General features: G+C 44.1%; 1 protein-coding gene and 1 pseudogene across 6 annotated transcripts; both read right to left on the bottom strand.

The window, feature by feature from the left end:
- Nucleotides 1-10,153: 10,153 nt before the first annotated feature.
- On the bottom strand, nucleotides 10,154-105,001 carry PHACTR4 (phosphatase and actin regulator 4). 6 transcript variants are annotated; one of them, XM_077481005.1, is made up of 9 exons: nucleotides 104,841-105,001; nucleotides 70,895-71,051; nucleotides 56,580-56,689; nucleotides 21,612-21,761; nucleotides 20,178-20,258; nucleotides 16,997-17,104; nucleotides 16,441-16,728; nucleotides 13,064-13,544; nucleotides 10,154-10,481 (listed from the first exon to the last, which is right to left on the bottom strand). In XM_077481005.1, exons 3-9 carry the CDS (start codon nucleotides 56,593-56,595, stop codon nucleotides 10,169-10,171), a joined length of 1,437 nt encoding a protein of 478 aa, XP_077337131.1. In that variant the 5' UTR covers nucleotides 56,596-56,689; nucleotides 70,895-71,051; nucleotides 104,841-105,001; the 3' UTR covers nucleotides 10,154-10,168. The 6 variants fall into 6 exon arrangements, with proteins under 6 accessions (XP_077337131.1, XP_077337132.1, XP_077337128.1 ...); XM_077481006.1 differs by lacking the exon at nucleotides 56,580-56,689; XM_077481002.1 differs by lacking the exons at nucleotides 56,580-56,689; nucleotides 70,895-71,051; nucleotides 104,841-105,001 and adding exons at nucleotides 40,633-40,717; nucleotides 40,825-41,029.
- On the bottom strand, nucleotides 52,924-53,028 carry LOC143986331 (U2 spliceosomal RNA; annotated as a pseudogene).
- Nucleotides 105,002-144,179: the final 39,178 nt, after the last annotated feature.

Here is a 144,179-nt window from a genome sequence, read left to right on the forward strand (position 1 = left end):
TGCAGCGACTACTGAGCGAACTGATTCCATTCTGAACCTCTGTACTTTTCAAAGCAATTGAGGGCTTCCAGGTTCAAGATTGGATGTACCCCTTCCTTTTTGGGGACTACAGATTGGAGTAGAACCCCTGGAACCTTTCCAACTCCAGAACAGGCGTCATCAACCTGTGGCTTAGCAGGTCCCTTACCGCCCCCATTAGGGCCTCCTGGCGAGCCGAGAGTAAGGGTATGCTGGAGGGGAAGAATCTGGTGGCCAAGAGAGGAACTCCATCTTGTAGCCAGAGGAAATCAATTCGCAGACCCACTGGTCGTATAGCCGAGACTCCCACTGGGCTGCAAACTCCCAAAGGCAACCCCCCACCTGTGTGACGGGCAGGGGCAAACCTTCGTGTGGTAGCACTTTTGCTCGCAGGCTTGCGGTTCCAGGGACACTTTTGTTCTTCAAAGGTCGTCCTGTCGGACTGGGAGCATTTAGCCGAAGTACCCAACGGACGAAAAAACTTATTTTGAGCGGAAAAAAATGAGGGCCCTTGCCTGCGGCGTGGCTCCTTAGTCTTCCTGGCCTGTGGGAGCAAGGTACTCCTTCCACCTGACATTCTTAATAATGTCATCCAACGAGGCTCCAAAGAGCCGCTCACCAAGGAAGGGTAGACCCGTCAAGGCTTTTTTTTTTTTTAGATGCCTGGTCTGCAGACCAGCATTTTAGCCAAATCAGGCACCTCAGCACCACTGCTAGCACTGAAGCCCTGGATAGCAGGGGAAGCCTATCCAGTGCCACGTCACAAACGTACTCAAGGCCGTTCACTAACTGGTCTGCTAGTTCCACGCAGACGGGAGTAGCCTGCTGCTTCTCCAATTCGCGGTGCAAAAGTTTTCCCCATTCAGTAACTGTCTGCGACACAAGTGCTGTGGCCAGTACTGGTCGTATTGTTGACCCCACAACCGTAAACAAGGAACGAGTTACTGCCTTAGCCTTCCTGTCAGGAGGAGGAGCCCACCATTTTTTGTGAAGGCTCTCCTCAAAGGGATAACGCACCACCATTCTTTTTGGGACTGAGAAGGTCCGTTGCAGTCTTCCCCATTCCTTGTATATGAACTTATCGAAATAAGTCAGATACGGAAACACCTTAGGTGTACGGGCTGGCTTACGGGACCCAAAAGGGACCACTACTTCAGCAGAGGAACCTGCTGTAACTTGAATTTTCAGGGTATCACGCACAGCTGTGATAAGTGCTCCAACTAGCGCTTTGTCTTGTGCGGACCCGGACCCATCCTCACTGTCCGAACGGTCCTGGTTAGAGTCATCAGAGCAGGGGCCGCCAGTCTCAGCGGGGCCCGAGTCTGTGTCAGGGCTCTCCCCGGAGGACATGGGGGGGCAGGGTCCACTTTTTACCACCTTTGCGCCCGCACACCGCCTCCACCCTGGTAATGAACATTTCAAGGACCGCCGACAAAGCGTCCAAAGGCACTGCACTGTTTGGAAATAGGGACAGGGAGTGAAGAGAGGGAGGAAAGGGACCCCCTAATCTACTTCCGAGGGAATGCCCAGCTGCTCAATCCCGCCAAGGCAGGGAGAGCTGTACTTACTGTTATGTCCCTTTGACTCAGGGCGTTGCTAGCAATGCTGCCAGTGTCTGCTCAGCAAGTTACACACAGGCTGGATGCAATTCTTAACCAGGGAAGGGTTTATTACTCACTCAGAAAGTGATGTACATTCTTACATGGAGGAGTCATATACAACAGGTCTCCCTCTAAGTATCACGCTGCTGCTTCCAGTCCCACACACACTGACTGACTTCCTGGTACAGCCCCTCCCCCACCATGCATCAGGAGAAAGGGGTGAAGGGTCACAGTGATTCTGCATAAACATTACACTTACCATCCGGACGAGCTGAGGACATCCCATCACAGAACCACTCTCCGAGCAGTAGGGGGTGGCTGCTGGCCAGGGCACACTGACAAGGACATCGGTAGTCCGGTCATATGTGTGGCCCGGAGCGCTGCACTCACCGGCCACCCCTGGAGCCTGAGGGGCATGTCGTGGCCGACCCAGCACGTAGCAAGGGTCTGCACACGCTCGATGGCCAGGCTGGGGAGACTACAAGGATCTAGATTATCCAGACTGTCACCCAGCTGGCTGTCGATAGCAGATCACAGGATTTTAAAATCTCGCGCAAAAGGCAAACATTCAGCAAAAAAAATCCCAGGACCGATGGTCCCGCAGGGATCCTAGGTCCATCTCCTTCACTAGGCAGAAAAAAAATGAGCTGCAGGAAGTAGGCTGATGGGTTATTACTAGAGGGACCGCCCCCTGGGCGGAACTATAAAGTTCTGTTTCTTCACATGTATAACATTTTCTGCCTAGTGCTCTCCTGAAAATGGCGTAATAACCCTACGGTCAAGATTAATGGAGCTGTGTCAGTCAGTGAACGAAAGAGAAATCATGTTTTTTTCCCTTCACTAGGGGACAAGTGGGCTAATACTAATTCTAGAGGTTGTCCAATAGAGTAGGTTACAGCTTAAAGAGCTATCTGAAGAACCTTACACCCAACGTTACCATAAAAAAAAAAAGCCTGAACATTCACCTGGTGGAGCTCAGCAAATGTGTTAAAAGAAGCCCAGGTAGCAGCCTTGCAAATCTGAGAAACAGATGCCTGATGTCTAAAGGCCCAAGAGTCGCTTCCTGAACCAATGTAGTTAATCTCGATACGAAAAAGTGAAATCTCGTGAGCTGGATAAGCCATTTAGAACTAGCGGGTAACAGGCAGGCGGTCCCTTATGGGTACCCTTGGTAACTATGAAAAGGAGTCAGTACATTGGAAGGAAACTGTAGCTTGGCGGGGCGCCCTTAATGGACTTCACTTATGTAGTGCAAGGGCCTGCCTGATTGCATACAAATTGCAAGTGTTTTTTTTCATATTGCATGGTTTTGGTAAATCTACAAGAAAATTGTATAATGTATGGCTAGCCTTAGTCACAGGTGGGCTTACGGGTGGAATGAGAGGCAGTCTCTAAAAAAAACACCTAGATCAGCCTTTTATGCTACTCCAAGCCGAATTCTCATCTAGACCACACTGGAGGAAAACCAGAATGCAAAGCTCACACAGAACACCACCTGAGATGGAATTTTCTTGGCCTTTTCCCACATGAAGTACACCTTCCAGGTGAGATAATAGACTTTGTGAGAGTTGCATTAGGACCTAGGCTGCAACAGCTATGCTGTTAAAGCTAGCAACCATAAAGCAAGGTGGGGAACCTGTGTTTGGGACAGAAGTTCAAGGAAGCAACCGTAAACCACAGTGGTGAACCAGTCTTTGGGACAGAAGATCAAGGCAATCTGGGAGAGCCAACAGTGAGTTAGCCAGAGTCTAAGGATGCCTGTGTACCACATCTTCCTGGGCCATTTCAGTGTGAGGTGCATCATCCGGATAATTTCCGCTTCAATTGTGCAAAGCAGACAAGGTAGGAGCTTCAGAGGGGAAAAGATGTAGAAAAAGTTAAACTGATCCCACCAAGTCACCAGGGCATCCACTGCTATTGACTAGAGGATCCATGGACTTGGAGATAATCCTGCTCCGTTTGCAGTTTACTTTGGAAACCATGAGACCCACATTCAGCATTTACCACTTGCAACAGAGTTTTTGAAATGCCTCTGGTAGAGGAGGAGACCACTCCCCGGAGTGCAGACGTTGACAACTGAGGAAGTCTACCAGCTCATTTTTAATGTCTTGGTTAAACCAGAATCTGGTTAGCCTGTCCTTAATACATAAGACTTCTAGTTCTTCCTTGATAGTTGTCTGGCATTGTCTGACTGAATCAGGGTCAGATGACCCTGCAATTAAAGAGCCAGTGCTGAAGGAATGACTGAATCAGTGAGTTCTAGCATGCCCATTGGAAGACAGTGTGCTCATGATGCAAGGCCAGGGAGAGCCTTGCGCCCATGATGCAAGGCCAGGGAGAGCCTTGCGCCCAGGATGCAAGGCCAGGGAGAGCCTTGCGCCCAGGATGCAAGGCCAGGGAGAGCCTTGCGCCCAGGATGCAAGGCAAGGGAGAGCCTTGCGCCCAGGATGCAAGGCCAGGGAGAGCCTTGCGCCCAGGATGCAAGGCCAGGGAGAGCCTTGCGCCCAGGATGCAAAGCCAGGGAGAGCCTTGCGCCCAGGATGCAAGGCCAGGGAGAGCCTTGCGCCCAGAATGCAAGGCCAGGGAGAGCCTTGCGCCCAGAATGCAAGGCCAGGGAGAGCCTTGCGCCCAGAATGCAAGGCCAGGGAGAGCCTTGCGCCCAGAATGCAAGGCCAGGGAGAGCCTTGCGCCCAGAATGCAAGGCCAGGGAGAGCCTTGCGCCCAGAATGCAAGGCCAGGGAGAGCCTTGCGCCCAGAATGCAAGGCCAGGGAGAGCCTTGCGCCCAGAATGCAAGGCCAGGGAGAGCCTTGCGCCCAGAATGCAAGGCCAGGGAGAGCCTTGCGCCCAGAATGCAAGGCCAAGGAGCGCCTTGAACTCAGAATTTTGCGCCCCCTGCACTTTGAGTTTGCAGTCACAAAAGTGATTTTAGCCATAAAGTCTGACACGGTTGCAGAAAATCCTCGCTAGATAATTCAGAGCAGGGAACCATACTTACAGGAGTTGGGGAAGCAGCGAAGGAGTGCGAGGGGTAAATGTCAAGGCCGTCAGCTTCAGGCACTTGGACACAGGGGGCCCAAAGCAGTCTCAGAGTTGGTTTGTGAATTGGAAGCAAGGGGGGCCCACAGAATTACTTCAGCACCTATTATTAAAACATACTGCAAGTGTAAATTAGTGCAGGTACTCCCAATTACCTATTAAAGGTGCAAGAAAGGTTATTTGGCTGTCTGTGACCTCACTCTAAGGCAGCAAGGAGCCCGTGAATTGTTTCAGAGGAGGGAGTATAGCGGTGGTGCAGGCTTCAGATGGAGGATAGTAAAGGGTGTGAAAGGACACATGAGAAACTCAAGAGGTGGCATGGCACATGCGACACAAAAAGAGGGAGTCTCGAGGCACAAAATTCAAAATTGTAAAGTCGTAACCAGAACCCTAGGTATTAACCCCTGTGGGGGCACAGCTGGAGACAACTGAACAATAAGTACACACAAGAAGTCAAAAGGGCAAAGCCCCGTGACTTAATGCAGCAGTGGTTCAGAAGTTGCCCCGCAGCCCCCAAAAACAATTGAGGGTGCCAGAGCAAGACACAAGGAATAGAAGAAGCTTAACTAAAGAATAAAAGGGACCATTATAAAAGCAGAAAAAAGGTCTAGTGAAAAATGTTCTCTCCTCTCAGAGACAGAAAACGTCCATTCTCCTGAGACGCTAGCAAAAAACTGGAGCATTATGGAGGTGGGTAGGAGGGTGGGGTTATATCCAATTCCCTGTAAGAAGCAGAATAACCCTTATGTTACCCTTTGCCCCCAAATGAATGATAAAAAAATCTTATGACAAGTCCACTAAGTATAAGGTGCATGTGCCTCTTTGCTTTCTTGTCTCACTGCAAAGCCAAAAAGGGTTTTCGTGCCTGCTGCATTCTTGCAGACAATCAACTGGTGACAGAGAAATAATTTCACAATGGCATTGTCAGGTGGGAAGACCTGGGAATTTAGGTGCAGAGATATCTGTGCAAGACTTTTGTAAAAATTAAAAAACAAAAAAAACACTGTGGGTTAGTACACTCCCAAACAAATTCTGAACAGTAGCTTTAGTGGCCTAAACATACAAATTATTACGCCTTTGGAAGCAGGCTCTCTGTTTCACACCTTTGTGACTTAGAACTTGGGCTGAAGACTTTTTGCCCAATGTGACAGTGGTCAATCACAAAGCACCAGTGCTGCTATTAGGTAGGGTTTCACAGACTCCCAATACTTGGAAGCACCAAGCATATTCCTTCACCTCTGATGGAGAAATGGAGCAGTGGTGGGGGCAAAAAGGCGGCAGATTTAAGTTGCTGCAGAAGCTGCCATTAAAGTGAACTTGCTACTTTGCTCTGTGTGGGTAAAGAATGGATTTGTTTTAAAGCCTATTGCTAGCCAAACCACTGTCTTGACCACTTAAGGACCGCCGTATTGCCATTGTACGTCATTACAATGGCACAGGCAGGCACAAGCACGTACATGTACGTGCCTGCCTTCCAGCGGGTGGGGGGTCCGATCGGACCCCCTCCCGCTGGATACGGCGGTCCGGTTCGCTCCAGGAGCATTTCGTGATGAGGGGATGGCCGTTGGTTTCTGGCCACCCCCTCTGGATCGCTCCTGGCTAATGAGGAGCTTCCTCCCACTGTGTATTGTTTACACAGGAAGGAGGAAGTGATGAGGGGCGGTCTTTTTGACCGGACTACGAGGAGAAGACTAAAAGTAAGTGTGCACCAACACTACACTGACATGTAGGTACACACAGGCACACAAACCCCCCCCCCCCCGATGTCGCTACTGTCGCTAGGTAGCTAGTTATTTTTTTAGGTTCACCGCCAGGTTTTTATAGCGCTAGGTACCCCGATATACTACCCAATAATGGTTTTAACCCCCTGATTACCCCTAGTTAACCCTTTCACCCCCTTTTGCCAGTGTCACTAAGCGATCATTTTTCTGATCGCTGCATTAGTGTCGCTAGGTAGCTAGTTTTTTTTTTAGGTTCACCGCCACGTTTTTATAGCACTAGGTACCCCGATATACTACCCAATAAAGATTTAACCCCCTGATTGCCCCTAGTTAACCCTAACACCCCCTTTTGCCAGTGTCACTAAGCGATCGTTTTTCTGATCTCTGCATTAGTGTCACTAGTGTCGTTGGGTAGCTAGTTATTTTTTTAGGTTCACCGCCAGGTTTTTATAGCATTAGGTACCCCCATATACTACCCAATAATGGTTTTAACCCCCTGATTGCCCCTAGTTAACCCTTTCACCAGCGATCACAGTATAAGTGTCACTGGTGACGCTGGTTAGCCAGTTAGTTATTTAGGTTCCCCGTCAGGTTTTTATATAGCGCCAGGGACCCCCATATACTACCTAATAAAAATTTGAACCCCCTGATTGCCCCTAGTTAACCCTTTCACCACTGATCACCGTATAAGTGTTACGGGTGACTCTGGTTAGTTTGCTTTTTATAGCATCAGGGCATCCACCATTTATTACCCAATAAAGGTTTAACCCCCTGATCACCCGGCGGGTGATATCAATTAGGTTTTAGGGTCAGGGTCTGCGTCGCCCCAGGCAGCGCTAGGTTAGTGCCAGTACCGCTAACACCCACACGCAAAGCATAAACCTCCCGTAGTGGTATAGAATCTGAACAGATCAATATTTGATCTGATCAGATCTATACTAGCGTCCCCAGCATTTTAGGGTTCCAAAAAAAACGCATTGTTAGTGGGATCAGCCCGGATACCTGCTAGCACCTGCGTTTTGCCCCTCTGCCCAGCCCACCCAAGTGCAGTATCGATCGATCGCTGTCACTTACAAAACACTAAACACATAACTGCAGCGATCGCAGAGTCAGGCCTGATCCCTGCCATCGCTAACAGTTTTTTTGGTAGCATTTTATATTTAAATCCGGAAGGCAGTGCTTGGTTTTCGGGGTCCCGTACGTGGCTAGGCTCCCAAAAAGTCCCCCACATGTGGTATCCCCGTACTCGGGAGAAGCAGCAGAATTTATTTTGGGGTGTAATTTGACTTATGCTTATAGCATGTGTGAGCAATATATCATTTAGTGACAACTTTGTGCAAAAAAAAAAAAAAGTTTGTAATATTCCCGCAACTTGTGGCAAAATATAAAATATTCCATGGACTCAACACGCCTCTCAGTAAATAGCTTGGGGTGTCTACTTTCCAAAATGGGGTCATTTTGGGGGGTTTTGTGCTATTTTGGCATTTTATGGCCTTCGAAACTGTGATAGGTAGTGAGGAGTGAAATCAAAAATTTGCACCCTTAGAAATCCTGAAGGTGGTGATTGGTTTTCGGGGTGCCGTGCGCGACTAGACTCCCAAAAAGTCCCACACATGTGGTATCCCCATACTCGGGAGAAGTAGCGGAATATATTTTGGGATGCAATTCCACATATAACCATGGCATGTGTGAGCAATATATCATTTAGTGACAACTTTTTGTAAAATTTTTTTTATTTTTTTTTGTCATTATTCAATCCCTTGGGACAAAAAAAATAAAAATATTCAATGGTCTCAACATGGCCCTCAGCAAATAGCTTGGGGTGTCTACTTTCCAAAATGGGGTCATTTTGGGGGGGGGGGTTTTGTGCCATCTTGGCATTTTATGGCCTTCAAAACTGTGATAGGTAGTGATAGGTAGTGAGGAATAAAATAAAAAATGTATGCCCTTAGAAATCCTGAAGGCGGTGCTTGGATTTCAGGGTGCCGTGCGTGACTAGACTCCCAAAAAGTCCCACACATGTGGTATCCCCATACTCAGGAGAAGTAGCGGAATATATTTTGGGGTGCAATTCCACATATAACCATGGCATGTGTGAGCAATATATAATTTAGTGACAACTTTTTGTAAAATTTTTTTTTTTTTGTCATTATTCAATCCCTTAGGACAAAAAAAAAAAAATATTCAATGGGCTCAACATACCCATCAGCAAATTACTTGGGGTGTCTACTTTCCAAAATGGGGTCATTTGGGGGGGGTTTGTACTGCCCTGCCATTTTAGCACCTCAAGAAATGAGATAGGCAGTCATAAATTAAAAGCTGTGTAAATTCCAGAAAATGTACTCTAGTTTGTAGACGCTATGACTTTTGCGCAAACCAAAAAATATACACTTATTGACATTTTTTTTACTAAAGACATGTGGCTGAATACATTTTGCCCTCAATGTATGACTAAAATTTAGTTTATTCGATTTTTCTTATAACAAAAAGAAGAAAATATCTTTTTTATTTCAAAATTTTCGCTCTTTTTCCATTTATATCGCAAAAAATTAAAATCGCAGAGGCAATCAAATACCATCAAAAGAAAGCTCTATTTGTGGGAAGAAAAGGACGCAAATATCGTTTGGGTGCAATATTGCATGACCGCGCAATTACCAGTTAAAGCAGCGCAGTGCGAAATTGGAAAAAGACCTCTGGTCCTTAAGGTGTTTATTGGTCCGGGGCTGTAGTGGTTAAGCTGGGCGCACAATATGCCAAATTCATCCCATTTGAGGACCCGACAAAAATTTGCTACATGAGTGGCCCCTGTTGGCCACGCCCAACATGCTTTGATTGATGATGCAGCCGCTATTCGGGTATTATGACAGGTATTGGCTGCGAATATAGCAGCAGGAGATTCCTCCATCCACACTGCATAGCATAGATGAGGAATCAATTTAAATTATTTTTGGTCAGCATGCAGGTTGGTTGGAATTATTCTATATGTGTATACTTAGCTTTGGAACCACTGTCAGATTTTTTTTTTTTTTTTTTTTAGCACTGCATGTATCCATATTCAGGGGCTTTCCCTTTTTGTTTGGGAGGGGAGTTCCTATGTGGTCACTGAGACAGGAACTTAAGGAAGATTCTTGTAACAAAAGCAAAGGAAGCACTTTAAAAGTAAAGCAACGGAAGGTCTGTAGAACTTACTGATGAGATTTCCATTAACTTAATGTGTGGTCAGATAAATGTGGATTAAGTAAAAGGAAATTGTCTTAATGGGAGCAACAGACTGCAATAAAAAAAATAAAAATAAAAAAAACATACATACATAGATTCCGAATCTAAACTGAAATAAAAGCTTAGGCAGGAGAAGGGCTTCTAGTTCAAACATGACACATTTCCCAAACACACTACTAAATAGAATCTACTTTTAGTGGCAATTACCGTATGATTCCATGGACAACATCCACAAACCAAAAATTGTAACAACTTCCCCAACACACAGCGACACAGCATGTGTGTCTTCTAATGTATATATTGGCGGCCAGGTTTGTTCACTGCCTAGCTGCAAATTGGGTGCCCATTACAAGTTAATGGAAGCATCCCAAGAGCAAATGCACAACAAGTGTCGAACACACTTATTACCATGCACAAACTTATAAAGCTAGTTTGAATGGTTCTCATGCACTGATCTTGTATTATAAATGGACAATCTGTTATATATAATTTCTCATTTACAGTAAATGGTATCTAAAAACATTGCTTCTACCTGCAAGGATTTAAAATATATGCAGATAAAGGGATACTGATCATGAAGAAGCCTCCACAAAGGATCCAAACTTACAATCAAAAACTGCATTCACCCACTTACTAGTTTGTTCATCTTCCTCCTCCTCCTCCTCCTCATCTTCTTTGTATAGTATTGGGCCTTCTGAATCGCTATCACTAATGCCGGATTCTTCGTCTTCTTCTTCCTCCTCTTCCTGGACTGATTGAGGTATGTAGCTTGGTATTACAGTAACATCCCCAATATATACCCTGGAGGCATGGGAGTTTGAGACTTCTGGACTCGAATCATCCTCAAGGCTCATCTCCTCCTCCTCGTCATCATCATCATCAGGCCTGGGGGGGGGGGGGGGATAAATAATAATAAAATCACAAAAGACAAAATGATAGATAAATGTTACTTGACAATTTAGAAAAACAAAACACCACATCAAAAACAAGGCTAAAGATAAAAAAAAAAAGCAAATAAAAAGGTGGTCCATTTGAAATAAAAAAACGAAAGATAAAACATTTGTGTATAGATATAAAAATAGAAATAATAAAACCCCACCCCCCATATTGTTTTTTTTATAAGTGATCACATTATCTCTATTCTCAGCTGCATTAGAGCAAGGAGAGGAGAAACAGTAGTACACTGGTCTTCCCCGTGAACGGCTGTGCAGGGTGGTGACTGTCAGGACAATTATGATCATTGGAGGAGAGCAGGCTGAGTTCCCAGCACAGCTAGATAAAGGAAGGCCTGTGGATGTGGTTATCTGGATACAATTTCAATTAAACAATTTACAAATTGAGGTCTGTTGGCTTAGACCATAGGACATGTACCTGGATAGAAAACTGGCTTCAGGGGTGCAAACAAAGGGTGGGGATAAATAGTGGGTAATGTTCTGGTGTGGCAAGTGGGGTACCCCAAGGCTCTGCCCTGGGGCCAATTTGGTTTAATTGATTCATAAATGACATGAAGATGGTATAAATAGCTCAATCTCAGTAAAGAATTCTTTGAAGACGGCCCTTTCGGGGGAAACATGTCAGGTGGAGCTGATTAGGTGACATTACTGGGTATACACACTGCCAGGACTCGCAGCAGTGCTCGGAGCCTGTATTGTGTTTGACATGCTGTTATACTCCTGTTGAATTGTAAGTGCAATTGTCCTACTAATAAACGTTAAGAGGTTTACTGCACTATGAAGCTTCTCTTTCATCGATCTCCATAATCAGTAACTGTGGTTGTGAACTGCTTTGGATACAGAGCTCTGGGGCTTTGATCCCCAATCGATGGATGGTAGTCTGAGCAGGCTGGAGGATACATTTTCACAAGGGCTTTTAGATTTCATGTGTTGAGAACTAGGAGTTTGGTAAGCTGCTTTGAATGACTGCCCTATCTCAGTTTTCTAGCACTGAGCAACAAACGTTTTCACGTTATTTGTTACCAGAGGGATTCTTTGGACTATTTCACTATTGCCGTCACAATTTTTGCACTTTAATATTGGGATTGGTTCTTAATCACTTAATCTTTGTTACTGAATTATCAAACCATTTATGCACAAGCACTATGGTTTTATTGTAATTAGTGATATTTAGTGTCTTTATTGTGCCATGTAATTAGGCATATTGAGTTTTTTTTCAAGGGGCAAGCGCACCTTATGCTTATTTATACTATACATTGAATCTGGTTTAGACTTAAAAAGGTGCTGCTGCTATTGGTGGTCAGAGTGCAATTTCTGCATCAGGGACGGAGTTGAGCACTGCTGTCTGTGTCAAGTGAGAAGAGGAGGAGCCAGCAGCGCTGCAGAGGAACCCCAAAAGATGAGGCTCGGGACCACTCTGTGCATAACCAAGTCCACAGAGGAGGCAAGTATGACATGTTTGTTATTTTATTAAACCTGAACCTTTACAACCTCTTTAACCACATGCTTACTGGGCACTTAAACCGCCTTCCTGCCCAGACCATTTGTCAGCTTTCACCACTTTCACTCTTTGAATGACAATTGTGCGGTCATGCTACAGTGTACCCAAACTACATTTTTATAATTTTTTTCACACAGATAGAGCTTTCTTTTGGTGGTATTTAATTGCTGCTGTTTTTTTTATTTTTTACTAAATAAAACAAAATGACTGAAATTTTTTGAAAATAAATAAAACAAATGGTTTCATACTTTGTTATAAAATTTTGAAAACAGGTAATTTTTCTCTTTCACTGACGTGTGCTCATGAGGCTGCACTGATAGACTGTGCTGATGGGTACTGATAAGGCGGCACTGAAGGGCACCGATAGGTGGCACTGATAGGCAGCACTGGTGGATACTGATAGGTGGCACTGGTGGGTAGCACAGTGGGCACTGGCAGCTGACACTGGTGGGCACAGAAAATGCAGACCAGGCTTTGTGTGAGGGACCAATGTCCCTCTGACAGAAGCCGGTGACAGCGTGAGAAAGAAAAAAATACAGATCAACTTCTGTTTACATCACGTGATCAGCCGTCATTGGCCGACAGCTGATCATGTGGTAAGGGGCCGGGAACGACCCCTTACTCGGCTCTGTGATCAGCCGAGTCTCAGACTCCGTGATCACAGAGCACGCAGGGACGCGCAGACAGCGCTTGCTTGGGAGGGCATCCATCGACGCCCTGCCGGCAATTAAGGCCTGCGCTGTAGCAGTCTTTTGGCTATAGCGCGGGCAGCAAGTAGTTAAGAAAACACTGGGCCACTCAATACAACTGGAAGAGAAGCGGTTCAATCTTAAACTGTGAAGAGGGTTCTTTACTGTTAGAGCAGCAGGAAGTATCAATTAAAAAAAAAAAAAAAAAACTCTTAGATGCAATACAAAAGAGAACAGGATACTTTTTCATACAATTACATGGTACAGCAGGCACATATCAAGAATATTAAATGTTGGTTTTACATATTCTTTAATGATACTCACACTTTGAGAAGCTCTATAGTGATAGGTAGAGATCTCACTCTTGTTTTCTCTTCTCCTGTCCCCAGCTCGTTTGGGAGAAACAGAAGAGAGTGTGCCCTCTGGGTATTATCTATGGCAGGCAAAGGCTGAGGACTGTTGAGAGCCTGTTGAATGCGTATATGAAGAGGAAGCAATGGCACAGTAAGTGGTGTTTCTTCCGTTTCCCCCTCTTTGCTAGGGGGAGGAACTTCCACTGGCAATGGATCTTCGGGTGGTGATGGAGGCAAAGCAGGCACTTGTGGGTGAAGTGTTGGTGATGGTAGGGAAGGTACAGGAGGTTCATTTGCAGGCAGTGGTGATGGGATGACGATGGAAGTGGTCCTTTCTCTGTTGCTGATGACATCTGCAGCAAGGGGAGGTCCTCGTTTTGCAGGCAGTGGAGGAGAGGGACGGGAGCCTGCTGGTGTAAGTGTGTTTCCTGCCAATGCCTGGCACAGCTCTGCTGTAAAAATGTAGGGGGTACAATTCAAAGTCAAAATAACTTTCTAGTAAATGGAACTGCCTGCTTTGTTACCTTGCAATGCAAAATCCACTTTTTGTTTATTTATAGGTAAACGGATTAACACTTGTTTGAAACTTTTCTAACAATAAATCGCTCTTAGTTTAAGAGCTGAGATGCTGAAACTTCTTGTGAAGCCCGCAGAGTCCACAGACTCTGGAGTGACTACATTCTCCGAAAATGGAGGGGGTAAGCCCAGTTACAAAGTGTATCCAGAGCGTAGGCAGAACAGTCACAGCATAAACAGCACAGAACATACTGACATAAAACATACTTGCCATCCAGAGAACAGAACATATAGCAATACATGCACACCAGACACAGCATGCAGTATGGTAAAGTGATACTAAACACACGTTTAATTTACATTTTCCCTTCTATTTCTGTATGTGGATGATGACACTATTTTATTTTATTTTTTTTATATTAAAATAACACAGCCTTTAACATACAGAGTAAAAATAAATACCAATAAATGGTTTTAAATCGTTGCACAAAAATATATGAAATCAAACCTATATCATTTTTTATGGCAATAGCATGGTGTGGGTGGATTTCGGCCAGTCAGACTGTGACAACTATCCAGCCGATGTCAAAAAAAAAAGGGACGTAAAGCCTCCACTAATCGACAGTGGGTTGTCATTTACCACTGTATATACGCCAACATGTGTGACGCTATGGTCACACGGGCTGCTCAGATGTGGTAATGAGGGAATGATTAGCATAGAAACTCACTGAAAACTGAGCATGTGCAGAGTTGCCACCGCAGCTGCAAAATCCCTAGCGGAATTGGGGACATGAACAGAAGGGGGAGCTAGAGAGCAGCAGGATCAACCAGGTTTTTGTTTTTTTGCAGAATACAGTGTATGAACAGCATGTAATACACCATTTATAAAAATTTTTTTTTTTTTTTTTTTTTTTTTAGCATGTGGGTTTAGTGACTCTTTCAGAGACAATTCAGAACATAAACAGCATCCAAAACACAGAACATACATATCACACAAAGTCCATCACTTACATACATCACAGAGCATAAATACAGCACACAAAGCATACACATCCTTCAGTATACAGAATAAGTACAGTACACAGAGCATGCGCAGAGAATTAACACAAAAACAAAGCATACACAATACACTGTATAAAATGCAAAAGCACTGCAGGCAAATAAAAGCTACAGGAATGGGCACACTTTGCTTGTCAATATAAAATCTCTGTATCTACTGTATAAAACCATAAAAAGAAAACATTTTAATGCAGAACAATTGAACTGTTCTCCAAATATATAAATGTCAGCTGTACAACAGTTCTAGGCTCATTAATATAAAGCAGGGCTTGACAAATTTGCTTTGAATCTAGGAGCCAATTAAAAAAGTTAGGAGACAGTTTTTTGTTTTTTTTAGAGTGGTATGGATTATCAGCTCCTGGGGTAAAGGCAGTAATTTTCACCCCCTAACTCGCAACAGAGCACCCAGTCAATAACTCCAATGTAACGCTGTTACATCAGGGTCATGGGCTGATCAGAAAGAGTAAGGCTGGCAACAGATGGAACTGGTTGGCTCTGGCAGGTGCCACTGGTTGGCTTAGGCAGGTTGCACTGGATTGGAACTGGCAGGTGGCACTGGTTTGGGACTGACAGATGGCACTGTTGCCTCTGGCAGGAGGCACTGGTTGGCACGTGGTACTGACAGATGACACTGGCATTGGTTGGCACCGATTGGCAGTGGCACCAGCAGGTGACACTTGTTGGCACTGGCAGGCGGCACTGATTTGGAACTGGCAGGCGGCACTGATTTGGAACTGGCAGGCGGCACTGATTTGGAACTGGCAGGTGGCATTGGTTGGCATGTGGCACTGATTGGCAGTGGCAGGTTGCACTGATAGATGGCACCAATTGGCAGTGGCACTGGCAGGTGGCGCTATTGGCACTGGCAGGTGGCACTCGGTGATGGCAGGTGACAATTGTTGGCACTGGCAGGCGGCACTGATTTGGAACTGGCAGGCGGCATTGGTTGGCACTGGCAGGTGGCATTGGTTGGCATGTGGCACCGATTGGCAGTGGCAGGTTGCACTGATAGATGACCCTAGCAGGTGGCAGCGATTGGCAGTGGCACTGGCAGGTGGCGTTATTGGCACTGGCAAGTGGCACCGATTGGTGGTGGAACGTGGCACTGATTGGCGGTGGCTGTCACTGGCAGATGGCACTGGACGGCGATGGCAAGTTTCACACTGAGCACTCTGTGTGAAACTGACAAGTAACAGAGGAGAGAGGAGCTGTCTGAATTAAGTTTAATGTCGGGAGTGGACGGGACCCAGCAGCTATCATACACCAGCCAATGATTGGGCTGCTTAAGAAAAGGGACGGGGCCACATACACGTAGCGGCCCGCCCAGATCCCATTGGCTGGTGTTTGATTGCTGCTGGGTCCCGCCCACCCCGGCCAGGTCCCACCCACCCCGACATCAAGCTCAAATCTGACAGATCCTCCTCACTCCGTTACTTGTCAGTTTCACACACTCAGCGGCTCTGGCAATCATCAAGCGCCACACTGAGTGTGGAGAAGGGAGGAGGACGGCAGTCAATGTTAATGATGTCTGGGGCACCGGGAGTTATAGTGAGTGGGCTGGTGGCAGCCTAGGCGCCAGGGTGCAATTTCTGGTCGCCATGGAGACCTGCCGCCTGGCTTGGTTGAGCCCCGATATAAAGGTGTATATTTTTAAACATTATCTAAAGTAATATGCATTTGAAATCTTTGCATGGATGTCTGTCTTTCATGAAAGTTATCATGGAAACAAAAAACAGTAATAAAAGGGAAACAAGGTTACTCAATATTTCTTACCCATTAATGGGGTGCTGTTTCTGTTCTGTGGCTTAGGAGGTGGGACTGGAGGTTGTTTAGGTCCTGGTGGTGGGTGCAATGTCCTAGGTGCTGGGCTGGGGGCAGAGCTCTGCAGTCGTGCTACAGTGGCGGGGCTCTGCTCTACTTTTTGCCTCTCGTTCTGATCATGACCAGTAGAGACAGAGGTGGACAGTGGTCTTTTAGGAGGAAGTAGAGGTTGTTTGGGGGGCTCTCGCAAGTTTTCTTGTGCAGGTTCCATCTGTGAATTTGGACGGGATCCCACGGAATCTAACATGGAAAGAAATCAAATCTTGTGTGTACAAAACAGAACACAACCCATTACTCCAACACATGGAGGAGATTCACTAAAACTGGTACACACAGAATCTGGTGGAACTATGCATAGTAACAAATTGGCTTCTAACTTCTGCTTGTTCCATTAAGCTTTGATAATAAAATTTATATGCCGATTTGTTACTATGCACAGCTGTATCAGATTCTGTGTGCACCAGTTTTAGTAAATCTCCCCCATATAGTCACTGCAAAAGAACCTTACCTTGCCGACTGCTCCGCTTCACACTCTTGTCTTTTTCTTGTGGCTCAGCTGTCCCCTGGCTCATGTGACCATTTTTCAGAGGCGGCGATTCTGCTGTCACAGGTGTATCTGAAGACCACACATATGAATGCTCATTAGATTTATATAGGAATAAAAAGGGAAAAATTTTGACTTACCTGCAAATTTTATTGGATTACAGCACAGGACACAGGCAAAGTATTCTTAGACCCTGGGTTATAGGTGCATGCCCTGTACAGAGTGGTCTGTACTTTACAGGCAAGTCAAAATTCCTCTCATCTTAATTGTACAGGCAAATTATTCATAGACCCTGAACTGAAACTCCATCTTTTGTTAGACTTTACATAGCTGGTTTGGGCCAGCTTGGCCCAAACAAACTGTGTCTCTCACTAACATGTGAGGCCGCTGGATGTGCTGTATAAACCATATGTAGCTACAGCGTAAGGCCAAGTTATAGTCAAGACATAATTGTAGGAAAGACAGAACGTGAGGCACAGAGTAATATCTGGGATTGAAGTGCATGTTCACACCAGGCAAAAATGTATTTCCAGGTACGATAAAATATCTTCCTCAAAGTGCACTCAGAGACTCCAAGTGGCATTTCATGCTTTTAGCAAGGTAGTAATAATGCACTCAGAGACTCCCCTATCTTTTAAAACCTGGGTTTCAATGGCCATGCCATTAGAGCCAGAGAATGTGAAGCTGAATAGAATAGATGGCCTTGAGATAACAAATCTTGCCTGTTGGGAAGAGGCTAGGGATCTGCAAAAAGTCTGAGTGTCTGTGTGGTAGGGTTCTTCTGGGCCAGTTCGATGCATTAGAATCATATCTTTTACTCTATATTTTTTGAACAGACAAGGCAGACTTTGTAGTGGAAGGAAGGCATAGATTAGCCTGAAATGAGACCAGGGAACTATCAAGACATCTGAGGTTAGGGCTAGAGGATCCTTGGTCTTGCCTACAAACATAGCCCCCCCATTTTTGATATACGAGACTGAATACCACAGCCCTGACATTGACAGGACCCTATCTAAGTGTTCTCAAAGTGTGGTTCAATAGTGGTGAGCTTGACCTGAGCTCCAGGATGTTGATGGGAAGTTCAACTTACACCAGTAACCATGTTACCTGGACCACGATAAACTGAAACACACCTAGCCAGCCTTAAAGCGGTAGTAAACCCGCAATGTTTTTTTTTTTTTTTTTTAAACCTGCAAAGCAAAAGGCATAATGAGCTAGTATGCACCGCATACTAGCTCATTATGAAATACTTACCTTAGAACGAGGCCCCGACATCTGGCCCGATCCACGCCGAGGGAGCCGACATGCTCCCTCGGCGTCTCTTCCGGGTATCGCGGCTCCGGCGCTGTGAGTGGCCGGAGCCGCGATATCGTCACTCCCGTGCATGCGCGCGGGAGATTTCAGTCCGGCCGCACGAGCGCTGCCGGATTTTCACGGAGAGAACCCCCTTGTGCGCATGCGCCGCTGCAGTCAGCGGCGCATACCGAGGGGAATATCTCCTAAACCGTACAGGTTTAGGAGATATTTTTTTTACCTACAGGTAAGCCTTATTATAGGCTTTCCTGTAGGTAAAAGTTAAAAAAATGACCATACTACCACTTTAAAGACTGACAGTTGCTGTTATTACTTTCCAGTGATAGGAAAGGAAAGGCCTCCCAATTGTTGGGGCTTGGCTTGAAATCCACCAAGATGGGGAGTCCTTTTGCCTGTCTGGACAGGAGCACGGATAGGTCAAGAGAAAGCGCATGTTTGTTCTATGTTGACAGGATGCTGTGTTGGAGATCTCTTCAATGAAATTGGGCAAATGGTACAGTCTCAAAGTAGACAGGCAAAGAGAACAAATTTTGTGAAATTGATCAGCCAAACGGATTGTTTGAACCTTCTGAATTGTCCTGTGGACATTTGCTGAAATCTGGATGGGAGAGGAGTCCTTCAAGAGAAGGTCGTTTTAGTAGCCTGTGACCTGGAGTTCTGAGAAGGGCTAAGAGGTGTTAAGATCTTTGTTAATGCTCAGTGAGAAAAGAATAGACCAAAGGCCAATGAAACAAACTGAAAGTGATTGTCACTGCAAAGTGCTGATGAGGTGGATAAATTTGGAACATGTGGATAAACATCTTGGGAGTCTATAGATGCCATGTATTCCCTGGTCTCAAGAGGCCATTACCAACCTTGTGGGTTCTATGCCAAAATTTGGGGCTTTGAAGGTAATTTGTTGAGGGATTTTAAGTCCAGAGAATCCCCATGCTGGGCGTTGGCACCGTAAACAGGTTCGAACTGAATCCTTTGAACCTTGTGGAGGTACTGGCACACTTGCTCCCTGGGACAAGAAATGGTTCAAGGCTTACTTAAAATCTGACTATCCTTGGACAGTTTTTGGTTGATTTGAGAGGCGAAAAGGTGATGGGGTAGTTTTTAACTCCATTTCATATCCTCCTGAAACCACTGACTGAATGTACAGTTCTGGGACGTCTTTGACCCAGAGAGGGGCAAACTGTAACAGACACCACCCCCCCACTCTTAGGAGTGGGGGCACCTCTTCATTGGGAAGAGGGCTTTGGGGGAAGACTTGCATTAAAGGGCTGAACGTTTTGAAAGTTTAGCCAGTGTCCAAACACCTGAAGGTACGAGCCCATAACCCAGGGTCTATAAAAACTTTGCCCGTGTTCTGTGCTGTATGATTAAGAGCCATGTGCTCTTAATACATAGGTTTAAAGGTTGCCACAGACTTTGGGCTGCAGGAGAACCATGGCCTGGAGAACTCTGTTATAATGTGTTCTTAAGTTATGCAGAGCTGGTCACCAATTGCTTGTGGCTCCTTATGCGAGTTGGTCCGGGGAGCCGGACTGTCTAAGGAGGTCATTGTTATGATAATAGGACTAGCTCTACTGTGTAAGGTGACCTTTGTTTGAGATAATGGGAGTAGCCCTTATCTGATGGTTTGCTGTATAAATTCAGTGTGTTTCTAAAAATAAAGCGGTTAACTTTCTGGTGTACTCCAAAACTCGTGTTGTCTGGTCCTTGGGGTTTTCTATAGCCAGATCCATTGGCCTCATGTACCAGGACTTGGGAAGCAGCTCCTTGGCGGAAATACCCAACAGGGTGTCCAGAGTCCGTCATAAAAGATAATAAAAGACTTGCTACTTGCCTTCTTCTGGTACTTCAATAAGGACTCCTCTTTTTATTAGTTCTTCTTTGGGCTTTCTCATAGAGATCTTCCTTTCCAGAACTTTAGGTAGAAAAAAAAATGGAATGAATATGAGAGGAAAAAAGGCAATAAAGGAAAAAAAATCTAGCTATAATCAATGGTATGGCAATATAGTTGAAAAACATATGTTATAAGGCAGTTTTATAGGTGTGACCTAAACTGCATTGCAGGCGTGTTTGTGATGAGTTGTCATACAGTTAAGTCCATATATATTTGGACACAAGCACCATTTTCATACTTTTGGCTCTGTATGCCACCAGAATAAAATAATAAATAAGAATAAAACAATCTAAATTTATTTGAAGCGCAGACTTTTAGCTTTAATTCAAGGGGTTGAACATAAATATCAAGTACAAATTTTAGGAACGGCAACCATTTTTATACACAGATTATATACGATTTTCAGATCGTATGTACAGGGCAATAGGATCAACTCCAGACCTTTTACCTGCTTAATCGATGAAGATATAACGAAGGAGTAGCCCATGCCTGCCCATGAAAAAGCTTTTAATTCAATTGTCCAATTACTTTTGGTCTTTTGAAAAAGGGGAATGGCTATTCTTAAGAGCTGTAACTCCTAAACTCTTCCTCCGATTTGGATGTACATACCCTCAAATTAAACCAGAGTGTGTGCACTTTCAGGCCATATCCATTATAGAACCCTAGCTTGAATATGTTATGGTAAATACCTGTCCAAATATATACAGACCTAACTGTATGACAATGTAAGTTAGCACAGTTTGCCAAGTTGGATTTGGGTCCCATGACTAACATTTTATATTATTATTAGGGTACTGCTATAAGGAACCTTTTTACAAATGTAACTGTAAATCGGGCCATTTCCTAAACAAAAAAAAACAAAAAAAAAAAAAAAACTCATGAGAGTCCCTAATCAGCCTCTGCTGTTGGTCACCTCCACCTGAAAAATCTAAGGAGCCAGGCAGAACATTTTGATATGAAAAGTGAATGCGTCCATTCAAATGAAGCCTCTCTTCAGGTTTTTTGGCAGCTGATGGGGCCGGCTGTTAAAACACAAATACTCACAATACGGCCGCAAGAGTTCCATCTGAACTGTATAGTGTGAAAGGAGGAAAACACTTTTTTCATTTAGTTCACAGACTGGACGAAAGGCATCCCACAGTGCTGCTGCTTGAAGCTGCTGATTGGAATGACCTACCAACTAACACAATGCATTCATGAAGACAGGAGTAGGACTCCAACAAGATATTCAAAAATTTGATTTCATGCGCTTATTGAAGGTGCCTTAATCAACTACACATTTGTACCAGCACCTGTATAAAAACGGGGATACCATAGTCTAGGTCTTTATGAAACCCCAATTTACTTTTAACACCGATTGTGTATTCAAATTACCTTCTGAAGTCTCACGAAAAGTATCACTGGTCTTTCTCTTCCTCCACTTCCATGGCTTAAAGAGTTTACCTATTCCAGAAAATTTGCTCTTCCTTTTAGAAGGTGGAGTTGGGGGCGCTGGAGGCATTGTGGGAGGATCCCCCTCCTCAGCTGTAATGAGAAAAAAAAAAAACTGTAAAAGATGAGGGGATAAAGATATAACTGCTTTGTTCTAATACTGCTTTAGTAGTCGAAAAGTGAAGGTCTGGGTACAATAAAAAAAAAGCAACAAAAAAAGTGACAACCAGTGCATCTCTGGAATACATGCGCATTTCTCTCTTTAAAAATACTGAAAATAAGAAACAGATCTAATGGTCCTACCAGAAATCCAGTGAGCTTTTATAAATCGATTTCCTCACCAAGTATCAAAATCTACTTTATTACATTGAGGTAATGAATAGTGAAGAGCTGTATGGCGTATCCCTATGCACCAGGAAGAGCTGTAACACGGGAGTCATAGTAGCTTGTCCCAAGTCCCCCAATAAAGTTTTAAAAGAGAATTACGCTTTGTAGGATGTTTATTATTCATTTTCCATTTGATATAAGTAGGGAGCATTTAGGGACCCCAGAGGGTGACCGATTCCTCATTAAAGTGATTGTTATTTTATTTTTAAAAACCTTTACAAAAACATGTCTGTCTATACTTGCCTGCTTTGTGCAATGGAAAGCACAGAGCAACTGGGAACCTCCTCTTTTTGGGTTCCCCACCGGCACTCCTAGTCCCTCCTGTCTGTCCAGTGCCCCCACGGGAAGCCGCTTCCCATGGGGGCACTCAGGCGTGCTTGCTCGAGAGACCCACTGCTGCATCCATTGACACAGACAGCGAGACTCGGCCTGCCCCCCTGCTCCCTCATCACTGGCTTTTACGGACAGCTCCCGGAGGCTCAGAAAAGACTTAGAAGCGAGGGGAGAGAACTGCAGACATACTCGGTGCATGAGGGCTCAGGTAAGTAAAAGGTTGGGGAAGTTGATACCTAAACTTTTTTTTTTTTGCTTAAAGCAAGGAATGTATTAAGGTAAAAAAATGTTTTGGCTTTAGAACCACTTTAAATTACTTTATTACTGCTGTCTGATGGTGTTGAGTCTGGATTTTTATTCCTATTTAAAGTGGTTGTTAACTCTTCCCCCACAACTTTGTCCCATGTAAATCAGCATAAAAAACCCTAATGAACACTGCTTGTAGATATTTCCTTACTTGCTTAGTATTGTAATCCTTTTTGTTCTTTAGAATGGCATCACTGAGCATGTGCCCAGACCTCTCCTGATTTACAGCACACTCTGTATGCTTGTCTATTATCAGGGCTTCCTATGGCAAAGCATTACTGCAGTCTTATCCACTGAAGCTGATAAGACTGACATAGGCAAAAACTAGATAATCAGCACAAGTAAATACTATGAAATAAAACAAGTCAGCTATGAGCAGGGAAGCAGGGTTGCCACAGAAACGTTGGATTTAGAAGGAGGCTTGGTACAGTACAGGAAGTGCTCAATGTAAGGGCAGAAATGCACTCTACTGTGGCCTCAGAAAACAATATTTAAGATGGCGCTGCCTAACCCCTGGAAACAAATTTTGTAAAGTTTCTTTAAACAGTAAGTAATATGCGATTTGGGCTAGATTACAGTGGCTATAGTTTGATAATTACTCATTATAATGGGCTAAATGAAAAGCAGCATCAGACTGGGAGAGTTTATTTCCTCTTTAAGTGAATGTTTATTTGGTAGAAGTGCTATTGTTTTTCACATTTATAGTTAGCTCATATTGTTCACATTGATGCTGCACTAGATTAATAATGGGAAGGATAGTGCTGAACCATTTTATTTTACTGCCTTTGCTTTACTTAAATCTAAAGTAGTGTTGGCAGTTCTGCCCAGTTTTCATCTGTGGGACTTTGGGATTTATCTGAACAACATCAAGAAGGAGGAATTGAGTAGTCCAGTAGGGGAGAACTCAGGCAAGGTTGATAAGAATGCTTGGAATTCCAGAGCAGCAGAGGCATTGTCAACTTAAAAAGAAATTAGGACCTCAATGGGTTTCTTATAGGATTATCAGGAATTTTCTGTATTTGCAACATTTTTTATGAAAAAAATATGGGGAAATGTGCATGTATTGCAGGGAAGCACCAAATACATGTTTTTCATTTTGTCCACTTTCAGCAACATTACTGCCTCTGTATAAAATAACATTCTTTTCAGAGAAAAGTGCAGTATAGTAAAGGTATTATATACTAGTTCAGTGAAACTATCATTTTTACTAAGCCATACATCTGCCTTTATATAAGGCCTCATGCACACGGACGTTTTTACAGCCGCTTTTTTTGAGCGTTTTTACAGCCGCTTTTTTGAGCGTTTTTTGCAGCTTAAAAAGGCCTGTCCATGTTAGTCTATGGCTTCATGCCCACCTAGGCGTTTTTGAGCTGCAAATGGCATAGGCGTTTTTAAGCTGTAAAAAAAACCCAGGACCAGTGCGTGTTAGAGCTGTAAAAACGCGAATCACGGGAAAACGCGCAAAAACGCGCATAAACGTGCAACATATTTTTTTTTGTTTTCTGAGTGCTATAGCCAAGAGATGTGTTTCTTTAAAAACGCTACTTAACGCTAAAAAACGCGCAAAAACGCCAATGCAAAACACGGTAAAAATCGAGTTTTTAACGCTGATTTTTCCAGGCGTCGGAGCTAGCTTTGCAGCCAGTTTTTTAAAACGTCCGTGTGCATGAGCACTAATTGTTGGCAAAGGAAGAATTGATGTACCGAATGGAGCTTTAGTCAAGTTTAAAGTGGAACATCACTCTCCCAATGAACATTGATTATTTTTAATCCTCATGCTGCTACCATTAGTAAACATAAGAAAATAGATCATATTTTACTTGTTTTAAGTTTTTTTTTTTTTTTTTTACATTTCTTCAGTTACTTCCTGGTTTCTTGCCAACGCAAAACTATGTCATACATCCCAGTAGTCTACAGGAGGGGAGGGAATTTCCCAGCTAAGAACACTCTCCTGCATGCATGCTTGAGCTAAAAGTAGATGGATTCTATGAAGTACCATATTATTCGCTCCATACCACGCCCCCCCCAAAGTGGGCGGAAATGTGCGAGCGTCTTATGTAATGAATATTGACCAGGCCAACCCCCAACGCTGTGTTACAATACCAGTCAGGCGCCGCCTGGAACTCCCTGGGATCTGGCCTTGTCTAGGCACTGGCTGCTCACTCTCTCAGACTGGTCCGCAGCGGCTGCGACCATCTTTTTCAGGTTCGGCTGGGCCCCAGCAGCACCCATGACGATCATATAGCAACTGAAGGGGGCCTCGCCTGGGTAGAAGAAGCCAGCCCAGGAAGCTTTGAAGAAGGTGAGCAGGTCCAGTGCATGGAGGCCCGCTGCATGCCCATGTGACGTCATTACGTGTTGCTCCGCACACTGGGCCTGCTCACCTGCTGCTGCAAACCTAATAGTGTACCTGCATAGGTAGCCGCCTCCCTCAGAGTCCCTTCCAGTCCCTCGCCTTGGCAAACAGTGCCCGTCCAGAATGGGAGGAAGAGAAGAGGAGTCAGAGGACACACCAGCAAGCCACAACAGGTACTGGCCCAGCCACCCACTGCAGAGACCAGGTGCCAGACCAGCCACCCACTGAAGGGACCAGGTGCCAGCCCAGCCACATACAGCAGGGCCAGGGACCAGGTGCTAAAGCAGAAAAGACTAGCATATAAAATTCCTTTTAAAGTGGAGGTAGTAAACTATGCTAAGGAACATGGAAACCGCAGTGGAGAGACATTTTGGGCCACCTCCAACTGAAAAAATGATGAGAGCGGAGGAAACCGGAGGATCATCTGCAAAAAGCAAATAAAAGCAAGCACACTTTTCGTGGGCATGCTGCAAAGTGGCCACAGACGTGGACATGAAAGAATGGATCACACGTCACCAGAATAATGGCTTCTTATTCACTGCAAAATTATACTATTATTATACAGGATTTATATAGCCCCAACAGTTTGTGCAGCCCAAATCTATGAAGCCAAACGCATTTGCTGTAGAGAAAGGCATTCAGGATTTTACTGGATCACCAGCGTGGTGCTACAGATTTATGAGGCGATGTGACCTTGTATGCGCACCAAAACTAGAATTGCCCAAAAAATGCCAAAACAATATAAATCTAAGATTCTGTCTTCTCATTAATTTGTAATTGATGCAAGGAAGAAAAATGCTTTTAAAATTGGCCAGATTGGGAATGTGGATAAAGTCCTGTTAATCTTTCATGCACCATCTAATAGGACTGTTGATGTGAAAGGTGCCAAAACCAGAGCCTTGAAAACCTCAGGACATGAGAAAACCCATTATGCAGTTGTGTTGTCCTGCTGTGCACCAAATTGCCGCCCATGTTCATTTTCAAAAGGAAAACAATTTCCAAAAGAAGTGATTCCACAAGGAGTTGTACGTGTTCGTGAGAAAGGATGGATGGATGGACAAAAATGGAATGAGAGCATGGGTTGAAAAAGTGTGGTCCAAATGCCTTGGAGGGCTTCTGAAAAAACCTGCCATATTAGTGTTTGACCAGTTTAGAGCACATATTATTGAAACTACAAAAAAGTGCTTTAAAGAAGTGAAAACTCATCTAGCTGTAATTCCTGGAGACCTTACAAGCCAGTTGCAAGTTGCAACCTCTTTTCACATTTCCATCAACAAATCATTTAAAAAGTCTTTATGCCAGAGGAGTGGAACAAATGGATGGCCGCTGGTAATAATGATCTGACACCTACTGGATAAATGAAGTGACCCACTATCACTCAAGTTTGTGCATGGGTGAAATCATCATGGCACTCAGTGAAGTAGAAAATCGTTGTACAGTCATTCAAAAAATGTGGCATTAGCAATGCCTTGGATGGAACTGAAGATAGTAACATATATGGAGATAGCGAAGTAAGTGATGTTAGTGATTGTGAGCAACTGAGCTTCATAAATTCTGACACTAGTGATGATGAGTTCTTGAGGTTGGCAGAAAACTAGAAGAGTACTCGAACCTTAAAGTCTCCCTTTATTTGTTAACGACAAGGATGATGGTTCTTGATGCCATTGTTGACTACTGTCCACTTTACATGGCTGAAATATTATTTTATTATATTTTATTAAATATTTTAAAACACCATTTGGTTAAAAAATGTTTTCTTGTTTTCCCCTCTAAAACCTATGTGCGTCTTATGGAGAAAAAAAATAATATTGTTTTTCCTGCAAATAGATGTGAATTTATTATTATTTTTAAAAAGGTGAACTTGGCCTTTAAAAAGTACCTACTATTGCTCTCAGCATCCTCCAAATGCCTTAGTTTTTGTTGCTGTGATCCGACTTCTGTGCAAGGGGGTTACATTTTATGGTCCCACTGTGTACAAACTGAAATGGGGGGGGGGGGGGGGGGTGTTTGAGAGCTCACAGAGGACATTGCAAAGAGGCAGACACACAGTAAGAAATGGTTTCATAAAAAATAGATTACAGCGTCCTAGGCAGTTGGATGTGTATGGATTATTTTAGGAAAATAAGGATATCATTTAGGGTCCCTTTAAGGCCAGAATAGCTTTGATAATGCAACCATTGAACGGTTTACTAGAAATCTAAGAATGCTGGGTAGCAAACCTGTTCTTTCAAAATAGCAAACCATTTTTTAACCAAAAGTAAAATTAACAGAAACACATCAGTCATTCTATTGGACCTCACCTGACAATAGAGAAGAACTGATAGCTGGCATCCAATTAGGTTATGTCTGATCACTATAAAACATAGTTTTATTCTTCATGTTCTGTAGTTGCTAATGCTAATATGATGTAGTAAATAATATATGCCGAAGATTAGAATCCTGCAGTGTTGTGCAGTGTTTGGTCAAAAGGTGCACTGTTCTCTGCAAACTTAGATGGTAAAATCCTTCGATTAGCAACTGATCCATCAGTGGCACATTGTTAAAATTCCCTTCCTCAAAGTTCCCAAATCTACAAGTAAGCCAAAAAAGAGCTAAGTTATCCACAGCCAAGCTGTAGTCAACTAATTGCGACAAAATATTGCTTTAATACGGCAGGGCTAAAACTATCCCCGCACTTCCTACTAGGGCGGGTCATCAGGAAATGGATGATAATTAAGGAGTGTATAGAAAAGCATACCTGCCAGTTGTCACATATCCCAAGATAGCGCTGCTGGCCGACAGCAAAAACAGATGGGAGTAGCAGGCCACAGATTTGCCGCAGGAATAAAATGCTGGCATATTAACGCATGGCTCCCTGCTTGGAACACCTGATCAATGAATACATCAATGAATACAATAAACCTAATATAACTGGAGGAGCCATGGGGGAAGCAGCTGCACATAGTTGTCAAGGTAGAGGAGCTACATACTTATACCCTGTTCCTGGGGGACTGCAAAGTAGCAGAAGATCTCAGTCATCTGAGACACACACATAGATATATGAAAAAAAAAAAAAACAACACACAAAACTAGTGTAGTCTAGAAATACTATAGATCTTTTATATCAAGATGAGTGACCTAATAAATGATTATATATACACACACTTTTTTTATTGTGTATATATATATATATATATATATATATATATATATATATATATATATATATATATATATATATATATATATATATATATATATACACACACACATACATACATACATACACACATAGTAATAAACTGTACCATGTTATACAGTAACTAGGGCCTAGTACACATGAATGCAAGCACAGTCATGTATTTTTTCCTTCCAATTACTAGAGAATATTCTACTAGAATGACAATGCATTGCCTCTACGTGCACAAAGAAAAGTAAACAGATACTACTACATTGTTGAACAAGGCAGGATTTTGGAATTTTCTGTAAAGGTGTTCAGCAGGTAGTCTACCAATTGCACAGCCGTCTTTACATGCCAAGGAAACCTGTCACTATGTGTTACACAATATAGGGAGTGTACAGCACTTAATTAGGGGATTTAACCCTCTAATGACTAACCAAGAGAAATATATAATAACATAAAATCAAGAAATACTTGTAATGTCTAGGTGAACAAGTTAGGAGGTGTGCTAAACTGGTAAAATTCCATCTCTGCGAGAATAAGGGAAGCTTTAAATCATTTTTCGAACTTTTACCTGCAATTTTATCCTTTCTAAAATACAATTAATGTGCCAATGAGCCATCTGAATAAAATTGGGAGGCACAATATTGTATGTGCAAATCACCTTAAACAAAAAGGATAGGTTCCTTTGTTCCCTAGTCCAAGGGCGAGAATGGCCAGAAAGGCAGCTTGCACAACTTATTCCCAACAAAAGAACTGGAATGCAATTTTCTTACAGAGAAACTGTTCAGAGAATTGAACCTCTGGCAACCACAAATATACAGAGATGTAAGCCTCAAGCCTATACCATCTTCCCCAGATCTAAAGTGAACCATTGGGCAAAACCATTTGCCATCCATACAGTTCAAACGTTGAAAGTTATACACTTCATTTGACTTGCCAAACATCATACATTCTTCCTTTTGCTCACAGAGCACAGTAGTAGAACATTTGTCAGTATCCATGTTCTTCCCAAGACAATACTACACTTGACCCCAGCCAAAATGTCAAGAATGTCAGTAGCCCGTCTGCAACCAAATATATAATTACAAAAGACCAAAACAAGATTTTCATTTTTACACAGCAGACGCGTACATGAACAGGCAGCTTTTTGACCCTTCAAGGCCATTTTTGGACAAAAAAAAAAAAAAAAAAGACAAAAAACAAAAAACATACATACTTCTGTGGGCAGATGCTTTGGCTCGGTTCACACAGGGGTGGCACAACTTGCAGCGCCGCGACCTGCACACGATCAGCAGCGACTTGCAAAACGACTTCTGTATAGAAGTCAATGCAAGTGGCCTGAAGTCGCCCCAAAAATAGTACAGGAACCTTTATTCTAAGTCGGAGCGACTTGAGTCGCTCCTATTAGAACGGTTCCATAGTACAGAACGGAGCGCGACTTGTCAGGCAGCGAAGTCACCTGGACAAGTCGCCCCTGTGTGAACCGAGCCTAAGGCTATTTTGAACTTGTGCCATATTTTTGCCTAACACTGAAGAGACTTTACTTGATGCAGAACACAATTTAAACAACTAAATGCAGTCACAGTCTGCGTCTGGGGTAACACATGGTCAAAATAGGAGGATCCTTTTCAAGTGGAGGTTTCCATCCTGGGCTTGGAAGCAATAGCTTGCCCCCACCTTTTGCCTACCTATGTGGCTTCTGTAAATGTGATGCCTACATAATAACTCACTTCCCTAATAACCCCATATTATTCGGGTGTGTCTCATGGGTCGGCAGTTTGGAGATGGATTTCTTCTTGAAAAATAAATGAATAATAATATATATATATATATATATAACTTTTTTTTTTATTTAAGGTTGAGTCTGATCTATGGAAACATAATATTCCATGTCGTTTACACTGCCTTGATGAAGGGGCTTTCGCATGAAACACATAGACTGACCTACAATTGAATTACAAGTCTATAAACTTGCAATTTATGGAGGATCTTTGTATGTCTTCAAGCAAAAGTTTTTACTATTGATATAAAACTAATTGTATGTATGTATGTATAATAATATAATATAATATATATATATATATATATTTTTTTTTTTATTATTATTGGGAGAGTGGTTCTTAAAGGCATATGTAAAGTCCATTTTATATTACCACGTTTCCTCTACAATCTATGAAGGACTTTGGATTGCATTAAAGCGGTAATAAAGCCCGCTTGGTGATCATTACCTACAGGTAAGCCTAGAATAAGTAAAATGAATATCTCCTAAATGTGCACCGTTTAGGAGATATTCAACCTGGATGCAGCCAATTACGTCACCGGCACATGTTCTCCGAAGAGCCGGCATACCTTGCTCGACCTTCAGATTTCCGTGCTAGAACCAAGGGCTCCCACATTCGTGCATTCGTGGGAGCGACATTATCACAGCTCCAGCCGGAGCACAAACTCTGAAGAAAGACCAGGGGAAGATGTCAGCCCTCTCGGCACCGCTGAAAGGCTTCAATAATGTGCGAGTATGTGTTGCATACTCGCACATTATCCAATTGTCCTAAAGATTTTTTATTTTTTTTAAAACAGCCACGGTTTACTACCGCTTTAAATCTAAAATATATACAGATTCAGTATTCAAGGAAAAAATTTTAACCACTTACTGACCTTTTCTGGAACTTTTTGTTTTGCTAGGAATATACTTGGAACCCCCAAGCACACGCTTGTGGAATGGCGACAAACTACTGTACTTAAAAAAAAAAAAAAAAAAAAAAAACCAACAGCGACGCTTTAACTTTTTTGTAAAGGTTACCCTTTTAGAGTTACAGAGGTGGTCTTGCGCTAGAATTATTGCTCTTGCTCTAAGAATTGCAGCAACACCTCACGTGTTGTTTTAACATATGTGGGTACATTCACTTCTGCGCGCAAGCCTGGAGGGAGTGCTTTAAAAAAAAAAAAAAAAAAATTATATATATATATATATATATTCATATATTCTTTTACTTTTTTCTATTACACTGTTCCTTTATTTTATGTTGTTTTTGATCACTTTTATTTGTATTACAAGGAATGTAAACACCCCTTGTAATAGAAATAAGCACGACAGGCCCTCCTTTACTTGTACAAGTAAAAGAAAAAAATATATATAATTTTTAATTTGACATTTTGACTTAAAAAAAAGAATAAAAAAATAAAATAAAAAACACACATTTGTTTATGCATGAGATCCAGAAGGGAACACTTCTGGGTTTACAGACGGCTCTGGTAAACTCGAATCCGCCCGCGGGACCACTTATCTTGTAGAGAATCGCCCATAGTAAATAATGATACTGGCGTTAATGGCAGTTAGCTGCTGCCATAGCACAGGTATTTACCATCAAAATAGTGACGTATATTTACTGTGAGAGGTCGGCAAGTAGTTAATAACTACATGGGAAGTTTCTGCTGCTCCAATGCAAAAAATGCCATAAAAAATAAAATAAAAAAATTAATAAAAAGGGAAACCAAAAATTTTAAGGCAAACTTTATTAAAGTTTTGGATAGAGTTAAGAGGAATTCAAATACCTGTCAGTTTTTAGGGAAGATTAGGGAGATTAGGGAGATTCACCCTCTCTATTTGTCATGTTTACCGTTATTGAATGTGAAAATTCAAAATTTTGGGTTGACATTGGAACACTAAGAGCAGAAATCTTTCAATGGGCACACTAGTCCTGGTGACACACTGGTATTCACTCACTTTGGAGGGATTTCCTCTCACTTCCTGTTTTGGCTAAGGGACAGAAAGTGAAGGGAAATCTCAATGTGACACAGAAGGCAAAAAATTACGCTATCCAAAATAATAATACAAAAAAAGTTTTCCCTTTAGTGACACTTTAAAGTCAAATTCATTACATTATGTACTGCATGCATATCCTCAGTCCACCCTTGTAGCTACTATTGTTATTTCCTGCTTTTCATACCAGCCAGCAGGGGTTGATACATCAGCTTCCTGCTGACTGCAAATGTGAAAAAACACATCCCTGGATACCATTTGAAAAAAATGTATCTTCCAGGATGCTGGCCAATATGAAAGGTATATTTAGCTATGCAGTCTGTCTATCGGTTGTTTTATTACATTCCATCAGACCTGCTTCTAAAACTGTAATCAGACAAATGATCAGTACAGCCCAGCTTTGTTCTGTACCTTCCAGTGATCAGCCGAGAGAAACAAGCTTGTCTATAGGGAGGCAAGGGATGAGCTTATACACTTATCACTCCTTGCCACTTATTCCTCATCAATTACACTCCCTGCTCTCAGTGCATCAGAATGGGTGGCTACATAAGGGGATATAGAGAGAGCAGAAGGAGTTGTACATACAGGTATTAAAGAAACGCAGATGGGAATCTCTGAAACTATTCTAAGCTAATTATGGGGACTAAGCATATACAGAATTCTAAAGAAACGGGATGGAATAATGCAAATCGAAAACTGAAGCATATACAGTGCTCAGCATAAATAAGTACATCACCAACAGATTTGCCAGAAAACCTTTACTTTCCTGTCAGAATCAACATTTTCTATGGGTCACTATACTACACAATACTCCAACACATTCAGGCCATTGATTGCAACCAAGATTTGTTAATTTGCACAGACACAAAAAAGTATTTTTCCCAGCAAAATAATAAAAGACCATGTTGTAAAAATTATTACATCCCAATGAAAGTCTTAGGCCCAGTCCAGGCTGTCCACGGAAGTTAACACCTCGACAGGAGCATCTTTTGATGAGAAGGGTATAAGAAAATCGACATGCAAGTTCAGTGCAGTTAGCTAAAGAAGTAGAAAGCCAAACTGGGGTGATTGTTTCCCGTGACACAATATGGCATGCATGGGTGTCATCCGAGGGAAGCCTCTCCTAAAGCCCATGCACAAAAAAGCCCACCAAGAATTTGCCAGGGCCCATGCTGAAAAAGAAGACAACTGCTAGAGTGATGAGACCAAGGTAAATGTTTTTGGAATTGATGGCTTCAAGTGTATGGCATTGCAAAGGTGAGGAGTACAAAGAAAAATGCATGGTGCCTGCAGTGAAATCTGGTGGTGGCGATGTCTTGTGGGGCTGCATGAGTATGGCCCTGTGTCTGGTAGAGGATATGCCCGGGGTACTAAGGGGTTTTGGCACTGTGCAGGGTTGCACAGTGAAGATCTTGGGAGAGGAAAGGTGGTAAGTATTTGACCAATGCTGGCTACACTCAAGTGTTGGGGGTTAGGAGTTATTCCCTTAAGGCAGTGCTTCTCAACTCCTGTCCTCAGGACCCACTAATTGGCCAGATTTGAAGTATTACCTTGGGAAGATGCAGACTAGAATACTGGAATCGCTGAGCAACAAATGATATCACCTGTGATGTATTTCAGTTATCTTGCAAACCTGGCCTGTTAGTGGGTCCTGAGGACATTAGTTGAAAACCACTGCCTTAAGGTATACCCTAAAAAGAGACCAGGTTGCCTTATATCCAACCATTAAGAATTACTGTTTGTAATGATATAGGTACATGGGGCAGGTTTGATTATTACATACCCAAGTTCTGCTTTACAGTGCTACACAGTTGTGCTTTACTGTTTTTTTTACAATACAAGCCTTGTAATTAAACAATTTACTGAACACGAGGCACTCTTAATGGAGTATATATCTTTTATTGGCGTTTGTTAAAGTAGAATTCCAGCCAAAACTTACTAGCCTTATAAAAAAATGTGCCCTCCTAACACCTATTCTAACTAACCTGTGCAAGAAAGATGTTTTCTGGCGGCTCTGGTCATGTCACAACCCATGTCAGCCAGCAATATAGGGGAGAGGAAAGAGCACAGACAATGGCCAGCGAAGCATGGAGTAGCGACATCACCCATAGGCTTTCAAAGGACGATCCATTGCTGTATTCCCTTTTCTCTCCTGCATATTGCTGGCTGACACAGAGGAGCTGGATCACATGACCATAGTGGCCTCAAAATGGGTAATTTACTTTTTTTTGTTTTGTTTTTAGTTAGCAATGGTATTTGGTTGGGAAAAACGACAGTTTGAAGGCTATTTAAGTGTAAGCAAAATACCACTTCAATCTAGTGTTTAAGCTAATATTCTCTATAAGTGAACCTCAGCCCAGACTATGCAGACTTAAGCATTTACATATTCTGAACAAGGCAGAAGAGTATTTTAAAGCTGAAATCTGGTATAAGAAAGTATTGTTCAAATACAAAATGGCATAAGTATTTTTTTCAGTAAATGACAAGAATATTCCTACTTGAATCTTGGTGTGTTTGATGTATTGATGCGAAAAAAAATATAACAGCAGCATTATGTGTACATAAATTAACAAATGCAAAAACAGATGCAGTAAAAATAATTTAGTGAAATAAGTCCATATACAAGAACAAATTAGTGAAACAAGTCCAAAAATAAAGAAATCCAAATATACGAACCACAAATCCTTTTCCGCCTGTGTGTTCATTGACCTAAACATAGTAAAGGCCTACCAGATGCCCATGACCTCATCTCTAAGCAGGTCATAGAATGCTTTTGCAGGTAAATATGGCACACTCCAATCTCCTCTCCACCCTACTGATCCACAGGATCTCCGCTGTGCTCCTTCTCTTTATAATACTCAATAAGGTAAGAGAAAAAGCACCCCCCAACTCAACCAACATTTTAACCTTCCTGGCGGTATTCCAGAGCGTGGCTCTGGGTTAAATTTCAGTACGATTAGTGGTAACCCTGAGCCACACTTGGGATTGCACTGCAGAATCCTGGTCCAGGTTACTTATCTTGTCACCAGGATCCTGCGATGTTCCAGGTTGGAAAGCACGAGATCAAGAAAAAAAATTCACCGATCTCATGTGGACAGCCGCGATCATGGCTTTGTTTACATCCAGGAACCCTTGCGTTAAGTCATAATGTCACGCTCTGGCTTACAACGGTCATAGAGATGACTGGTGACCATCTGGCCACTGGAAATCTCCATCATCGTCATCCGACCGATTCTTTTTCCGGGCTCCTGATGGCACGGGAGAGACCGGAGAAGCACCGGATGGACGGCAGGAGGGGACGTCCCCTCCAATCTCCTATATGATCAAGCGGCAGAACTAGCGCTATGATCGTTTTTATCACAGAATCGCTGGCTGGCAAGAATGATATCTGAATGATGCCTGTAGCTGCAGGCATCATTTAGATATCCCCACACAGTCAAGGACGTCGTATGAATATGTGCGGTAGGGAAGTGGTTAAGTGTGTTATTACTAAGAATTACAGTCCTAAAATATAAAACGCCAAATTTCTATGCAAAACAATGTACCGCTTTGAGATTCAAAAATCTGACATACCGCCAGGGAGGCTAAACCTTGCTCATCCTCCATTTCTCACTACAGGCTCAGGCAACAAGAACCATCTCCATTGTGTAGTATTTTATTTAAAAAATTAAAAGCACTTTTGTTAAGTCATCATAAAAGCATTAGAAACACTCTCCCATAAAAAAAAAAAAGCCCCAGTACTTCCAGGTGTCCCCAGTGTTTGATGCTTTGTCACACACCATGTCAGAATAAAATCCCGAGGAAGTCTTGTGTGGTGAAATGCGTTGAGAGGAAAGGAAGTCAGACACTGGGGACACCCAGAAGTACCAGGACTGACATACAAGACTGTTTCAAGTGCTTTGTTTTATGTGAAGATATTTTTACATAAATGAATACACCATGGAGATGTTTTTGTTTTAACACTTAAGCCAATGGTGAGACACAGAGGAGCGAGGTATACAATATTTGTGTAGCTAGAGAAGTTGGAGATGCTTTCTCTTATCCTGTAAGCATTTGAAAGGAAGTGACACTGTGGAGGTTCTGGTGGCTCAGAATGAAGGAGAGAAGATTGGTGTGTCTCATATTTATCAGCAAAAAGTTCCCTTGCCTGCTCAAAGATGAATGGTCATGGGAATCTGGTGAGCCTCTCTTATGTTTAGAGCACTGAACACTGAGATGAAAAAGGATTTGTGGACCGCAACACAGATCTAGAATTTTTATACATGGACTAATTTCACTGAATTGTTTTCACCATATCTGTTTGCACACGTGTGGGTGTTATTGCACAGGGTGATTTATGTACACATAGCACTGTTTTTTTTCCACCCTTCACATTATTCAGGTTTATATCACCGGGGAGGGTCTAATTATTTCAGCTGCTGGGGGACGGAAGTTATTTATTTATAGTGCAGGTTTGCACACATACTGTGTATGTGTTTGGTGTATTTTTACAGATCCATGCTATTCAGTGTGAAAATTTGCCACTGTGCAGGAGCTTAATGTAATAAGACTAGTCACCGCTGCTCTCTCTGCTTGTGCAGGGTAACTGGTCTTTTACCTGACCCCTTCATGTAGTTATCTGCAGGCAGCCTGTAGTGGTAGACTTACTGGGTTTCTTCCACAGCTCTACTCTCTGCACAGTATATTGGCAGTACAGTGATTTCACTTCAAGGTAAAATCTGGGTTTGCAAAGGCATTTAGTGCACACAACATTTATATTCTGGGCCAGAACTGAAGATAATAAAAAAAAAAAAACTGGCATGGGTTTTAAACCTTCCCCAATGAAAAAAAATGGCTTCGGAAAATACGGTATTCAAGTGCAACTTCAGCCAAAGCTCTACTGCACTTTGGATAGAGCAAGTTAAGGTTAGAGTCTCCATCAGCTCTAATTGCTGTGGCCCTACCCATACCCGTAAAGAAAGGAAGTGATGGGAAATCTTTCCAACAAGGACATGGATAAAAACAAATTTTTAGTAGAGTGGGTTTAAAATTTCTGATACGGTTTTTACTGCTGTTCGTACTGTCCTGCCCTGGTGACAAGTTATTTCTATATTTTTGTGCCCTGGTGTCACAGGGTCGGGAAGCAGGGGAATCTTCAGTGGAGTCACAAATATAAATGAAAACCTGCCAGAAACATTGCAGGCAAATTCCAGGTGCATGCAAACTGTGTCAAACTTTTAGGCCCCGCTGAGCAGACGGATGGCTGGTCTGTGTCCGCTGTGCTTATGCAGAGCAGACAGCCCGCTCTCTTCTATGGGTGGTCAGAAGTAAAACGGACCGACTGTCAGTTTACACCTAACTGCCATCAAATCAGCATGATGGCTAGGATCCGATGTCGGTGGCTGTAAACTGACACAAGTCAGTTTACACCCGCCAGTTCATAGAGGAAACTGGAGGGTCTGATTGGGTACACCTGAAAAACTGACAGGTGGACCTGACCGATGCCCTTGGTTTCATGCCTTTAGAAAGCAGCCACAGCCTGGGTAGAAAAACCTCCTGGCAGTATGCTGTACAGAAGGACCTTTCCTCTTTGTGGCCCCTCTGCTGAGGTTTGGGGCTTATTTACATGGGCACTCAGCCCTGTGCAGTGCTCTGTTTACTTTTTGTATCCACCACTTTGCTCCATGCAGGCAGCCCATAAAAGTTGAATCGGTACGCCACAGCTGTGCAGGCTCATTCACACAGCCAAACACAACAGGTGAGTGGACCCCATCCAGGCCCGCACAACTATCCCTGCATCCCTGTCAGACTTGAGTGTGTGGATCCATAGAAACGATATGTACCTTTTATTGGGTGGCCTGCACAGAGCTCAGTGGTGGAAAAAGAGTAAACAAACAGTTGTGGACGCTGCATGGCGCTGAACGGCTATGTAAATGGACTCTTAACCTGTCCTCTACCAAGTCAGAGCTAGAGCTTTTCAATCAGCAAAAAGCATGAGTCTTCTTGATTGCAGAGCTAAAGATCTGACTGAACAAGAAGAGTCAGACCTCTGCAGAGAGACCACCATTTCCACACAGAAAGAAAGGATTATTTTCTAAAGCATGCTGGCATGGGACAGGCTTTTCTGATTAGGCTGTGGCTACTTTCTAAAATAAACCAAGGCTTTGCATACCTTTAGTTCATCAGGGAAAAATGCACCAAAACAGAAAGCTGTAAATCCAGCCTCAAGGTTACATTGGTTAAAAAACGTAAGTGATTTTAAAGCCTTAACATTTTTTATCTTAAAATGGTTGTAAACCACACACATGAAATACGAACAAAGCACAGCCCTCTTTAGTGTGTACTTGTTTCAAGAGCACCAAGTTTAATATCGGTCTACTGATCCGTTCCGCTATCTGCATTAATACACGTTTTCCTGAAACCAAGAGGTAAAAAGGTGACACGGGAGGGATCTACAGCACATAACCTGTGATTGAAAGCCTCAGCTCTGTTCCTGTCTGCTGTGTGCGTCTCTGGCCTCCAATTAGCTCACAGAGCTTTCCTCACTGCACTCTGCAGAGTGTGATTTCAGCTCTTTGCCCCTGACAACTCAGATAAGCTTTATAATTCTGGTCTTTAAACAAATTAAAGGAAGAGAAGGCTATGGATGAAAAGAAGAGAAGGCTACAGATAGACACGTACAACTTATGTAGGAGGACTTATTTAATATCTGTGTATCACCTGAGGCCCATCACTACACTGGGTATATTGCAAGGGTTTACAACCACTTTAATGCATTCCTTGCATTAGGATTGTACTGATACCGAGCATTTGCGGCCGAGTGCAAAGTGTATCAAGATGGGCCGTTGCAGGCATCCCATCAGTGGTCATAAATGCCTGCCAGTGCCCGCCACCTGCTAGTGCCACCTAATCTGCCAGTGCCCCCTAATCTGCCAGTGCCCCCTAATCTGCCAGTGCCCCCTAATCTGCCAGTGCCCCCTAATCTGCCAGTGCCCCCTAATCTGCCAGTGCCCCCTAATCTGCCAGTGCCCCCTAATCTGCCAGTGCTCATCAGTGCTGCATGTCAGTGCCACCTAATCAGTATTGTGCTTTGAAAACTGTCACATGACATGAAAATAACGGTAATTGGTATTGGCGAGGACTTGAAAAAAGTATCGATACTTGTACTCGGTCTTAAAAAAGTGGTATTGGGACAACCCTACCCTGCAGGTAAAAATTGTTTAGGTAGCAGTAACCCCGCTCACCCCCTCTCATTCTATCCAGCACTGTGCCTGTCTGCAGCACTCTCCCCTCACTTACTAGTCTCACAGGCTTTGCTGAGGAAGCAATCAAAGGAGGTGACAAGGGAGCGGGGACGATGCGGACAGCAAGGGCTCAGGAGCGAGCCTCCACGAGCCTGTGCCACTGCGAGGTATGTCATATCCTGCGGCGCCTCTACTCCTGGGAAATGCGTGTCTTCATTCACAGGAGTCAGTGGGCACTACTGCCTGTTATCGCATTATTTCCAAACAGGAAATGACGCAAAGTAAGGCAGTGCCAAGTGGCATTTTGCTATTGTCAAGCTTACATTTGGTTGCCATACCAACGGGGCGGGACCTTCCTACGCCACCGCCGTTGTGATGGCAACCAGAGTCACAATCGGGCGAGACCCAGAGGTGCATGCTGGGTAACCAGCAGCACCAATTCATGGAAGAAAACACTTATGTGCTTCACATGCCCACAAGATGGGAGCGCACTGCAGGCAGAATATAAGGCTTCATGTACATGGGGCGTTTTTACAACCTCTCCTGAACTATTTAACTTGACAGATAGTAACCAACGTTTAAAACGTCCCGTTTGACGCATTTACATGCTGCATTTAGAAAAAATAGCCAAGAATGAAAAACTCCTATAAAAAACGAAAAAGCATCTAAAGCGCGAGTTACTGAGTTTACAGGCATTTGGCGTTTGAAATGCCTCTAAACATCTGTCCTGAACGCATTTTTTTGTGTACCAAAAAATGCTTCTAAACTCAACAAATAAACAACCCTGTGTACATGTACTGATAAGATAACAGAGGAGAGTTCAGGGGCTGCTGAAAAAAAAACAAAAAAAAAAAAAACGTCCAACTGCTCCTAAATGCCCGTTTAGCAACAGCAGTGTACATGAGGCCTTAATGTTAATTTTTTCAAATGATATGATATAATACAGAGTCCAGTCATAAATTGACCATTTTTAACATAAGTCTAAATGAACATCTCGGGTGTCAAAAAATAAATAATAATTACGGCTGGAGCTCCACTTTAACTATACAAGCTACAAGTGCAATTCTAAATTCCGCAAATTAGATACACTTAGAAAAAAAAAAAAAAAAAAAAAAAAAAAAACCAGAACAAAAACATAGCACTAACAAAAATCCTAGTATAACAGAGAAGGAATTTTGCAAGTAAATATTAGCATGAACATTTCACACATGCACTGTATACATAGTAAATATTAAAAATGATTCAGCGATTATAAAATAAAGTAAGCAACATTATACGGCATAATAAAATAGTATTGCTTGTTAAAATTATACTGTTCATTTACACAGCCTATATAACACATGGCATGCATTCTAAAACCGATCTTACAAGCATAACAATAACTTTACCAATGGTGCCTCACAAGGATTAATTGTCCCTATTGCATTTGTACTCACCCCTCAGGGCCGGGACCACAGGCCGGGAGAAAAGTGCTTGCCCCATTGACACTGCCTGAAAACACTCTCAACACTCAAGGGCCCCCTTTAAGGAAGGACAGAGGAGAATTAAATGCCCCCCCGGGGCAGGGGCATGTGTAGAGACAAGCGGGGCTTTATACGGAGCAAAGCAACCGAGACATACATACATACACTGGGAATTTAACACCACTACCGCCCTCTTAACTGTTTCCACACCCTTCCTCTGCAACAAACAGGATTAACAGGATCCCGGACATAATTATCACTTTTTCCTTTAGCAGAAACAACACCAGCTAAATCAAGAATCGAGGTTCTACAATCTGACAAAGTATCGCAGCTCTTTTAAAACATCTGGGGAGTTGCTAAGAGTAAATAATTCATTTAAACGCCTCCATATGAAACCTGCGCAGCTCCTGACTTTCTGCAGCCACTCCCCACAATACTTCACATTTCTTTAATACCATTTCCTCTAACATAAAAACTCCTCCAGTCTCAGCTCTTCTGCCTTTACCAGATCTGAACACAGATAAGCTCTGTATCGTGTCCTCCTTTTACCGGTTTCTGTGATTTTTCCAATTGTATATTACCTATCTGCCCTTCCTTCTACATAGTGCTTCTTTACTAACCCACTTTCCACCTGCTATAAAAGTCTGCCGAGACATACACAACTATTCCCAATATTTTCTAGTATTTCAGTTAACCAAGACTGGGCTCACATTGCTGCTCTGTGCCAATGCACGCTCTGGAGTCCACATTACTGAAACATTTAAAGAGATGTTTTCTGCTACAGTGCCATTCATTCTTAAAGCGGAATCAAAATTCCTCTAGAAAGATACCAGTGCACCTGGTATTGTAAGGTGCCTACAGCCTGACAGCTGTATATCTACAGAGCCAATCTAAAGCTCAGCTAACTCGGACTCTGGGTCTTATACCGCGTACACACGACCGTTTTTTCAGTCAGAATAAACTTTGATTGTCTTTCCGATGGAGTTCCGCTGAAACAGACGTTCCTACACACGATCACACCAAAGTCCGTTCGTTTAGAAGGCGGTGACGTACAACGGGACTAGAAAAAGGAGGTTCAATAGCCAATAGCTGCCCTTGAGTCATTTTTGGTCCGTCAGAATAGCATACAGATGAGCGGTTTTCCCAAAAGGAATTGATTCCGTCGGAAAGATTTAAAACATGTTCTATTTCTAGGTCCATCAGAATTAAAAAAAAAAAAAAAAAAAAAAAAAAAAGTCAGATGAAGCCCATACACAAACGGCATATCCGATTAAATGATTCCATCTGACCTTTTATGCCGGAAAATCTAGTCTTGTGTACGCGGCATTAGGAGATCTGGAGTGACATTTGACAATGTTCCTTCTGTGATGTTCATTGTTCCCATTGCTGGAGGCTCTGCTCTAAAGTAAAGCCCTACCCTCTACCAAGATGGCCATCTCCACACAAACAGTGCATAACAAGGAATTCTAAGACATCAATAGGAAAAGATCAGCTTCAGAGAGACCATACACAATACTGGTGGCTACTCTTGCCAAATATGTTATATTTACCTGTTCTGTGCAGTGGTTATGCACAGAGAAGCCCTAATCCTCCTCTTCTTGGGTCTCACACTAGCGCTTCTGGCCCCACCCTCCTGTCCTCACAGCAAGCTATGGGGGCACCTGAGCCGAGCCGCTGCTCTGTGTGTCTATTCAGACACTGATAGAAAATAGCAAAAGGGTATTCCTGCGCCAACAAATGGTAGAACCTGGCATACTGCTGCACACACCGAGAGGAATATCTGAGCCCAAAGGAAAATAGGTAAAAGAAGAAGTAGAGGTGCGCTGTACTGGAAACGTAATATGTTGCTGAAGGTAGTCACACAAAAGTATACAGTATACACGGCAGAGAGGAATAAAAGCTGTGCAAAAGTGCCAAAAAAGGTACTAAAATTATGGTGTCAAATGAAAGGTTATAATGAATAGTTGTCAACTCCTATAGTCAAAAAAGTGTGGTTTTAGAAAAAAACTTAAGAATATCACATAAAAAAAAAAAAAAATGTCCATAAATATTACATATTGCGTGTAAGCTTAAAAAGGTATACAGTAGACCCAAAATATAAGTGCAAATGGCGCAAATGATAGCTACAAAATAATAGTGCATAAAAACTATGTGCTCAAAGATGGACATGAAATCAATTTGTGATTTTTTTTTCTGGGGTTCACCACCAGAACTTTTTGCTCTCTCTTTTCTCCATGTGCCACCACAGGAAACCGCTTCCCATGGGGGCGCATGTGTGGATTCAGCTCTGCTCCCCACTCTCTGCTCACATGATTTGACTGACAGCAGCAAGAGCCAATGGTTCCCGCTGCTGCCTCTGGTCAGTGAATGCAGGGAGAGGAGAGAGCTAATACAGGAGGGTGCAGCACTAGATCAAGTGAGGACTCGGGTAAGTATTTAGGAAGGAGACTATACAAATACTGGGAAACTTTTTACCTTAATGTAGGGAATGCATTATGGTAAAAAGATGTCCTGACTTGAGAACCACTTTACATTTTTGGCCTTCATGCAAAATGCTATGTGTGGCAGACTGCTAACATTGCTCAACACCCAGAGGACACCCCACAGCGAAGTGCAGTGGTAGCATCATATTGCAGGCAGGTATGCATTTCTTTGAAATGGGGGGGGGGGGGCAAAGATTTAGGACAGGGTGGAGGAGTCAAATGCAGGGCAATTGTTAAAGAAAAGGTGTCCTCTAAATAGCGTAGAGTTTACTCCGGAGAGGTTTAAAACCTTGAATGTATTAGAATGGCCCATTTAAAACACAGATCCTAAAGTGGACCTGTGCTCTGCCCATACTGGGCAATGCAATAGGCCAATTTTAACACTGTCCTCACCAACAGCATCCATCCATTGGGAGCAAAAGGAAATTTCTCTGTATACAGCGAGTTTGTCACAGTTGTAGTTTACACGGGGCTATACAGTATGGCAGTGGCGGCTGGTGCCATGGGGGGGGTGGGGGGGGGGTGGGGGTTGTGGAAAACAAACCACCCGCTAGCATCCCCCCTATCGCACGTTTGTCTGTCCACCAGCTCCGCACATACACCTGTAGTGAAGGACACGGCCGCATCTGGGCAAATGTGATGCCACGAAATGCAGGAAGACATGCAACTGCCCTCAACCAAGTCGAAGGGTCCAGTCTGACTGCCAGAACAAGCCGAACATTAACCGATTGAGATCCGCGCTATAGCCGGCAGCAGTGAGAGGGACATCAGACCCGATCACTGCAAGCTGCCGCCAGGTCCTCAGTGCCCACCTGTGCTCCCTACAAGTGCCACCTAGCAGTAGGCAATAGTGCCCACCAGTGCCACCTTTCAGCGCCCACAGTGCCAACTGTCAGTGCTGACTGAGTGCCCACAATCATTGCCTGAACAGTGCTGACTGAGTGCCCACAATCATTGCCTGAACAGTGCTGACTGAGTGCCCACAATCATTGCCTGAACAGTGCTGACTGAGTGCCCACAATCATTGCCTGAACAGTGCCGCCCATCAGTGCAGCCTATCAGTGCAGCCTCATCAGCGCATATCAAAAAAAGCAGAAAAATTACATGTTTGCAAAATTTTATAACAAACTATTAAACATGATTTTTTTTTTCCATTTTTTTTGTTTAGCAAAAAATATAAACCCCAGCTGTGATTAAATACCACCAAAAGAAATCTCTATTTGTGGGAAAAAAAATTATAAAAATTTCATTTGGGTACAGTGTTGTATGACCACGCAACTGTCATTCAAAGTGCGTCAGCGCTGAAAGCTGAAAATTGGTCTGGGCAGGAGGGCCCAGTAAGCAAGTGGTTAAGGGAAGCGGGACCAAAGACCAGGGGAGCTGAGCTGAAGTGTCAGGGGCCCTTGGATGATGCGCAGCACCAAGCCTCCAGCTCTAATCACATGTTTTGGGGGGGGGGAACCCATTATAACCCATGCGTCCAGCGCCCTGCATGTAGATTAGGGGCCAGGCCCAAGGATTAGGGGGCGGCGCCACTGCGCCCCATATGCACAGGCTTCCACTGCAGTAAAGACTCCTTATGTGACAGCACCGATTCACCTTGTGTGTCACATTTCCCATCATACAGGGTACTTCCTTAAGCTCCCAGTGCTGAACAAAGTGGCAGGGGAGTGAAGGAAAGAGAAAGGTGAAAAGGATGGTGCATTCAAGCAAGCCTGTTACTTTGCCACAAATAGACAGAACATATTAGCTGTAAACCAACTGAAAATCTGTAGTGAGACTTGAAAGAAAAATGTTCTCCACTGGCATCTTACCCAACAAGGCCAGAGCAATCCGGGAAAAATTCTTAAAATATTGTAGAGTTATAACCACTGTTTGTTTTATTGGCTTTTTTTGCCACCTGTGCCACATTGGGGGTGATTTTGGCCTAATAACATGCACACAAGTTGACAGAGGTTTGAATGGCTATTAAAAAATAACCATCCTTACCTGTGATCTACTTGCTTGTAATGTGTGTGTGTGTGTGTGTGTGTGTGTGTGTGTGTGAGTAAAAGATCAATGAGTTTCTGGACTCCTGGCAGACCCTTGCATCTTTCTTCCAGTGCTGTACTGACATTTCTGGATTCTGAGTTATGAGGAAAGCAAAATAATGGTCAAAGGATCTGCTGGAAAAGGTAGTTGAACTGTATAAAACAGGAAAGGGCTATAAAAAGATATCCAAGGAATTTAGAATGTCAAACAACAGTGTTCAAATTCAAGAAGTGGAAAATGAGGGGTTCTGTTGAAACCAAACGACGGTCAGGTAGACCAACTAAAATTTCAGCCACAACTGCTAGGAAAATTATTCGGGATGCAATGAAAAAACCCACAAAGAACTTCAGGTGAAATACAGGACATGTGGTTTGTCCATTTCAAGATGCACAATAATGAAATAAAGCCATTACTACACAGATGCCACAAAGTATCTAGCTTACAATACGCCAAACAGCACAGAGATAAGCCTCAAACCTTCTGGCACAAAGTCATTTGAAGTGATGAAACCAAAATTGAGCTTTGGCCACAAGCAAAAACGCTGCATTTGGAGAGTCAACAAGGCCTATGATGAAAGGTACACCATTCCTACTGTGAAACACAGAAGTGGATTGCTGATGTTTTGGGGATGTGTGAGCTGCAAAGGCACAGGAAATTTGGTCAAAATGAATGCAGTATGTTATCAATATATACTGGAGGAACTTTAGCATTCATCAGACAGGAAGCTGCGCATGGGACATACTTGGACATTCCAGCATGACAACGATCCAAAACAAAAGGCCAAATCGACTAGTCATTGGTTACAGCAGAATAAAGTGAAGGTTCTAGAGTAGCCATCTCAGTCTCCTGACCTCCATATCATTGAGCCACTCTGGGGAAATCTCAAACTTGCAGTTCATGCAAGACAGCCTGAGAATTTACAGGAACTGGAGGCTTTTTGCCAAGAGGAATGGGCAGCTTTACCATCTGAGAAGATAAAGAGCCTCATCCACAAATACCACAAAAGACTTCAAGCTGTCATTGATGTTAAAGGGGGCAATACACAGTATTAACTGGAGTATGTAAACTTTTGATCAGGGTCATTTGGGTAGATTCTGTTGCGGTTATGATTTAAAAAGAGTAAACACAGTTTATTGCTAATAAATGGCTTCAGCCAAACACGAACCATGAAAGAAAAGTTTGTGTTATCATTCATATTCTCTAAAAAAAAGGCCTAGGAATCATAAATTCTGCCAGGGTATGTAAACTTATGAGCACAACTGTACACATACATAACACACACATACATGGTGCGTTGTATATATACCCATTGGTTGTGATATTTGCTGGAAATTTATATTTGGGAAGCACTTCACTATACCTATACTTTTTATTTATTCCCACCTGCCTAAAACTTTTGCACAGTACTGTAAATAAACAGTATATTTTTCTCCCCAAACCTCTGAGCAAACCTCTAAGCAAACTTTTCACAGAACCTGAGCTGGCATAAGGGGTTTCTCAATGACTCATGAGATTCACAACATAACCCTCCCTCTCTGACACCATCCTATGCTTTCATAGTATGAGCTATTCTTTCCAAGTACTACACCTTGTTCTTACTACTACAAGGAAGTACAAGCTGAAACACTAAGTACTGCACAACACAAAATTCCAATTTCTTGATCATACATCACGGGACACAGGAGCTTCATTACATAGTGGGTTATATAGGCACCTCTGGTGATTGGACACTGGTTAACCCCAATTAAGAAGAATTCCTCCCCTATATAACCCCTCCCATATGGGAGGCACCTCAGTTTTTTCGCCAGTGTCTATGGTGGTTGGTTGAAAGAATTGGGCAGCATAGCTGTCATGCAAGAAGCATTTGATTGGGTTCCCGTTTAAAGGGGAACGTTTGTTTGGAGAAGAATTAGACAAATTCGTCCAAAAAATTTCAGGGGGTAAATCTACTCTCCTTCCAGTCAAAAGGAGCAAGTGTCCTTCATTCAGGCGTGCTCTCTCTCCCGGAGAATCAAGCTCTAAGCAGTGGCGACGGCCTTCTCAACCCTCCTCTACAGGAAAGGCTCAGGGCCGAGCCCAGGGGCAGAAAAAGACTTGGGGGCGAAAGCCTGCCAAGCAGAGCCCAAAAGCTTCCTTGTGAAGGGGCGCCCCCGCTCAGCCGAGTGGGGGGGAAGGCTCCTGCAGTTTTCAGGAGCCTGGCGGGAAGAGATCCGGGACAAGTGGGTGATCTCTTCGGTATCTCTGGGCTACAGGCTAGAGTTTCAGGAGATTCCACCTTCTCGCTTTCTAAGGTCAAGGATCCCCAGGGATCCAGTAAAGCAAAAACCGCTATTTCTGGCCTTAGATCACTTACTATCCCAGGGGGTGATAGTGGAAGTGGACCCAAAAGAACAGGGTTCAGGGTTTTACTCAAATCTCTTCACCGTTCCGAAGCCAAATGGAAGTGTCAGACCTATCCTAGATCTGAAGGATCTGAACCGGTTTTTACGCATCCGGTCCTTCCGAATGCAGTCAATCCGCACTGTGGTCTCCTCCCTGCAAGAGGGAGAGTTCATGGCATCAATAGACATCAAGGATGCATATCTCCATGTGCCAATTTTTCCCACACGCCCAAAATTTCCAAGGTTCGCAGTAGAGCGGCGCCATCTTCAATTTGTGGCCTTGCCGTTCGGGCTTGCAACGGCCCCTCGAGTCTTCACAAAGATTCTGGACCCTCTCTTGGCAAACCTAAGAGCTCAGGGTATAGCCGTCATGGCTTATCTAGACGATTTTCTTCTCATGGAGAAAACAGTAGCGCTCCTGAACCACAGCCTCACCAGAACGCTAGAACACCTGGAACGCCTAGGTTGGATCATCAACCTAGAAAAGTTGTCCCTACAGCCTGCCTCCAGGTTGGAATACCTGGGTATGATCATCGACACCGCTCAGAGCAAGGTGATTCTTCCAAGGCCAAAGGCCTTGGCCATTGGGGATCTGGTGCGCCTAATTCTGGGCAGGAGATCTTCCCCCATTCGATTGTGCATGAGACTGTTAGGAAAAATGGTCGCCTCCTTCGAGGCCGTCCCATTCGCTCAGTTCCACTCAAGGTGCAAAGATGCATCCTTGCGGCTTGGAACAGGAAGCCCCAATCCTTGGATCTTCCTATGTGTCTATCCCCAGGGACACACAGGAGTCTCATCTGGTGGTTACAAACCAAGAATTTGCTGAAGGGCAAAACCTTTCTTCCTCTTCCATGGAAGATTGTCACGACAGATGCCAGCCTGACAGGCTGGGGAGCAGTGTTGGAGGAGATGTGCTCGCAGGGGAAATGGTCTGCGATCGAGAAGCTATTGCCCATAAATGTCCTGGAGATCCGGGCAGTTTATATGGCTCTCATAAAGTGGTCTTACAGACTACGAGGTCTCCCTGTTCGGGTTCAGTCCGACAATGCCACAGCAGTGGCTTATATCAATCACCAGGGCGGTACCAGGACTCTGGTGGCCCAAAAAGAGGTGAATCGCATACTTGTCTGGGCAGAAAAGCATGTTCCGTGTCTTTCTGCAGTCTTCATTCCAGGAGTGGAAAATTGGCAGGCGGATTTTCTGAGCCGCCAGCAGTTGTGCCCAGGAGAATGGGCTCTGCACCCCGACGTGTTTTGGAACATATGTCACAGGTGGGGTACTCCAGACGTAGATGTGTTTGCATCCAGGTTTAACAGGAAACTGGACAATTTTGTGTCAAGGACAAGAGATACACTTGCTCAGGGGTCAGATGCTCTGACAATTCCCTGGGATCAGTACAATCTGATCTATGCCTTCTGTCGCGGTTCCTAGGAAGAGTCAAGAGGGAGACAAAATCGGTCCTTTTGGTGGCCCCGGCTTGGCCCAGGTGACCGTGGTATGCAGAGATCATGAAGTTGGCAGTAGGCAGGCCATGGATCCTCCCTCTCCGGCCAGATCTGCTCTCACAGGGTCCAATTTACCATCCTGCTTTACACAGTCTGAATTTGACGGTTTGGCTGCTGAGACCCACATTCTGAGGCCGTGGCCTTTCGGGGGCCAGTCCTTTCTACTCTGGTCAATGCCAGAAAGCCGGCCTCCAGGCTTATTTATTATAAAATCTGGAGGGCATATGTTTGCTGGTGTGAACTCAGGAAATGGCATCCTAGAAGGTATGTCATTAGCAGGATCTTGATCTTTCTCCAGTCAGGCCTAGAAATTAATTTGGCCATAAGCACTATCAAGGTGCAGATTTCGGCCCTGTCAGTGTTTTTCAGAAGCCACTTGCATCGCATTCCCTGGTGCGGGCTTTCATCCAGGGGGCCATGCGGATAAGACCGCCAGTCAAACCTCCGGTATGCCCATGGGATCTGAATTTGGTTCTCTCGGCTTTGCAGGGGCAACCATTTGAACCTTTGCATCTGGCTTCATTAGCTCTCCTGACTAAAAAATTGGTCTTCTTGGTAGCCATATCTACGGCTAGAAGAGTATCAGAGCTAGCAGCTCTTTCCAGCAAGGAGCCGTATCTAATTATTCATTAGGACCGGGTGGTCATGCGTCCCAACAGGTCCTTTCTACCCAAGGTGGTTTCGGGATTCCATTTGAATCAAGACGTAATCCTACCATCCTTTTTTCCGGACCCACAGTCCGTAGAAGAAGAATCTTTGCACACTTTGGATGTGGTTAGAGCAATCAGTATATATCTTCAAGCAACTGCTCAGATAAGGAAAACTGATTGCTTGTTTATTTTGCCGGAAGGCCCTAGGAAGGGCCAGGCGGCGTCAAAATCCACTCTCTCAAGGTGGATTAGACAGGTTATTTCTCAGGCCTATAGTGTAAAGGGGAAGATTCCTCCTTTTCAAGTGAAAGCGCACTCTACTAGGGCTGTAAGTGCTTCTTGGGCAGTGCATCACCAAGCCTCCCTGGCTCAGATCTGTAAGGCTGCAACTTGGTCATCAGTCCACACATTCACCAGATTCTATCAGGTGGATGTCAGAGGGCAAGAGGATATCGCCTTTGGGCGCAGTGTACTGCAGGCTGCAGTTTAGGTCCTCCGGTCCCTGGCGGTCTATAATTATGATCTGTGTCTCCCTCCCCTCAATCTGTGCATTGCTTTGGGACATCCCACTATGCAATGAAGCTCCTGTGTCCTGTGATGTATGATCAAGAAAATTGGATTTTTATATACTGCTTACCTGTAAAATCCTTTTCTTGAGAGTACATCACGGGACACAGAGCTCCTGCCCCTCTTGGGTTTTACGTGGTTTCTTATTGCTTTGCTACAAAACGAAGGTGCCTCCCATATGGGAGGGGTTATATAGGGGAGGAATTCTCCTTAATTGGGGTTAACCAGTGTCCAATCACCAGAGTTGCCTATATAACCCACTATGTAATGAAGCTCCTGTGTCCCGTGATGTACTCTCAAGAAAAGGATTTTACAGGTAAGTTGTATATAAAAATCCCATTATTTCAAATAGGACAACAAAACCATTTCATTTTCTCCCCTGGTAGAAAAAAAGCATAATGGAAACTGACATTGAAAATACTCTTTTTAAAAATGTGAAATTTCTACTTTTTTTCTTAGAACATGAGGCATTTAAAACCAGAGAAAGGCAACAATACTTAAAAGATAACGGACAAGAAACCTGCAATCCACAAAAAGTGATCACAATAAAAAGTTGTATCCATACTTTCGTATACTATACATATTTATCTGTTAATAGTGCCAACTTATCTTGAACACAAGTAAAGTGATAATGCTAGTTTCCTGGCTATCATGCTGCCCCTCTTGCTTTAATAATTCAGTCAATGACATGGAACATGCATGTCCCTGTGAATTTACTTTAAAGAAACAGAAAGAAATAAATAACAAACGGTCCCCATGCATATGTTGTGCTATACTGCCCTCTTGTGGACTATGAGAAACATGTATATCTAAATGAAATAAAAAAGGGACAACTGTTTATGTGTACAATATAAACAGGATTTTCGACTTACCTGTGAAATCATTTTTTTGGAGTACATTACAGGACACAGGATCAGAGTCTTAAGCCTAGCACACGCAATGAGATTATCGGACGAATAATCGTCTGTTTTTTATTTATTTTTTGCATGCTAGTCTCCATATCGAAAACAAATAGGTTACTAAAGTACGAAAAAATTCTCGTATGAAAGAATAAAAATACCGACATGATGTAATGTATTTGTTTTCTATTTTCGGTCAAAAACTGTACTGATGAAAAAAAACAAAAATCTTACAATCTGGTATTGATCGAGAACATTTTTCCCGTTTATCCATTGGAGAACGTCAGACAAATACTGTGTACGAATGATCAGATTACTGTACGATCGCTTCGAAAGCGATATACTGATCATGTGTTGAGATGGCTTTAGACCAAGGGTTATGCACCTGTCTTCAGATGATTAGACATAAGCAAGCAAAAGTTATAAAGCACCTTTCATACTGCCCTGCTGTGGCTTCCCCGCAGCTCACTAACAATTTTCATGTGGGTTACCCAGAATTCCCCATAGATCATTAGATCAGGCATTTTTGGTGCTTTTCTGAAAAGGGAAACCAGGAGCATGTAAGACTTTTGGTACGATTTCAGAAAACATACCAAAAACACGCAATTTATTAGAAGTCTATGGGAACTAATGGGTAAGCCGCAGGTACATAATTTTTCTATTGAAAAAGCCCATGGCGTGCAAACACACCCAAAAAACTTCCACCCGGTGCATAAAAAAAGTGCACACACATAAAAAGAGTGACACACTAAAAAGTGCAGACGGGTGCCTGATGTCCTCCAAAAGAAGGACCATACCCTGATCCCCCGGGGCGTTAGGCTCCAGACAGGGACTGAGGTACCAGACTCAACAAAGTGGGACCCGGACGAAACCGGAATCCCTCCTTTCCCCGGGAGGACTGCCGAAACAGAACCTCCTAGGTACTTGGTACTGTAGGGGGCTTCCCCGAAGGTAGGCCCCCCCTCATGGAGATTGGACCAAGCCAGAAGGCCTATGTCCGCTCTCCCACAAGACGTTCAGGATTGGTCCGAGGACCGACACCCTACTAATCAAACGTGAAGTGACACACAGTGACAAACACACAAAGATAAAATAAATAAAAAGTGGGGAAGGGATAGTGAAGAGGAGAGTGAAAAGTGACCATTGTGAGATACAATGGCCGGCCCTCCGGCCAGGAATCAAAAATTCCTCTGGTCCTAGCCAAAAGGCCGGGCCCTAGAGGCAGGTGTAAAAAAAGCGTGTAATGGTGACGTGACCTAGGTGCCTAAATCAAAGTGCTGACGCACAGTGAAAGAAGGCACCCCTGGACTGCCACTCCAGGGGCACATCACCATGGGCTTTCCAACAAAAGCATCCCCGACAGCCCAGCCCAGACCACAACAGCCCCCACCCCTATCAGGAAGGCATGGAGATCAAGGAGCTTAGTGAGACCCTTTACCATCAGGTCCCACCCTCACTCCCGTCACTCCCACCTAATTACATCCAGGACGTACTGACCGTTCCCCCCTCCAGGCTAAAGGGGAACAAGCGTTCCAATCCCGAAAAACTGACTGGGGCTAAAGCTGCCACAATCCAAGCCGGTCTGCCAGGGTCCCCTCCCCTGGCTTCGACCCAGTGTTTCTCCGCCCTCACCAGGTGCATCCTTCCAGATGGCTCAGACTCGACCATGCATCGGCCCCCAGTTTACTGTCGGGCGGCACGACGTGGCCCCTACCGAAACCATCCTTCGGGATGCAAATTACACCATCGGAGAGCGCCGCCCAAACCCTCTATAGGGATGGACCAGCGCCTCCTTTGGCAACTGATAAGAACAGATACTACACTTGATCTTAGCCAAAAGGCCGAGAAGGTACATAATGCTGCACCCAGGCTTCTGGGATAGCGCAGCAGGCTGTGTGAAAGTGCACTAAGAGAAAGCGCTAACATAACCTTGCCGACTCCTAGCAAGCATTAGGGTGTGAAGCGAAAAGGAGCAGAGGTGAGGGACCTTTGTCCTGTGTCTTAATTGTATATTACAGGACACAGGATCAGTTAGACCATGGAATATCCAAAAGTGATACAAACTGAGGAGCATAACAGCAAACACCATGTACAAGTGCCATGTGAAAATGGGTCAAAAGACATGGTCGAAAGGGCACAAGCTGAAGCACCTTACACCCAAACCTGGCATCAGATGACATTTGAATACCTACCAGATTAACCGTAAACAAGAACTCCATGACGTGGGTTAGTTCTAGTGCCGTTTAAGATTTAAGATCCATCTGAACTTCTGTAGGGTCTGCACGTGTACAAGCAGGGTTAGAACAGTAGCCAACTCCTTGGCAAAGACTCGGGGTGCCATGGACAGGCCACACAGAATGGCAACAAATCAGTTGTGGTGTGCACCACAGCAAAATGCAGTTGGCATTGATTCAAAGGGAAAATGAGGATGCACATCCCTAATGTTGACAGAGGCCAGAAGGTCTCTCAGTTGAAGGGAAACAATACTTGGCCTTCGTTTCTGTATGGAATTTCTGAACTCCAAGGAATATGATAAGAATCTTTAGATCCAGAACAGGACAAATGCCCTCTTTTGGTTTTTGGGACAGTGAATGGGTTGAGTATAACCCTTTAAACTTGTCTTCTGGGACAGGGCCAATAATCTGCGAAAGGAGCAGCTTGAGAGCATAATAAAGATCATCTGCTTTTTTGGGGAGGGCAGTAAATTGTCAGCATAAAGCAGGGGGGAGGCAGATCCTAGTTTTAGTTCCTGGATACAGTGTTTCGGACCTAATCACTGAAACATTCTCGACTCACTGTGGAAAGGGCGATTCCCAGACTCAACAGATTTGGAGTTTTAAGGGCCATAAACATGAGCGGCATTGGCCGGTTCAATAGAAACCAGCCGACATTCAACTAGTGTGTACGGCAGCTGGGCCAGCTTCTGACAAAGGGGCAAGTATGAAAAAGTTCTGTTGATCGGCAACCAAACAGTGCTCTCAGCCTCTGCCAGGACATACCAAGGGTTTTGCCACCAGTCATATTTTGCAAATGGGGTCAAATACTTATTTCAATCATTAAAATGCTAATCAATTTATACTTTTAAATTACTTTTTCTAAATATTTTTGTTATTCTGTCTCTGTTAAAATAAACCTACCATTAAAATTATAGACTGATCATTTCTTCGTCAGTTGGCAAACGTACATACCACCCCTCCCCCTCACTGTAAGAGTCCAAGTCGTCAACAAAGGGCATCCGCATAAGGCCTACACAGACCAACACTTGAGCCAAAAGGATCCTTCACATGCACAGAAAGGGGGACCAACCCTGAATATTTGGTGAAAAGTATCTGCTAAGCCACCAACACAGTACTGCAAGGCTATGAACAAGAGCCGTTGAGGTTGGAGGGTAGATAATCCATCATAATGGATCCAGGGTTCGAAGTCATGTTTTTTTAACCCAAAAGCCCAGATCTAATAGATAGATATGGTCGCAACAGAAGGTTGAAAATCAGTACTAGCCAAAAGAGAACAAGACCTCGAAGAGGGCTTCTAACCTTCTCAGAGGAGCCTTGATGGCAGGCATTTCCTTAGGGGCAGTTACTGTAAGGTTTTGTTAAGGAAGGAAATAGATGGGTCCAGGACTGTGACCGATCATTTCTTTAGGAAGAGGGATGAAAAGAGGGATCTCACTTGCAGCCTCTGTGCTCGGAAGTCTCTAAAAGGGTGAATGCCCATCCATAAGTTCAGACATAGTGGCCGAGAACTCCTCCCTGGATAAAACAGGATGAGGACAGTGTGCCAGAAGGAGATAAGGAGGTCACTGAGGTAGGCAGACTGGGGAAAGCAGCCAGGACTAACAGAATCAGGACCCTTTGATGAAATTATACAGTAAGCTGAGTGCGAGCTGACAAAGGGCCTGCTGACCCATTCCTATAGTTTGTATGGTAGAAGAACCTTGAAGAAAATATAATAAATGGGAAAACTTAATAAAAAGGAAAGAACATGTCTGTTCACTAAAGGACAATAGTAATAAAGCGACGCTTGCTCGAAGTGGGATGTCCAGTGTTTAATCACCTTAATGCATCTACATAACCCATGGTCTAAGACTTAGATGCTGTGTCCTGTGATGTAGAATTGGAAAAATATTTTTCTTGAAACGTATAATCAGTTACCTCCAAATTCCATTATTTTGTGGGGTTTTTTTGCTGTTGTCATAGGACTTCCTGTTAGAGGGCCAATGTGTTCGTTCTCCTTGGTCTCGTTGTATGAAGGAACATAGCGACCCTCTCTTGCTATCTCCTGATATTGCCTAGGGACTATGGGACTTGTAGAGTACATAAAGCAGTGCATATAACTGCAACTAAAGTGCGCTGCCAATTTTGGTATCCCTTCATGAAGCTGCCGATGCCTTCACTTGAAGCTGATTGAAGAACCCGCTCAGGTGCCAACATTGCTGAATCCCTGGACAGGTAAGTGTCCTTATATTGAAAGTCAGCAGCTACAGTATTAAAGGGGTTGTAAACCCTCAGGGTTTTGCGCCTTACTGCATTAAAGGTGAAAAACCTCCTGAGGTGCTGCAGCCCGCCCGAGCCCCCCGTTTTACTTACCTGACTGCGATCCTTCGCTGACCGGGAACGAGCACACCAGCTCTAGCTGGTGTCTCGTGACCTGAAGCCGATCGCTTAGGGTGCCAACATCACGGGCACCCTGGACAGGTAAGTGGCCATATTTTAAAAGTCAGCAGCTGCAGTATTTGTAGCTGCTGACTTTAAAAAAAAAAAAAAAAAAAATTTGGCGGAACTCTGCTTTAAGTTAGTTCATTTTGTCCTCCCAGCTCCCAAGCTGATGAAAACCAAGGCATAGAAGAGGAAGAAACAGTTAACAAATTTCTCTGAAGTCGAATCTTGAACTGAGGTTTTGTTTTTGTCAAAGAACAATTACCTAGAATCTTTACCAATAGCAATGACAAGTTTCTCAAAACATGGGATCCACAAATCACATACAGCCATCCAAATATTACCGTTTCATACTAGCCCACAGTCTGATATTTTTGGGTTGTAACTAGATCTCCCCTGTGTCATGTCTCCCGCCCTGCCCTTTTCCCTCACCCACATCTATTGACCATTTATCTCTCTTTTTACTTCTCTTTCTCTGCTCTCTTTCATAAGGATTTTTTTTTTTTTTTTTAGTGTTGATGCCACACTTACTGATTATTCAACTGTTCCTTAGATTGGAACACAAGACTACTTACCTTTGGCATGCTTGTCATCTAACTTATGAATAATGACTGCTTGTATTGTATTCTACTTTATCTTCCCCATATTGTAAATTGTTACACTTGTACCATTTGCTTCTCTTTATAACAAAACCAACAAACATATTAAAATAAATTTAAAAAAGAACCGATGTCTAAGTAACTCACCGCTCCTGTCATCCATCACAGGGGCGCGAGGGGGGAAAGGCACTGCGGAGGTCTACTCCTTAGAGAGAAGAAAACCAACCCAACATAAGTACTTTGAGTGGACGAATTCCCTAGAAAAAACACAAGAGAGAAACAAGCAAATAAACAATGTAGCCTATAAACACTGTCCAGAAGGAACCACTGCAGAATCCTGGGATAAGGCATTGATACCTACTCAAATACTAAACATACTCTAAAAGGAGATATGCTTCTATATTTGGGTGCATATACTAGCTCAGCAGTGTCCAACTAGTGGTCCATGGACCACAAGAAAATGTTGGTGGTCCCCAGGCGTTCTGCTGCAAATCAACATTGTGGTGGACATATAACTTCCAATGATGTCTCCAATCAGCGCATTGATAACCGATGCCTCCTCTGTAGTTCCGGCTCCTGTGAACTGAGGGAGGGAGGTGGAGAAGGAGGGGAATTCCAATGGCAGTGCTGATCACACACTCTAGGAGGGAGTACAGAGCTTGAGCATATGGGTGGATAAGGAGGCGAAATCCAATTAAGAGTCTGTGTAAGGCAGCAGCGTGATGAAGAATGCAGGATGGGGGCAGCAAGCCCAAGCATTGTGTGTAAAAGGCAGCAGTGTGATCCAGGGTGAGGGAGCAGAGTGGCAGAGTCTTGCGAGTATAAGGCATTTAAAATTCATGTTCATGAGTTGCAGGATTCAAAATTGTGAGTCTAGCATATTATGGATAGCTCCCTTTTCTACATAGGGACACCCATTCCAAATTTCTAAAGACAGACTCTTTGGCTGGAATAAAACCAAAACCTTAAAGGATATTGTATCTACAGGTAAGCCTATAATAAGGCTTACCTGTAGGTACTGGCATCATCGGTGTATGCGATCTAAAGGTCCGGCTTACCGTGCCTGACCTTCAAAGCCCGTGCCATAAATGGCTGCTCCCACGCGCAAGCGCAGGATTGATGTAATCGCGGCCCTTCACATCAGTTTGTGGGAGCTGCTGCAGGGCTTCATTCTAAGGTAAAAGTATTTCATAATGAGCTAGTATGTCGTGCATGCTAGTTTATTCTGCCTTTGTCTTACAGGCTTTTTTTCTATATTTTCTCTCTGGGTTTACAACCTCTTTAAAAATGGATGTCCAGGTTTACTTACACTTTTAAATAGCTTGAGCCAAACTTGTGTGCCCACTGGGTGAGCTGTATAAACTGGATGCAGCCTCAGTTAAAATCATGATATACAGAACTGTGTCCCAGGTGTGAGAGCAGAGCTTCCTGTCTCACACCCAGAATAAAATAGTGTCGAGATGAGCAGCACTCAGCCATTCATAGGCAGCTTCGTATTCTATCAATGAATACAAAGCTTCCTCTGATTGGCCGAGTCAGACTGTTACGTCGTCGGCCCGCCCCTCCGACTCAGAGGAAGCTTTGTATTCATTGATATTCACCAAGTTCTGCTCAGCCCAGACGGCATTTTGTTCCGGGCAGGAGACAGGAAGGTCTCCTCTCACACCAGGAACACAGTGCTATATACTGTATGTAGGGCAACAGTTTATATAATGCACCTAGATGCCAATGAAGGAAAAAGCTTGTTTGGGCCAGCTTGTCCCAAGTGAACCACTTAAAGTGAAAGTAAGCCTGGACATCAGCTCTAACATTGATCACTCACTTCTTTCAATACAAGGGACCAGAAAAGTGATCTGGCCAGCCCCCCCCCCCCCCAACCCTTCCCTCTTCACCCCCATAGTCTTCTCTTCATTACTTTCTCTCTACTCTCCTATTTCTTAGTACTGCACCGCTAGTCTGATTTTCAGCACCGAAATTTGGTTGTCCGACCCTTTCTTCCTCTTCAAGCATTCCTCATCACCCCACCCTCTACCCCAAAAAAACAAATGCTACTAAACTTTACTACAAAAACATGTATGCGATGCACATCCCCAAACACATTGTATGAGCAATGTGGGAGGCCTCACCTATGCACCTGGAACCAGACCACCACTTTATATCAACACTCCCATAACCGCTCCTGATATCTGAGACCATACAGTATGTATATTTGCATTCTGTATTCTCTGCATTTGTCTACCCACACACCGAAATCTATTCTTGCAATATAATGACTACTCTATTAGTACTTGAAAATGTTCAGAGCATATAAAAAATAAAAAAAAGTGAAAGAAATTCAAAATATAGGAGAAGGCATGGTCTGTCCAAAGTAGTGGTGGATAACTTGAAAATGATAGGAGGGCCACACAATAGCACCACATCAACGTCCAAAAATGTTGGGCCTGCTCCATTTTTTTGTAGTGCTTTGCAATGCACACCAAAGAAATTGGAGCACAAAAAAAAGCCTCAGCACTGGTGTCAGTGGGTCAATTATAACACGCAACATTAGTGTCCGTGGACACAATAATAGCCACCAGTACTGTACAGTACAGTAGTGTCAGTACTATTAAAGCCCCCCTCCATACACACACAGGTCAGTGAACATTATTCTCCCCCCTGCGATGGTGGTAATAGCAGAGAAAGTTGAATCCCCATTCCCCAGTTAAAGTGCTACTTTAGTCAAGAAGGTCTGGGCCTCAACACCACCTTGCCCCTATGTAAACCAGAAAAGGTTTTAAAGTAGGATAAGGCCACCAGTTCAGACACTCATCTCAGTGGTAATGACTACAAGGAATATCTCCTTGTAGTACAGAGTATAGAGAGCGGAAGGTATCTTATGGGTTTTAACAGGGGTTTCTGAAGCACAAAGAAAACCAGATTTAGATCAAGTGAAAAGGGGAAGAAAAAAGGCAAAGTATGTACAAAAGGTCCTAATCAAGGAGTAAGAGGCAAACTCTAAAACCAAATAAAACAGCCCAAACCCTGGCTCTTGATAGTCCTGAGAAACAAAACACTGGTCAAGTCCAGCTGTAGGAAAGAGGATTTGTCCCATGGTGAAACTCTTAGAATGACCACTCCAAGAGTCATACCAAATTAAGTTTGCCTTTTATGTTCTATGATAGATTTTATGGGATGTAGCCTTTTAGCATCATAGGAAAACACAAATTCAGAGAAGTCCCTGACTTCCAAAACCTGGGCTTCAACAGCCATGGTGTTAAGGAAAACTATTGTTAATCAGGTTGGCAAATGGGTCCTCTAAATTTTTGTAAATCAATGCAAATGATCTGGAAGAGCCCAGCGTCTCCACCAGCAATCTTACCTGGTCGGCATACTAAATCTGTCAGCACCAGTCCAAAGCTATGATTATCATCAGAACGCACTCCTACTCAATCCTGTGAAGCAGTCAAAGAGGTGGTATTCAAAGAGAAAAAGGCAAAGATTAGGGTGTACTGATTCCACAGAGCCATGACAGAATTCACAGCTTCTCATAGATGGCGGTTCTTGGACACCAACCTGTCCAAATTGCAGTTTAACCTGAAAACAAGAAGGTGGGCTACCATCTGACATACCCCACTTGCAAAGCAGGTCCTGGAACACAGTGTAGGGACCACATGCTGTTGACTGAGGAAGTCAGTCTGCCAATGGTCTATGCCTGGAATAATCAAAGGGAACAAGGCAGGAACTTGAAGTTTTGCCCAGGGCAAGATCCAATCTACCTCTCTTGCTGCTACAAGACTTTTGGTTCCTCTCTGATGACAAATGTACACCCACAACCTTGGCGTTGTCCGACTGAAACCGAATCAGGTGGTCTTCAAGCAGGATGGTTCAATGCTGCAGACATAAATTGTCTGAAGCTCCATGATGCCGATTGGGAGAGAAGATTTCTCCACCAACCCAGCACTCCTGCCAAACCTATACAGCTGTCATCCATCATGAGGACCTTCCAGAAGATGGGAAGGAAAGGTTTCAGAATGCAGAGTGAGAATCGTAAGCCACTAGGTTAGGGATATACAGGTCCTCAGTAGCTAATGAAGTGGTCTGTTCAGGGACTTGATTGACTTGTATGACAACCAAATCTTGCATGGGAGAGGTCTGGAGAGAAACTGAGCAAAAAAGGACTAGCCTAAGTAGGCTATCAATAGGCTCAGGACTCCCATGCAAAGAGGGTAATCAGATGACTCTGGAACTAGAGAGCTTGCATGTGACATTACAAAGGCTGAAGTTTCACATGTGGAAGAAACAATCTAGCCCGAGCAGTGGTCAGGAGTAGATCCAGATGTTACAAATGAGGAGTTAGTTCCAGAGATGTTTCAGAAGGATCATGAGCCATCTTTCTGTGATCGGAGGGCCCACAGGAATACTGTCTGGATAAAGGGGACCTTGAGAGATAAGGAAATCCTCCTCTTCCTCCCTCTGCCTCAAGTGCCCTGTACATTATTCCACGAAGCGTGTGCTCCAACAGGAAGACAAGAGGGACAGTATCACTGATGCATGCACTATCACTGCTCACCATCCTCGTGGCCTCCTCAAATGGTGACAGTACAGTGCATGCATCCTTGATCAGTAGCCACTGGCTCACCTGACCCTGTCCTGGTGCCACACTCACACAGGTACGCATTGATGGCCCTCTGCTGCGTGTGCAGCCGCTGTAACGTTGAGTTCCACCTGGTGGGCATGTCACAAATGAGGTGGTTCTTGGGCAGGTTGCATTCCCTTTGAAGGTCAGCAAGCCGAGTACTGGCATTATATGACCGACGAAAATGCCCACAGACTTTCCTGGCCTGCCTCAGGAGATCCTATAAGACCGGGTACCTGCACAAGAACCACTGCCCTGGCAAATTAAGGATGTGAGCTAAACAGGAAACATGGGTCAAGTGTCCCTGTAGGAGGGCGGAGAGCAGGTTGGTACCATTGTTGCAAACCACCATTCCTGGCTTAAGCTAGCGTGAACAACCTCGGAGTCTGCCCCTGCAGAGCTGACAGAATCTCTGCCCCAGTGTGGCTCCTGTCCCCTAAGCAGACCAAATCAAGCGCCACGTGGCATTTTTTTGCCTGCGTGCTTGTGTAGCCCCTTGAACGCCTACGAAGCACCAATGGTTCCAAGGACAAATCTGCAGAGGAAGAGGCCACAGAGGAAGAAGAAGAAGAAGAGGAGAGGGTGGAGGCGAGAGGTGTGGCAGAATCACCACTACTAGAATTTTGGAGGCGTGGTAGCAGAACAAGCTCCAACAATACTTCACCCTGTCCTGCATCCGTTCCAGCAGAGTTGCCCATAGCGCCGTGAAAGAAAGGTAATGTCCCCGTCCATGCCTGCTGGACCATGAGTCAGCGGTAATATGCACCTTACCACTAACCGCCCTGTCCAACGAGGCCAAGACATTGCCTTCCACATGCCGGTAGAGAGCCAGAATGGCCTTCCATGAAAATAAATTAGCGTTTGGGAACTTGTCACCGAGGCACTGCACATTACACAAATTCACGAAAGGGGGCAGAGTCTACCAGCTGAAAAGGCAGCAGTTGGAGTGCTAGCAACTTCACACCAAGCTGCTTGCCTATTGCAGATTCAGTCTTCCCAGGTCTACAATTTTGTTTCTGGTGTCCTTCGACAGCGCTTTGGTCTTCACCATACTAGAGTTTGGAGTGTGACCGTTTGAGATTGTGCACAGGTGTCTTATACTGATAAGTTCAAACAGGTGCCATTAATACAGGCACTGAGTGGAGGACTGAGGAGCCGCTTAAAGAAGATACAGGCTGTGAGAGCCAGAAATCTTGCTTGTTTGTAGGTGACCAAATACTTATTTACCACCAAAATTTGCAAATAAATTCTTTCAAAGTCAGACAATGTGATTGTCTGGATTTGTTTCCACATTTTGTCTCTCATAGTTGAGGTATATCTATGATGACAATTACAGGCTTCTCTCATCTTTTTAAGTGGGGAACTTGCACAATTGGTGGCTGACTAAATACTTTTTTGCCTGTGTGTGTATATATATATATATATATATATATATATATATATATATATATATATATATATATATATATATATATATATATATATATATATATATATACATATACATACACATACATACATACACACACACACACACATACATACACACATTAAATATACTGCAGATACTGTATGTGTTGAAAGACTTAGGTTCAAAATTGGGTGAACTTCATCCTTCTTGGAGACTGTAAAAAGGCTTGAGTAAAATTTGGAGGGAAATGGCAATAATCCCCATAACAAGGGATCAGAAATTGCCTTTTTTGTAAATCCTGAAGTCGCTGAGGACACGGGCGAAGGTTTGACATGAAGAAGTGGGCCGAAGAATATAATTCTACCTTGTAACCAGACTCCATCAGCTCCCAAACACAGTTGTCAGATATGCAACAATCCATAAAATTACCCCTGAATTTGGGAAGAGCAGATCAAGCCTTCATGCAAAAGGTAGACTACTTGACGGACTTGGCAGATTTGCATCCTGAGGAGACTGAATACTCGCAAGACTTGCTGCCCATGTCAGAAGTGAAAAAAAGGTCTGTGAGCCGAGAACAAAAAAAGGACTGGATTTGCAACACTTTTTTTTTTTTTTTTTGGACTTTTTAGCTTGTGGTAAAAAAATAAATAAATAAATAAAAAAAGATTTTGCCCCAACCCAAGCACAGCCCCCAATAGTCTCATCTATCATCACCCCAAAAAGACTATCCCCCCAATAATCCCCAGGGTGATCTGTAATTTTTTTTTCATGAGGATTGACAGGCAGAACAGCACTTAAAAGTTTATAAATCCTGTAAACACCAAGAGCGTTGTGCAAGGAAGGTTTGCAAATACCTTGCACAAGTTGATCCGTGAATACCACATAGGCAGGGAAGAAATTATCACTGGCCAGGCCAGTGTGCATAAGTTTGGCTTATTCAGTTAACATCTGAGAAAACAGAGCAATGGCTAAAACTGGATGAAGAAAGGCTCTAGCAAAAGCTTAAATGGTTCTGGATGTCAGTAAATAGGAGGAGATGTACACAGTTAATGGGGATACCCATTTTTTTCAAGAAGCTTTCCTCCAAAGAAGAATGGATTACAAAAACAGAGACCAAAAAGAACTTGGAGGGAGGGAGAGGGAGAGACAAAGCCCACTCAGTATGAGAAAAAGCCATCCATGCAGTGGAAATATTCACAAGGGACAGAGATGTGCCCTGAGCCCACAAAAGCCATAGTTAAAAGTAGCAGGGAGACGAGGACTGTAGGAATCACATGCAGTTTCCTGCACCTCTCCGGTGTGAACCCAGGCTGAAGTCACTATGGCAAGCCATAGTTCACAAAGGAGTGGTGCAGGAAACTGTATGTGATGCGGACGGGAGATGGCACCACATTGCTGTTGAAAAATCACATGCAATTCTTTGCAGTGCGATTTAAGCCCATTCATTTTGTATATACTCAAATTGTACCGCAAAAGGTATTGGTGGTTTGTGCAAATGCTTAGTATTGGCACCAATATCAGCTGTGAAACAGACTTCTCGTCACACACTCGGAACACAGAGTGTGGCTGAGTGGCACTCAGCCATTCATAGGCAGTTTTGCATTCTGTGAGGCTCCAATCACAGCTGAGCGATAAGATTTACTGGTGTTTTTCAGGTTTTTTTAAAGCTTTTTTTCAAGCACTCCCACACTCCAAAGACATGCTGGTAGGTTAATTAGACCCTGTCCAAAAAAAAATTGGCCATAATATGTGTATGTGTATGTCAATGTTGTAAGTGTGTCGGGACTCTACAGGTTATAGGACCGCATAAATAGCTGCAGATGGACACTGGTGGCAAGAAAAGCGCCCTGAGGCGATTCAGTTCGTATAGGGAACGCTATACAAGTCATTCATTCATTGAAGCATGTATTACAAGTGTTTTGCAGCTTCAGGCGTTTTTGTTTAGCCAATAGAAAGCACTGGGGGGAGGCGAGGGAGAGGAAATTAGAGGTGGAGAGCTGCTATTTGAGTGTTTTATGAGAGTTTTTTTCTGCTCAGGCCAGGTGTTTCTATTGAAGTCTATGGGGCCAAAAACGTTTGTAATCTGCCAAAAAGAAGCTCATGTACTTTTTTGAGCTTCAGGTGTTTTGCTTCAAGTGACAAAATGCTCATATGTGAACAGGGGTTAGTGAAATGAATAGGATTTTGCTTGTTGGGCATTTTGGAGCTTAAGGAGCTGAGCGTTTTACAAGCTGAAAACCACTTAGGTGTGAACAAGGCCTGAACGAATACAAAGCTTCCTCTGCTTGTCAGAGTCTGAGTGTGATGTCATCAGCCCGCCCTTCCCACTCAGCCAATCGGGGGAAGCTTTGTATTCATTACATAATACAAAACTGCCTATGAATGGCTGAGCGCGGCTCAGACAGACTGCTCTGTTCTGGGTTACTGTGTACTGTATGTAGCTGAAGCTACACACAGTACATACAATGCTTAGAAACACTTAGTGAAGCAAATAGTTCGTCTGGACCAACTTGGTCCAAACTATTTAAAGTGACAGGAAATATGGACCTTTAAAATTGAAATATTGCCTGTAGAGTTTTTTTTATTTAAATTTTTTTAATTCTCCCCTATACCGAATTAGGTACCCAACCTAAAAGCACTTGTTAAAAATTCAGACATCTTAGTGCCGTTTAACCCCTTGTTTACCATGGTACACTTATACAAGTCCTGGTAATCAAATGGTAAAAACAAGCTCTTGGCTGCTGCAGCTGTGAGCTTGGTATTGATTTTTACAGCCAGTGATCGGCTTTCAGGTAGAACGCAATCCAGGCAGCTCTGCCAGATCACTTTTATGGGGCTCTGAAGGTTCCTCTTCGATGTGTATTTTTGAAGACACCAGTGGTCATTCTAGCTCTACAGCAATGTAATACAGTGCCAATCTCTGGGGGAAAAAAAAAAAAAAAAAAAAAAAAAAAAAAAAAACTCCTAAAAGAATTCAAAGAAAGAACGTTTTTGAAAAAGGAAAGCAGCCATAAAGAGGAGTAGGCTAAACAAGCTGACATATTTGGAATATCAAGCACAAGTCTAGACAAGCATTAAAAACAAGACCCACACTTATGTTTCCCCAGTTCCAAAAATAGCATCTCTGCTAGGTTAAAGCACAAAAAAAAAACAAAACATTTAGATACTCTGTAAATACAACAATCAACCGTATAAAGCTTTTGCTGCTAAACAACAACCATTTGTTTGTCATTAGTTGTACTCCTAAAGAACAACAAAATCCACAATATGTGTGGTTTAAAACTAACCATGTGCATTATAGAAAGTAAAAAAATCAAAATAAATGCTAAATATTTTTAAATTGCTTGTTATTAGTGTATGCCATGTGAGAGAATACACACAATCTTTTTTTTTTTTTTATTATATAAAAAGGAGTTAATTACACTGCACAGTCGGTAGCTCAATAAACATTTTTGCAGTCGGCATTTGCTACAGAAATTATTCAACATGAAAACTAGGACTAGCAAATGAAGGCCTTATAGTAAAATGGGTGCTTAACCTGTGGCCCTCCAGCTGTTGTGGATCTACAAGTCCCATGAGGCATTGTAAAGCTGACAGTTACAACAAGCTAGAGCTGCACAATTAATCGCCAAGAATTGTTATCACAATCTTGACTAAAATGTGTCACAATACTTTCTATGCAAAGAATTCTCTCTGCTCTTCTGAAGCCACAGCGTCAAAAGAAAGGAAGAGAAAAACTGGGCAGTCTGCCAAGAATCACAACATTCTTTATCAGTTGAAATTAAGTATAAACATTGTAACAATTTGTCAAAGGAATAGACTGTGTGAAAGTAAAAAAAAAGTTTAACCACTTATACACTAAACCTTTTTCTGATGTTTGTTGGTTTCAAGTAAAAATCTTTTCTTTCGCTAGAAAATTAAATTACTTAGAACCTAGAACCCCCAAACACACATACACACACATTTTATCTTTATTTTTTTAGTACACACCCTAGATGTATTTTGTACAGCGGTCTATCAAATGCAATGTTTTTTTTTTTTTTTTTTAATTACTTTAATGAATTAAAAAAAACAGTAAATTTAGTCCATTTTTTTTTTTTTTTTGTATAATGTGAACGATTTTACGCCGCGTGAGAGAATCGTGATCTTTTTATTCTAAACAAAAAAAATTGTGATTCTCATTTTGGTCAGAATCGTGCAGCCCTAAAAGCATGACTGAGGCACGATGGGACTTGTAGTTCACAACAGCTGGAGGGTAACAGGTTGACCAACCACATGGTAGGTTAAGTTATGTTTCTTTATAGTCTCAAAATTTATCAATATGGTTTCATTTTAACCCCTCAGCCCCGGAGTCCCTTTACTGGACTATTACACCCAAGGAGTCAGAAGGTTTGCACGTTCCAGTGACCACTCTGATTGGCTGTCATAGTAGCCACACGATCGAGAGCTGTTTCTGGTGCCTTCTGATCATTACTAGAGACCGACAGCTCTCTCAGACAGCCTGGTCACTGCGCTGGAAGCATACAATAAACATGCTCTCAGCACAGAAACCTCTGCCAACCATGGACAAACATGTGCAACAGCTACAGAACACATGCCATGACAAAAATGAGTAAGCTTCCTTCCTTTGAAAATACTAAAGTTGCCTAGATATATTTAGCGCCAATCTATAAATGGTCGCAGACCTGTATCAAGCATGCAGCAAATCAGAGAAAAAAGTCAGACTTCCTCATCTCTATAAATGTTTCAAGTCAGTCATTAAAAGGTAGCCAATGCAAAAAAGCATGACATTATGACTAACATTCTCAAAATGAGAGGTAAGCCATAGCAAACCAGATCTTTTTCTTGTCATTGCTTTTGTTTGTAAGTAACAAATGTTTCCATGAATCCCTTACTCCTTGCTATACCCACACAAGATCTATTGCACATTTCCAGTACAAGGACACAATTCTATCCTCTCCTTATCCTGCCATATGGATTTCAAACAGCCCAGTATTTGATGGTTCCAATAATAAATACCCTCCAAAATTGTTTACAAGTACTGGTGACTGATTGTTCACCTACCATATTGAGAATATTACTTGGCCCTGCTTTGACTGTTTTTCTTTATCCGTCAACATCTAATTTTGGAAAAGAATGAACGCCCCCCCCCCCCCCCTTTTTTTTTTGGTAATTAAATTGTAAACCTATCCAAACCTTGACATAAGGTGAATGAAATACTGCAATTTAAAAACACATCCACCAGAAAAATAAACCTGCAGTGAATGTTTGGTTAAGGTCACATTCAGTACTTTCAAAATATCCCCGATAGTTTGCAAGTGTACATGCATAAATTATTTTTAACTTGAAATTTCAGATGTGTTGGCTTTAAAAATAATAAAAACCGAATACTTACCTTTCTCACCATCTGCCTTGCCAGACCTACTCTCCATTCAAGAAAAATCCCTAAAATTAGAAATTAAAACCTCTGGGAGTGTTCAGTCCCCGCAGCACTCAGTGGATAATGCTGCTGACTTCCACATTACTACTGTGTCCTATGGCGATGTAGAGTTCATGCGAGGGACCAAAACTAAATGCGTAAGAGACAAATAGAGTAAAATGACACCATTAAATAAATGCGGGCACCCACGGGATGCTCTGGGATGCAAATACCAACTTTAGCTGGGAAATTTTAGCTCGGGCCCAATCCCTCTTTTTCCTCACTATCGGCCCATTACTATGATGAGCTGCCCAAATATGGAACAGGTCCAAAACACTTAAGGTAAACGAGAATGGACAGATGTCTCGTGTCACTTTTAGTAAGGAGCATGCATGCTCATCTACATGCCAGTCATAGATCAGGAGTTTTTTTGAGACAGACTGCAGTGCATACAGCCTACATGTATGGAGGGGACAGAAGCAAGTTTGAACAGCAGAGGAGTGGTATGTAATGTGCTCGGGATGATGGAAAGCATGGCTTATTCCAGGTCAGTCACAGAGCCGGAGTCCGCTGCCCCGGAAGGAAGATGGATGTGCCCTGCAGCGGGGACAATGCGGGCTTCGTTTGCAGGTAAGTGTCACATAATGTGCTAGTATGTGATGCATGCTAGCACATTATGTCTTTACTTTGCAGAGAAGAAGGGGGGGGGGGGGGGGAAGAAAAACCCACCAGGGTTTACTTCCGCTTTAAGCTGCAGAAGAAACTCTGAATCTAGCTAAAAAACTCACCATAGAAAATAAATTAAGATTTGTACATGCAAGCTCTGCTATAATGTTGTAAGACATTGCCCTTACTGGTCTCTCTCAGTGCCAGTCTATAAATCTGCTTAGACTACTGTAAACAATATGTCTAGCTAGCTTATTGTTTTACCTCATAAGATTAAGAGACCATATATCAGAGACAGGGATGTTTACTGGTTTCAATAAACATGTGTGATTTATCATAAAATCTTAAGGCTCGGTTCACACAGTACGCGGCACGACTTGCAGCGCCGCGACCTCAGCAGCGACTTGCAAAACGACTTCTGTATAGAAGTCAATACAAGTCGCCCGAAGTCGCTGCAAAAGTAGTACAGGAACCTTTTTTCTAAGTCGGAGCGACTTGAGTCGCTCCTATTAGAATGGTTCCGTAGTACAGAACGGGGAGCGACTTGTCAGGCGGCGAAGTCGCCTGGACAAGTCGCCCCTGTGTGAACCGAGCCTACTTGTATTGCACAGAGACTTGAAAATGTTATCAAATGTATTTATCAAATTTTGTTATCAAATGATATTTCAAACTACTTGAACTCCAGAAGGTTTTACCCCTTTCATGACCAGGCCATGTTTTGCTATACAGCACTGCGTTACTTTAACTGGCAAATGCTCGGTCATGCAACAATGTATGCGGATGAAATTGAAGTAATTTTTTTTTTTCACACAAATAGAGCTTTCATATGGTGGTATTTGATCACCACTGGGTTTTTTTTTTTCATGTGTATATATAAAAGACCCAAAATTTTGAAGAAAACAAAAAAAAAAAAACAAACACAGATACATTTTCTACTTTGTTATAAAACACATTCAATAAAATCAAAAATTTCTTCATGAAAAAAAAAAAAAAAAAGAAGATTATAATATATATATACACACACACACACTTAAAAAAATTCCCTCAGTTTTCTTCTACGTATTTTTGGTAAAAAAAAAAAAAAAAAAAAAAAAAAAAAAAAAAAAAATCGCAATAAGTGTATATTGATTGGTTTGCACAAAACTTATAGTGTCTACAAAATAGATCGTTTTATGGCATTTTTATTATTTTATTTTTATTGTGACTGCGACATTATGGCAGACACATCGAACAAACATGACACTATTTTGTCATTTATACAGCGATCAGTGCTATAAAAATGCACAGATTACTGTGTAAATGACACTGGCAGGGAAGGGGTTAAGTGTGTCCTAGGGAGTGATTCTAACTGGGGGAGAGGGCTACCTAGGACATGACAGCAATTGCTGCTCCCGCTCACAGGGAGCAGTAGATCTCTGTTATGACAAGGCAGACCAGGGAAATGCCTTGTTTACATAGGCATCTACCCATTCAACCACTCCACAATCGCAGGCTGCCCAAAAGGCAGTAATTTTAAAGAATGTACCTGTATGCCCATTTGCCTGCCTGTGCTATTCTGCCGACGTACATCTGTGTGCGATGGTCGGCAAGTGGTTAATTTCTTCATTTTCAAAAAAAAAACTCACCATGCCTCTTACTAAATATCTTGGACTGTCTACTTTCCCAAAAGGGGTACTTTAGGGGGTAATTTGTACCATCCTGCAATTTTGGGGCCTAAAAAAAGTTGGCCTGTCAGTACATTAGGAAATATATATAATATGTTAATATTGTGTTTTTTTACAAAATTTTGTTTATAGCGCAATGAATTAAAACTGCAGAGGTGATCAAATACCACCAAAAGAAAGCTCTATTTGTCTCAATCAAAAGTTATGGATCCCTAGTTAAACCTGCTTGGCTATGCATTTTACATGTACTACTTACCCATTCTTATGGAATGTGTGCTTTACTGACAGCAAAAGATATTTTTTTTTTTGTGGAAGTAAACTTTTATTTCAGCCAAGGAAGCTGCCATCTTGGTCTCTGTTTGATCTTCAACTGCCATGATGCTGCACATGTGATCAGTTAAGACACCAGCTATTGGATGGTTTGACCATTTGGTTGAAAGCACAACAGATGTGACAGTCTTACCGGCAATGGGTTTACCGCCGCTTTGATATACCGCACCAGCGCCAAATCAAAACTGAAGAGATGTGAATGTAGCCTTGGGGCACAATCACATTTCTATGCTTATACAGTAATAGACTCTCTGCACATGAAATATCAACATGAAAAACATGAAACAGAACATCAGCAAAAAATATGAAAGCCACATCAAAATGTAAAGGGTAAACTGAATCAAAATGTATACTTACTGAAAATACACTATAGTTTTCCTTTATGATGCTAAAAGAACATAATCAACGTCAGTAATAAGAGATGACAGACCACCAAGAATACTCTAAATTCGTGATGCCCAAATGGCAGCCTTCAGGTTTTCAAGTGTTGCTAATGAGGTCAGATGAGCATAGCCTGGAGAAGAGAGAGAGAAAAAAAAAAAGCAACAAAAAATCATTATAATAATAATTTGCACTACAAAGTTAAAAACTTCAAAGACTTCTAATGAAAATGTGTTATGCAGGCATCAGCAGGCAAACTTCTTCCAAGATACTACCAGTGCTATTTTACCTGTCTAGCCATTTCCTCTTTAGAGCTTGGAGCCCACAGCATTCTCTGTTGACACATTTCCTACCATATAACAGGAAAGTGATTCCAACATGGAAAGTTACTAGTTAATAACAGTTAAAAAAAAAAAAAATTAATTAATTAATAATCAGTGCAAATGCTAATACATAAGCAGTGTGTGATCATCATTCAATCCACATGGTGCTAAAAATTTACAAGAAGAAAATTCATAAACAGAAGCCTGCCCACACGATTAGCATCTCAGCCGGTTTCTGCTGAACCGACCAAGATTCCAACAGTGTGTGGGCAGGTTTAACGTACCAAGTTGATCGATCAACTTGGGTACACTCAGCCTTCCCAGATTTACTTGCAATTATTGCTAGCGGCTGCTATAGCTGCAAGCAATAATCACTGTTCTCCGCCCACCCGTCGGTAGCAGACAATTGCTCGGCATGAGGGATTCCCCTGTCAGCACTGTCTGTGATGATGGGGGATCATGCAAATTTCTTTCCTGCAAGAAAGAAATTTGCACCATCTATGGCCTGCCTAAGGTGTAGATAGGACACCTGCTAGATGCGCTGAATCAGATTCCCCATGAGCGTTTTTAAATATAGCAAATTGGGTGGATCATGTTACCTTTCTCAGTGTGTGCAGTCATGGCCAAAGGTTTTGAGAATGACACAAATATAACATTTTCATAAAGTCTGCTGCCTCCATTTTTATATGATAGCAATTTGCATATACTCCAGCAGAATGTTATAAAGAGTGATCAGATGAATTGCAAAGCCCCTGTTTGCCATGAAAATGAACAATCCCATAAACATTTCCACTGCATTTGTGAAGAAGGCTTCAGGGGCCCAAGAAAGTCCATCAAGCACCAGTCCAGGACCATCTACTACAGTTGATTAAGCTATGGGATCGGGCACCACAAGTACAGAGCTTTCTCAGAAATGGCAGTAGGCAGGTGTGAGTCCATCTGCACGCACAGCGAGGTGAAGACTTTTGGGAGGATGGCCTAGCGTCAAGAAGGGCAGCAAAGAAGCCACTTATCTTCAGGAAAAACATCATCAGGAACATACCCATATTCTGCTGAAGACTGGGGCAAAGTCATTTTCTCAGACGAATCCCCCTTTCCGTTAATTTGGGGCATCTGGAAAATACCTTGTCCGGTGAAGAAAAGGTGAGCACTACCATCAGCCCTATGTCATGCCAACAGTAAAGCATCCTGAGACCATTCATGTGTGGGGTTGCTTCTCAGCCAAGAAAGTGGGCTCACTCACACTTTTGCCAAGAACACAGCCAGGAATAAAGAATGGTACAAAAACATCCCGAGAGCAAATTTTCCCAACCATTCAAGAACAGTTTGGTGATGAACAATGCCTTTTCCAGCATGATAGTGCACCTTGCCATACGGCAAAAGTGATAACCAACTGGCTTGGGGAACAAAACATCAAAACTGTGCGTCCATGTGCAGGAATCTCCCAGACCTTAATCCCATTGAGAACTTGTGGTAAACCCCCAAGGAGGCAGGTGAACAGAAATAAACCCCCACGAATTGTGACAAACTCCAAGCATTGATTATGCAGGAATGGGCCACCAGTAGTCAGGATTTGGACCAGAAGTTGATTGACAGCATGCCAAGGCGAATTGCAGAGGTCTTGAAAAAAGAAGGGCCATCACTGCAAATATGAACTCTTTTGCATAAATTGTATGCAATTGTAAATAAAAGCCTTTGACACTTATAAAATGCTTGTAATTATACTTCAGTTTACCATTAGTAACACCTGACAAAAAGATCTAAAAACACGGAAGCAGCAAACTTTGTGAAAATTGCTCAAAACTTTTGGCCACGGCTGTATATACACTTGTAATAATAATATGTCGGCCACCCCATTATACCTTGTGCTTAGAGATGCATGTAAGAACAGTATTGATCTTTAATGAAATTGGGGTAAAATTCTCTTTGAAAGGAGAATGAAAAGCAAAAAAGGCTGAATTAGGGGAAGATGAGCAGATGTTTAATTTCTGGATGAAACTCTGCTTTAACACTGGGGTCTACAATACTGCCTTATAGAAAGGGATGGGAGAAGGACTTGGCTAATATTGATGCAGATGCTTGATAACTTTGTCCTCTGCCCCTTGGTTTCGGCCTCTCAAAAACACACTCTCATTTATACTTATTATATAGGGCAAATGGAACGCCGGTCACATTGGTGGGGGGAGTAGGACTACCCCTATGTGCCCAAGATCAAGGAGATCTCATCCATATGCTTTGGAGATGCCCCAAGTTACTTCATCGCTGGAAGGATGCTTTATATAGGATATCACAAGCGTTTGTTCCAGCTCTCAAGGGACCCTATTGTTTGTTTATTGGCTGCATTAGGAGGAAGAACCCCTTACTCCACATGCCCATGTTGCGGTTTTACGTTTATTGTATGCCGCTTGCAAAACGGATTGCCCGATATTGAATTGTTCCTCATGTGCCTACCAAGGAGCCATGGGGGGAAAATGTGAACAACATGCCAATATGTAAAAATATTAACATATCAGCACAGAAACGTTCCACGTAAATTTTACTTGCCAACCTTTGCTAGACGTGCTGGGCTTAGCACCACATCAGCCGGTAATGGGCAGACCTCTCCAAGGATAAGCCCCTGTTGGGGGTTATGGGGATTTTTTGGTTGACTCGTTCCTTGCCTACGGTGTGGCTTCTTACCCTTTCTGGACTGTGGGAGCCACGTGCTCTTCCTTTTAATAATATCCAGCGAAGCTCCAAATAGCCTCTTACCTTGGAAGGGCAAATGTGCCAGCATTTTTTTTTTTTTTATGCCTGATCCGCAGACCAGCATTTCAGCCAAATCAGGCGCCATAGCACCACTGCTGATACCGATGCTCTAGAGAGCAGGGGGACCGTATCCAGGGCTGCATCACAGACATACTTAAGGCCATGTACCAACTGATCTGCCAGTTCTACACACGTGGAAGTCTGTTGCTTCTCCAATTCACGGTGCAACAACTTTGCCCATTCAGTAAGTGTCTGACACCAAGGCCGTGGCCAGCACAGGACATAATGCTGACCCCACCACCATAAACATGGACCGGGCCATTGCCTCTGCCCTCCTGTGGGCAGGGTCCTTGAAGGCAGGAGTCCCTTCTACCGGAAACATGGTTACTTTACTCAACCTGGATACCAGGGGGGGGGGGGGGAATGTGAAGGATGTGCCTGCTTTTGTGAGCAAATCGGATTAAAGTGAGGCTCCAAGTCAACAAACAAGTGTGCATTTCACCGATTTTAAGAAGTCTCACTTTCCTTTTCGATTTGATTTCAGTCACAAGGGGAAAAAAAAAAAAAAAAAAATACACCTGGGCTGCCAGTCCAAGTGTTGAAGCAGGCTCTTAAGTTAACGCTGTATTGTAGACAAAAGTGAAAAGGAAACAGGCGCTTCTAATTCTAAAGCCTCGGACACACGGTCGGATTTTCCGCAGACAAAACCTAGGATTTTTGTCTGAAGGGCATTGGCCAGGAACTTGTATTGCATACAAACGGCAAGGAATTGTCAGTCAAACACGAATGTAGTGACGTACTATGTGGTTTTTCAGATCTTTAGCCTTTACCCTTTGGGCTCCTTCTGATAATTTCATGTTAGAAGTTTGGCGAGTGTTGATTCGCACTTTTCAGTTTGTTTCTGAACGGCCGTTTGTCAACCAGCCATGTTGCGGAATCGGAGGAGATATGGTGTTAATTATTGGCCTTGAAGTTATTGCTTTGACCCAAGTCCAGTCCAGGAACAGGAGGAAGACTTCTTGGACCAAAAATTGGTTGCTTTAATAATCGTGACCAAACATGTCATATGCCTTTGCTGCGGGAACTCCAGGAGAATAATCCAGATGATTTTCAGAATTATCTCCAGATGACAGACCCCTGCTTTCACCAACTCTTGGCATTGTTGACCCCCGATATTAAGAAACAGGACACATGCATGAGGCTTTTATTTTATTTTTTGGTTGAATAAGGATTTGATTTGTTAGATTTTCTATATTTTTAGATTTATAGAACGCACTTTTTGGTTAAGATAGCATGTTTCATTTTATTGGTTTTCTTTTTTTTAAACGCACAATAAAGAAATTGTGGAGAATACTACTTGGCTATGTGTTTTACTTCAAATGACAGTTTGTATTCTTTTAAATGTAACTGCCTACTCACAATATAAAATTGACAAGGGACACCAACATAGTTGTATCTTTGATCTTAAAAACTACAGGATAATGGTGTTGTGGTAACTTGTCCAAAAACCAAGCATAATTCTTGATATCACTAGAAAAAAAAGCCTTCGAAAATTAGTTTGTAAAAACTCCATCAGTATCACCAGCAAAGAAGCTTCATTATCCCATTAAAAGAAGAGAATGTGCGCTGCATTGAGATTTCATAATTTGCCACGTCATAAATGTTAATACTCCATTACGAACTCTGGTTTACAAGACTGCCCGCTTAAGGCTTGTTCTTGCTTCCGAGCATTCGTGTTTGTACTTTGGACTTTTGTCCGACAGACTTGTGTACATGCGCTCAGAAAATCCGACCGACATTTGTCCTTGGAAAATTTTAAAGCCTTCTATCCAATATTTGTCCGCGAAAAATCCAACAACAATTGTCTGATAGGGCATACAATGGTTGAAAATTCCACCAACAGCCTGGCATCATACAATTCCGTCTGAAAATCCGATCATGTGTACGAGGCTTTAGTGTAGGATCTCGCAACATTTATTAAAAGAATCAACAGATATCCATTCACATGAGGGAGGAAGTATGCAGGCACATCATAAATAGAAGGTGCCTTCCGTGGTGCTAGTGAAGTCGGTACAGGGATCGTGCTCTTGGTTGACAAAAGGAGCGTTGCAGCCTCTCTATGGACTACCGCAGATGCCCTGAAACGCATTGCATCATTACCTCCTGGCCATCCACTTCTGGTGGGTGCTGCATGTCACGCTTTGCTTTAACACTTGCAGACTGCCACCAAGTCCCCCCACTCTGGCCCATGGGTCTGACCGCTATTACAGTCTTTGCTTACAGCTCCCTGAAAATTTTTGCAAAACTCCCACGGCACACCTGCAAATCTTCCGTGGCACACAATTGGAAGGGAGGGTTTTCATAATTATCAATCAGCTGTGGCACCTGATGAGCACTAATGAGGAAAGCTCCTGGGCCTTCATCCCTTTAGACATGTTCCTATTGGGATTTTCAAACCAAAAATTTAATTTTTGTTGCAGGGGATGCCTGAAATCTGACTTGTAACTTAGTGCAGAAAAAAAAAAACATTTGGTGAGTGAGCCAGCCAATCACACAAGCAGGAAATTATGTTTCTGGGGTGTGCTCAGTACACATTCTGTGTACAGAACACCCCCGGGTAGCCATATTGCATTTGTCAAAAAAATTACAGCGGCTGCTGATTGAAAAGGAAAGGTAATTTTTAATAACATTCAATGACTTGTGTTGCAGTTGTATACGCTATATTATTTTTTCTTTATTTACTATTTTTTTTACCCACGAAAGTGGAGATAGTGATACCCTTTAAGTATACTTTTTAGCCAGTAGAAGATCATGTTAAATGCAGAAATTTGGTTGAAAATGTCCAAAATAAAACAGTTTCCTCCACAAACATTAGTGGAATTGAAACTTGAAGTTTCATTTCTATTTATCCATGTAGACAGCTAAGTGGTTGAACAAACAGGAAGATTTGTATTAAAGTGTAAGTTCACCTTTACAGAAAAATCTGTAAGGTGAACTTACACAGGACCTCCTCATCTCCCCCTGTCCCACTTGACCTGCAGCAGGGCGATCTCCCATTCTCAGCCCTACTATCACCGGATCCGGGGCTTGAAATCCCCTCGGCATTCGCTCTACTTCTTCCCCGCCAACAGGACAAGCTACACAGGATTTTTTGACTGGTCTATTGACTGGTCGGCGCCGCCCATGTGACAGCACCGACCAATTAGAATGCTCCGAAAAGTACCTTGTAAAGGGGGGACGTTTTGGAGATTGAACGGAGGGGATTTCTAACCCCCTGGTCTGTGAGGTGGCGATAGCAGGTCTCAGAACAGGAACCATACTGCAGGTCAACGGGATAGGGGGAGGTTAGGACGGGGTCCTGTGTAGGTTCACCTTAAAGATTTTTCTGTAAAGGTGAACTAACCCTTTAAAGATCAGCAACCTTTTCCACATTTAGTCTACATTGACAATAGCCTGCACAGTAAAAGGTAGCGTTTTACCATGCAGGCCAGTGCAGTACTGGCTCAGGCAGGAAGCAGTGGGATGCCCATCTGACAGCACCGCACTTTCCTCCTCCCCACACCAATTTTTTTCCCCCTCAACTTTAATTGAAGCGTGTTATTTTCATTTCATCGCACTACAGTGAAGGGTGCTGTGCAGAAAAATGCAGCATTGTAGTGTGAACAAGGCACATAGAAAACAATTATTTTCAATGTGCCCTAGCCCTGAGGGTGTCATTAACTTTGCAGAGGGCAGTGTGAACTGACTGCGAGGGAGACGCGATGTGCCAATCGTCACTAGAATCATGCTGGTTCCTGTATTGCAATAGTGTGAACCCAGGCTGAACTCCAGGATAAATAAATATTGTTTAAATACAAGAGGCATGAATAATTTTTCTGTAATTCTTGATGTGCTTTGTGCATTTCTTCCAGAGCTGTGTAACAACCAAGTATGAAACTTGTGCAGGAGCTTCCTGTAATAAAGACCGCTCACTGCTGCTCCATCTCCTTGTACAGGGTGAACGGTCTTGTTTCCACCCCCCCCCCCCCCGTAGTTTTCTGCAGACAACATGTAGTGGGTATGCCCTGTTGGGTTCCTCCCACGGCCCTTCTGTCTGCACAAGCTATGAAAAGCACTGTCACAATGATGCCATTTCTTTTACAAGGTCACATCTGGGTTTGCTAAAATATTGGGTGCATACCACATGGCCATACATCCTCAGTGGCTATAAAGAAACAATCGAATTAAAGCTTTTGTACCTGGAGTTCAGCTTAAAATAAGATTGTCCTTGATGTAATTATTGCGACGATTCTGAAATTCAGTTAAATTTAGATGTATCACAAACGAAATGTATCAAACAATTTTTTTTATAACTAAATTAAAGAGGAGGGCCGGTTAAAAAAAATAAAAAATTAAAAGTCAGCAGCTGCAAACACTGTAGCTGCTGACTTAATAAGCCGACTTACCTGTCCAGGGCGACCGCGATGTCGGCCGCCCGAGGCCGACCTGTCCCTCGGCTCTCGGGTCCCGGCACCGCCATTCTATCTAAGGGAAACAGGCAGTGGAGTCATGCGGCTTCACTGCCCGTTTCCTACTGCGCATGCGCGAGTCGCGCAGCGCTTTGTGAATGGGGCGCTGTGTTCTGGAACACACAGTTCCCAGAACACAGCGCGACCCATTACCCAGAAGATGCCGCACGAAGGAGAGAAGAAAGAAGATCTCCGCGGAGGAGGAAGAGGCAGATTAGGATGATGTGCCTAGCAACAGGCATTTCTGGTAAGTAAAAAAATAAATAAAAAAAAAATGAATCTTTTTTTTTTTTTTTTTTTAAAGATTTTTTTCAAATTTTTTATGTATTTTTATTTTTTTTCCAGGGTGGCCCTCCACTTTAAGACCCTAACCTTCAGAAATAAATTGTAGATCGTTGCTGTGCTTTAATACGTTTCCAGTAATGTTCCTGAGCAAAACTCATTTTCCATGTATCGGGCTCTAAGGAGTTTTCATTATTTTACATCAAGTTAGTATATTTTCAACATATTCATGAAATTACCATCCACACATTTTGAAATTAATGCTCTTGGACTACTAATCTGGATTTATACTGTATGTTAATAGCCTAAAAAGTAAAAGGCATTCCAAAAAATGGTAGTTGTATAAACATAGCAGTGATATCTGAACTACCAAGGTACACATTGTACTACAAACCCTGCTCAGACATGTTTTCGGTGCACTCTGTTAATGCATGTTTCAGTGACTCGGCACTACTTGAAATTTGTTAGTATTCATAGATTGGACAGAAAGTTGACAGTTCCTACTGCTGATTCTAACTGATGTTCAATAAGCGACTATTGAAATGCAAAGAATGGCTGCGCTAGATGTCAGAAAATAATCAAAAATAAAATACAGTATCTTTAAAGTGATAGCAGCACTAAATACCCACATACAAATAATTGTTAAAAATTAAAGTACTAGTGTATAAATAATACAAAGACAAATTATGTGACTATACATAAAACCAGTGCTGAAATAAATATAATAAGCACCATCATGTGAAGATTAATTCATTCATGAATATCCAGACACAATACATTGACAAAGTGCTCAGTGCAAAAACAGTCCGACAAAGAAAGCAGTGCATGAAATTGAGGCGTTACCCAAATCCAATAATCCTGTGGGAACGTACCCCACTTCATACCCGGGTGTACACCCCACTCACAAGCCTCTTACTGACAGGTAAGACCTCAAAAGTTAAAGCTTTGGTTGCACTTTGGGAGAAATCCCCACTGGGATGGATGGATGGCACACTCCAGGGCGCAGAAAACCCCCGTTAGACCCCCTTTCACACTAGGGAGCTTTGCAGGTGCTACAGCTCTAAAAAAAAAAAAAAAAAAAAAAAAAAAAAAAAAAAAAAAAGGTGATTGCAAAGCCCCCCGAAAAAGAGCTGTTGCTTTGTCTCCAATGTGAATGCCCCGAGGGCGCTTTGCAGGCAGGTTTGCAGCGCTGCCCCATTGTTTTCTATGGGAAAGGCTTTCACGCTGGAGAGACAGCAGCGGCTGTTTCAATGTGCTTTGCAGTTGCTATGTTTAGAGACCCCCTGCTGCAGAAGCTCTTTATCCACAGATAAGGGCTTACCTTAAAAATTACAAAAAAAATCAGATTGTACCGGCGCTCAAACCTACCCCCTTGTTATCCTTTAAAGAGGAAGTAAAGGCAAATAAAAAAAAAAAAAAGCACACCCTGTAAGGCAAAGGCATAATGAGCTAGTATGCATAGCATACTAGCTCATTATGAATAGCTTACCTGAGAACGAAGCCACTGAAGCGGTCCTCCTCTTCACCACTGCCATGTATCCCGGAGCGACTTCCGGGTCTCGCTGCTCCGGCGAATCACAGTGATTCGCCGGAGCCGTGATGACGTCACATGGGAGCCGACACTCGCGGCATACCGCTGCGATCTGCGCGTCGCTGTCTACGGCGCATGCGCCGTAGACAGCGGTGGCCGTCTTCGAGTAAATATCTCCTAAACCGTATAGGTTTAGGAGATATTTCTTGGACCTACAGGTAAACCTTAATCTAGGCTTACCTGTAGGTCAAAGTTGGTTGTAAGGGTTTACAACCACTTTAATACTATAGGTACGCTGCAATCCCAATCTAACCCCACCTTAAGGGTTAAAGTGAATGTACAATATATATTGGGGGATTGCGCCTCCCACTCACTAATCCCCCCAACCAATGTAGATCATTTTAAATGTGCTAGTGCCTAGACTCACTAAGTGATCACCTAGATACCATATAACCTCCCCAAAAGTGTATACAAAACATTATAACAACATATATATTTGCAAAATTATCGTCCTTCATATGCAATGGTTATTTCAACAACTCCAACTATGTCATCTTAATCCCCTTTCATCTTCTAATGAAACATCCGCATGTGTCACCAAAGAAAAACCAAGTCTGTGCCACCATCACCTAGTAGAATGGCCACTCACCAGACGTCACCAACCAGTAAGCCTTCAGTTCATTCAACAGATAACCAATCCTCACTGTACTTCTCTCGTTAGCAATTCCTCAATGTTCATATATTCATACAAAATTAAATAGAACCAATATAGTGTAAAACCGTTTCATCTTTAATAAAAAAAAATCATTAAAAACATTTTGCATTCACATTTCAATGTGTCTATTAGCCGACAACCAAGCTTTTCCAGCAATGAGAAAACCGCATAGAATTGGGCAAGCCAACGATGTTCCGCAGGTGGTACTCTCCTCCCTCCACTAAACCGACCTGTTCCTGGCTGATATTCAAGGACAGTATCTCTTCCACAGCTCCTATGCGTTTCGCAATTCAGCGTCGTCAGGAAGCAATATGTTTTTAATGATTTTTTATTAAAGATGAAACGGTTTTACACTATATTGGTTCCATTTAATTTTTTGCATATGAAGGACGATCATTTTGCAAATATATATGTTGTTATAATATATTGTTTTGTATACACTTTGGGAAGGTTATGCGGTATCTAGGTGGCACAGTGATCACTTAGTGAGTCTAGGCACTAGCACATTTAAAATTATCTACATTGGTTGGGGAGATTAGTGAGTGGAAGGCGCAATCCCCCAATATATATTGTACATTTACCTTGGGGGCAGTATTAGACCCGGATGGCGCCTCTGGCTCAACTCAAGCTCCAATCCTCAGTCCTGTCTTCAGACACCACAGAGGAGAACGTAAGCTGACTGGCGAGACTCCTGACTGCAGCTGCAGTGCTAAACTAGTCTGCCCTGCGTTTGGTAGACTGTTCCAAAAGCAGCGAGTCACCTGCATTGTACCACGCTGAGATCCTTTAAGAAAACAGCGTCCAAGAAGCTCGTGCCATGTCACTTCCGGTTCCATCTTGCTGCGTCATCAGTCCTCCGACGCCATTTTTCATACCCTGCAAGATAAAGGCATAATGTGCTAGTATGCACCGCATACTAGCACATTATGTTAAACAAAGCCCTCCCGTGCTGAGATCTCAGAGCTGCAGTGGGCTTCCCATCTTCACCCATCTTGCTTCTGCGTTTACAGACTCCTGCTCTGACTGGCCGTAGCCACGATGGCGTCACTCCCGCAAATGCGGCACAGGGTTCGGAAGGAATAGCATGGCTGGCCATTTCTTCAGAGAGCATGCGCCAGTGATGTCACTGGCTACATGTAAAGTAAATATCTAGATAGTTACACTACCTATAGGTAAGCCTTATTATAGGCTTTCCTCAAACTTTTACCTATAGGTTAGTTTACTTCCTCCAAGTATAAACTACCTCAAGTTTATAAGACTCTCTACTAGATTGACAGATATCAGTTTCCTTGAATTCTGGCAACTGCAATTCTTAACCAGCTTTCAAACTTGACAGTTTGATAAAAAAAAAAAAAAAAAACACTTTATAGGTCTTACAAGTCCAATGTATGGTTTGGGAGGCTGATGTGTACAGTTCAAGGGCTGACTGTAGCTGCATAATTAGTTATATAGCACGAAACAGAAAAATGCCCAATAAACTATCATGCCTTTTAAAACTATCAGACGACCATCTTTTGTACTTCAACACCAGGGGTCTCCAAACTTTCTAAGTAAAAGGTTACTGTCCTCAAGGCGGGCCGGATTGTAGTCAGTTGGAGTATACTATAGCTCAGACTTGGCGATCAGGAGTAAAATAATTACAGAACACCTACGGGCAGTAGAAGGTATTGGTGGGAAAATTATCTATGGTATCAGTGGGAGGTATGGTACCCCACCGTTGGTATCAGTGGGAGGAATAGTGCACCATTATTGGCATAATTGGTAATAGTGGGAAGAATAGTCCTCCATCATTGGTGACAGTGGGAGGAATAATGTTTCATACATGGTATAGGAAGAAATAGTGTCCCATCTATGGTGTCAGTATTAGAAATAGTGCCTCCATTCATGGTGTCAGTGGGTTGAATAGTGCTCCATCTTTGGTGTCAGTGAAGAAATAAATAGTGTCCCATTGTTGGTGTAGGTGGGAGGAATAGTGCCTTGTATCAGAAAGACGAATGGTGCCCATAGGGTTGGATAAGGGCAAGCACAGGGCCACATCCAGCCCACAGGCTGCAGTTTGGCGACCACTATTCTACACCAAGGCATTTTTCACACAGACTTCAACTTGTATAAGGCTACTTTCACACTGGAGCATTGCGGGCCCTGGCGGTAAAGCAGCGCTATATTTAGCAGCGCTTTACCGTCGTCTTAACGGCCACTAGGGGGGCAGTTTTAACCCCCGCTAGCGGCTGAAAAAGGATTAAACCCGGCTGCTGCAGCGCCGCTTTGCAGGCGGGTTTGCAGTGCTGCCCCATTGTTTTCTATGCGATGGGTAAATACATTGCTAATACAGCGCTCCAAAGATGCGGCTTGCGGGACTTTTTTGACCACCCTGCAAGCACACCTCAGCGACAGACAGCAGCGGCTGTTTCAGGGCGCTTTGCAGATGCTATTTTTAGCGCTGTAGCGCCTGCAAAGCACCCCAGTGTGAAAGGGGCCTAAGAGTAGTGTAAACAGCAAGTTTCGACAAAGCATATGCAGAGCTTTCAGCAAGCTTTTAAGTAGCATTTAACTCTAGTTTGTAAATATTGAACACAGAACCTAGCTCCTAGCAGGCTTTTAACAAGCTTCAAGAAGTTTTAATGCCTGCTAGCTTGTTAAAAACGGCAATCAGCACTCCCTTTAGGTTCTGCGTTCAGCATTTACAAACTGGAGCTGAATGGTAGATTAAAAGCTTTAACAAAGCTTGCTAAAGCCCATGTGGAACATGTCTAAAGTGCACCATTACAACAATTGGTACAATATTTACTACATTCTAACATGTCAACACTGGGCAAAATAAATTCAAATTACAATCCACAATGTAAAATGCCTTAGTTTTGTAAGTAATGTAAAACGCCTATGTTGCATGAGTTGTGCACGCTACTATAAAGTATAAGTGTTGGGATTCAAGAAGAACTTCAACGTCCATTTCCAAAAAAAAAAAAAAAAAAAAAAAAGGGATGTATAGCCAAAGCTTTCTTAGTCATACTTTTCTTTTAAGTCACAGGAGTGCACTTACTTTTGCACCCCTGTGACCCAGAATTAGCAGACATCAGGCTACAGCTGTCTCAGGATGTACCCAGATGCCTGAGCGGCAGCAAGCTCAGCCTCCCCACATGCTGTTGAGAGCCTGAGCCAGACACTCCCATCCCCTCCCCAGCCTGATGCTCCAGTGAGCACTGGAGAGGCAGAGCAGAGAGCCGCTGACTGAAAGCCACCTTTTCTGTTTGGAGCTGACCAAGAACTGAGTGATCAGCAGTCATGTGAAAGTTAGAGCCAGCAGGGGACAGCTGCAGTATCCCAGCAATGCTTCGGCCACAGAGGCAAATAGGGATTTTTTGTTTTTTTTACTCCGACACTCCCCCTTTAAGTCTACCAGGTACCAAGGTGATCCCATTACCAGATTAGCTGTACACCGAGTTGATTAGCAATGTCCAATCAGTCGCAGGGTATACGCTAATGTTTAAATATTCCAAGACTGAGCATATATGACATACAACTGTGACAAAAGGGGCAAAGACTGACAGAACCCAAAAGCCAGAGACTGCGCACACTCTGTCATGGGCACACAGATGCACATGAAACATTGTTATACAACATTACAGTAGGCTTGGTTAGCACTGCAGGATGAAATCCATGTCCACTTTCAGACAGATTGTCCATAAATGAGTGGCTTTTGACCAGAGGTTGCTGAAGACATGAGAAAGGTTCTGATATGCTTTATGCCGTATACAAAAGTATGATCCTATACTAGAATATGCTATGCTACTCAAATATATGCAAGTGTCATAAACACCTTTATGAAGGGAGGGATTACTATTAATAGTAATGCTAATAATGATTCAGGTATGTTATATGGTGATCATTTTACATAGAAGAAAAAAAGTCATCCGGTCTGCAGAATAAAAACACCTAAATAAGCACAAGGTGTGATTCATTTGGTTGCTCAGCCCTGGCACACATTGGCAGTTAATGTTTACCTATTGTTCGCTGACCCGCAACCGAGCTCTGTACATACAGATATGCATACCTCGCAGTATAGCACTGGTTCCTGCTGCTGTACAAACACTGTACACTCATGCATGCTCCGTGATCACATACATAAGTCATTAGTCATGAAAGAAATTGGAGCACGGCAGATCACCTTCACAACAATTCAGGTTGTAACCTACACCGGATATATAGCATGAGAACAAATACATCCTGTACATATACAGTGTACAACTCCAGCTCAATTGGAATTACAATTGTGGGTGTAAAACAAAGGGAGACATATCCGATCCTCTGAAACAGCACAACATTTCAATCAAGCCAAAGCACAACCACATTTTTTATTGTATACATGATGTGTGTGAAGACTACTTCAGCAGCAGGGATACAAGGGACCATCACAAACTACTTTTAACTGTGCTATAAACTAGGCTGATTGACTACTTGGCCTTATTACTGGGAAGTAAACGACATACTGCTCCAGGCACACATACCACAAATAGTCATTTACTATGTCACTTGTACCTTGCCCAAGTAAGAAAATATTAACCTGAAACCTCGGCAGTGACAATCATCCCGATTCCACACAAGTCACACAAATGCAACATTCAAAAAGCAAAAGTAAGCAAAAGTCCAGGGTCACATGGCAACAAATCTCTTGGAATAAACAAACGGTTAAAGAAATTCTCTCATGTGAGAATCTGGTAATGTAGAACATGACAATAAGAATGCTGAAATAGGTTTAACTTTTTAAACTCATGCTGCTGTTCTCAAGTAAAATCTATGATTTAAGTTTTTTTGCGAAATACACTGCAAGAAATGCCAAACTTTCCTGCCATAGGCCATGGCCATGAATAGGCCATTCTACTGTATTTGATAACATTTTTCTAAATTTCTACCAGGCTGAAAACGTCCCAATTAAATTGTGCAATTTAAGTGCAAGACGAAACACTGAATACCCAACTGTCTTAAGGCTTTAGGTACATATAAACTACTTTGACCGCCAGCTGCAGGAAAATTCAAAATACAGAAAAATCGCGCTGCGATTTTACAATTTTTGCGGCTGGCGGACAAAATTTTTCTTTCCTAAATGAGATTCTTCCTCGTTCAGGAGAGGGAGATTAAACCTCCTCTAACCTCAGCAGCTCCTAAACAATCCTAAAAGCCTACAGTGCCTTGAAAAAGTATTCATACCCCTTCAAAATTTTCCACATTTTGTCATGTTACAACCAAAAAGGCAAATGTATTTTATTGGGATATGTGATAGACCAACACAAAGTGGGACATAATTATGAATTGGAATAATTTAAATATGTGAAAAGTGTGACGTGCCTTTTCAGGCACAAATAGCTTTCTGCCTGCAGGCCCCTTTTTGTATTATGGCATTCTACAGTTATCCTATAAAAATACATTTGTCTCCTGAAGAAGTGAATGAAACGAGCCCAGCGTTAGGATTCCAAATAATTATTTCCTCCTGTATGTATGTTACATGTGCGTGTCATTTATTGAGGTATTCTATGCAATTTTAATATGATTTTAATCATGTATTTGAATAAGAGTGTCTACTTTTTTTTTTTTTTTATGCGTTAGAATAATTTTGTTTGGGGCAACTCTTGTAAAAGTCCCATAGGCAATTTCAATGTATTAGAATACCCAACATCTATGTAACCAAAAAAATTTACAATTCCAGTTAATTGCAGCTATGGACGTTGCTAGCGATACCATTTTCCATGCAAGGGCTTGTCTGTCATTGGCCTTTAAAAAGGAACACGTTGTGAGAATCAAATGGGCTACCCTGCAGACATCTCCTTTTCAAAATGACATCTTGTCTGTCTGTTGCATTGCTTCAATAATTTGAATCACTACAATCATGCAGTTTAGTGACGGCAAAAAAAACGATCTACAGATTTTTTCTGGAACAGCCACTCAGTATTTAAAGTTGAACTCCAGATAGGCAAATACAAGAATGTCTAAATAGGAAAACACTGAATTTTGGCACTGTTGCAACCATACGCCTGCTCATCAGCATTCCAAAGGGACTTTCTAGCCCAGGGCTCAAAAAATTCAAGTCCTGAGTGACTAGCCAGGCCTCAAGGGTTTCTCCTCCACCCAACCCCTACGCGGCATCCCTAAACACGTCCACATTCTCATGAAAGTACAATTAAATGTTTTATGCAGAATTAAAGCGGAGGTCCACCCTAAAATGGACCTTCCGCTCATCGGAATCCTCCCCCCCTCCGGCGCCACAATTGGCACCTTTCAGGGGGGAGGGGGGTGCAGTTACCTGGATAATCCAGGTAACTGCACCCACTTCCGGGATAGCTCTCTGCGGAAAGGGGCGTAGATTACGCCCCTTTCCGCAAGTGCCCCGCTGCCTGTTGGGAAACACACAGATCCCAGAGGCAGCGGGGACCGTCCTTATTGCGCAGCGCTACTCGCGCATGCGCAGTAGGGAACCGGAAAATGAAGCCGAAAGGCTCCATTTCCTGATTCCCATACCCAAGATGGCGGCGGCAGCACCCGAGTACAGATCTAGAGATCGGCTTCGGGTGCCGACATCGCGGGCGCGCTGGACAGGCAAGTGTCACTATTTTAAAAGTCAGCAGCTGCAGTATTTGTAGCTGCTAGCTTTAAAAAAATAAAAATAAATAAAATAAAAACGCGGAGTCCCGGCGGACTCCCGCTTTAAGCAACTTTATCTATGCCCACCAATGCAGCCTCACCCGTGTCCACCAATGCAGCGGAGCAGAGGAGAGGAAGAACATTGCCAGCCGGATAAGAGCGCAGAGGGACATCGCTGGAACAGCTCTGATTTCAATTGCTGTGTTCCCGCAGCTCAGGGTCCCGTACAGCCGTGCCCTTCTGGCTGGGGAACTTTGATACATGTTACTCATCCCAGGATTGGACGGATGATCTATCAAATTTCCAGGGGGCTGGGCTGTGTGTGAAAACAGTGCGGGGCACACACGGCTATTGAAATTAAAGCCGCTAGCGATGTACCTCACAATCTGAATCATCCAGCCGGCTCTCTCCTCTTGCTTCCGCTCCACAAGTGATGGGAGGATGGCTCTCATACAACCTGAGGGCCCCCACTCCTCACTCCCAGGCAGCCCACACTCACCAGCCCTCAAAATCCACTCGCAAAATGCCTGGCAAGTCAGCAGATATGGACAGGCTGTACAAGCATGTACATTTCCCCTACAGTGATGTAAAAAAGCACTGTGCGCTCCCAATCTCTGAATGGTTGAGATAAGATATCAGCAATGTTTTCCGTGAGAAGACCAGTTCACTGACACCATAAGAAGCAGTACGCCCAACCAGTGTATAGGTCTGTAAAGCAGGAAACAGAAGTCTATGCAGCAAACAAATATAGTTATTTATTATAGGTACTTATATAGCGCCCTTAATTATGCAGCACTTTATACATATATTGCACATTCACATCACTCCAATCTAAGATCCCTAACTCACATTCATTCATATACATACTAGGGCCAATTTAGACAGGAGTCAATTAACCTACCAGCATGTATTCGGCATGTGGGAGGAAAATGGGAGTACTTGGAGGAAACCTACGCAGGCACAGGGAAAACATGCAAACTCCAGGCAGGTAGTGCTGGAGTTACTAGATTTTCATTAACAGTTTGAAAAATTACACAAAAAAATAAATAAATAAATAAAAAATAAAAAAAAACAGTTCTCCACCTCTCCCAAGCATATACCCACCTTTCACCACTTTGTTTAGTGCCAGGAGCTTAAATCTCTCCAACGTCATTAAAGCGGAGTTCCCCCCAAAAGTGGAACTTCTGCTTTAAGCACTCCTCGCCTCCTTACACGTCACATTTGGCATGTAATTTTTTTGTTTTGGGGGGGGGGGTGCCTTTTTCTAGTGGGACTTCCTGTCCCACTTCCTATTCACAGTTGCCTAGGCGACGACTCCTCTCCCCTAGGTGGCTCCTCCCTTACAGCAATCTTCTGGGACACGTCACAGGTCCCTGAAGATTGCCTGGCCAATAGCAGAGCGCAGTGTGCTCCTGGCCGTGAAGTCATAAGCTGTCACGGCTGGGTGCCCACAGCTGCTATGATGGCTCTGTGGAGGAGGGGAGGGAGGAGCAAGGTTCCATGCACCCGCATCGCTGGACCGTGGGACAGGTAAGTGTTTGTTTATTAAAAAAAAAGTCAGCAGCTACACTTTTTGAAGATGCCGACTTAATAAAATAAAAAAATAAAATGGGTGGAACATCGCTTTAAGTCAGTTTGTGGATATGAAATGCTGGACAAGCAAATAATTCACAGAACTTGGAGGCTTTCTGCCATGAAGAGCGAGCAATCATACAGCATGAGAAAATAAGTGGCCTTATTCACAACTATCACAGAAGAGTCCAAGCCACCACCACTGCACAGGGGGCAATACATTAAGAACTAGGGCAAGTTAAAAATTGAACGGATCACTTTATTAATTTTCCTGAAGTGGTTGATTTTCTTGTGCTTGAGCCGTTTTAAAGGGCGCGCCGTGATGACGTCACGCCTTCACAGGTGAGTCACAATCACGGCGGCAGCAGCTTCTACAGATGTGAATATCTCCTGAACGGACAGGCAAGCCTCATAGGCACAACTGAAAAAGAAAACATTACTAGTCAATTATATATAAAAAAAAAAATATAAAAAATAGTTTGGACTGAATACTCAAGTTTTCTTAAAGACGTTCCACATCTGCCAGGGGTGTGTCAACTTATGTAAAGTGAACCTGTTTCTATATTACCTTTAACGCGTGGCAGGAAGGCAAATGCAATGCTCAGAAAAATAATACATACACTGAAAAGAAAACTTAAAGTAAAATGGTTGCACTAACCTACAGGTTGACCATGAAATGCAATGACTTTGTCGTTCAGCTTTTTCAAAAGGTAAGGCATGACCATGGTAATTTACACACTCACACAGTCATGGTACATTCTCAAAAGACATGCAAGTGAACAGTCTTTACATTAGCAGAAACATCAAGGTCAAAAAACATCATGTGCCAACATGAACATAAAAAAAATATAGAAAAACTGATTCCATGTACTGTATATTTGTACATTAAGAGTGAAATAATATTGTGAGGCTCGGATCAATTCTAAACAGCCTCAAGCCGTTGGGACTACTCAACCTGAGGAAAAGCTGCATTTTTGGTCTGTCCAGCAATTCAATTTACTACTCATAATAAAGACCTCTGTGTAAAATATCTCATTCACACCAGAGTATTCTCTTCTCACCTTCCAAGATCAGAGAATGCTGAAGAAGGAAAGGAAACAGTTTCTTTGTATCACCTTTTTAATGAGCTGCTGTGTAATAGGCTGATTTGCAGAGTAAATCCTGGTGCCTGTGTACTTTATAGCTTTGTTCACAAAAGTCTGACAGATCAGCCCCCCTAATGTGGCTGACCCTGTGACTTGCTACAAAAGTTTCAATCTTTCAGTCTGATCAGTGGTGTAAAGAGACTGAGGAAATGTCGCCTTCTGCTTGCAGCAGCCCATGGACAGCATCTCAGCTTAGGCTTGTGTGACATCAATAAATACAAAAGGTGTTAAAAAATAAATAAAAAAGCATTTCTATGCAAGCTAATAACCTCAAGCTAAAAAATGAATTGCTTTTCCATATTTTTACCTTTTGTCGGTTGTCACATAACTGCACAGATTTTCTGTACTTCCTTCTTTCTGAGAGTGGATGTATAGTTACATTTGCAAATACATACGTAAGCTGCAGAGCCACATCATGGCACCCCAGTATTACCTTACGTCCTAATGGCCCATACACACAATCAGACAATCGGACGGTAATCTCATCTTTAGTACACAGTTTGAGAGCCAATCAGGACAGTTCATCCAATATTATCCAATGGGACAAACACATGAAAAAAAAATGCTCTAGTTCGATACCAGATTGTATGATTTTCATTTAATCAGTACAGTTGTCATGTGAAAATACAGTAGAATGAAAACATACTACAACATATTACATCACTTCCGAATATTTATGCTGTCATACGAGAATTTGTCACATTAGTAAACTCTTAAATTTTGGATATGAGACTAGCATGCAAAAATTAAAAACGGTGGATCATTCATGCAATAATCTAATTGTGTGTACTAGGCATAACTATACATTTTTGAGAGCCTCCATAGTAGAAGAAAATGCATAATAATGGATAGATAGTGGATAATGGATAGTGGCTCTGCAGCTTAAGCATTTATTTGCAAATGTGCGCAAACTAAACCCCTGTTTTTAATGCAAACTGTTAAGACAGGACAATTCAGTTGGTTGCAGGCTTCTATTATTATTTAAGGTACTTATATAGCGCCATCAATTTACACATCGCTTTACATATACATTGTACATTCACATCATTTCCTACCCTCAAGGAGGGCCAATTTAGACAGACGCCAATTAACCTACCAGCATGTCTTTGGAGTGTGGGAGGAAACCGGAGTACCCGGGGGAAACCCACGCAGGCACAGGGAGAACATGCAAACTCCAGGCAGGTAGTGTCGTGGTTGGGATTCAAAATTTTTTACTGCTAGGTGAGAGTGCTACCCACTACACCACTGTGCCGCCCATTCTTGCTGCGAAGGCCAGTTATATGTGGGGGCAGTGGCCAGTTGTCTGTACTATTGGAATATTGGCGAGGGGATGCACTGGACACCTTTGCTGCCATTGTGCTATATGCTGGGTGTCCAGTGCACCTGTGACTTTAAGGGGGTTTGGACTCCCTCCAGGCTCACCTACCCTTTGCCTATCCATTATTATGCATGTGTTTCCACTATGGAGGCTCTTTGACATTTAAAGAGTTAGGACTGCAGATAATACTGGGGTGTCGTGAAGTGGCTCTGCAGATGTTTGCAGACTAAAGCCCTGTTTTTAATGCAAACAGACAGGACTATTCGGTTGGTTGCAGGCTGGTTAGTAAATTGAGCTGGGAATTTTCTCTTTCAATACATTTTTATTGAAAAGTTTTAAAAGAATACAGGGTGTGACTGCAATCAGATATACAGACGCAAGTTATCGATACCAAGCTTCTAAGTCGTAGGCAGTCATACATGCAATACAGAAACTGTAGCAAGTGACAAAATATTTACAGTGTTAGGAGCTGGGAATTTTCTTTAGTTTTGTTTGACATGCGTTGCCCTTCCATGTGCTCCTTGATGCAAAGGCCAGTTATAGGTGGGGCAGTGGTCATTTTTTGTACTGGAGGTATTGCTAGACTGACTAACGGCAGGCAGCTTTTCATTTTGCTACACTATGGAGTTGCTTTACAAAAGGCAAATATACCATGCACTGGAAGTGCAGTTGCTCTAGATCAGTGATGGTGAACTTTGGCACCCCAGATGTTTTGGAACTACATTTCCCATGACACTCAACTACACTGCAGAGTGCATGAGCATCATGTTAAATGTAGTTCCAAAACATCTGGGGTGCCAAGGTTCACCATCGCTGCTCTGGATCTTAGTAAAGGAGGGGATGCTCTTTTGACTCCCATTATCTAATCATAAGAAAAAAAATGCTGTTTTGTTTTTTTTCTTGCATGTGATTGGGTATTCTTTGCAAAGTGAAGCTTGACCTCATTTACTATGCTCGAGCTTGCAGTGCTCAGCATATTTTTTCCCTTAGTAAATCAACCCCAATGTTACAGAATGCGATCTCTGTTCGCACAGTGGTGTGGGAAGCAAACTGACCAAATCAGCATGGATTTTGCTTTCTCTGTGCTTGCCACGGACAGAAAGTAGCAGCCAGAGAGCGAGACTGGTAGAATAACCAGGTATTAGCTGTTGATAATGAAACAAAGAAATAAAATGGGTTATATACTAGAGTTCGTATAGGTAAAGGAATGCATACACAGTTTCATTTTTTCGCACTGCTTAAAAAAGTTCAGTTATTTGAAAAACAATACTGATCTATATTTTGTGATGCATGGGGAATTTATGCAGGCTTGTGAAGTTACTGCAAGTTCACCTTTAAACTATCACCAGATTTACTGTAATGCACAATAGCACCAACACATGAAAACTACACATTTTAGACCCCTTTCACACCAGGGTGTTTTGCAGACGCTATAGCATTAGAAATAGCGCCTGCAATCCGCCCTAAAAAAGCTGCACCACTGTTTGTAGTGTGAAAGCCCCGAGGGCTTTCACACTACAGCGGTACGCTGGGAGGACGTCAGGGAAAAGTCCTGCCAGCAGCTTCTTTGGAGCGGTGAAGGAGCGGTGTGTTTACTGCTCCTCCACAGCTGCTCCCCATTGAAAGCAATGGGGCAGTGCTGTAATACCACGGGCAAAACGCCGCTATTGCGGGGGTTAAAAGCACCCCACTAGTTTTAACCCTTTCTCGGCCGCTAGCGGGGGTAAAAGCGCCCCACTAGCGGCCGAAATGTGATGCAAAAATAGCGGCGTTTTTCCGCCCACACTATGGGCGGTGTGTTGTGAAAGGTGTCTAACTGAATGAGCCCTTCCAGCCAACTCTATCATCAACTTCCAAGAAAAATACAAAAGCATTTCAGTCTGGACAACTCTACAACTTAAAAGGAGGATTTTATCCCAACCCAGAAGACTATCACACAGCAAATGAAGACACACAAAATGGAACAAATACAGATGAAAGAAACACTAAAAGATAAAGCAATTACCTTAGTGTACAAATGCATAAACTACTCCACGCATATATATCATTATGGCCCCAGGCTGCTCCCAACACCTTCAGATCAAAAGGCAAGCCAAGCAATCTTCCATCCTACCATTTGTAGGCCTTTGATAGGACATAGTAGACGTCATGATCTACAAATTTTTATATCAGGAAATGAAAGCCGTACACCACAAGTCTGATGATAAAATATGGGACGGGAGTATTTATTATATTTGCAGACTACCACGGTTCACTGCTTCCACATTTACAACAAAGAGAGAAACTGAAAACACGGCATTATCTCCCACGACACACTTCGTTCTGGCCTATTAAACCTTGCGCCTTTATTACTTTCCTTATTCTGAGTAGAGCTGGAGGATTTTCTCAAAAAAATAAAAATAAAATGCGCAAAAACACACACAAAAAAAAAAAAAAAAAAAAAAAAAGAAAAAGAAAAAAACTCGATTCAAGATTCGAATCAAGTTTTTTTTTTTTTTTTTTTTGATGGACACCGCACCGGTCCTGAGGAGCTGCAGGCAGGAGTTTTTAGGCGAGGCCACGGCTTCTTCCTAGTCCACGGCGTCTTCCAAAAACAGTGTCAGCACCAGTACTGGTGAAAAAAAAAATAATAAAAAAAAAAAAAATATCGATTTGCTGAAAATTTTAATCGATTTGACCTCTCAACTCGATTCAAGATTCGATTTTTTTTCCCCAGCCCTAATTCTGAGATAAAATTTTTTTATAATTGCAAAGCATTTTATAACTTTTTTTCTAAAGTTTTTCTAAATTGAAGGTCTTTTCTTTGTTTATAGCGCAAAAAATAAAAACCAAAGAGGTGATTGAATACTACCAATAGAAAGCTCTATTTGTGGGGGGGGGGGAAAAAAAGTGCATCGATTTTATTTAAGTAAGCGTCACATGACTACGCAATTGTCAGTTAAAGTCAGTGTTGTACTGAAGAAAAGGAGGGCCTGGTCATGAAGTGGGGTAAACCTTTGGGAGCTGAAGTGGTTACTCTGAACAGTCTTGAAATTTGGAAACTTACTTTGTGAAGATACCCACACATTCTCTTCTATATGCACAGAACCTGCATTCTGAACTAGAAAAGGTGCTGAGAGGAGTTTCAGGAGGCAGTTTGCAGGAATCACTACATGCAGGCAGCAAGGTACCATGGGATTTAGATAAGGAAAGTAACAAGCAGAGGGGAAGCTGCAAAGTATGCTGGGAATCTTGGAAGTTGTGGAAAGAGATAACCAGCAGACAGGCAGAAATCACAACATTAACCACTTTCAGACCGGACCATTTTGCTGGTCAATGACCAGAGGTCTTTTTACACTTTGGCACTGCGCTGCTTTAACTGGTAATTGCGCGGTCATGCAATGTTGTACCCAAACAAAATTTGCGTCCTTTTCTTCCCACAAATAGAGCTTTCTTTTGATGGTATTTGATTGCCTCTGCGATTTTTATTTTTTGCGATATAAACGTAAAAAGACCGCAAATTTTGAAAAAAAATGATATTTTCTACTTTTTGTTATTAGAAAAATCCAATAAACTCAATTTTAGTCATACATTTAGGCCAAAATGTATTCAGCCACATGTCTTTGGTAAAAAAAAAGTCAATAATTGTATATTTATTGGTTTGCGCAAAAGTTGTCACATCTACAAACTAAGGTACGTTTTCTGGAATTTACACAGCTTTTAGTTTACGACTGCCTATCTCATTTCTTGAGGTGCTAAATTGGCAGGGCAGTACAAACCCCCCCCAAATGACCCCATTTTGGAAAGTAGACCCCCTAAGGAAAATTGATAAGAGGCATGTTGAGCCCATTGAATATTTAATTTTTTTGCCTCAAGCGATTGAATAATGACAAAAAAAAAATATATATTTTTTTTTACACAAAGTTGTCACTAAATGATATATTGCTCACACATGCTATGGGCGTATGTGAAATGACACCCCAAAATAAATTCTGCTGCTTCTCCTGAGTACGGGGATACCACATATGTGGGACTTTTTGGGAGCCTAGCCGCGTACGGGGCCCCGAAAACCAAGCACCGCCTTCAGGCTTTCTAAGGGCGTAAATATTTGACTTCACTCCTCACTACCTATTACAGTTTTGAAGGCCATAAAATGCCAAGATGGCACAAAACCCCCACAAATGACCCCATTTTAGAAAGTAGACACCCCAAGCTATTTGCTGAGAGGCATGTTGAGTTCATGGAATATTTTATATTTTGCCACAAGTTGCGGGAAAATTACAAACTTTTTTTTTTTTTTTCACAAAGTTGTCACTAAATGATATATTGCTCATGCATGCCATGGGCATATGTGAAATGACACCCCAAAATAAATTCTGCTGCTTCTCCTGAGTACGGGGATACCACATATGTGGGACTTTTTGGGAGCCTAGCCGCGTACGGGGCCCCGAAAACCAAGCACCGCCTTCAGGCTTTCTAAGGGCGTTACAGTTTTGAAGGCCATAAAATGCCAAGATGGCACAAACCCCCCCCAAATGACCCCATTTTGGAAAGTAGACACCCCTAAATTTAGGGGTACACTAGTGAGACTAGGTAATAAATGGCGGGTGCCCTGAAACTATAAAAAAATAACTAACCAACCAGCGTCACCTGTAACAGTTATATGGTGATCACTGGTGAAAGGGTTAACTAGGGGGCAATCAGGGGGCTTTATGCGGTAGTATATGGGGGTCCCTGGCGCTATAAAAAGCTGCGGCGAACCTAAATACCTACCTGCCTAACTAGCGTCACCTGTGACACTAATACAGCGATCAGAAAAACGATCGCTTATTAGGCTGGGTTCACACTGGAGCGATGCGGGAACGCCACGAATGCGCGGCGGGTTCCCGCATCGCATGCCTCCCGGCGGCAGTTCACACTGCCCTATGCGAACTGCTGGGAGTGTCAGTGAAATGTTACTGACACCCCCAGATCAGTTCGCATATCGCAGTGCGATCTGCAAACTCGGATCGCATGGTGTGAACACCCATGCGATCCGATTCTGCTGCGGGCCAAAAAAAGGGTCCCGTGCGAATTTGCGGCGGGTGTGGCGGGTGCGGCGAATGGCTGAACTCGAATCGCACAGAGATCGGATGTGATTTGCACTGCAGTGCGGTGCGAATCACATCCGTTCTCATAAACCGCTGCAATGTGAACCCAGCCTTAGTGACACTGGCGACGGGGGGTGATCACGGGGTTAAACCTTTATTGGGGGGGTTAGGGGGGTACCTTAGAACTAAAGGGGGCTAACCCTAACTGCCCTAACAGTTATTAGTCACAAATGACACCCGCCGGGTGATCAGGGGGTTAAACCTTTATTAGGTAATAAATGGCGGGTGCCCTGAAACTATAAAAAAATAACTAACCAACCAGCGTCACCTGTAACAGTTATATGGTGATCACAGGTGAAAGGGTTAACTAGGGGGCAATTAGGGGGCTTTATGCGGTAGTATATGGGGGTCCCTGGCGCTATAAAAAGCTGCGGCGAACCTAAATACCTACCTGCCTAACTAGCGTCACCTGTGACACTAATACGGCGATCAGAAAAATGATCGCTTATTAGGCTGGGTTCACACTGGAGCGATGCGGAAACGCCGCGAATCCGCGGCGGGTTCGCGCATCGCATGCCTCCCGGCGGCAGTTCACACTGCCCTATGCGAACTGCTGGGAGTGTCAGTGAAATGTTACTGACAGCCCCAGATCAGTTCGCATATCGCAGTGCAATCTGCAAACTCGGATCGCATGGTGTGAACACCCATGCGATCCGATTCTGCTGCGGGCCAAAAAAAGGGTCCCGTGCGAATTTGCGGCGGGGGCGGCGAATGGCTGAACTCGAATCGCACAGAGGTCGGATGTGATTTGCACTGCAGTGCGGTGCGAATCACATTCGTTCTCATAAACCGCTGCAATGTGAACCCAGCCTTAGTGACACTGGCGACGGGGGGTGATCACGGGGTTAAAACTTTATTGGGGGGGTTAGGGGGGTACATTAGAACTAAAGGGGGCTAACTCTAACTGCCCTAACAGTTATTACAGTCACAAATGACACCAATGCAAAAAAAAAAAAAAAAAAATGACATTGGTGTCACTGTGACTGGGGGGCAGGGGTAATTGGGGGGGGTGATCGGGGGGTAAAGGGGGGGTGTGAGTGTGCCTGGCATGTTCTACTGTGTGTGTAGAGTGTTGGTGCAACTCACCGATCCTCTCTCCTCCGTGTCGGAACGAAAAATACCGGCACGGAGGAGAGAATACATCACTTCCTCTCCTGTGTTTACATTACAGGAGAGGAAGTGATGTCACGGGGGATTTCTATTCGTCGGGAGCGATCGCGAGGGGGTGGCCATGAATGAATGGCCGCCCCCTCATCCCGGATCGCTCTCGAAGGAATGCCGACCGCCGCAGGCACCGGGGGGGGGGCCCGATCGGGCCCCCCACCCGCGGGCAGGCAGGGACTTATATATACGCCCATATGCCTGCCCGTGCCATTCTGCCGACGTATATCGTCGTGCGGCGGTCGGCAAGTGGTTAAAAAGGATATTTTTCAAGTAAGCCTAAACTAGCATGTATTTTTATTACAATGCTGATGTTATTAAAATGTAGTGTATGAGGTCACCATACATCTCATTTAAAGAGAGACTAAACTCTGGATTAAAATATATACAGCATCTCAAAAAAAAAAAAAAAAGTGAGTACACCCCTCACATATTTGTAAATATTATATGTTTTCACATGACAACACTGAAAAATTAACACTTTGCTACAATGTAAAGTAGTGAGTGTACAGCTTGTATAACAGTGTAAATTTGCTGTCCCCTCAAAATAACTCAACACACAGCCATTGTTTACTTTTGAATTGGTCCAAAGTGTCAATATTTTATGTGGCCACCATTATTTTCCAGCACTGCCTTAACCTCCATGGGCATGGAGTTCATCAGAGCTTCACAGGTTGCCACTGGATTCCTCTTCTACTCCTCCATGATGACATCACAGAGCTGGTGGATGTTAGAGACCTTGCGCTCCTCCACCTTCCATTTTAGGATGCCCCACAGATGCTCAATGGGGTTTAGGTCTGGAGACATGCTTGGCAGTTCATCACCTTTACCCTCAGCTTCTTTACCAAGGGGCAGTGGTCGTCTTGGAGGTGTGTTTGGGGTCTTTATGTCAGAATACTGTCCTGCGCGCCCAGTCTCCTAAGGTAGGAGATTATGCTCTGCTTCAGTATGTCAAATTCATGGTTCTCTCAATGAACTGTAGCTTCTAGGTAGCCAGTAGCACTGATGCAGCCCCAAACCATGAGACTCCCACCACCATGCTTAACCGTAGGAAAGACACACTTGTCTTTGTACTCCTCACCTGGTTGCGGCCACACACGCTTGACACCATCTGAACCAAAGTTTATCTTGGTCTCAGACCACAGGACACGGTTACAGTAATCCAGGCTTCTTTCTGGGATGACACGCAGACCAATTTGATGCAGTGTGCGGTGTATGGACTGAGCATTGAGAGGCGACCCCCCCCCCACCCCACCCCTTCAACTTCTGCAGCAATGCTGGCAGCACCCATACATTATTTCCCAAAGATAACCTCTGTATATGAGGCTGAGCACGTGCACTCAACTCCTTTGGTCGACTATGGCGGGGCCTGTTCTGAGTGGAACCTGTCCTGTTAAACGGCTGTATGGTCTTGGCCACTGTTCTGCAGCTCAGTTTCAGGGTCTTGCCAATCTTCATGTAGATCAACAATTTTTTTCAGATTCTTAGAGATCTTTGCCATGAGGTGCCATGTTGAACTTCCAGTGACCAGTAAGAGTGAGAGCGATAACACCAAATTTAACACACCTGAGACTTTGTAACACTAACGAGTCACATGACAACAGGGAGGGAAAATGGCTAATTGGGCCCAATTTGGACATTTTCACTTAGGGGTTTACTTTTGTTGCCAGAAATTTAGACATTAATGGCTGTGTGTTGAGTTATTTTGAGGGGACAGCAAATTTACACTGTTATACAAGCTGTACACTCACTACTTTACATTGTAGCAAAGTGTTAATTCTTCATTTACAAAAATGTGAGGGGTGTACTCATTTTTGTGAGATACTGTATATATCTATCTATTCTATTTATAAAGTGGCTGTAAACCCTTATTTCATTAACAAACATGTCATACTTACCTGCTCTGTGTAATGGTTTTGCACAGAGCAATACCGACACTGTTCATCTCAGGTCCCCCACTAGCGCTACTGGCGCCTCCCCCCTCACCGACTGCCCATCATAGTAAGCCACTTGCTATGGGGGCACGCGTGCATGCTCGCTCCCGATCCGACTCAGTGTCCATAGAAACAAAGCATGGCCCTGCCACTCCCTGCTCTCTGGCTGCGATTGGCTCTAGCTGCGGCCTCTGAGCCCATGAGGAGGGAGAGGGGGGATGCACTCAGGTTTTTACCTTAATGCAGAAAATGCATTAAGGTAAAAATAAAGACTTCAGCCTTTAAAAACACTTTAAAGTGGAACTTCAATCTCCCAATCAAAATGGATTATTTTTAATCCTCATGCTGGTAGCATTAGCAAATAGATAAAGTAAATATCTACTTTCCTATTTTTTTATTTCTTCAGTTACTTTCTGGTTTCTATGCCTAGGCAAATTATGCCATACATCCCAGGAGTCTTCAGGAGGGGAGAAGGGGTTTTCTCAGCCAAGCACACGCTGTCTGCATGCTTGTGCTAAGGGCAGATGGATTCCAGGAAGTAAATGCTACATGAATCAATTTCCTTTACTCAAGATGACCAGCAGCATGCTGGTCGGGACCCCCATGAGTCCGGTCGCGGGTCCCGCGGACTCGATTGCCGCGGGCATACCCGCGATCGTCTCACGGGGCGGCTGAACGATGAAATGCCGTTGTAAACAGCATTACCCCATTCTGCCTAGCAACTAGTGATGCTGATCAGATCAGTGTTCACCAAATTAAAGCCCAGGCCCCAACAGTTAGTAACACACCCCTACACTGCCACCCACTGGTTGACCCCTTCACTGCCAGTGTCATTTACACAGGAATCACTGCATTTGTATAGCAGTGATTGCTGTATAAATGACAATGGTCCCAAAAATGTGTCAAAAATGTCCGATGTGTCCGCCATAATGTCGCAGTCACAATAAAATAAATAAAAAAAATGCTGATCGCCGCCATTACTAGTAAAAAAAAAATATTAATAAAAATGCCATAAAACTATCCCATATTTTGTAAACACTAACTTTTGCGCAAACCAATGAATTGCTTATTGCGATTTTTTTTTACCAAAAATATGTAGAAGAATACGTATCAGCCTAAAAGGGAGGGAATATTTAATTTTTTTGGGAGGATATTTATTATAGTAAAAAGTAAAAAATAATGCGTTTTTTTCAAAATTGTCGCTCTATTTTTGTTTATAGCGCAAAAAATCTATTTGTGGGAAAAAAAGGACGTCAATTTTGTTTAGCCATGTTGCACGACCGCGCAATTGCCAGTTAAAGCGACGTAGTGCCGAATCGCAAAAAGTGGTTTGGTCTTTGACCAGCAAAATGGTCCGGGGCTGAAGTGGTTTATAACTGCTGGGTTTATTTTTTACTTAAAAAAAAAAAAAAAAAAATAAAAAAAAAAGACCTAAAATTTTGAAAAAAATATATATGGTTTTACTTAGTTTCTGCCAGTAAATTTTGTAAATTAGTAATTTTTCTCCTTCACTGATGGGGCGGCACTAATAAGCTGTACTGATGGACACTGAAAGGCAGCCCTGATTGGTGTCACTCGAGGGCTTTACTGTAATCAAGGCATCATATGTCTGGGTGTTTCCTGCGAGGAGATGCTGCTGATCAGCTCTCCTCACCACACACTGTCAGTGTGAGACAATAAGAGCCGATTACCGGCACTTCCATGTTTACAAGTGACCGGCTGTGATTGGACACAGCCAATCACATGGTTAAAGAGCCACGTGATCAGCTCTTTATTGAGATCAGGGTCGCGCCGTGTCCCAGCGCCATCATATGATGTCCACCCAGAACGAGAGCCGCACCGTTCCTCGTCATTTGACAGCAAGCAGATAAACTGAATTGGTTATTTTATAAGGCAAGAATGTGCATTTTAGCTATACTTTAAACTTCAAACCAAAAATGTATGATATTGCAGCTTTACATTTTCTTAGATATGATGGCTGCATTCGTTTTCTTTTTTAGGCTCTCTTATATTCACCTGGTGATCCAGCCAGTATGTCTGTTCTTCAACAGAAGCGGCTCTCTTGCAGGCTTTGTGTACACTAGCAGCTCCTAAACTTAAATTTAGGAGCTTTTGCCTTTTTTTGCCAAAGCCCCTAAACTCAACTCCATAAAAGCCTGTGTGTCAATGTAAACATAGGCTTTTTAGCACCTCTCTCTCTTGAATAAGGAAGAATCGCATTCAGAATAGGAATGTTATGACCACCAGCTATGGGAAAATGCAAAATCGCGCTTTGATTTTGCCACATTTTGAGTTTTCCTGCTGTAAATGTAGGCCAGTGTATATGAAGCCGTACAAACCATTCAACACTGGCAGGGGTGCTTACAATGATCAGCATTTATGTAAAACCCTTAATCGTAAAAGGAATAAAAACTGTTTGCTGTAGCTGCTTATAAAGTGTTAGCTGGAGTTTGGCTTCAATTTGCTAGTGTATCTAAATCTGCTAGTACATCCAACACTCCCCTCCCCACAAACTGACAATGCTGCTGTTCATAGGTGCCCACTGTGTTCAGTTATCCAGAGTGGGGCACTCTAATACAGTGGGTGTGTTGCTAGCCAGATCACCAGGTAAAAACAGAGGATAGTTGACATTTTTGATTTTGGGGTTCACTCACATTGGCCTGTTTTGTAGTGTGACCATCATAGAAAGCACAGCCTCATACAGAATATTCTACTGTCTAAACCATCCTCTAAGTGCTGGTTTACACCGATAGCGTGTGGGGAAACTAATATGACTCAAAGAAGAATCGCACTGCATTCGTGTTCAAATCACATGCCATTCTTTGTAGTCCAATTTGAGCCCAGTGATTTTACGTGGCTTAATTCACACCGCACAAAAAAACTGCATGCGCTTTTTTTTTTTGCGCTGGAATTGAATCGCATGGGTGTTCGCACCCATGTGATCCAATTCAGGCAATCACACTGGTTTTTGGGACCCATTTTTGGGATGTCATTAACTTAAGTGAGAAGTACAGTCAAAGTTTGTGCGAACAAGATGATATCTTTGGTGAATAAAAAGACAGTCCATACAGCTCTGGGAGGTGAAGAAATCAGATATAGCCAACGCATTTCACACCCTGTTTGCTTAGTCATCATGGGTAAAAAAAAATGAAAAATACAGCTACATATACAAATATAAATGGCTAAACTATCATACATGCCATCATTAACAATATCATGTGTAGCCAATAGAACACACACTGAGGTGATTACAACAATTGAAGCAATCTGTTAAATGCGTATGTAAACGGGGCTTCCCTTTATATAGCGAAAATACCTATTATGAAACCATTCAAATAGGATGTGAAAGGGTAAAAAGTAAAAAAATAAAAAAAATAAAAGGAACAAATAAATAAATAAAAAACGTGTACGGAAAGGTGTTCATATTGTTACAGATATGCCGAGGCAACATTTATAAATTCAAAAAATGTTCAATTGGCTACCAGGGAAAGTCTTACAAAAATAAATTATATATATATATATATATATATATATATATATATATATATATATATATATATATATATATATATATATATATATATATATACACACACACACACACACACACACACACACACACACACACACACACACACACACAAATATATAAAATAGTACAAAAAAAAGAGACTCCCATGGAAAACTAAAATGAATCCATTTGGCACAGCGGGAACCAATACAACGCAAAACAAGAGAGATCTACACAGAAAGATAGAACTGTAATCATGAATATACAAATACAATCAAAACTTGTTTGGGATCAAAGGAATTCAGTTCGTTCTGATGAAGACCGCTGTCGGCTGACATCAGAGAGCCGGTCCAGGTTCGGGGAAGATCGCGACAATGAAGTCGGTTATCCGGCCCACATGCCTGGATTGGCACAGCTTCTCAGTGAGCCACTGAGAGCCCAAAACCAGCCGCAACCGTCCCCTCCACAGCCCAGCACTCCAGTGAGGAACAACAAGCCATGGGAGCCTTAAGAACTGAGCAATTGGCAGTGTTTGATCGCTCGGGTTCTCAGCGTTAGACCTGGCAGGGGAACGATACTGCATCCAACAAGGCAAGTACGATTCTCAAATAAAAATAAATAAATAACCCATACATTGACATTAACATTGACACCCGCAGCGGTTCGCATAAACAAAGTGTGGCTACGATGCAGTGCGGGAAATCGCTGCAAATCCCGTCCTGCATCAGTGTGAATCGAGATTCAACCAGAGTCCCTCCACTGGTTTCTTTGGGCATTTGAGCAACTTGTGCCTTTTAGATACTTTAGCTTTCTGTAAGGGGGACTTCTTACTAAAGGCCACAAATGTAAGGAGCATTCGTCCTATTGGCCATCACACTAATTTACCATAAGTGGTAGATAAAGTGATTATATAGCAGGGGTTCCCTGAGACAGGAAAGTTACTTAAAGGGTTCCTCCATGTCCACATGAGAAAAAGTCTGCTCTAAACCCATCTCATGCCCCCGGGGACAGATCCCGAAAGGGCCCATTAGCTGATGCCCACAATCTACCTGTACACTCGCTTTGTATCTCTTTATACAAAAACAATAAAGTATTGAAAAGAAAAGATGTCCACAATGCTGGAAGGTCCTCAGGGAGCGGTAGGTGGCCATCTGGAGTATGGAGTGACTTTGTGGTGTTCCCATAGATCAGTATGTAATGTCAGGGAACTCCAGATAAACTCTTCCCATAACACAGAGAAGACAGGGCTGGAGTGGTGGAGGGAACTGTGAGGGACATGGTGAGGAGAAGTCCTGTCCCCGCACACTCCATACATCACCGGCTCCCTGGCACCATGCCAGTCTATGGGGAGCACCGGCTAGGTGAGGAAGGCGGGAAGTGTCGGTAAAGTGACCTCCATGAAATTCTCTCACCTGCTGCTCAGTACCGGGCTGCTTCCTTCTCGCTCTGTCTTCAGCTCTCACTTCACCTCCCCCTCCCTCTCACCGATTTCTCTGTGTCCTCAGGCTCTCAGTCTCTCCCTCTGACATCACCGGAAGTCCTACCTGTCCTGAGGCGCCCGACCGGAAGACAAGCTTGAACAGAGCGCACGGCATCACGGGACTTGTAGTCTTTCCCTTCTTTGCTTGTTACCCGCCAGTACTGCAGATATGAAGCCTGAGGAGACTCGGTGTACCCGAACATGGGGCGGCTGAGTCAATGCACTGAGGTCCATGGAGGAAAGAGAGTTTTCAAATGCTTGACTTTTGTTGTGTCTGGCATTGGGCTGCCAAGATTTGAATATATTTGCATCTGTGGTAATTGAGGTGATAGGATTGTCTGCAAGTAGGCAACACCTAAAATACAGGCTCTCCTCACTTAAAGAGGAAGTAAACCCTTACAAACCACTTTGACCTACAGGTAAGCCTAGATTAAGGCTTACCTGTAGGTCCAAGAAATATCTCCTAAACCTATATGGTTTAGGAGATATTTGCCCGAAAACGGGCACCGCTGTCTACGGCGCATGCGCCGTAGACAGCGGTGCGCAGGCGCACTAAACACAGCAGTTCCAAGAATGGAGCTGCCGCATTTGTCGACTCCCGTGCGCATGCGCGGGAGTGACGTCATCGCGGCTTTGCCGAATGACAGCGGCGGAGCTGCGAGACGCCACTCCCGTGCGCATGCGCGGGAGTGACGTCATCGCGGCTTCGCCGCTGTCATTCGGCGGAGCTGCGAGACACCACAAGCAAGATGGATGCGGCGGACTACAGGGGACAGCGGCGACTTCGCTGGCTCCTGTGTCAGGTAAGTGACACATAATGGGCTACTATGCGATGCATAGTAGTCCATTATGCTTTACCTTTGCAGGGAAAAAAAGAGGAAGTAAACTCATCAGGGTTTACTTCCTCTTTAAAGTGGTGTTGCCACCAAAAAATAAAAAATAGTTTAAAATTCTTAAAAAAAATAATAATTGTATTTTTCTTTTTTATACTCGCCTCTAAATGCCTGTTGCTAGGGGGTCCCTCGTAGTCTACCTTCTTCATTGCCCGGGCTGGTGACATCACTTCCCCTCGTGCCGCACAGTCATCTGGGACGTGTTACGTGTCCCAGGTGACTGTGCGGCATATCACGGCACCCTACACCACATGCGCAGTGGGTGCCCGGCTGTGAAGCCACACCCGGGTGCCCACAGTAAGAATGACGGCGCCGCGAGTGGGGAACGAGGGGGGGCTTCGTTGCCCCGCATAGCTGGACCTTGGGAGTATTTGTAGCTGCTGACTTTTAATTTTTTTTTAGGGGGCACCCCACTTTAACAATCAGGTTCTATTCCAATGACCAGGTCATTAAATCAATATTTACTGTATTGCATTGTGGGTTAAAAAAGTCTAAACACAAAACTGCAGCTCAATAGCGTTGTTTTAATTTGCATAAGTACAGAACACAAATAAATTCTGTACATTACAATGATGTCCAGCGCGTCGTTCGGGAGGGGAGAGCTGATCGTAGGTCTGGGCGGTCGTTAAACGAGACGTATCTTAACAAAATGCAAAAGTTTTTTTGGACAGAGGCATTAGAACTGCTGTCAGTTTGTATTGCTGTCTGTGCCCCTGCTGTGGAGATTCGCCTCTCTATTTGTCAAGTTTACTGTTATTACTGAAACGAAAATCCTGAATTTTGGGTTGTCCCTAGCAGACATCCCAAGACTCCCGCATTTTGGCTGCGGCTCCCTGACACCCGCAAGTGCCTTGCGATATCCCGGCCGCAGGGCCGATCCTGGATTGTTCAAAGCTTAGGACAGTGATGGCAAACCTGGGCACCCCAGATGTTTTGGAACTACATTTCCCATGAAGCTCATGCACTCTGCAGTATAGTTGAACATCATGGGAAATGTAGTTCCAAAACATCTGGGGTGCCAAAGTTTCCATTACTGGCTTAGGATGATCGGTGCGGTGGGAGGGACAGCTGTGAGCACCGATCTCCCTGTATAGCAGGGGTGCCCAACCTTTTGAAGAGCGAGGGCCACTTAGGCAACTTGGTAACAAGTCACGGGCCACAATGAGCATGCGGATGACAGGTCCAAGTCCACTCCGCATATGCAGAGCTGACACAGACACAGCCCACTCAACTATATGGGCCTTCAAAAAAGATCTGGCCAGATGGAAGGGGATGGTTTCCCCCTTCTGTTTTTTTTTTTATCGGATTGGAGGTAGGTGGGTGTAATTGGCCACAAGTCTGTTTTTTACATCTGCGGTTCAATAGAGGTGAAGGGAGGTTCTGATTGTGTCAAAAGCAGTCTAAGGTTGCTTTGACACTGACGCACTGTGGTTTACCCACACTGAGGGTGCAGCGCAGTGCACCTATGGCTTAGCTGTACTTTGCCATAGACTTCTATTATCCTGCAGGTGTGGTCCACTTTCTGAAGTGCACCAAACCCGCATGTAATAGCAGAAGTCTATGTCTCAGTGCAGGCAACCTGCAGGTGTTCTGCGCTGCACCTGCGGATCAGTTTGAAAGCAACCCAGATATGCCCATATACACACTGATTTTAGTAATAAACTTACCTTTAACAGTCTTCCATTAAGGTCAGCTTATGCGGCTCTGCTCTGCAACCACTTGCTTCCCTTACCGCCAGCTTCATTCACAACACTCTTGCTCTGGGATGGTGAGTTGGCAATCACAATCTAGACTTGCCAACCCACCATCCCAGAGTAAGAGGTCATGGGCCACTTTAGAGAGCTCCACGGGCCTCTGGTTTGGCACCCCTGCTGTATAGCTTTTTAGCCAACAGGCGCTTCTCTCCCTCCCATGGCTGTTGTCTAAAAAGCCATGGAAGGAGATCGGTGCTCACAGCTGTCCCTCTCACTATACCGATCATCTCTGGTTGTTTCCTGTGTGCCCAACACCCCCCCCCCCGTTCTCCTCTCCCTCCACCCCCCTGCAGCCGGATTCCATCCTCTCTCGTCGACTGATTGGGAGATGTGTTAGGATCCTTCCTTTTCTAAATTGGACACAATAGGGTTGATTTACTAAAGGCAAATCCACTCTGCACTACAAGTGCACTTGGAAGTGCATTCGCTGTAGATCTGGGGGGGGGGGGGGGGGGATCTGAGATGAGGGGAAGCTCTGCTGATTTTATCATCCAATCATGTGCAAGCAAAAATGCTGTTTTTTTATTTTCCTTGCATGTTTCCCTCAGATCTACAGCGACTGCACTTCCAAGTGCACTTGTAGTGTAAAGTAAAGTAAAGGTCTGCTCCCTTGTCGCCTCCTCCCATGCTCGCCTCCAGGATTTCTCCAGAGCTTCTCCCATCCTTTGGAACTCCCTACCGCAATCTGTCCGACTGTTCCCTAATCTATCAATCTTTAGGCAATCCCTGAAAACCCTTCTCTTCAAGGAAGCCTATCCTGCTTCTAACTAACACTGTTTTACTTCCTCCATCAGCTCATCCCCCACAGCTATTACCTTTTGTATCAATTGCCCCTTCCTTTTTAGATTGTAAGCTCTAACGAGCAGGGCCCTCTGATTCCTCTTGTACCAAATTGTAATGTAAATGTAATGTCTGCCCTCATGTTGTAAAGCGATGAGCAAACTGTTGGCGCTATATAAAACCTGTATAATAATAATAATAATATGGTTTTGGTAAATCCTGAAGGAAGAACTGATAGTGTGTATGAGGCTTTAGATTTAGAGCGACTGCACTTCCAAGTACACTTACAGTGCAAATTGGATTTGCCTTTCGTAAATAACCCCCTCTGTCTCCTGTCCATTCATCTTCAGTGTTGAGAAAGGGACTGGACAATCTGTGTCCTCACTCCCTTTCCCTGTCTCAAAGGTGAGATGCCAGGAGTCTGTTTAGACCCCTGATATCTCACCAAAGCCCACCAAGAGGGCTGATGAAAAAAAAATGCAATAAATATTACACAATTAATGTAGCGGATGACATTTTGGACAAAGTGTCATACGCATGTAAATTTAGTTTTTGCCTCAGAACAGCAGGAGTTCTAAGGGTTAATTACATAGGTTGGCTTTGGCATTAGTCTGGCTGGGCTGTGTTGGAAGTTCTGCCTGGTCATGTGAGCAGTGAAGTGCACATGACAGGCCAGAACCAGGCCTGGTTGGTTCAGAGAAGGTTGATACTCAAAACGTCCAATCAGTGGGAGTGCTGGGCCCCGCTGGGGAGTCTGGAAAGGGGTACTTAAGATGTGTGGGTCATGTGGTGAGGGAGAGAAGTTTGTGAGGCCCGCGCGGTCTGTTCTTGTTCCAGGACCCCGGTCACGGGGTGTTCGACATCCCACAACATGTTCCTGTTAGAGTCCCCTAATAGACCCGTGTGGTCTGGGGTAGGGATCCGTCTGTTCCAGAGTCTCGGAACCAGCTGGTCCGAGGCGCAGTAACTGAGGGAGAATTTTAGGTGTCCGTGTGTGCTCTCGACTTGGACGGGCACCACAGCTCGTGGAAGTGACCGGGGGAGGACTCTTCAGAGGAGGGCCGACAAGTGGCATCCTAAGAAGTGCCTGGTTACTGAGTTGGGAAGGACATTGACGAATCCATGCTTTTTCCAGTACTATTAGCCCTTGTACACACGGTCGGAGATTCAGAAAAACCAAATCCGTCGGATAAATTCAGACGGATTTATTCCGGAAGTGATGTTGCATACACACGGTCAGACTAAGTTGCCGGAAGTTTTGGTTTGCCAAGAATGCGGTGACGTAAGCCGCGTACGACGGCACTAGAAAAAGGAAGTTCAGCACTACGTCCGGCACCCTTTGAGCTCCTTCTGCTGATCTCGTGTTTATCGCATGTTAGTAGAAGTTTGGTGAGAGACGATTCGCGCTTTTCATATTTGTGCTTCAGTTCGGTACTGCTCTTCAGTTTCTGCTTGTCTTTGCGTATCTGATAATCAGTGCGTGCAGTCAGTAAGCATTTGTTTCTCATTGTGGACTATATCTTGGTATAGTATGCTTTGATTTGCATTGCTTATTGTCTGCTTGCTTCTGCTTTTCAGGTCGTTTTTTCAGGCATTGCTGTTTATGGGTGCTTTCTGTTGTCCGTTCTGACCAGCCGACCGTTTTAAACCATTTTTCGTGTACGTACTTGTCGTAGAGTTTGTGCTGTGCAGGGGCTTGGTGTTGGGCTTTTAGCTTTCACACAAGCCCGGTCCATGAACAAGGCGAGGAGGCGTTTGTGGACCAAGAATTGGTTGCGCCAGCGTGACCAGTTCTCGCACATGCCTTTGCTCCGTGAGATCCGGGAGAATAATCCTGATGATTTCAGGAATTATCTCCGGATGACGGACCCCGTTTTTCACCGTCTGCTGGCTTTGCTGTCCCCTTATATCACCAGGCAGGATACCTGCATGTGGCAAGCATCACTCCGGAGCAGAGGCTCATCGCCACGTTGCGCTACTTGGCGACAGGGAGAAGCCTTCAGGACCTCAAGTTCTCTACAGGCACCCCCCCCCCCCCCCCCAGGCTCTGGGGATCATTATTCCAGAGACCTGTTCTGCCATCATTCAGGTCCTGCAGGGTCCTCTGCCCCTTTGTCCTCATGCATATTTGCCTGACTAACTTAGCCACCATGCTCTTCTGGGCCCATAAAACTATAGTCTAGTCACTTAGCAATGTCTTTTGTCAGCTCCATAGTATTGCTTTTCCCTAAACACCCCCTAAAATGTCTACAAATGTTATCTGTGTGCTTCAATTCATGCAGAGTTTTTTTTTTTGGTTGGGCCAAACTCCTTAGGAACCCCCCTCCCCCCAACTGCTAGGTCAGCTGATAGCAATACTCTACCTGCTGACTTTACCAACCCCAATACACACTATACCTACCTTTTTTTATGGTCACATTTATGGACAAATTCACCAAAGCATGTAGTGCAAGGGCATGCCTCATTACTTTCAAATGCTATATTTTTTTTTTTTTACCCTATTATTATCTTGATAGGTAATAGCAGAATGTCAAAATGTGCTTCCATTTTGTTTTATTTTTGGTATTATGACACTTCTTACCTGTCCGGTGGGCTGCCAATAGTGTAAGTAAGGAGGGGCTTCCCAAAGTATCACACATTATTTAGGCATTCAGCTCTCAATCAAGTGGAGAGGTTTACCTGTCCAAAACGCCCCCACCTCATTTTTTGCAAGGGCCCATCAGATGGGGGGTGGGGGAGGGATGGGGGGGTGATGACTCTGATAAGGGGACCTTATACTTTAGGCTTTAAATACTAATTTCCCAAAATGTTATACTGATCTAGGCCAAAAATGTTATAATAATAATATAAAAGAATAGACTAGAAAAACAATAGAACAGAACAGAATAAAATATAATACCGTATATACTCGAGTATAAGCCGAGATTTTCAGCCTCTTTTTTGAGGCTGAAAGTGCCCCCCTCGGCTTATACTCGAGTCATCGCCGTCTGTCTGCCCGAACAGCGTGTCGAGCAGACAGACAGCGGCCATTCTAACTTTCAAAAGCCGCGCCTCCCTGTCTGTGATAGGCGGAACACAATTTCCCAGCAGTCTGTGTTCCGCCTATCACGGACATCCGCTCATCCTCATACTACGGACGAGGATAAGAGGATGTCCGTGATAGGCGGAACACAGACTGCTGGGAAATTGTGTTCCGCCTATCACAGACAGGGAGGCGCGGCATTTGAACAGGGGAATGGGCGCCGACGAAGAGCGGTGATCCTGGGACGGGACCGGACGGAGGCTCGGCTCGGGACGGGACGGGACCGGACGGAGGCTCGGCTCGGGACGGGACGGGACCGGACGGAGGCTCGGCTCGGGACGGGACGGGACCGGACGGAGTCTCGGGACGGGACGGGACCGGACGGAGTCTCGGGACGGGACCGGACGGAGGCTCGGGACGGGACCGGACGGAGGCTCGGGACCGGACGGAGGCTCGGGACACAGGTAGGCTGGACACACAAGGCCACACACACACACACACACACACATGGATGGACACACACACACACAGGGATGGATGGATGGACACACACACAGGGATGGATGGATGGATGGACACACACACACACAGGGATGGATGGATGGATGGATGGACACACACACACACAGGGATGGATGGATGGATGGACACACACACACACAGGGATGGATGGACACACACACACACAGGGATGGATGGACACACACACACAGGGATGGACAGGCATATCTCACCCTCGGCTTATACACGAGTCAATAGGTTTCCCAGTTTTTTGGGGGTAAATTGGGGGCCTCGGCTTATACTCGGGTCGGCCTATACTCGAGTATATACGGTATATTCTATTCTTTTCTATTGTTTTTCTAGTCTATTCTCTTTTTCCATTCTAATCTTTTCTATTCAAATTCGAATTCATTCTATACGAAATTTGAATGTAGGAAAGAAATATATATTATAAAACCACCATCTTCCGAAATTCGAATTTAGTATATAATGATTTCACCAAATCACCAAATTTGGGGTTTCTAGCACCAAGTGATCCTGAGATATGTGGCCCCAAATTCGGGTCACAAAATGTCATTCTCTGCTACAGAAAAGTGCTTGACATATTGTCCATATCAGAGAATGACATTGCGACCCGAATTTGGGGCCACATATCTCGGGGGCCACACTCTAGCTGTAAGTGGCCCCCCGAGATACATGTCTCGGGGTCACTTGGTGCTAGGAACCCCATAACTTTTGACAGGTGATGTGGCAAGTGGACAGTCCACAACTTGGTCACGTGGCACTTGTGGCAGGTCACATGGCACCCGTGGCCAGTTACATGGCACCCGTGGCCAGTCAAGTGGCACTCATGGCCAGTCACGTGGCACTCATGGCCAGTCACGTGGCACCCGTGGCAGGTCACGTGGCACCCGTGGCAGGTCACGTGGCACCCGTGGCCGGTCACGTGGCACTAGTGGCCGGTCACGTGGCACTCGTGGCCGGTCACGTGGCACTCGTGGCAGGTGTCGTGGCAAGTGGATAATACACAACTTGTGGCAGGTGATGTGGCAAGTGGACAATCCCCAACTTGGAGTTAGGGTTGGGATTAGGGTTTCCCCTTGAAGAATAAGGCTTGGACTCAGTGATAGAATAAAAATAAATAGAAAAATAATATTTTATACTATTCTGTTTATTTGTTTTTCTAGTCTATTCTTTTGTATTCAAATCTTTTCTATTCTAATTCATTCTATAGGAAATTCGAATTTCGGAAGATGGTGTGTGTATATATATATATATATATATATATATATATATATATATATTTATATATATATATATATATATATTCATTCTATTGTGTTATTATTTTATATTCTATTTTACTGTATTCTTTTTTAGAAATCGATTTATATTTTTTCGATTTTTATTCAAATTTGTTTTCAAATTAGACTAGAATTGTTTTCAAATTCGATTAGACTAGAATTGTTTTCAAATTCGATGTCGAATGCATTCAAATTCATTCGTTATATTTCTTTCGTATCCGTTGTAATTCGTTATTTTTTTATTCGGACATTCGGATGCATCCGAATGTCCGAAAGATGCAAAATTCGGCCGAATTTCGATTCGTTACGAAATGTTTTTGCACATGCCTACTGGCTTCTCCAGAGTGGCAGTCTGGGCTTGCCACCCCCAGAAGAGAATCAGGAAGGACTCCCGTTCGTCGCGGATGAGGCGTTTGCCCTGGCAAACCATTTGATGCAGCCTTTGCCGATGAGGACCCTCACCCTGGACCAGAGGATCTTTAATTTCCGGCTGGCCAGAGCCAGAAGAGTGGTGGAGAACACTTTTGGTATTACGGCCAGCCGGTCCCCCCTTTTTTTAACGCCTATCCACATGGCTGAATATAACCTCAATCACATCGTGCTTGCCTGCTGTGTTCTGCACAATTTCTTGAAAAGACATTCAGCAAACTATGCGGTCTCAGTTGGCCAAGATGCAGACTTGCCTGAAAATGATAACCTCACGGCCCTTGAAGCTGCTCGTCCTGGCTTGCCCCCCCAAAGCGCCCGCGAGGTCCGAACCCAATACATGGAGTACTTTTTGGGTAGGGGGGCCATTGATATGCCAGACAATGTCTGAGAGGCATTTTTGTAATACATTTTTCTTAGAAACTACAATAATCTTTGTTTTCATTTACTGCTTGGCTTGGTTTTAGGTGTCTCCTAGGTACATTTTTGATTTTTGTTGTTGTGCCTTTTTCTACAACAGTGCAAACCCAAGTTCTGAGCAAGATGAGGGGACAGTCTCTTCTTCAGATAATCTTATTATGTTGTGGGTCTGCTACACACACCTTGTTTTTGTCAACTAATGTATGTAGTGCATTACTGACCAAAATCTTGCTCATTTTCAGCACCATGGCAGAAATATGTGGGGTCAGGAAAATGGCATGATTGTGAAAATTTACACATCACTGTGGGTGTTATTTACTAAAGGCACATCCACTATGCACTACAAGTGCACTGCAAAAGTATACCTGAAACTGCACTTGGAGTGCAAAGTGGAGTTGCCTTTAGTAAATAACACCCATTGTCACCGAAAACAACAATTTTACTCCAAATACTGCTTTTGCGCATTGAAAAAGGAAGCCAGACATTTTTGATAATTTAACTTTTCACATGTGCGTTTAGAAAAGGGTTTTTTTACAACAAACCAACATATTGGGTGTATCAAAAACATTATTTAAGGTAATTTTTTTGTAACTTGGTGTTTTTGTGTAAACAGGCATGTATCAAAGCGTAACATACAGAACACAGGAACTTACAAAGTTCAACTTTGAAAAGTGAAGACAATATCAGACATGAGTATGTACAAACTGGGCTGATATTGCCTTCATCACATGGGGTATCACCCCTGGAAAAGCCAAATTTGGAAGATGCACACAGTGTGTCAACATGTGCTATCTCCCATCATGGGGATCAATGTACATGTTTTGGGGCTGCAACCCCTTCATCTCAGCCACTTTCCACAAAACACATACATTGATCCCCCATGATGGGAGATAGGGCATGTTGACACACTGTGTGCATCTTCCAAATTTGGCTTTTTGTAAAATCCAAAAGTTGTTGTTTCAAAACACAAAAATAAAACCCTAGCTAGTTTGGGGTGTTTCAGACTCTCCCCAAAACAATGATGTTCTTCATTTTATTTTGAACATCATTGATGTTTTTCTGTATATTTTCTAAATCCCGATTGCACCCCATTATCTCCCCAATCAGGATCTCCTCTGCTTCTGGTGTTGGAATTTCGCCTTCTTTGAGAGGTGTGGGGTCCCTGGTGTCCTCAGACTTCCAGAGTCTTCTCTCCCCTATGGGAATGTAAAAAAAAGGAATACTTAGCACACAGAGGGCAGAAATAGGAATATGAAACATTGCTTGGAAGTGTGGTACAATTGTGTTTTTTGGCCGAGTTCAAAGGTGAGAACATTATTGTGGACACTTTGTTAAGCTGGAATACTTACCTGTAGAACGATGTTTCTTACGAACGATTGAACCCATGAACTTGAACGTGGCCATTTTAAACTGTACAACATTAAATCAAAGCACATGGAGCAGTATGCAAACAAGAATAATCATATTAACACACGACAACTACTTACTTTTTAGAAGAACACGCTTGATCCTTCTGTACTGATCGTGCTCCCTCAGTTTCAGGTCTGACCAGCGTTTTCTCAGTTGATCCTTGGATCGTTGTACCCCAAAATTCTTCTGAAGACTCTTCACAACATTAGTCATGATCTTGGCCTTTCTGATATTTGGGTTTGGGTAAGGTCCATACTTCCCATCATAGTTGGTCCTCTTCAATATGTCCACCATCTCCAACATCTCTCCAAAAGACATATTTGAGGCCTTAAATCTTCTCTTTCAGGATCGGGACATTTCAGGCTCCGGGCTTTCCTCACCCTCCTCCTCGTTAGTGGAACTCTGATTGCGCACCTGCGTTCTCTCCGCCATGTGCTCTCCCCACTGCACCGAAAGAGAAGGGGCGGGGAATAGTCTAGAAAGAACGTCGGGCTGGCGGAGTTTCACGCATGCGCACTGTATACAAACCGCAACACGCATGTGTCGTACGTACGATCTGTGAACAGAGGGAGAAGCTGACGCGACTATCGTGCAAACAAAGGTAACATTTTGAACTTGGTACATCACTAGCCTATACTGCTTCTAGATTGAGGCCTGCATTAGTGGAGTTTAGCCTGACATTAGGGTTTGTCTTGTGATGTGTCTTGCAGAGATTATGGATGGTTTCAATGACCACAGTTTCCTCCCTCTGTTCATCGATAAATACAGGGAGCTGCCCTGCCTGTGGCAATCGACGCACACTCATTACAGTAACAAACTAAAGAGGCAGGCAGCCCTGGAGAAACTTGTTGAGTTTGTGAAGCCGATGGTCCCCAGGGCACACGTCAACTATTTAAAAGTGAAAATTGGTGTCCTCAGGAGTAGATATCTGAAGGAGAGGAAGAAGGTGCTGAAGTCCATGCAATCTGGAGCTGCAGCAGATGAAGTTTATGTCCCCAGACTGTGGTATGAGAGGATGCAGTTTCTGTCAAAGAAGGCTGAGGTCAGGGAATCCCTCTCTACCCTTCCTTCCACGCGTCCTTCTATGCTACATTCCACACCCGCTGAGTCTTCCGACGCCCAACCTGGGCCTTCCACTCAGGAAGAACTGAGGGAGCCCAGCTTAAGCCAGGTATAGTATTGTTGTACATATTTTTGGAGTAAAAATGAATGATGTTAACTTGATTTTTGCTCACTAATTTCTGATTTTAGAAAGTGTTTTACATATCAATAGACAGTAGTGGCCAAAACCTTTGGGCCAAGAATGAAAAATACTGGGCTCAGAATGATGGTCTTTTCTATTGGTTTGCAACAGTCTTGATGTGAAAATTGTGTGTGTTTGATGAACCAAAAACTAAAACTATGTCCCTTTTTCATACACAGGAAGACATCAGCCAGGAGGAGGGTGTGGAATGCAGCAGCCAGGAGGTGGCTGTGGAAAGTGGCAGCCAGGAGGAGGCAGGGGTAAGCGGCAGCCAGGCGGTGGGCAGGCAGAGGAGCCTGACAGAATCCCAGGTCCCTCCCCTCCGCCTTCCACACAAAAGGGCGAGAAAGGTGGGGAATGTGGAGGAGTCGGCTCTGAGGCTCATCGGGGAGGCTTCAGCGGCCCTCAAAGCCACCCCTACCTATCAAGAGGCCTTGGCTGCATGTAAACTCGAGCAAATGGAGGAGGGGCAAAAGATCTTGTGTGAGGAGCTAATTCTCCACACCCTCAACAAGGGTCTGTTGGGCCAACTCACACAAGCAACACACTTGTGTGATTTGGCCCATGCCCCACCTCCTCCTCCTTCTGCCACAGCCACAGCCTGGAAGGAAGACCAGAGTGTGAGAACCTGGGTTCAGTCTGGTCTGACAGAAGATGCAGCCTCTTGTAGTACCACAGCCTGGGAACATAGATGTCATCTGCTGCTATTCCGGGTTTCTTGGACTTCAGGACCAGACTTCTCTCCCTCAGACATGTACTCCTCAGGCCACCAATTTTTGCATTTAAATAGTTGATGTGTGCCCTGGGGGCCAAAGGCTTCGCTAATCTCCCCAGTTTCTCCAGCGCTGCCTCCCTCTTTATTTGTTACTGACACCTAAATAAAGGTTTTTTTTGTTTGAAGAAATACTTGCGTATGTGTTTTACTTGAAAAAGGACAGTTTATTTGTGAGCAGGCAGGTACATTTCAAAAATTTCCAAAAATGAATAACAAGGGGCACTAACACTAAACAACCTCCTGTAGATTAAAAAAGAAAAACAAAATACAAAAAAGATAATAATGGTGTTGTGGTAAGTTGAAACCCAAAACACACCCCAAAAAATGCAAAGATGAGCAAACTGACAAAAAAGGAGATGTTGATGAAAAAAAAAACCAACCACAAAATTCCCCAAAAATAAAAAATTGTGTAGATGTGACGATTTAAAATATTGTATTGCTAAAATGAGTAAAAAAGACCCAAGAAACACGTTCGGGAGAAGTGTGTGTGACTATGAGCATAAAAAGAAGTTCATTCTTCCAGCATTGTAAAGAACAAGAGAATGCGCTTCATGAAAGAATTTTTAACATTGCAGCGTGACGAATGTGCTATATCGATTACGAGCGGTAGTTTTACCTGAGCAAGCGCTTCCGTGTCCGAATTTGATTGTGAGCATGCGTGGCACCTTGTCCGTCGGAGTAGGCTACACATGATCGGAGTATGTCCGATCGGAGCATTTTGTCGGAAAATTTTACCGACCAGTTGGAAAAGTTGGTCCGACGGAAACAGTCCGATGGAGACCACACACAGTCGGATTATTTGACAAAACGGTCCGATAGGACACATTCCGTCGGAATCTCTGACCGTGTGTACAAGGGCTTAAGGAGACAGAAAACGTTTCAGGTACTGAGGAAAAGGGTTCCTGTTCACCCTTAGCTACAACTTGTACACGTTCATAGGATTGTTTCAAGTTTTGAGTCAACGTGCTGACTGCCATGATCTCTGGCTAGAGATCTGTTCAGCCTTGAAGTACCCAGCTACGAGTGGCTACTCTCTGGGTGGAGTTAGAGACTTTGTTAGATCTGCAGTTCAAGGTGCCTGAGTTCTTCACCCGTGCCCTCTGTTCCCATGAGAGACTGTGTTATTGGATGTTATCACTGCAAAATAAAACCTTTCAAAAGGACTTTATTTGTGTCAGCGTACAAGTTGTTGGGTATCAACCCTGGGAACCCCTAGACATGGAAGAACAAGCCAAGCGGAGGTAACCAGTAAGCCCAGTAAGTTAAGGCCACCCTACAAAGGGTTATGGCCACTACATGAAATTCGTAAAAAAAAAAAAATCCTGACACTGTTTACTGCCCTACTGATACCATCCACTGCCCCCCAAAAGCAAAAAATGAAAAAAAAAAAAAATACTAAAATATTAAATTGTACACTGAGAGCTCCAGCTGGCAAAAAATTTACCATTTTCTGAAATCTCTTCAGAAAGACATTCCTGACTTGGCAGTTAGGACTGTGTTTGAAAATAGATGCATGCAGGACACTGCTCTGTGTGGTGGGCGTTTCTATGTTATATAAATTGTTTATTAACTCTGCTGATAGGATAAGCTATCAGGTAGCATGGGAAAGGAATCTGTCCAAAACCCCTGAGGTGGAGGAGTGGCGTAAATGGAGCTCCCGGATCCACAAAGGTATTCTTAATGTTGCCCTGATTAAAGCAGGCTATAAAGTACACGCCAGATGGTATTTGGTACCGGAGTGTTTATCCAAAATGTATCCAGGCACCTCAGCCGCCTGGTTCAGGGGTTGTGGCCAGATAGGCACACCATTGCATGTTTGGTGGACACGCCCTAAGGTCCCCCGCTTTCGGATGAGGGTTCACTAATTTATTTTTTCAGTCACAATGGTTAACATTGTTAAACGACGCAAGCATAGACTTACTAAATAAGCCTGTTGAAAATGTTCCACAACATACCCTTACCTCAATTTACTTATAAAATTGCTATAGCCACAGCGTAGAAAAGCCCTCTGTAGACATTACATTAGTGAAAAGGAAACCTACGTGGATCATGTTGAACGAAAAAATTGTGAGTGTCCTACGAGACAAACAATCCACTTTTGATAAAATATGGTCTCCTTGGTTAGCCTAACTGCGTCCTGAATAAATGCGGCTGATATTGTATGGAGGATCCCCGGAGGGAAGCACATCTTTCTTTATTCTTTTTCCTATCCTTACCTTTTCTATTGTTCTTTTGATTCTTGCCAGTCTTGGCTTCATGCTCTAGCAGCTCTTCTGCTTTTTGTTAAAAGAGCTGCTCGTGTTTACAGTTGGGGGGGTTTGAGATCCTTATGTGGGATTGTTTTATTGTACGATAACAGGAAATACTCAGGAAGCTATACTCAGTGGATTAAGGCTTTTCTACTTCAGAGGCCTCCTTATAGTGATTACACATTGGTGAGGTGTTGACCTCCAGATCCTTATGACTTGTTGCTTTGTATTCCATTTTTAAGAGCAGCTATCTTGACAGCTATCTCCCAATGTTAACAAAGTTTGTGCTAAATGGAGTTAGTCTCGATTCACACTAATGCGTTTTTTGATGCATTTTGCAGAAACGCAGGGAAATTTTTTAACATGGGTTCCTATGGAACATGTTCACATCAATGCATTTTTGTGCCTCTGCATTTTTGGAAAGGGTCGGGGACTTTTTTTCCCGCAAAACGGACCCACATCCAAAACGCAAGTACCGTGCTTTTACCGCAATTTGCGTTGTGGGGGCTGGGAAGCCGGCCGCCGCGTCCTTAACTAATGAGTCGTCAGCTGACTTCCTGCTGAATGTAAAAAAAAAAATCTGAAAAAAACTGTGTGGGGTCCCCCCCAGGTTCATAGCAGGCCCTTGGGTCTAGTATGGATGCGGAGGGGACCCCCACGTCAATTTTTATTTTCAATGGCGTTGGGGTCCATACCAGACCCTTATCCGAGCATGCAGCCCGGCAGGTCAGTAAAGGGAGGGGACGAGCGAAAGGCCCCCCTCCTGAACCATGCCAGGCTGCTTGCCCTCAGCATGGGGGGATGGCTGCTTTGGGGCGGGGGGGCTCTGCGCCCCCCACCCCAAAGCACCTTCCTCCCATGTTCACCAAGGGCCTCTTCCTGACAACCCTTGCCCGGTGGTTGTCAGGGTCTGCAGGCGGGGGGCTTATCAGAATCTGGAATCCCCCTTTAACAAGGGGGCCCCCAGATCCCGGCCCCCCCATGTGAATGAGTATCTTCTCCGCATCTTTGTCCTCCGGGCTTCTCCTTCTTCTGTCTTCTTCCGCTCTTCTTCCTCTATCGCCACTCCTGCCAACGACCCTCCACTGATGCTGCATCCCGCTGATCTGTCAGCGCCAATGTCCTGCATTTCCTAAATAACGATGGGGCATGGCAATCGGATTATGTCATTCGGAGCCCATGCCCATTGTGACGTCAGGGACCTGTTATGCCCGGGCTGTGACATCATAAGGGGCGGGGTCACCAGATGACATCACCCGGTGACCCTGCCCCATGCCTATATAAGTCGTTACACACACGGCATTACAACGGGAGAGCGTTGAGTCAACATCGGAAGAAGAGAAGAGGGAAGAAGATGTCAGAGAATAATGTTTGATTCTTTACAAGACTGCGGCTCCCGTCTGGTCCTGACCATTGGTGAGCATGCCTTAGGGAGAAGTGTTACCACACATAAAAGAGTTAGTGACCCAGTTTAAGGCCTGGCATAGCTTAAAGAACCCCAAGGGGTATGCAACTGGGAATAGGTGGCATAGGTACACCACCGGACTGCTCCACGCCTGTCATCAAAATGCCCATCACCAGCATATTCACAAAAGGAGCTTTTGAACAGAAAAATGCTTGACACACCTTAATGTGTTTAAATGCTAATTGCTAAATGCATTCCAATGGTCAGAATAAAATGATATTCTGACAAATCAAATCCAAATGCTTGACGTGCCTAAATGCATATGCAAAGCATTGCTGTGAGCACATTTTTAAGTAGTTTTTCTCCTTCCAGGTGTTCTGGCATTCAGTGAAGAGCAGATGCTCAGTGTGCACAAGGCCTAATGCATGATACAGAAATGGGAAATTTCACACCAGAAGCTTCAGTAAATAAAATAGATAATGTATATCTAAGTACTTTTGTGCTTATGTCCCATACCCATGTGTTTCCTATGTGTCCTTACACTGAAACTGCATTGATCTATGCACATCACTGCATTTCAAAGAACATGGTGTGAACGAGCACTTCAATTGATCATTTAAAACAACACTGTTATAGTGTCTTTCTTTTGGTGGTATTTATTTACCACCGCGTTTTTATTTTTTGTAATATACCATATTTATCGGCGTATAACACGCACTTTTCCCCCCTTAAAATCAGGGGAAAATCGCGGATGCGTGTTATACGCCGATCCTCCGTGATTTCTCAGCGATTTCTGGGCTTTGGGTGGCTTTCAGCCGCCTTCAGCCCTTTTCGCGGCTTTCGCCCACCTTCGGCCCTTCTCGGCGGCCGAAAGCCACGGAGTACGGTCGAAAGCCGCCGAGTACAGCCGAGGGCGACCAGAAGCCGCCGAGTATGGCCGAAGGTGGCCAAAAGCCGCGAGTGCGGCCGAAGGCGGCCCGAAGCCGCCGAGTACGGACGTAGGCAGCCGAGAACTACCGGGCGCCGCCGAGATACACAGGATATTACGGCGGCGCCATTTTTAAAAATAAAAGCTGACGTTATCACTGAGGGGACAATGGTGCACAAGGCTGCATGACGGACAGGCTGCAATGACGGACAGGCTGCATGACGAGGCTGCAATGACAGACAGGCTGCATGACAAGGCTGCAATGATGGACAGGCTGCATGACAAGGCTGCAAATGACACTGACAAGGCTTCAGATGGACACTGATAAGGCTGCATTGATGGGCATTTAAATGTAAGGGTTTTTTCCTTAAATTTCCCTCCTAAAAGTTTTTTTCCTTAAAATTCCCTCCTAAACTTGGGGTGCGTGTTATACCCCGGCGCGTGTTATACGCCGATAAATATGGTAAGTGAAAAAAGAGCAAAAATTTAGAAAAAGGGTATTTAGTAAGAGGCATTGTGAGTTTATTTTATTTATTCCCACAATTCTTAGGAAAATTAAGAAATTATTTTGCTTCTTGCTTTTTTGAATTAAGTTATTTCTCACACACAGCATAGGCATGCTTGCAATGACACCCCAAAATACATTCTGCTACTACTCCTGAGTATGGCGATACCACATTTGTGAAACTTACACAGCCTGGTCTCATTCAGAGGCCCAACATACAGGGAGCACAAATTACACATGTAATTTCCTGACTACCTATCACAAATTTTGAAGGCGCTGGAGCAACAGGGCAATGGAAATGCCCACAAAATGACCACATTTTGGAAAGAAAACACCCTAATGTACATTCTAGGAGGCATAATGAGTCTTTTGAGCATGTAATTTTTGGAAAATGTGGGAAAAAAAAATATAAAATGCCCACAAAATGACTCCACAAGACAGGTATTCGGGTACTCTGATGGGATGCAGATAAGTACTCGGGTACGCTAATGGGCTGCAGATAGCCACTCAGGTACTCTGATGGGTTGCAGATAGGTACCCTTTGTACTGTGTGCTCAGATGGGCTGGAGACAGGTACTTGGTACTCTGATGGGCTTGAGACAGTTATTGAGTACTCTGATGGGCTTGAGACAAGTACTCGGGTACTCTGATGGGCTGCAGATAGGTACTTGGGTACTCTGATGAGCTGCAGATAGGTACTCTGATGGGCTAGAGACAAGTACTTGGGTACTCTGATGGGCTTGAGACGGGTACTCTGGTATTCTGAGCTGCAGATAGGTAATCGAGTACTCTGGGCTGCAGATCGGTACTCTGGGCTGGGGGTGATTTGGGGACTGTGTTTTGCACTGTAATTGGTAACTCACTGTTACCAGATCTCCTCCTCACACTGCGCTGGCGTTTGTTGTCATTTGTGGCCGACTGTCATTCAACACAGCTGGCCATGTGGTAAAGAGTCATTTTCACGGTTGTGTCTTAGTACACGCCTCATCCCCGATCACTGCACTGCAGGCTCCAGGGGCAAGCATGAGCGGCGAGAACGAGAACAGATGACCTGCTGTGATGATTGGACACAGCTGGTCACGTGGTAAAGAGCCATTTTCATTGGCAATTTAGCCTGATTGGGGATAGACTGTATCCCGAGGGACATGTCTCATCCTCGATCACCATGCTGCACGCCCCTGGGGGCGAGCACGATTTGGGAGAATGGGCGGAGGGAGAAAAGGTTCCTGACGGCGTTAATTTACAATGCGCTGGTAGGTAAGTGGTTAAGTTACACATTACATCATACATTTTCATGCATGTGGGGTAATGCTTTCATTCTGTAATGGAGAATGCTCGCTTTACATCACACAGATGAAACTTCACATCCCACATTTTCATGCGGGTGGGGTAATGCGTTCATTCTTTAACCCCTTCATGCCTAAGGGTAAAACAAATCTTAATGCCTATGCCCAATTTTGCAACTTCGACATGTGTTAGTACAGTGTTTCTCAGCTCCAGTCCTCAAGGCGCCCCAACAGGTCATGTTTTCAGGATTTCCCTCAGATGAAATAGCTGTGGTAATTACTAAGGCAGTAATACTGTTCAAATCCCCTGTGCAAAATAATGGGAAGCCTGAAAAAATGACCTGTTGGGGCGCCTTGAGGACTGGAGTTGAGAAACACTCTGTTAGTAAAACCGTACATATCATCACAACTACTTTGTGCATCCGGATGGCTTATATCTTGTTTTTTTTCAGGATAAATTGGGCTTTTATTTGGTGGTAAATGGTAAAGGATATATCCTGGTTTTTTTATTATCTAAAGGATATCTGGCTCAAAAATTGTAAAAAAAAACAACCGTTATATTTCACTGTATATTTCTTGCTACTACCATAACCTGGCACCAAACAACAACCCAAAATAAATGGTGTGCATTTTTTTTTTTATCCTACCTAAAACATACTGACACTGATACTAATTAAACAACAACAAAAAAAACTGTCCAAAAAATGTTGACCCTGACCTTGACCCAAACACTAACCCTGGGGCTGACCTGCATCAAACCTTGTATTTTAATTTAATTTTTTTTAAACACTTGTTTTTTTTCTATCTATACAAGGACAGAGAAAGATACAATGTATCTGTCTCGTCCATTCACAGAGACAGAAAACACAGGGGTGGGCTTCACGGTGACTGATCACTGTGGTAGCCAATCAGAGGCTATCACAGTGACCAGGTGACCCGGAATCAGACGTTCCAGGTCCTTATCGTTAGAATGAAGCCTGAAGCTCTCGTGAGACCCCGGTCTCTGTGCTAGGAATGTGCCATGTTGAGCTCCCAGCACAGGGAAATATGTAAATATGCGGCCCAATGGAAAAATATGCGGTCTGTCCCCCAAGAAAATTGAGCACCGGCCGCCACTGGTGTCAATGTGTGTTAGACAGGGTCACAGCCTTTTCAGAAGATCATCAAAGTTGCCAACAGACATCCTTGTGAAGTTGAAGAATTTGCTGGGATAATTACCCAGTTCTACGTACATATTAGCAAAGTATCCTGAAGATAAATGCTGAGACATCAAGGGATAAATCCAGTAGCCACAAACTCTGTTCTTGTCTTCTAATTCTCTCCCTCTTTTCACGACAGAACAAGCAGGAGTATCTCACCAGTTATTGACTGGATTCATAATGAACACAACCAGGAAAGGCAGATAGTTCTCTACTAAACACAATGCTCTCTCTGCTCTTACAAAATGGCATTTGGGCACAGAGTGTGAACATGGACATGAACAGAGTGTGATATTTTGGAAAAAACACTTTTAAACACCAACATGCTTAAACATGCATAAAAAGTGTAAAAAAATGGGGCTCAAAACGTTTTTTTCAGCCACCTTTTCCTGCGACCAGTTTTGACTTGTGTGGCTTGTGTGCATGAGGCCTTATGAACTGATTAGAATCAGCTCCAGCAACCTATAGGTAAAAGAAAGTGTATTTTTAAATTAAAGTAAGTTCTATTTCACTTCATAGGCGATTAGAGCAAGCTCTTAGGCAGTTGCGGCCACTACGGCGCAGGGGCGCCGCCCCCTAATACATGTGTCCGGCACCTAATCTACATGCAGGGGGCTGGACGCATGGATACCAATGGGGGTTTTTTTTTTCTTTCAAAGCACATGATTACAGCCTGAGGCTCTAAATAGGCTTCAAAAAGGGTCGGCTCAGCCCACCCAGTTGTGTGAAATTAGCCAACTAATATTTGCTAATGTCTTCCTGTTTATCCTCCCGGGCCAATCAGGACTTGGGACCCGATAGGCCGGGAGGAAAAGCGACCATTGGGACTCGGGAGGAGACGCAAGGGGAGAAGCCGTGATGTGGATGGGGTAAGTGTGGCTGGCTGAGGAGGCCGCGGGCCACCCCCCCCCCCCCCCCCCAAGCAATTTGAGCACTGGTCACCACTGCTCTTAGGACTCATTTGCACTCGCTTCAAAATGTGGCTTTGGTCAAACTTTTTTAAGCACTCCAAATGCCAGTCAAGCACGTCACTAAATAAAAGGACTACATCAGTCCTGTTCACACGTTGTGTTTGCTTTGCTTCAAAAATGATACCTCGTCACTTTTTTGGGGCTTCAAAGCCTCCATAGAAGTCTATGGCAAAGCTTGCTTACAGAAGAGCACCTACAGCTTAGATTCGCTTTATTTTTGGAGGTATTGCAGGTATGAGTTGTGCATGAGTGTCGCTACAGGAGTTCCTGTTCGGAAGACATCAGGGAGATCTGGTCATTGGTGAGAGGGCAAATTGCCCGACTATTATCCATTTTTTACCACCATTACATTAAGACACTTTGCACTAGCTTCTCTACTCCAAGAACACTTTACTGCATTATTTGAACACTGTGTTCAGACACCTTTAGTTTTATTTTCTACAAGGAATCTACTGTTCTCACTATACCCAAACAGAGTACAGTTAATGAGCTCCGACTAGCCAGGGAAGAACACCAGATCTGCAACATGGACTTTATTTCCATTACTTATAGCAAGGCCCCTATATTATCCTTCTTTAGACCCGCTCTCCCTTCCTAGGATAGTGTGTAGGCTGGCCAGGTTCCATCTTTACAGTGTGGCAGTATAAGCAGTTACTGAAACATCCATCTAGGGGATAACATTATCTCTAAAGGAAGTGTACATATATGTATATGGCATTGTCGTTGTTAAAATATTGTCTTCTGTCTTTTGGAGGAATAATTTTGCTGAGTTGGCGCTGTTACCTCAGGAGATTTATTACCTCCTCTTGTGACAACTTCCCCTTTCATTGGTTCGAGAAAAATATTCATAGACCCTAAATACATTGAGTTGCTCAATTATTGCCATACAGTGATACAAGGATGTCTGAACCCAGTGACGAGTGGGTTGGAAGGTTCACCAGGTCATGGCCGTGCAGATGAGCAGGTAATTCTGAGCAGCCCTCTAGGGGGCCCTGCTACTTATATAAAATATATATAGCAGTGAACCTGACATTAACCATTCACTGCAGAGAAACCTTTCTGGTGCATCTGTTGATTGATTCACTACCTGTAACTGTTTGCTGAAAGTCGCATTTGCTGCTTATTGAATATGCCCTGAAATATCTTAAAAAGTCAGTGATCCTTCATTTATGCAGCTATTGCCTGTGGACGATCGACCCTGGATGCAGACTGTGTGCATCCAGGGCGGAGTATTCACAGGTAATCGCTACACAATCTGCAGCTAGCTGCAGGGATCATCTCTGAGCCTCCAGTGGGTAATCACAAAAAGCCCATTCACAAGTTTGAATGGGGTTGTTTTAGCCCTGGTTCACACTGGTGCGATTTGACATGCGATTTGAGATGTCAAATCACATGTCAAATGGGCAACAATTGCTGGCAGTGGCACTGCCTCAATTTCAAAAAGTAATTTCTGTACTACTTTTTGCGATTTCAGGTTGCGATTACCATTGACATCTGTGCAGAAACCCTCACAGATGTTTGTGAAATTGGGACTGACAAATTGTGCGAGTTAAATTGAACAGGCAGCGATCCTGGCTGTGGAATATACCTTTTTAGAACAAAAATTTTGCATAACCCCTTTAAGAATTATTTCTTTATCATTCATTAAGGGAATCAGGTATTCTAAAACAGTCCTGTACTGCCACCTATAGGAAATTGGGACAATATTAATCAAAGAGAAAAAACATTGAGACTGGGTTTCACATTGGAGAAAGCAGTGGCTCACAGCAGGGGGTCCGGTGCATCTCCATACACCGTTTCAGGTCCGATTTCAGCATGAAGTTTTGGCTGAATTTCGGACCTGAAATGGACCAAAAGACGCACAGGGCTCCTATGCAATTCACACCGGAGCAGCTGCAGAGATGTGTGAACTGGCTTCAGAGAGAGCCGATCACAGTCTCCTGCTATGCGAATTGGATGTGGGGAAACTCACATAAAATACGCAATAGTGGGAACCCAGCCTGAAGCTAGCCACTTATAACCCTGTCACTAACTATCATGCTTCAGTTTTTTTGTCTTGAGTCCTAGCAGATTGGATGCAATTTCTTCAGCTCTGCTTAAAAAAGTTTAACCAAAAATTTGTATTCCTATTTTTTCCTAACTTTTTGATTCCTATTTTTTTATATTTTTTTTCTGTTGACTTCAGCCAAGACTCTGTGTATCCTGAGCAACAGCTTTGGAGGCCGTACCCTGCCCCACTAGACTGGAATATTGTAGGGCTAAAGCATCATGGGCCACCTCACTGTTGTGCAGTTATGCCCTTTATTTAAAAAGAAAATTGCAGTGACTGCTGGTTTTACTGTGGGGAGGACTTGAGTGCTTACATCTTCAGTCAGATAGACTGTTGCGCACGTGTGCTGCAAGCCTTTTCTTCTATAATTCAGCCTCTCCCATATCCACAAAGGACCTCTGTATCCATTTTGGACTTTTTGAAATTTTGTGGCAAAGTATCCGGAGCAATCTGCTTGCAGAGGCTCTAAGTGTGCTCCAGTGCAATCCATGGCAGAGTTTAGCTGTGACCCTTCTAGACCTCTACATCATAGTGTACCTAAAGCCCTGATTAACATTTGTGATTCAGATTCAGAGTCCTCACAGTCTACTCCTAGAGAGGCTGTTTTTGAGTGTAACGGGAGTTAATGTTATTGGACTATGTAGGACTCTTTTTCCTCCACAAGATGGCAGTAGAAGATGAGTTTATTGTTGGGAACATTGACTGCAGAACCCTGGGAAATATAGTTTGGGCAGAGAGCGGAGTCATTTCCACTGCTGGAGAAAAGAACTACTGTACCCAAGTACTTCTGAGAGCAGGAGGAGTGGGTTGGGGGGTGGTAAAAAGAAAAGCCCGGGAAGCAAGAGGGGGAGTTGGAGACTGGTGAGCTGCTGCAGAGTAAGAGGTGCTTGAAGGGGTTAAAATGTGTGCTATTTGTGACTCACTGAGGTAGAAGGAGCAGGCAGACTGATTCCGTGCTGAGCGCTATTGTATCCTGACACAAACTGTTGGACTGAGCTAGACAAAGCCTGCACGGTCGGCTGCTCTGATGCTAGTCAGAATCGCCAACCAGTGATCCAAGTCGCCACTGCCCAGGCCTGCGGCACGGGAGCAAGGGAGGTGTACCCATCATCTTTCCCTCTAGACAGATAAAGTGCGGCCCCTCCAACGTCTTGGCTAGTTGCTGAAGGAAAGGCAGAGCAGTGGGAGGGTTGCAGACCCACAGTCAAGCTGGAATATTGACATTTGTATTGTTCACTTGCAAGAAGTTTGTGTTTTCAGACTACTACACACAATGGCCCCAACGTTCTGCTGCTGCTGGAATAGGCCTGAATTTTTTTTTTTTTTAATCCAACTGCTGAAATTGTATCTCAAAGATCCCCTATACCTTTCAGCCCGACTTACTGGATGCAGGATTGCAACCACTCACACTATAGACATACTTTCATGCACACCAGTGTCTTCAAAGACCTCAACTTAGCCGGCAGAAGATTACCACTAAGGACTACTCAGATTACTTTATCCTAAGGGCAGATCCGTATTTAACATTTATTCAATATCTGTGCGAGCAGAGAGAGCAAAGTCACTTTATTCATATGTGTGACTTCAAGTCACAGTGACTTCAAAGTAGTCCCCACACTACTTTGGTCCGACTTTGATGCAACTTGAGGCCCATAGATGGGGGCTCCACCCACATGATTGCGTTATTCATTCACAGAACTCTGTGAATGAATGAACTACAAGTACCTTAGGCCTCTGTGGCCATTTGCTTGTACTGTTGGAATACTGGTGAGGGGACGCACTGGACACCTTTGCTGCCATTGTTCTATATGCTGGGTGTCCAGTGCACCCCTGTGCCTTTAAGAAGGATAAGCCTCCCTCCAGGCTCATCTAGGTTTTTTTTGGGGGGGGGGGGCGGCAAACAACGCACCCACAGCCACCCCCCCATCCCAATGAGTTGGGTCAACCCGCACCTCCCTGCCCCTGTCTGTTGGTCGGGTTAACGGCAGAAAACCCCCTCCCCCATCAGTCGGCCCCACACCCACCCCATCAAGCAGGTAGTGCTTCCCTCCAGGCCATGGCATCTCGTGTGTCTCCTCGCGGTGGCAATGTGTCTCCCCCTCCTCCTAGGTGGCCAATAGGATTGCCTGTCCTTTCAGCCAATCGGGTAACAGGTCTCAGGACCTGCTTCCTGATTGGCTAGGAGGAGAATCAGCGTGACAATAGCGAATATTCATTCGCTATTTTCACACAACTGGGTGGGATCAGGGCGCACTGTTCTCCGCCCCAAAACCATCCTTTTTTAAGCTTATTAGAGCCTTTGGCTCTAATCAGGTGCTTAAAAAAACCTAGATTGGAATCCATGTGTCCGGTGCCCCGCATGTAGATTAGGGGGCCGCCGCGCCCACTGCCTCTATCAGTTATTATGCATGTGCTTCTACTATGGAGGCTCACAAAAATGTATAGAGTTAGGATTGCAGATAATACTGGGGTGTCATGAAGTGGCTCTGCAGCTTACAAATGTATTTGCAAATGTGTGCAAAATAAACCCCTGTTTTTAATGCAAACTGTTAGACAGGATAATTCAGTTGGTTGCATGCTGGTCAGTAAGTTGAGCTAGGAATTTTCTTTGGTTTTGTTTGACATGCGTCGCCCTTCCATGTGTTCCTTACTGCGAAGGTAGGGGCAGTGGCCATTTGTACTGCTGGGCAGACAGTGTATTGAGAGTCTGCCGGATCAGCAATCTGCTGATCATGGGTGCAATGCTTCACAGATTGCAGAGTAAAAATTTGGAAAAACAATGCATGTATTTTTTATTTATTTTTTGTAAAAGGATATCGCTTTTAAATTCTCTAACACTAATAAATCTGAGTCAAATCTACCAAATATCTGCCACACTGTGCATTTAGCATTACCTGACTATGAAGCAGAATTGATAAACGTCCATCATTGTATTTACATGTTTTGTTCCCATGGTGCAGTCTGATGAAACTCTGTGAGCGAATATACTGCGAGCAAACACACCTAATTGTTTAACTCTAGATGCCGGATGCTCTTCTTCTGCCAAACACCTGCAATGGAAGACTCGAGTTTACGGTCTGTCGTTGCTCTGAAACAAATAGAATCTTTAGATATCAATAAAATCTAGAGGGATAAAACAAAAGGAATGAAAACCTTTTTGAGGTTCTAAATAACGATTCTGTATCAGGCATTTCTAATCAGCGTTTCCCCCTCAATCTAAATTTTATACATTTAAAAACTATGATTTTCCTATGGGCAAACAGATTTTGCTTATATGATTTTTTGCTTTTGTAATGTTTTCTTGGATTTCAAAAGTATTTTTTTTGGATCCAGAATCCAGAATTTCTTTCTAAACCTGGACACCCGGAGCAAACACCCTGGTCTTCAACTAAGCACCTCTGGTCTCCTTTGCAGTATTATTCTGTAGACATACTTCAATGTTCATTGAGTTTAGCTGCAATTTCACAACATAAATGAATCACATTAAAACTGGTAAGACGGGACAGAAAATTACAGCTTTGACCAGCCTTTACACCCCTGCTGACGTTCTCATAGCAGGGCACAATATTTTTCCAAAGCTTTTATAGTAACCCCAAACCATAATCGATAAGAAAACTTCACTTAATGTATTTTTGGGAAATTGTTCAGGAATGAATACTACACATTTTTGGACAGGTTTAGTCAAACAGATGTCTTCTTAAAGCGGTACTAAACTCTGAATTTTTTTTTTTTATAAATGGGCCCCCTGCAGGTTTATGCGATAATGTGCTAGTATGCGCTGCATACTAGCATATTATAACAGACTTGCCTGTCAAAGAATTGTCTCCTATGCTGTGTTGTCAGTGTTTGGATGCTTCCATCCTCTCAGAGACTTCCTTCCAGATTTGTTCTCTTCAGTCACTTGGATGGCTGGTCACGCATGTGGTGTATATTTATTACCTTTCTCTACAAAATTTGCAGGTATTTCCTCATCCCAGGGTGTGTCGAATACCCACTCCCTCTGCTACATGCTGTGGTTTCACCTGCCAGATCCTATGTCTTTTAGTGATGAATTAGGCAGCAGAAGGTACCACAGCATGTGGCGGTAAGAACAGTTATTCCACACAGTGACGATTGATGATACAAGCCACCAGATGGGTAACTATACATGGTTTGGTTTTACAGCCCAGTCCTCTTAATAACTCATTAGGTTTCTGGTTTTGTCAGTATGGTACAGTTTTTTTTCTCAGACATTTCTCTGCTTTTGTTAGTATGGAATTAATGATGTCCCTGGCTGTGTCCACTGCAGACAAACCAACCTAAAAAACCCAATTTAACACAACTAGAGGATGATCCAATAAAATGAAATCCGTATACAGAGGTTTATTTCTTCTGAGAGATAATGTAAAGTTTAGTTAAAGGAACACTCTAGCCACCATGACCACTACAGTGATTTGAAGTGGTCATGGTGGTAGGAGTCAGTATGTGCAGTGTTTCTGCTTGAAACAGGTACGGGGGCTGAGAGAGACAGAGAAGTGGGGCTAAGAGAGGGGAGTGCTGAGAGAGGGGGATACTGAGAGAGGGGAGTGCTGAGGGAGGGGGTGCTGAGAGAGGGGGGGTGCTGAGAACGGGGAGGGCTATGAGAGGAGAAGGTTGAGTGAGGGGAGGTCTGATAGAGGGGAAGTCTGAGAGAGGGGGATGCTGAGAGAGGGAAGGGCTAAGAGAGGGGGATGTTAAGAGAGGAGAGGGCTGAGAGAAGGGGGTGCTCAGAGAGGGGAGGGCTGAAAGAGGAGGGTGCTAAGAGAGGGGAGGGCTAAGAGAGGAGGGGTGCTGAGAGAGGGGGATGCTGAGAGAGGGGAGGGCTGAGAGTGGGGGTGCTGAGAGAGGGGGGTGCTGAGAGAGGGGAGGGCTGAAAGAGAGGGGGGTGAGGGGGGAGATGAGAGAGATCCCTAGCCCTGTCCCTATCTGCAGTCCCTCCTCTGTCCCATTTTACCAAAGTCTATCTGCAGCCTGCAGGCCCGTGTGTGTATGATGATGATGGTACAATACCTTCCATATCATGCCAGTCTGGCTTCTTATGAACATCCACTTTGATTCTTTCAGCTGCTCCCGGCCATCCTCTGTGCCCCAAGTCAGCCTGTCCTCGCTCTGGGCTTCATGTGCCTGGAGAGTGGGAAAGCCTCCGGCCCTGGATCAGCCCTGCAGCCGGGATTTTACCCCCCCCCCCCCCCACTTGCGGGAGCCGCAGCTGAAATGCGGGAGACTTGGGATGTCTGTCATTGTGTCTGTTTGTAATTACATTTTGTGTGTACAGGTAAACTGTGAAATGTGTGCTGTGTCACTATGATTAGGCTCAGACTCTATCACACCTTTGCAGCAATACCCAATTTTCACTGCAGCAAGCTTTGGATGCCCCATTTGTTAGCTTGCCCACTTTTTGCTTTGGCGCGCTTTACCTAGACTTCCCCTCTCCTCCCTCAGAGCCCCCCTTTTAGTTTCATGCACCCACAGATCCCAGCTCCCCTCCCCTTCTGACTGACACCACTGATGCAGAGGAATTTTTTCCCCACTGACACTAATGTAGCGCTATTTTTCCTCTTAGCAATACCAATGACACAGGGACATTTTTTCTTTTCAGTGACAACACCTACATAGAGACAGTTTTTCCTTCCAGTGACAATACAGACACATATTTTCCTATGCAACTGTTAGCCCCATACTGTGCATTCGGAAAGTGTTCACGTTGCTTTGCTTTTTCCACATTTTGTTATGTTACAGACAAAAAAGGATTAAATTAATTATTTTCCTCCAAATTCTATAAAAAAAATACCCCATAATGACAACGTGAAAGAAGTTTGTTTGAGAGCTTTGCAAATTTATTAAAAATAAAAAATGAAAATAATCACAGCAAATAAGCAAGTAAGTATTCACAGCCAGGGCCGCTGATAGAAATCATGGGGCCCCGCACAGCCTACCTGACGGGGCCCCCTTCAGCTCCACCCCTGGCCCCGCCCATGGTCCCTCCTTCAGCCCCGCCCCATCCCAGCCCCTCCCCAGACCCCGCCTTGAAACAAAGTGCAGGTTTGTCTACAAGCGATAGGCATGGCTGGCACTGTCTGTAGCACATTACGGCATTGGCGGCATGGGTGACACTGTCTGTAGCACATTACGGCATTGGCGGCACAGGTGGCACTGTCTCTGCAGGCAGCACATGCGTTATGGGCCATAAAGCATGTGCTACCAGCAGACAGTGCCGCCAATGCTGTAGCGTGCTGTAAACAGTGCCAGCCGTGACACTAATGGCATAACGCATGTGCTACTTGCTGACATAATGCCATTGGCAGCATGGATGGCACTGTCTCTGCAGGCATCACATGCGTTATGACATTAGCGTCATGGGTGTCACTGTCTGCAGCACAATATGGCATTGGCGGCATGGGTGACACTGTCTGCAGCACATTACGGCATTGGCGGCATGGGGGGCACGGTCTCTGCAGGCAGCACATGCATTATGGCCCATAATGCATGTGCTGCCTGCAGAGACCGTGCCACCCATGATGCCAATGCCATATTCTGCTGTAACAGTGCCACCCATGCCGCATGCGTTATTGCCCATAACGCATGTGCTACCTGCAGACAGTGCCACCCATGCTGCCAATGGCATAATGTAAAGATGCTGCTGCAGTAGTAGTAGATCTTGAATCCACCCCCCCCCCCCCCCAAGCAAGCACACACCTGTCTGTGTTCTGTGTTAGCCGGGCCCCAGGAGTCACTTCTTCCTTGATCCTGTTGCTGGTGGCTGTCTGGACTGGAGTACGAGTGTCCACAAAAGTTTCCAGTCAGATGCCAGATCGATCTGCTACTTTTTTTTCTTCCGCTCGGCGCTCGTCTCTCTGCTTTTTCTCTAGCCGAGCGAAGAACATAGCAGAAGGGGAGGAATCACTCCGCGCCAGGGAAGGCAATATAGAGGACGTGCTGGCCGGAACTTGAGCCAGCATGAGGAGCGGGCGCAGAGAGGACATTCTTCCGTTTCCGAAATAGAGAAAATAGTCCCTCCCCCTGCCTATTGAGCTATCGGCCTAAAAAAAAATGTAAAAAGAACGGCAAGGGGTGGGGGGGGGAGAGAGTCAGTCAAGGTGGCTGGGGGATTTTTTTTTTTTTTAACATTAATTGAATTTTTTTTTTTAACATTAATTAGGTCTCTGTTTAGGTTGCCCGGGCCCCCCTGCTGGCTGGGCCCAGTACAACAGCCTTTGACATTCAAAATTGAGCTCAGGTGCATCCTGTTTCCTTATCATCCTTCAGATGTTTCTACAACTTGATTGGAGTCCATCTGTGGTAAATTCAGTTAATTGGACATTTGGAAAGTTACATACCTGTCTATATAAGGTCCCACAGTTAACAGTGCGTGTCAGAGCACAAACCAAGCCATGAAGTCCAAGTAATTGTCTGTAGACATCCGAGACAGGATTGTATCGAGGCACAGATCTGGGGAGGGGTACAGAAAAATGTCCGCAGCATTGAAAGTGCCAGTGAGCACAGTGACCTCCAACATCCATAAATAGAAGATGTTATGAACCACCAGGACTCTTCCTAGAGCGGGCCACCCAGCCAAACTGAGCGATCGGGGGGAAGGGCCTTAGTCAGGGAGGTAACCCGATGGTCACTCTGACAGAGCTCCAGCGTTTCTCTGTTGAGAGTATAGAATCTTCTAGAAGAACAACCATCCCTGCAGCACTCCACCAATTAGGCCATCTGGAGTTTGCCAAAAGACACATGAAGGACTCTCAGACCATGAGAAAAACAATTCTCTGGTCTGATGGAACAAAGATTAAACTCTTTGGCCTGAATGGCAAGTGTCATGTCTGGAGGAAACAAGGCACTGCTCATCACCTAGCCATACAATCCCTACAGTGAAGCATGGTGTGGCAGCATTATGCTGTGGGGATGTTTTTCAGTGGCAGGAACTAGGAAACTAGTTAGGATCGAGGGAAAGATGAATGCAGCAATGTATAGAGACATCCTTGATGAAAACCTGCTCCAGAGCACTCTGGACCTCAGACTGGGACAAAGGTTCATCTTCCAAAAGGACAACGACCATAAGCACACAGCCAAGATAACCAAAGAGTGGCTATGGGACAACTCTTTGAATATCCTTGAGTGGCCCAGCCAGAGCCCAGACTTGAACCTGATTGAACAGAGATCTGAAAATGGCTGTGCACCTATGCTCCCATACAACCTGATGGAACTTGAGAGGTCCTACAAGGAAGAATGAGAGAAACTGACCAAAAATAGGCGTGCCAAGCTTGTAGCATCATACTCAAAAAGACTTGAGGCTGTAATTGGTGTCAAAGGTGCTTGTATTGGACTGTGAATACGTATGTACATATGATTTTATTTCGTTTTTTTTTTTTTTTTTTTATAAATTTGTTAAATTTTTTCATTGTCATTATGGGGTATTGTTTGTAGAATTTTGAGGAAAATAATTAATTTAATCCATTTTGAAATAAAGCCTTTAACATAACAAAATGTGGAAAAAGTGAAGTGCTGTGAATACTTTCCTGATGCACTGTATCATCCAGTGCATTAGGCACTGGATGAATTTCCAAGGTGCTGCTCTATCCTTTTGTGAAGGATTTTATCAAAAAATTATCTTCTCTTTGGTAAACTCTGCCCTTCAACCCATGCTTACCTTAACATTCATATCCCAGACTTTGGTTGACTGATCAAGATCCTTAAAGAGAAAATGTAGGCAACAAAGGCACTTTTAAAGTCTGTCTGACACCCCGCAACTATGATCTCGGTAAAGAGTCTCAGACGGAGACTCTTTACCAAGTGATCAGCCGTGTCCAATCATGGCTGATCACAGTGTAAATAGGAAGAGCCGGTGATCGGCTTCTCCTCACTCGTGTCTGTCAGACGTGAGTAGAGGAGAGCCGATCGGCTGCTCCTCTGACAGAGGGGGTCTGTGCTGATCGATTATCAGCGCAGCCCCCCTCGAGGATGCTCACACTGGGCCACCAGGGACGCCACCAGACCACCAGGGATGTCCAGCACCAGGTATGCCCCCCTAGACCACCAGGGATGCCAATCAGTGCCCACAATGGATGCCAATCAGTGCCCACAATGGGCATCACAGATTGGCATGCATTATTGTTTGGCACTGATTGGCATCCATCAGCACAGTATAATACAATACAATGCCGCCTATCAGTGCCCATACGTGCCACCTATCAGTGCCCATACATGCCGCCTATCAGTGCCCATGCATGCCCATCTGTGCCGCCTATCCATGCCCATCTGTGCTGCCTATCCATGGCAATCCGTGCCAGCTATCAGTGCTAATTTGTGCCACCTATCAGTGCCCATCCGTGTCGCCCATCAGTGCCGCCTATCAGTGCCACATATCAGTGTCCATCAATGGCACCTCATTAGTGCCACTTCATTGGTCCCAACTCATCGGTGCCCTTCAGTGCCGCCTTATCAGTGCCCGTCAGTGCAGCCCCATCAGTGAAGGAGAAAACTTACTTATTTACAAAGTTTTGAAACTGAAACAAAAAAAAAAAAACATTTTTTTTTCAAAATTTTCAGTATTTTTTTATTTGTTTAGAAAAAAATAAAAACTGTAGAGGTGATCAAATACCACCAAAAGAAAGCTCTATTTGTGGGAAAAAAATTATAAAAATTTCATTTGGATACAGTGTAGCATGACCGTGCAATTGTCATTCAAAGTGTGACAGCGCTGAAAGCTCAAAATTGGTCTGGGCAGGAAGGTGTTTAAGTGCCCTGTATTGAAGTGGTTAAAGTGGATGTAAACCCAATGTCATCCTTTCTAAACTACTGCCATAGGAGTTATCTAATATCTAGAAGGATATACATGCCTCCTGCATGTATCTTTACCTGTCAAATGTCTCCCCTTTGTCTGCTATGAGACCCGAAAAACTGAATATTCTGTGGGTGGGTCTGTTGTCTGGAGCTCAGTTGGTGGAGGCAGGCCCGGACTGGGACAAAAAATAGGCCTGAGGAGAGCACGGGGGGCAGCATAGAGCATGGGGGAAGGTGGAGAGCACAGGGGGGCATTGGAGAGCATGTGGGGAGGTGGATAGCACAGGGAGGGCGGCAGAGAGCACAGGGAGGCTGGAGGAGAGCATGGGGGGTGGCGGAGAGCACAGGGTGGTGGAGGGCATGGGGGCGGCAGAGAGCATGGGGCGGCAGAGAGTATGGGGGAGGCTGCAGAGAGTATGGTGGGATGACAGAGCATGGGGGGAGGTGGAGTGTATGGGAGGTGGCAGAGAGTATGGGGGGATGACAGAGAGTATGGGGGGATGACAGAGAGCATGGGGGGATGACAGAGAGCATGGGGAGAGGTGGAGAGTATGGGGGGATGGCAGAGAGCATGGTGGGGGGAGGTGGAGAGTATGGGGGGGATGGCAGAGAACATGGGAGGAGGTGGAGACTATGGGGGATGGCAGAGAGCATGGAAGAGGTGGAGAGTATGGGGGGATGGCAGAGAACATGGGAGGAGGTGGAGACTATGGGGGATGGCAGAGAGCATGGGGGAGGTGGAGAGTATGGGGGGGGTGGCAGAGAGCATGGGGGGTGGCAGAGAGTATGGGGGAGGCGGCAGGGAGTATGGGGGTATGACAGAGAGCATGGGGGGTGGCGGAGAGCATGGGGGGGTGGCGGAGAGCATGGGGGGGTGGCGGAGAGCATGGGGGGGTGGCAGAGAGCATGGGTGGAGGTGGAGAGTATGGGGGATGGCAGAGAACATGGGGGGAGGTGGAGACTATGGGGGGATGGCAGAGAGCATGGGGGGGACGTGGAGAGCATGGGGGGATGGCAGATGGCATGGGGAGGTGGAGAGCATAGGGGAAGGTGGAGAGCATGGGGGGATGGCAGAGAGCATGTGGGGTGGCAGAGAGCATGGGGGGTGGCAGAGAACATGGGGGGTGGCGGAGAGCATGGGGGGTGGCGGAGAGCATAGGGGGAGGCGGAGAGCATGGGGGGAGGCGGAGAGCATGGGGGGAGGCGGAGAGTATGGGGGGAGGCGGAGAGTATGGGGGGGTGGCGGAGACTATGGGGGATGGGGGGGTGGCAGATGGCATGGGGGGAGGTGGAGAGCATAGGGGGAGGTGGAGAGCATGGGGGGATGGCGGAGAGCATGGGGGGATGGCGGAGAGCATGGGGGGATGGCGGAGAGCATGGGGGGATGGCGGAGAGCATGGGGGGATGGCAGAGAGCATGGGGGGATGGCAGAGAGCACGGGGGTGGCAGAGAGCACGGGGGGTGGCAGAGAGCACGGGGGGGTGGCAGAGAGCACGGGGGTGGCAGAGAGCACGGGGGGTGGCAGAGAGCACGGGGGGGTGGCAGAGAGCACGGGGGGTGGCAGAGAGCACGGGGGTGGCAGAGAGCATGGGGGGAGGTGGAGACTATGGGGGATGGCAGAGAGCATGGGGGGGAGGTGGAGAGCATAGGGGGATGGCAGAGAACATGGGGGGAGGTGGAGACTATGGAGGATGGCAGAGAGCATGGGGGGGACGTGGAGAGCATGGGGGGGAGGTGGAGAGCATGGGGGGGTGGCAGAGAGTATGGGGGGTGGCAGAGAGCATGGGGGGAGGTGGAGAGTATGGGGGGAGGTGGAGAGTATGGGGGGGTGGCGGAGACTATGGGGGATGGCAGAGAGCATGGGAGGAGGTGGAGAGCATGGGGGGGAGGTGGAGAGCATGGGGGGGTGGCAGATGGCATGGGGGGAGGTGGAGAGCATGGGGGGATGGCGGAGAGCATAGGGGGATGGCGGAGAGCATGGGGGGATGGCAGAGAGCATGGGGGTGGCAGAAAGCACTGGGGGGTGGCAGAGAGCACGGGGGGGTGGCAGAGAGCACGGGGGGGTGGCAGAGAGCATGGGGGGGAGGTGGAGACTATGGGGGATGGCAGAGAGCATGGGGGGGGTGGTGGAGAGCATGGGGGGATGGCGGAGAGCATGGGGGGATGGCAGAGAGCATAGGGGGGAGGTGGAGAGCATGGGGGTGGCAGATGGCATGGGGGATGGCAGATGGCATGGGGGGGATGGAGAGAGCATTGGGGGGAGGTGGAGAGTATGGCAGAGAGCATGGGGGGGTGGAGACTATGGGGGGATGGTAGAGAACATGGGGGGAGGTGGAGAGCATGGGGGGATGGCAGGGAGCATGGGGGGATGGCAGAGAACATGGCAGGGTGGCAGAGAGTATGGGTGCGGTGGAGAGACCAGGGGAAGCAGCAGAGAGAAGCAGGACAGGAGGAGCGGTGGGGCGGCTGCATATAGAAGAATAATTCTCTCCATCTGCCTCCTGCAGTCTCTGAATGCTTCTCCTCTCCCTCTTGCAGGCATTCCGCTACTGCACGAGGAAGATGGAGAGAATTATTCTTCTATATGCCGCCGCCGCCACCGCTCCTCCTATACAGTTTACAAGGGGGCTGAACTCACGGTATTTCAGGCACTTCCGAAGGTGTCTGCTGACGGCTGACCTATACGGGCGGCGTCTCTTCTAGCTCCTCCCCCAGCGCCGATGGCTGAGCGGGCGGCCGCGGAGAGGCTGGATGAGCAAGGTCATGCAGCCTGGCGGCCCAGACGCCCGCGGCCCGCCGGGCAAGTGCCCGGTTTGCCCTATGGCCAATCCGGGCCTGGGTGGAGGTGTGATGTCAGTAGACTCCCCACCCACCTCTACACTCCCCTTGTCAATATGCATATTGTCCTCAGTATTTCTTACACTGAACTTCTGCTATGATCTGTAACATCCAGTGAAAAGACAGGAAAGTCCCCACATGACTTCAGCATGCCAACTCATACTGAGGTGTGGAACATCCAATCCTTGCAGAGCAGCAGAAGAAAGGAGTGGGGAGGGAATTAAAAAATAATGCATGTCTCTTAGGCTAGTGCACAAGATATGTAAATCACCTCACTCACAGCAAGGGGGAGGATTTGACAAAGTTTTTCTCTGTTTGTCAAGAATTATCTGACTGAACAATAAAAGAGGATTGCCCAGAGATAGATTAACTCTTTGTGGCAAGACTGGGCTCAAATGATAGGAAAGCTTATACTCTACATTATGACATCACAATTTTTTTTCGGGTTTACATCCACTTTAACCACTTCAGCCCCGGAAGATTTGGCTACTCAATGACCAGACCATTTTTTGCGATACCGCACTACGTTGCTTTAACTGATAATTGCGTGGTCATGCAATGTTGTACCCAAACAAAATTGACGTCCTTTTTTTCCACAAATAAAGCTTTCTTTTGGTGGTATTTAGCTTTTATTTTTTGCACTATAAACAAAAGAAGGGCATCTATTTTGAAAAAAAAACACAATGGGGGTTATTTACTAAAGGAAAATCCACTTTGCACTGAAAGTGCACTTGGAAGTAAAGTCTCTGTAGATCTGAGGGGGACATACAAGGAAAATAAAAAAACAGCATTTTAGCTTGCACATGATTGGATGATAAAATCAGCAGAGCTTTCCACTCATTTAAGATCTACCCCTTAGATTTAGAGCGACTGCACTTCCAAGTGCACTTTCAAATGCACTTGCTGTGGAAAGTGGATTTGCCTTTCGTAAATAACCCCCAATATCTTTTACTTTTTGCTATAATAAATATCCCAAATTAAAAAAATAAAATAAAATCTCAGTTTAGGTATGATATGTATTCTTCTACATATTTTTGGTTAAACAAAATCGCAATAAGCGTATATTAATTGGTTTGCGCAAAAGTTATAGTGTCTACAAATAGGGGATAGATTTATAGCATTTTTATTATTATTTATTTTTTTACTAGTAATGGCGGCGATCAGCGATTTTTATCAGGACTGTGATATTACAGCAGACAAATCAGACACTTTTGACATATTTTTGGGACCAGTGACATTTATACAGCGATCAGTTCTATAAAAATGCACTGATTACTGTATAAATGACACTGGCGATCAAGGGGTTAACTGTGTTATTTAAGTGCGTTCTAACTGTAGGGGGATGAGACTAACTAGGGGAAGAAAGAGATCGGTGTTCATACTTAGAATGAACACACGATCTGTCTCCTCTCCCGAGAGAATCGGGATTTGTGTGTTTACACACACACATCTCCGTTGTTCTGTAATGAGCAAACCCGCGGGGCATTCACATCGGCTCCGGGGACATTCTTCAGGAGTGCACACGCCACTGGAGGCATCTTAAAAAGCCGATGTACAGCTATGATGGCTCACGTAGGGGAGCCAACCTGCCTCAGTATAACTGCGGCGGATGCTCCAGAAGCAGCTAAATGATTGTAAATGCTCTTAAAAATAAATATATAACAAACAGGTTTATACTTACCTGCTCTGTGAATTAGAATTGCACATAGTGGCTCCGAACCTCTTTTCGGGTTCTACGCTAACGCTCCTGGCTCATCCTCTCTGCTGAGTGCTCCCATAGAAAGCTGTTTTTGCCTGCATAATTAAAAATCAGTGCTTGGGAAAATTCTCCAAAAAATCAAAACACTCCAGCAGCTGGAAAAACCCTAGAGAGAGGAAGGAAGGAATCTCCGATGCTGCACATGCCCACACACAGTAGTACGATGGTAGGAAGGACAATGCATTTTGCTCCACAGAGCGAAACACCTGGGGGCATGGCCTGACGGGAGCCCAGGCTGAAGTTGTCCTTTCTACCATCATATGGATGTGCAGCACAGGGGATCCCTTCCTTCCTCTCTCTAGTGGTTACAGGAGCCAAGACGAGCTCCGCTCCCTTGCCGGCACTCCCGAGGCAGAGGATACATTTACCACCTATATTACTCCCCGAATCAGCAAACAAGCCTGAGCTCCACACTAATCCCCCAGGGGTCACAGCTGGAAAGACCCTATTACCCCAAATAGGCTGCCAAATATATACAATATATTCCCAGCGCTTACAAACCCATTAAAAAAAATCTAAAATCTAATCTAAGTTGTTTTCTGTACAATGCTTCATAAAAAAAATCTATTAAACGCTCACAAGAAAATTAGACCTTATATACTAGGAGTCTCCAAACTTGCTAAAGGGCTGGTTTACTGTCCTTCAGTCTTTAGGGGGGCTGGATTGTGCCCAGTGGGAGTATACAATGCCCGATCTTTAGGTATTAGGGAGAGAAATAGTAGGTGTTGTTGGGAGGAATAGTACCCCATGTTTGTTGTCAGTGGAAGGAATTATGCCCCATTGCTGTCAGTGGAAGGAATAGTGCCCCATTGTTGGTGTCAGTGACAAAAAGTATGCCCCATTGTTGGTGGCAGTGGCAGGAATATTGCCTCAAAAGCTGGATAAGGGCTTTATCCAGCTCCAGGGCCACAGTTTGGAGACCAATGGGTCATGTTAAGCTTGTGAATTAATGAAAACAACCACTAGGTGTCTCAATCCTCCCTCCGTGACCATTTTCAAGATTCTTCTTCACTTCTCTCTTCCACTCAAAAGTGCTAAAAAGCAAACGAAAAAAAAAACACTCATAGTAGGTGTATTATATATATAAACCAATAGAAACACTTTTGATTGTGCTCACATAAATTGTGCATGGGTTTACACCAGAAGAGTAGGATCGGGGCCACTCTGTGCAAAACCCTTGCACAGAGAAGGTAAATATAATATGTTTGTTATTTTTTTTTTCTTAAAACGAACCTTTACAACCCCTTTACGTTTCTTATGAATTCATAACACTGTCTTTAGTCAATGTCCCACATAACCATTACTTTCATGAACCAACACAAAAATTCCACTTCCAAATGCTACAGCTATCAGCTGGAATTCTTCTAGGTACTCCTTTGACCTCTCCTTTTCTCCATAACATAACACTGGTAATTCAAATTTTATGCACAGTAAACAAGGTTATGTACAGAATAAAAAAATCGAAATATTGCTTGCAATGCTGAGGTTATGAAACAAGTAGCACTAGCTACCAATATCTTCTTGCATTCTGTAAAGTCTCTATGGTTGGTATATAACATTTGCAACCATATGGCTGTATACACATCCCAGCTTTTGTGAACATGCACACAGTTAAAAAAGCGTAAAGCTCAATGCCAAAAAAAGTACAGGAGCTTCTTTAGTGCGCAAAAAAAGTGTCGGGTGCATATGTATACGGGACGTTTTACAACCTCTACTGAGCGATTCAACTTGACAGATAGTAACCAACGT

This window comes from Lithobates pipiens, unplaced genomic scaffold (assembly GCF_037356315.1).
Source record: "Lithobates pipiens isolate NorthernLeopardFrog02 unplaced genomic scaffold, aLitPip1_a1.2 Scaffold_16, whole genome shotgun sequence".
NCBI lineage: Eukaryota > Metazoa > Chordata > Amphibia > Anura > Ranidae > Lithobates > Lithobates pipiens.

Coding starts and splice junctions, on each gene's coding strand:
- PHACTR4 (XM_077481002.1), bottom strand. CDS start 40,678: ATGGGGCAAGCACTTTTCTCCCGGCCTGTGGTCCCGGCCCTGAGGG. Junction 13,545..16,440: donor AAACAGCACCCCATTAATGG/GTAAGAAATATT, acceptor ACATTTTTACAG/CAGAGCTGTGCCAGGCATTG. Junction 10,482..13,063: donor ACTATAGAGCTTCTCAAAGT/GTGAGTATCATT, acceptor CCCCCCCCCCAG/GCCTGATGATGATGATGACG.